Source organism: Somniosus microcephalus, chromosome 2, assembly GCF_052327205.1.
Source record: "Somniosus microcephalus isolate GS21.2 chromosome 2, FLI_Smic_1.0, whole genome shotgun sequence".
Classification (NCBI taxonomy): Eukaryota; Metazoa; Chordata; class Chondrichthyes; order Squaliformes; family Somniosidae; genus Somniosus; species Somniosus microcephalus.
Window position 1 is genome coordinate 53,539,523 of NC_140988.1, and position 144,179 is coordinate 53,683,701.

A 144,179-nucleotide genomic window follows, 5' to 3' on the forward strand; every position below is an offset into this window, starting at 1 on the left:
CGCACACAAGACAGCCTGCAAATCGTGTAGGGGGTGGGGAAGATTTCGGGGTGTGTAATAACGTACACCACCGCAGACAGTTCAGCCTGCTGGGCACTCATGGTGCTGGGGAGCTTAATCACCAGGGCAATGTTTGCCGCTGGGTCATAAACTCCGCACCCCGTGAGACGCTCGCCAGCAGATACCGTGCTGGAACCGCCTACATAGATCTCGTGGCCTGTGGGATGTATCCCGGTCCGTAAACCTATGTTTACTTCCCAAATCCCTTCAATGGAACACCGGTGGGCTGTTCCAGGATATACCAGGTTGGCTGCGAGCTTTGGCTCGCAGAGACCCTTCACCTTCAGATCCATCTGTGAGAGGAGCAAGGTCCAACGGGCAATGCGGGCACTGCTCACTGTTCCATCCTTGATCCTCCCGTCCAGAAGCATTTGGGTGGGTGTGTGATGGGTGAGGAGGGTGATGGGAGAGGTGCCAGTGAAGACCAATGATCTCTTCACAGCCCAGTGTGTGGCCAAGAGGTGCCGCTCACAATTGGAATAGCTCCTTTCCACATCTGTGACTATCCTGGAGGAGTAGACCACCGGCCTCAGCCGGCCGTGCCGCTCTTGGAGCAGCACAGCACTCAGGCTGTCCCCGCTGGCTGCTACCTCCAGGAAAAACTCTTTTCCCCCATCTATGGCCCCTAGAGCTGATGCGGTCTGCAAGTCTTTCTTGAGCCTGACAAATGCTGCCTGGCAACCCTCATCCCAAAGCCACTCCACTCCCTTGTGTAGGAGTCGGAGCAGGGGGGCTGCGGTGGCCACATAGTCCTCAATAAAGACTCTACAGTAGTCGGTTAGCCCTAGAAACGACCTCACACCCGTTACTGTGTTGGGGACCGGTAGTTCTTGTACCGCTTCTCTCCTAGCCTTATTTATGGCCCTTTTTCCAGTGCACACTGTCAGGCCGAGGAATTTCACCTCCTGCTGGCCGATCTGCGCTTTCTTGGGATTCACTTTGAAACCCTTCTGCCCTAGCAGCTCCAGCAGTTCGGCCAATAGTGGGCCATGCTCCTCTTTCGAATCAGTGAACAGGAGCAGGTTATCCACATATTGGACCCACTGTCTGGGCTGGCTAAAATCCTTCAAACTGTTTGCCATGCACTGATGGAAAATACTGGGGCTGTTGTGGAAGCCCTGCGGCAAGCAGTTCCACGTGTACTGTTGCCCTTTAAACGTAAAGGCAAACTTGTACTGATCCTCCCTCCTTACAGGGATGGACCAAAACCCATTGGAAATATCCAGCACCGTGAACGTGGTCGCGGATGCTGGAATACTTCTGATCAGGTCGGCAACTGCTGCTACTGTGGGTGCACAGGCTGGGATGTTACTATTGAGCACCCGGTAGTCCACCGTGGCCCTCCAGGAATTGTCCGGCTTTCTGACCAGCCATAATGGAGAATTCACGTGGGTAGCTATCGGTCTCAGAACTCCCTGCTGCACTAACGAGGACATGGCTGCTTCCATGTCTGGTTCTGCTTCCCTGGGGAAGTTATACTGTTTCTGTGGTCGGGCCATGGGGTCCCCGTCTACGCTGACCTCAAACCCTGTGACCCTCCCGCAGTCGTGTTTGTGAGTAGCAAAGTGGCCAGGTGGGCCTGCACAAATGCCTCGAACTCTGGTGTGGTATTGCTGACCACGAGCCCGAGGTTATAATCCTCTTTGGGCTTCATGGTGCAGAGGGTCCCCTTCCCTTCCTTTCCCGGGATTACTACTTCCTCTCCGTTCTTTACTTTACTTGCCCCCCATAAGCAATGATTCCTCAAATCCACTAGGACCCCGTGGCCTACAATAAAGTCGGCCCCCAGGACCCCTCTTCCACCCTCCACTTCCCATTTCATCAGGACACAGGTCCACTTGGAGCGGAGCGGTCCTAACCGAATGGCGAGCGGGATGGAAAACGAGCCAGCCTCTTCCTTACCCGTGAACCCCTATAGACTGTATGGGACCCTGTTAGAGAGAGGCGAGGTGGTGGGGTTAGCTGAGTAGACCATGGTGCATGATGCCCCTGTGTCTAGCAGATCGGTCCCCGTCACCTTTTCCACCTCCATCTCCAAAAGGGGTCTTTTCCACTCATCATACCGGAGAGAACACAGGTAAACAGGCTGCGCTGGCTCTAGTCATGGCTGTGGGTTGGCTGGGGTTGATGGGGTGAGAGCACCGGTGGCGGCTGCTACTCTCCCCTGGCCAGTCAATAAGGACTTCCTGGTGTCCAAAAGTGACCCGACCTCTGCGGAAGGGATCCCTGCCCCCGCCTTTTGGGCTGGGGCTGTGGAATGCTTTCCCTTGTTATCTTTCCAAGGGTTTGTGCACTCCTTCTACCAGTGACCATCCTTCCCACACCCGTAACAATTGGTCTTTGTGTTGGGGGGGTTACCCCCTTCCTGGTGCCACTCTTTCCTACCCGGTCCGGGTTTTACCTCATGCACCTTTCCCTTGGGTGGGTGTGCTTCGGCTCCCCTACCGTTTTTATAGGCCAGAGTGAGCTGCCTAATCACCGTGAGTTCGGTGGTCTGGGGATTTTTGGGGTCGAACCAGGCGTCTGCCTTCGCCCAGACCTGTGGCAAGCTGTTCGCCACCAGGCAATTGAGCTAATGGGCCAGGAGGTCCCCGTTCAGGAACACTCGGACAGGCCCTCCAGTACACCGGCCACAGTCGATCCGCAAAAGCCTGCGGGGTTTCCCCTGGGAGCTGGACCATCTTTTCCACACGGGAGAAAGGACTTCCCTCATTCATCCCCATGGCCTCCAGAACCGCATCTCTAAGCTCCTCATACCTGCTCTGCCCCTTTTTACACTCGTCAGAGAGGGATTGGAGGAGACGACTCTCCAGGGAGAATAACAGCATCTTGGCCTTCTCAGCGTCATCGCAGCCGTTGACGCTGGCTGCCTGCTTGTGGTAAACCACTGTTATTGTTGTTCACCATTGTTGTTGTTGTTGCACGCTGTTGTATCTATGCATGCCTCAGCATGCCTCTGCTGGCTCCGCCCCTGGCTCCACCCACAGGCCCAGGTATAAAGGTGACTGCTCTGCAGCCTCCTGCCTTCTTGGAACCCAGTCAACCACAAGAGGCATGCTCTGTTCTTTGCTAATAAAAGCCTTTTAGTTACTCTCTTAACTCTCCGTCTTTTATGAGTAATTGATAGCGCATCAATTTTTTTAGCAAAAACAAAATGTTGGCACCAAACGCTGAGCAGCAGGCGCTGCTGCATGCCCTCAGACCAACATGCCTGGACCTAGACCCTCAAGAGGCGGGTTCGTCTACCAAGTTCGCACAATGGCTGCGTTGCTTCGAAGCTTACCTGGAAGCCTCAGCCGTGACACTAGATGGAAACAAACTAAAAATCTTGGCCTCCAAGGTGGGCCACCAAGTCTACACGCTCATCCAGGATGCGACTACCTACACGGCAGCTATCGATCTGCTAAAAGGACAATACACACGCCCGGTAAATACGGTTTATGCCAGACACCTCCTGAGATCCCGCAAACAGCAGTCCGGGGAATCGGTGGAGGCATTCCTACGGGCACTACAGATACTCGGCCGAGCCTGCGATTGTAAAGAGGTATCGGCCGCGACACACGCGGAGGGACTTATCTGAGAGTGCTCGGCTCTTGGTTCAGAGATGAGGGCACGCGAAGGCGAGAGCCAGCGAGAGAGAGAGTGAGAATGGCCAAACCTGCCTCCTCTTATACCCTAAAAGTTCATTAAGGTCTGTGTATTGCAGTGATGTTTTTTAATCACCCTTCTTTGTCTGGTTCCCCGCCTTTCGGGGCTATCCCATCTAGGTGCTAGTGTTGATGGCAGATGATGGGCTGCACTTCCCACCTGATACGGGGATTAAGTGGTTTCCCATTAGTTTCCAATGGCCCTCCTTTGTCCGGTTCCCGCCTTTCAGGGCTATCTCATTGTTTCCCAGAGAACTGTGTCTGCTCAGACATTCTCCCGTAATCAGTTTGTAGGCCTGGCTGGAATCTCCTGTCCATCACGAACACCTGGGCCTCTCCCATCTTTTCCAAACAGGCTGCTGGTCAATCAGCAGTATCAATCATACAAAATATCCGATACAAAAAATCCTTGGGGCCTGCGCTGATGCTTACATGGTGTATGGGCAGGCTTGATGGACCAACTGGTCTTTTCCTGCCCATCAATTTTATATGTTTCGTATGTTACGGCAGACAAATAGGTAAACCCATGCAGACAATTACTCCCATTGTACTGAGCTAGGCTGGAACATAATTTCTGTAACTGAAGCTGGATTTAACTCCTTATGTACTGTGCTTAAATTAGAGGAGTCATTAACAAACTAAAACTTAGAAAAAATTGCTGCATTTTTGTCTATACCTCTGCCTATTTTAGATTTTACTAGAAAGTAATTTTCTCTGTTTCCCTTTGAAGAAGCCAAGGCTTCCGAATTATTTACAAGAATCACTATCTGACCCTTCCAAACAGTGTGGCATTGCCGATACCTATAGACATATAAAATACACTAATAGACACCTTTATAGTTTATGAAATGTGTAATACCCACTGGAAATGTTATGTACGCTAAGTATGGTTATCAATCTTTAACTTAGACACTGTATTATCATTGTTATAAATCCCTGGGTTAAAGTTGCCCATGTGAAGGTACGGCAAGAACTTTTAAGGACACAATGTGACTAAGAGCAGACTTTCCATAATTCTGCATCAGTATCAACTGTTGCAGACAGTGAGGCTGCGCAGTCTCCAGGCAGAAACCCCAGGAGGAAGGGGTGGAGTCGGGTTTTTCGAGCGGGAAACGGGAGCGACTGGAAGAAAAGAGGGCAGGAGCTCTGAAAAGAGGGCTCAGGAGGCAAATGGCTGCCGCATCCCGTCCCGGGCTTCCAAACTCGGCCGCCGCCCTTCGTATTAGTAGCTCTGCATCCAGAACTCAAAGTGGGATTCAGTGATCGTGAAGAGAATTCAACGAAGGGGTTCGGAGTCGTAAGTCTTGCAGACATTATACATACCATGAGCTCCAACTTAAGCGTGCCAACGAAAGAGTGCACTCGAATTTGGACACAGGGACAGATTCTCCTTTGAATCCATATAAATGGAGAATGTATGTTTATTATGTCTAGTTTCATTCTAATGTATGCAAATGTCTAATTTAGGTCATTGACCCGTAATCTTCTTATACTGTCTGACATTAAAACTATAAAGTAAGATAATTAGAATTAAGCCATTGTAGTAGTGATCTCCTTACTGGACTATAGAATACTGTCTACAACAGAGACCACATCTCACATATATCTAGAGAACCGTGAAGGGGTTGCATTTTGGGGGCTCGTCCGGGATTGTGGTCTATTTATGTCAGTAAACTAACAGTATTGAATGCTCATTGCTAAGAGAGTGGTTTGTGGTTTCTACTGGGCTGTTTGAGCATAAAAGATGGATGTTATTGAGGTTGAAGCTTGGTGCAAACGGAAGCAGATAGCTACTACCCATGCCATTGTGCTGAATGGTGTTGCTAATGATAACCCTGATGATGTCTTGCTAAGGGCTCTGAATTGTGTCAAAGCCTTTGGAAAGGTTAGGATAGTTGAGCGCTGCTTGGATACAGCTACCAAGAAGCAGTTTGTGTTGATCCAGACATCAGAGAACCTGAGAGGTCATGGTTTACCTGAGGCAGTTGGGCTTTCTGAAGAGGCTGGTCCCTGGCCAGTTCAGTTTGTCCCTATTACTACTAAAGAAGAAGAAGGGTTTCAGACCAAGTTGTTGTCATTCTTGAGACAAGAAGGAAAGACTGTTGCTGATGTCAAAGGTCTGATAGGTCCTTCGGCCCTGGATATGAACACTCAGTTGGTCAGTGCCATTAGTTCTCTGGTGGATAAATGCACCAATCTGCCCTTCGAGGCTCAGGGATACCGTAAGCTCCGTATGTTCTCAGGAGTGAGACCAGCTCCCAGTGGGGAAGAGGAGTACGACGCCTGGGCTGAGCAGACCCTGCCTCTGCTAGAGGAATGGCAGTGCAGTGACAATGTGGAAGAGGCAGAGAATAGTAGAAAGCCTTAAGGGTCCTGCTGCTGACATTGTAAGATTCTTAAAGGCGCAGAACACCTCTGCTACTTCCTTTGACTACATGCAGGCTCTAGAAACTGCCTTTGGAACTACTGAAACCATTTCAGATTTGATGGTCAGATTCAGAAGCACATTCCAGTGTGAGGGAGCGAAGCTGTCCAGTTATCTGCTGAGAATAGACAAACTGCTACATTGTATGTTACGGAAAAGAGGGATTGAGTTGCCTGAAATGAATCGGTTCCGCATTGAACAGGTTGTGCGAGGTGCATTGCTCGAAGACGTGACTGCTCTTCGCATACGCATGACCCATAAGTTGCGAGATCCACCTACCTTCACTGAGCTGCTAAGGGAAGTCAGAGAGGAGGAGGATATGCTTCAGGCCCGGAATGTAACAGAGTGCTGTGATGTCCAAGCTTGTGACTCCTGTTACAGTTCCTACTCCTAAGGGTGATGTCAACCCTGAGATGGAACAGCTGAAGAAGGAAATAAATGTCATGAGAGCCGAGATGGCATATTTTCGGTCTAAGCCCAACACAGAAAGGGATGACGCACGGGTGCAAAAGGTTGAACACCCTGCGAAGTCTAACAGCAAAATGAATGATTCCTCTAAAGGATATCCCCATGAAGGAGATAGACCTGGAGTCTTTTGTTATAACTGTGGAAAGGATGGACATTTCAAGCGAGAATGTAGAGGTGAGGAAAATCTAAAAAAAGTAAATGACCGTCTCATAAAACTTACCAAGAAGTCGGGAAACTACAAAGGGGCACAGTAACGGAATGGCCTGCTGTCCCTGTAGTTAAGACACGTTCCGCTAAGTGCAATAATAGACGAGGGGATATGAAAGACATCATACCTGAAGGTTTAGTAGGGCCGAGTTCTGCTGTATCAATACAGATTGAAGGCATTTATACTAAAGCTATCCTCGACACGGGTTCTCAGGTTACCATACTGTACAGACCCTTCTATGACCGATGCCTGACGCATTTGCCGTTAACCCCAATCAGTCTTCTGCAGATCTGGGGCCTTAGTCCTGCTGATTACCCATATGATGGCTATTTGTCGCTGAGGTTGGAGTTCTTGGAAGCTGATGTAGGGACCACTGAGACCATTGATGCACTTGTGTTGATTTGCCCTGACCCCATGGTGAAAGGTGAGGTTTCCATACTGGTTGGCAGTAATACACCCATAGTGAGACGACTCCTGACAAGCTGCAAAGAGCAGGGAGGTGAAAACTTCTTGAGCACCAGACACATTCACCCTGTTTTCAAAAAGGCTTTTGAGAAACTGCCTGAACTTTCTTCCGACGTAGATGATAGCAAAAGAGGAACTGTGTGGTACGTTCGAGCCAAACCTATCACCCTGTGTCCTGGAGGAGTGGCTAGAATCCCTGGGATACCAAAATTCCCTGGAACGCCAGGTACTGAAGCCATTCTGATAGAGTCACCTGATGATCCTGCAGAAGAGTCACGGTTTCCAAATGAGCTTCTGGTGAGACCAGAGTTGCAGACCCCGACAGCTGTGATGTCAAGGAGAGTTACAGTGACCGTGAGGAATATGTCAGGCAAAGGAATCACATTGAGGAAAGGAATGCCGATTGCACACCTGTTTCCTGTAAATGTACTGTCGTCACATGTGAAGGAAGAGTCCAAAGTTAACTCAACTGGAGATCTGACAACCTCCTCCTTCAACTTTGGAGATTCATTCGTTCCTAAAGAATGGAAGGACCGATTAGTCAGGAAGATGATGGCGCGGAGAGGAGTTTTCTCTACTCATGAGTTTGATGTTGGTTGTAGTAAGAGTACTCGCCATTCTATCAGAATTACCGAGGATAAACCCTTTCGGGAGAGGTCTCGACGGCTGGCACCAGCTGACATCGAAGCAGTGAGACAGCACCTGTCGCAGTTAAAAGAAGCTGAGATCATTACCGAGTCCAGGAGTCCTTATGCATCTCCTATAGTGGTGGTGAGGAAAAAGAACGGAAAGATTCGGATGTGTGTGGACTTTAGGACGCTTAACAGACGTACTACAGGTAGACTACCCTTTATCCGAACTTCCGAAAACCGAAACCCTCTAAAAACCGAAGGTTTTTTCGGTCAGCGTAAGTCGTGCGCACGACATGACCAGAGTGGCGCACGACTTACAGGCCTAGCCGGATAAGGGATAGTGTAGCATTTTTCCGCACTTCTGAAAACCGAAATCGCTCAGCGTAAGTGTACCATCCTTTATCCGCACATCCGAAACCAGAAAACCTCTGAAAGCCGAAAGTGGCGCAAAGCATGACTTCTGAAAACCGAAATCGCTCAGCGTAAGTCGTGCGCACGACCCCGACCCCCGCAGACCCCCACCCCCCGACCCCCCGCCGACCCCCCCGCCGACCCCGACCCCCGCCGACCCCGACCCCCCGCCGACCCCCACCCTTTCGGATAAGGGATAGTGTATCCTTTATCCGCACTCCCGCAAACCGAATTACTCTGAAAACCGAAGTGTTTTCGCTCACCTTCCGAAATCCGAAGTTTCCCGAAAACCGAAACACGGCTGGTCCCGAGGTTTTCGGATAAAGTGTAGTCTACCTGTATTCCCGACCAATACACCGTTCCAAGAATTGAGGATGCACTGGCTTGTCTTAATGGAAGCAAGTGGTTGAGTGTGTTGGATCTCAGAAGTGGATACTACCAAATACCGATGAGTGAATCGGACAAAGAAAAGACAGCCTTTATATGTCCAGTTGGGTTCTACCAATTTGAAAGGATGCCACAGGGAGTTTCAGGCGCTCCAGCAACTTTTCAAAGAATAATGGAACAAACAGTTGGGGACATGAACTTGCTCGAAGTATTGGTGTACTTGGATGATATCATTGTGTTTGGGGCAACCCTTGAAGAACACGAAGCTCGGTTGCTGAAAGTGCTTGGTCGCCTGGAGGATGAAGGTCTCAAGCTATCATTGGACAAGTGTCAGTTTTGCCAAACATCCGTGTCCTATGTGGGGCATATTGTATCACAGGATGGAGTAGCCACAGATCCATCCAAGATCGAAGCTGTTACCACATGGCCCAAACCGAACACAGTGACTGCCTTGCGGTCATTTCTTGGGTTCTGCGGATATTACAGGCACTTTGTGCAGGATTACTCCAAAGTGGCCCATCCTCTGAATCAGCTGCTGGCTGGTTACCTCCCACCAGCCGAGAGGAAGAAAAAGGCTAAAGGTAAAGAGAACAAGGACTACGTCAAACCCTCTGAGCCTTTTGGTGTTAGATGGGATGAGAAATGCGAAGAGGCCTTCCATACCTTAAAGCAAAGTCTTACTCAAGCCCCCGTGTTGGCTTTTGCAAACCCACAGCTGCCATATGTGCTACACGTGGATGCCAGTCAAGAAGGGTTGGGTGGTGTGTTGTATCAGGACCAAGGAGCAGGGCTGAGACCTGTAGCGTTCATCAGTCGCAGTCTTACGCCATCAGAGCGTAACTACCCAGCTCATAAGCTAGAATTCTTGGCGTTGAAGTGGGGGGTGGTGGATAAGCTGCAGGATTATCTGTATGGAGCGAAGTTTGAAGTGAGGACAGACAATAATCCATTAACCTATGTGTTGACTTCGGCAAAACTTGATGCCACCGGCCACCGCTGGCTTGCTGCACTATCTGCTTACGACTTTAGTCTCAGGTACAGACCTGGGAACCAGAACATTGACGCAGATGCTCTGTCTCGTCGCCCACACTACCAGAAACCAGAGTGGAAAGATGTTGCTTCAGCAGATGTGAAAGTAATGTGTCAGATGTCCGTGGTATCTGGACCAAAGAATTCATTTCATGCCCGAGAGATTGACCACTTGGGAGCGTCAATGCATGCTGTTCCCCAGGCATTTTGCAACCTTTCCAGTTTGGATGTACAAAACTTACCCATGTTGTGTTCATCTGAAATATCTAAAGCACAACAGGAGGATCCCTGTATTCATGAGGTGTTTTCAGCTCTCCGTCTGGGTGATATTACACAGATCGACAAATCAAAACATCCTGACTGTCGTCTGCTCCTAAGAGAATGGGACCACTTGGAAATTAAAGAGGGAGTGTTGTGTAGAATCACTCACCCACCCACTAAACCATGTCATTCACAGTTGGTCCTGCCTGAAAAGTACAGGGAAATAGTGATGAAGTCTTTGCATGATGACGCAGGTCATCTGGGAGTCGATAAGACCTATGGGTTGGTCAAGGACAGATTCTATTGGCCGCCTATGAAGTCTGCGGTTGAGGAGTTCTGCAAGTCCTGTGCACGTTGTGTCCAGAGAAAGACTTTACCTAAAAGAGTTGCTCCTCTGTTTCACATGCAAAGTGATGGACCTCTAGACCTTGTCTGTATGGATTTTCTGTCCATCGAACCCGATTCCAGCAATACCGCAAATGTCTTGGTCATTACAGATCATTATACTCGCTATGCCCAAGCTTTTCCCACAAAGGATCAGAAAGCATCCACCGTTGCCAAAGTGTTGTGGGAGAAATACTTCATCCACTATGGACTGCCAAAGCGAATACACAGTGATCAAGGTAGAGACTTTGAAGGTAGACTTATACATGAGTTGTTGTCCATGCTCGGGATTGAGAAGTCAAGAACAACTCCATACCATCCTCAGGGAGATCCTCAACCTGAGCGGTTTAACCGTACTTTGTTAGACATGCTTGGAACGCTGGATTCAAAGCAAAAGAACAAGTGGAGTCGGCACATTTGACATCTTGTTCATTCTTATAATTGTACCCGAAATGACGCTACTGGTTTTTCACCGTACTACCTCATGTTTGGACGTGAAGCGAGGATGCCGGTGGATTTGTGTTTCGGAGTATCCAGTGATGGCACATCACAGAGAACTTACCTCAAGTATGTATCTGACATGAGAAAGGAATTGCAAGCTGCTTATGAACTTGCTGAGTCTGTTTCTGCCAAACAGAATAAAGGAAATAAGCAGAGGTATGACCAGAAGATCCGTTTTTCCCAACTCATGCCTGGTGACCGAGTTCTCATACGGAACCTAGGACTTCAAGGGAAACATAAGTTAGCAGACCGCTGGGCTTCTACACCTTACATTGTTGAAAGTCAAATGTCACAACTACCTGTGTTTCGGCTAAAACCTGCAGGTGGGAATGGACCCATAAAAATACTGCACCGGAATCATATCCTGCCATTGGGACAGCAAGTGCGTCTGGATCCGCCAGCGGATAATGAGCCGACACCTAGTAGGAGAACCCTGCAGAGAAGAAGAAGGAAAAAAACGAGAAACCAGGAAAACTTTGTTCCAGAAGACAGAAAACCCATGACACAGTGTATGGATCATGAGGAACCTGATGAGTCGGAAGATGAAGAATGGGATCTGTGGTACGACCTCCCAGAAAGACGCATAAGACAGAATCTGGATGAATTGTCTGAACCATTTAGCTCAGACTTGGACATGGTCTGGGAAGAACCAGATGCTTCCGAGAAGGAGATAAAAGAGACTGAAAGGCATGATAACAAAGGAACCAACGCCTCCAACGTAGTTGAAGGAACTGAAGACCGGGTATCCGAAATAAGGAGCTCACAGCGAGTTAAGAAGGTTCCTGAAAGATTGACATACAGTACACTAGGAGTGCCAAGTGTAATGATAGCCCCTACGGTTCGATATGTTACCTCCCTTTATACATGGTTGGGAAGCATGCAACCACTTATGTGTAAAGTTCATTAGTCATGGGGACATGCCTATATTTGGTAGGGGGGGAGTGTAATACCCACTGGAAATGTTATGTACGCTAAGTATGGTTATCAATCTTTAACTTAGACACTGTATTATCATTGTTATAAATCCCTGGGTTAAAGTTGTCCATGTGAAGGTACGGCAAGAAATTTTAAGGACACAATGTGACTAAGAGCAGACTTTCCATAATTCTGCACCAGTATCAACTGTTGCAGACAGTGAGGCTGCGCAGTCTCCAGGCAGAAACCCCAGGAGGAAGGGGTGGAGTCGGGTTTTTCGAGCGGGAAACGGGAGCGACTGGAAGAAAAGAGGGCAGGAGCTCTGAAAAGAGGGCTCAGGAGGCAAATGGCTGCCGCATCCCGTCCCGGGCTTCCAAACTCGGCCGCTGCCCTTCGTATTAGTAGCTCTGCATCCAGAACTCAAAGTGGGATTCAGTGATCGTGAAGAGAATTCAACGAAGGGGTTCGGAGTCGTAAGTCTTGCAGACATTATACATACCATGAGCTCCAACTTAAGCGTGCCAACGAAAGAGTGCACTCGAATTTGGACACAGGGACAGATTCTCCTTTGAATCCATATAAATGGAGAATGTATGTTTATTATGTCTAGATTCATTCTAATGTATGCAAATGTCTAATTTAGGTCATTGACCTGTAATCTTCTTATACTGTCTGACGTTAAAACTATAAAGTAAGATAATTAGAATTAAACCATTGTAGTAGTGATCTCCTTACTGGACTATAGAATACTGTCTACAACAGAGACCACATCTCACATATATCTAGAGAACCGTGAAGGGGTTACAAATGACATTGAGATTCACAGTTGGTAAAAATAATAATAAACTGAAAAGTGAAAAGGATTTCCCCATCTTTTATTTTTTGATTAATTTATACAAAGTAGTGAATAAAGTTGAGCCCAATTTATCAGCAGTTTTATAATTGTTACCTTCCCTAATCCATGGCAATATTATGGTTTGTAGCAATGTTATGCAGAAACATTTTAAACTGCTGTTGTTAATTTGAGCCTAATTTTCAAAATCTCACTGATTGATACACAAAGTGAATACTGTATAATGATTTGTTTGATTATACTTTTTGCACTGGAGTTAAGAGAACTGATAGATGTTGTAGAGTATAACCACTTTCAACTATAAAATACATAATATAGCAATTACCAGCAATAAGAAAGATGTTGCTATGTTGATTTAATAAAAAATAATCAGCAATGCTTATATAATAACTATTATCCTTTCATTTAATTTGTTCCAAGCACTAACCCCAGAGCATATACAAGAGCCATTTATGGTCCTGGTAACTGGGCAATCATGTGTTTTGGTTTTGTACACCACCTGCATATTGATTGAATAAAACCATTCATGATTCTTTAAAAAAAGCTTTATTCTTTGACAGAGCACTGTGTGCATTTGAATGTCTTCAGAAGATTGTTAAAGCTAAAGTAACAGCCTAAAACTCTTAAATAAAAGTTAAAAATGCTAGAAACATACAACAGGTCAATCCACATCTTGCAAAGAGAACAGACAGGTTCATGTTTCAAGTGTAACCCTTTATCAGAACTGAAAAAATGAAAAACAAACAAACATATAAATAGGATCAGAACAAAGGAGGATGGAGGAACACACATGCACACGAGGGATATGATCTGCTTAAAGGAAAACCGGGATGGTTCGATGACTGAGATGATCACATCAGATGATGGGAAGATGTATAATAATGGAAATAAAAAAACACAAGAGACATAAAGAAGCTGTGAATTGTTGAGGTGGTGGTGGGGGTAAATTAGGTCTGAAATTGAAGCAGGAGAATCTGGTAAAACAGGGCAGGGTCTGATAGTGGAAGAGACGTAAAGCAGGCCGACACAAAGGGCACAGACTCATCTGGCAGCATTGTGTTCTGACGGAGGGTCACCACCCCAACGCCAACCCTCCTGCTCCCCTCCCCACGCACCTCACCCCCACCTATGCTGACAAACTCATCCCACATCACCAGCACCTCATGACATACAGAAAGTGAAGGCTATGGTTAAGGTCTGAAGACGTTAAAGTCAATGTTAAGGCCAGAGGACATACAGTGCATAAAATAAAGATAAAGCGCTGTTCCTTGAACCTGCATTGAGTTTCACTGGAACAGTGTAGAAGTAAAAGATGGAGAGATCAGAGTGGGAGTGGAATAGGGAATTAAAGTGGCGAGTCACAGGGAGCTGGGGACCCTGAAACTCTTGTCTGTCCTGAGGAGGGAGTCAATGGAAAATGTTGGATTACTGGCTGATACCAAGAGTGTCCATTAGCATCTGGAAAGATCCAGTGGCATAAAGATGAGGCCCGCAGTAAGTTTCACACTCACTGGCAACACCGAGCTTCTGGCAGACTTTAATTGCATAGCCCCCTTTAACTGCTCACGTAAATCAAGAATCTTTGTCTGTTTGTTCAGATGATATCTGAGCAAGATTGTTCTGCTGCTTGGTCTAGGAATGCAACTCTGTGCTTATGAATTCTCCCTTCAAGGGATGGTTTGCTTTATCTTCTCTTATCTTCTTAGTCTTAACTAGCGAGTTACATTCCCTCATCCACCAATTTCTGATTGCTTTTTGATGAACCTGCACTGAGGTAATAATACCTTAAATTAGGCACAGATAACGAGTGCACACATTAACATTTTCTATCTCCTGAAAGTTTTGAGAAGTAACACAATGGCTGTGAAATTGGGTCGGCCGATGAGGCGGGTTTGGATGAAAAAATAGCGGCCACCTCGCTTCCACCCACTTCCGGCGGGTCCCATGGCGACCGCTATTTTGGGCAGGTAGGCAGCGCTGCCATTGCCTGTGCTCACTCCAGATATGGAAATAGAAACATAGAAAAATAGAAAAATAGTAGCAGGAGTAGGCCATTCGGCCCTTTGAGCCTGCTCTGCCATTCAATATGATCATGGCTGATCCTCTATCTCAATATCATATTCCCGCTCTCTCCCCATATCTCTTGATGCCTTTTGTGTCTAGAAATCTATCTAGCTCCTTCTTAAATATATTCAGTGACTTGGCCTCCACAGCCTTCTGTGGTAGAGAATGAGGCAGACTGCAGTGTATGTGCTTTAAGTCAGAACTACTTTTTACAGCTCCTGTATACTGTAGTACCGGCAGTGACCACACCGGTATATAAGCTGTGCGCATGCCTCTGTACCCGAGTCTAGAGATTACCCTCCTCCAGTAAAGACCTGTTATTTGTTTATGTGCAGCATCCGTGTAATTATTTATCCACTGAACCACGGATCTAACAGTGGCAACGAGTGTTGATGCGAATCTAACTGCAACATAAAAAAAAAGAAAAAAATAGTCGAGTCCAGGAACACGGGCGTCAACCGCGAGCAACCGCCCAGCAGTCAGGCAGGGATCCAACTTCGCTGGGGAGGCTGTGGAGAGCCGGGCTTGGTTCCCCAGCCACAACGAGCAGTAAGAGACCGACGACAGGTCCAGAGCAGACCCTTCCCGAGCAGCGGCGGCTGGAGCTGACCGACGGCAGAGAGAGAGAGCTGGGCAGCGTTGATGGGGTAAGAAAGAGGGTGAAGAGAGCAGGGCGCAGCCGGGGGTTGATCACCGAGCGGCGTCGAGGAAAAATACTGCAAACCGGAGAGAGAGAGGGTAAGAAACAGCCGGGTTCTAGACTGAGCGGCGTCGACAAATATCAAGAGAAGAACGCGCAGAGCACAGCCAGGGATCACGGGCTGATCAGGGTCCGCGGGGCGAAGCAAGGGGAGACGCCATTGAGCCGTGGAGAAGCAGGGAGAGCGCGGGAGATGCCATTGAGCCGCTGAGAAGCAGGGAGAGCGCGGGAGGCGCCATTGAGCCGCGGAGAAGAAGGAAGAGCACGGGAGACGCCATTTTGCGAAGCCGCAGCGGAGAAGACGGGCGAGCGCGGGAAGGAAGGAAAGCGCGGGAGACGCCATTTTGTGCCAGTGGAGAAGAAGGGGAAGCGCGGGAGGCGCCATTGGTGATAGTTAACGCACAACCAAGGATGCTGAAGAGTGGCAGTATCTCTACGTTCGACAATGAAGTCGAAGATTGGGCAACATACGTGGAACGTATTGAGGTGTACTGCAGGGCGAATAAAGTGCCAGATGCTAATAAAGCACTGGTTCTGTTAAATTCCATGGGTGCAATAACTTATGGGTTACTGCGAAATCTAATAACCCCAGAGAAGCCGGTAAACAAGAATTTTGAAAGCACAGTAGAAATCCTACAGGACCACTTAAACCCCACACCGCTGCTGATAGCAGAACGATTTAAGTTCCATAAAATGAACCAACACAAAGACGAAAGCAATGCTGAGTACCTAATGGAACTGCGCAAGCTATCGAAATACTGTCAGTTTGGAGCGGGACTAGCAGACACGTTAAGGGACAAGTTTGTGTGTGGGCTACAAAGTGAAGGAACCCAGAAACGTCTTCTATCAGAAAAGGACTTTACGCTGGACAAAGCTTTCAGTATGGCAGTATCACACGAAGCAGCCGCAAGGGGCGCTGCAGAGATACAACGGAGACCGCAAGAATATGGCACCAACGAAATGACCTATGGAACAGGGAAGTGCTATCGCTGCGGCAGAACAACACATGACCAGAAAGATTGTTGGTTCAAGGACCAAGTGTGCAGACAGTGTGGGAAAGCAGGACACATAGCAAGAGTCTGCAGGTCTGGGAAGAAAACCAACAGTAAGAAATCTCCACAGGAGAAGTACAAAAAAGTACACCAGGTGATGGACAGTGGTTCAGACGAACAGAAAAGTGACACAGACTCCGGAAGCAAGGAGCTGGGTTGTCTGAAACTACATAATGTAACCAAAATGGAGGATCACCAGACTATCTGGGTTACACTCAAGATAGACGGAGTCCAAGTGGAAATGGAATTGGACACAGGGTCAGCTCTAACAGTCATAAATCAAAGAGACTACAAGCGGCTATTTTCACACATACCCTTGAAAGCTACAGAGATTGTCTTGAAGACGTATACGGGGCAAAAAGTCTACCCCAAAGGAAAAATAAGGGTGAAAGTGACATATAAAGGTCAGGAAATAACTCAAATGGATATATATGTATTGCCAAATGGAGGACCACCACTGCTAGGACATGAATGGATCCGGAAGATACATTTAGATTGGCATTCCATACAGGCACTGAAAGTGGAGGCCAAAAAGGATGCCGACGTCACACCTGGAAGACTGTCAAAAATGCTAACTGACACAAAAGAAGTGTTCCAGGAGGGACTAGGAACACTAAAAGGAATAACAGCAACAATTAAAATAGAGGATAATGCAAGCCCAAAGTTTCTGAAGGCCAGACCAGTGCCTTATGCGATCAGACCAGCGGTTGAAGCAGAGCTGGAAGGGTTGGAACGTTCAGGAGTACTGTCCAAAGTGGACTGGAGCGAGTGGGCTACACCCATCGTTCCTGTAATGAAGAGGTCGTTGAGTAATACGCCTGGGGAACCAAAGAAGGTCCGCATCTGTGGGGATTTTAAGGTGACAGTGAACCCAGTCCTTCACACGGTGCAATATCCGCTTCCACGAATTGAGGATATTTTCGCCTCGCTATCTGGTGGTAAACGCTTCACCAAAATTGATCTAGCCCAGGCGTACTTGCAAATGGAGGTAGAAGAAGCTTCGAAACATTACCTTACGATCAACACCCCATAAAGGTCTCTATCAATACAACCGGCTGGTGTTTGGAGTAGCCTCGGCTCCGGCTATCTGGCAAAGTGCAATGGATCAGGTCCTGCAAGGGATTCCAGGGACCCAGTGTTATTTGGACGACATCTTGGTCACGGGCGAAAATGACGGTGATCACCTCGCTAACTTGGAGAAGGTGCTCGCCAGATTAAAGGAATATGAGCTATGAGCTAATCGCCACAAGTGTGAGTTTTTCCAGAAACAGATCTCGTATTGCGGCCACGTCATCGATGAAGAGGGGTTACATAAGTCCCCTGACAAGATAGAGGCAGTAGTCAAGGCTCCAGCACCGGAAAATGTGTCACAACTGAGGTCGTTCCTTGGGCTGGTAAACTATTACCACAAGTTCTTACCAAATTTGTCTACGGTATTACACCTGCTGAACACGCTACTGCAAACAGGGGTACCATGGAAGTGGGATGACGAATGTAGACGAGCTTTCCAGAAGTGTAAAGAATTGATCACATCAAAAGAGGTGTGGGCCCATTTCAACCCAGCACTACCAATTCGTTTGGCATGTGATGCATCACCCTACGGCATTGGAGCGGTGCTGTCGCACAAATTCCCAGACGGGTTGGAGAGGCCACTAGCCTTTGCGTCTCGGTCACTAACCTCAGCCGAGCGCAACTACGCCCAGATTGACAGGGAGGCCCTCAGCCTAGTATGGGGAGTAAAAAAATTCAACCACTATCTGCATGGAGAGAAGTTCACCTTGCTGACTGACCACCAACCACTTGTCTCCATCTTTAATCCTAAGAAGGGCGTGCCAGTAATGACTGCACAGCGGTTACAAAGATGGTCCCTGTTTCGAGGGGCGAATCAATATGAAATAGAATATAAAGGCACGAGACAGCATGGGAATGCTGATGGGCTATCGCGCCTGCCACTGCCTACTGTGGAGGAAGCACCAGCAGTGGACCCTATCGAGATATTTTATTCGTCAATAATTGAACGATTGCCAGTAACAAACGTGGATATAGAGAAGGAGACCTGCAATGATCCGACGCTGTCACGGGTATATGAATTGACGGTGAGGGGATGGCCAACACATGGTGACTCACTGTTGCCAGCATTCTCATCCAGAAGAGAACAGCTGTCAGTATGCCAGGGGACAGTGATGTGTGGATCCAGAGTGGTGATTCCACCCAAGTTAAGGGAGAGAGTGCTAAATGAGCTACATGAAGGTCATCTGGGGGGAGTGAAAATGAAAAGCCTAGCTAGGGCTTATGTGTGGTGGCCGGGAATCGATCAACAAATTGAAGGCCTAACTAAGAGCTGCTTAGGATGCCAGAAGGTCCAAAATGCACCACCACATGCCCCTCTACACCCATGGGAGTGGCCCTCCTCTCCATGGCAATGGGTGCACATTGATTTTGCTGGTCCATTCATGGACTCAATGTTCTTAATAACAGTGGATGCTCATTCAAAGTGGCCTGAGGTGATAAAGATGTCTTCAACCACGACAGAGAAAACGATTGCAGTCCTACGGACCATATTTGTCAGAACCGGGTTGCCAGAGCAGATCTGCTCTGATAATGGACCACAGTTTGTGTCCGACGAGTTCCAAAAAATTCATGAAAAGGAATGGGGTAAGGCATTACACATCCACCCCGTATCATCCAGCCACCAATGGATTGGCTGAGAGGTTCGTACAAACCTTTAAGAAGGCGATAAAGGCCATGTGCGATGAGGAAATTCCACTACAGCATAAGATGGACAATTTCTTATTAGCCTACCGAAACGCGACACATGCAGTTACCAACCAGACCCCGGCCATGATGTTCTTTAACCGAAGGTTGAGGTCTCATCTGGACTTGCTCAGACCAAATGTGCGAAGAAATGTTGAGGACAAACAATTCCAGCACATCAACGAGAAGCCGACAAGGAGCTTCAATGTAGGGCAACCAGTCTTGGCCCGAACAGAGAAGTGGCAACCCGGAACGATATGTACAAGGCAGGGGCCATTAATGTACACAGTGGATGTCGGGGAGAACATTGTGAGACGCCACGTCGATCAGATCTTAGCATCACAGGAATGCGTCAACCCCATGTCTCGAGTACCTGGGGATGAACCCAACATACCGGTAGTATCTACTTCAGACCCAGTAGCAGTGGAACCCGATGAACTAACCGATGAAAGGGGGTCAGAATCGCCTCTGCACCAAGAACAAGAACCTCCGGAAAGGCGCTATCCCGAAAGGGTCAGGAAGCCGCCCCAAAGACTGAATCTATAAATGGACTTTTGTTATTGAATGTACATGTAAAAATGTAATTGTTATTTGAATATTAAGGGAGTATTATTAATCTAAAAAGGGAGGAATTGTAGTGTATGTGCTTTAAGTCAGAACTACTTTTTACAGCTCCTGTATACTGTAGTACCGGCAGTGACTGTATCGATTTGTATGTGGGTTCAATGACGACTCATTGATGAAAGAGAATGTCTTTTAATCTAAAGTCTGTTCAATCATGTTAACAGTTTTACAGGAGACACCATCTTAGAGATCCATCTAAAACGAAACTAAAAATAAACTGCCTCTGTCACATGCCCTCTGCTGGTAAGGCATAAATAATCAAACAGGCAAATATGCTGGTAAGGCATAATAATCAAACAGGCAAATACCATCACTATTTGCTGATATCATTACAGTGACCACACCGGTATATAAGCTGTGCGCATGCCTCTGTACCCCAGTCTAGAGATTACCCTCCTCCAGTAAAGACCTGTTATTTGTTTATGTACAGCATCCGTGTAATTATTTATCCACTGAACCACGGATCTAACACAGACTGTGACATTTGATGCACGACATGCCATTTTAGACATTGTCACTCGTTGTAAAGCCCTCTCCAAATCATGGCCAGCTGAACATGTGTTCAGCAGAAGGAAGGACCCCCACCAGCGCTATTTAAAGGGATCAGCAACAACTTACAGCTGACTTGCTTTTTCACTTCTACTGGCTCTGTGTAAGTTTGTGCAACTGTTTGAAGCTTTCTAGAGTTGTTTAAAGTTGGTGAGGTGACAGGGAGCATTGCTGCAAGTGGAGAATGCCTTGCTTCTCAATTAAAGGGTTCTGCTCACACCACTTGCTCACAGTCATGGGGGCTCGACTTGTAGTCCCCCTTGTGCTTGAGTATGACAGGAAGATGGAACAGAGGCAGTGAAGAAGAGGACAAGATGTTCGCTGAGGGAGGAGGAGGATGGGCAGGAGGCCTTACCCACTTAGGGTCTTCCGAGAGCACCTCATCTACTTGCACTTAATCCAGGAGCAGTGTATTAGGAGGCTCCATTTCACCAAGGAGCTGGTCACAGAACACTGCCACCTCCTGCAACCAGACCTGCAGCCTCAGAGCTGGGTGATGACGGCGCTGCCAGTGGCTCTCAAGGTCAACGTGGTCCTCAATTTTTTTGCCACCGGATCCTTCCAGTCTGGAGCAGGCGACATAGCTAATATCTCATAGTTCGCCGTCCATCGCTACATCCGGGAAGTCACAGAGGCTCTGTACTCCAGAAGGGACTTCATTGTCTTCTCTCTGAACAGAGAGAAGCAGGAGGAGCGCGCATGTGGCTTTGCCAGGATAGTGGGCTTCCCCATTGTGCAGGGGGCCATTGACTGCACACACATGGCTTTGCGGGTGCCGCATACCAATCCTGAGATCTTCCGTAACCGCAAAGGCTACCACTCACTTAATGTGCAGTTGCTGTGCAACCACGCCCAGCACATCATGATGGTGAATGCCCGCTATCCTGGCAACAGTCATGATGCCTTCGTCCTGCGTCAATCCAGTGTTCCGGTAATCTTCCAGCCACCACGTCAAACCCAAGGGTGGCTGCTTGGCAACAAAGGCTATCCACCCTGCAACTGGCTGATGACTCCTCTCCACAACCCCACCACTCGTGGCCAGCACTCATATAATGAGAGCCATGCTGCCGCCAGGAACAACATCGAGTAGACCATCGGGGTTCTAAAGCAACGGTTCTGCTGCCTTAACCGTTCGGGAGGAGCCCTCCAGTACATGGAGTGGGTGTCCCATTTTGTGGTGGTCTGCTGCATGCTCCACAACTTGGCCATTAGGAGGGCGCAGCACTTGCAATCACGGGTAACGGACCATCTCAGGAAGAGGAGGAGGAGGAAAAGGAGGAGGAGGAAGAGGAGGAGGAGGACGAGGAGAAAGGGAGGAGGCAGACAGCAGATCCCCGTTCTGGATGGGGTTTCTGTGAGCACCTCATCAGGCTCCGCTTCCAATGAATGAAACCCCAGATTTCCGTTGCTTGCCACTTCTCCACCTTACTATCCCTCTGTCACGGAACATCACAGCGTCTTCCTGGGCACAAAGCTGGAATGAAAGCCACCACAAAACAAACATTCCAAACATATAACTTATAAATTTGTCAATTCCAAATCAACGCAACATTGCCAACTATTCACGCTTGCCCTTATTGTCTGTCTTTCGTGTTCCTTTTCCTACTCTAGTGCTCCTACGCAGTGCTACCCCAGTAGCTGCAGCATGGCTGGTGGAATGGTGCTGACTTTCTGTGGGGGAGACTGCAGATGAACTTGTAGGCTGACTTCGAGCAGCTCTGGGCCTAGAAGGCCCACCTCGACATGGGCGGCAGCAGCCTGGGCCGGCTGGATGACAGGCAGCAGCAAGGGCACTGGTGGACCGGCAGTAGTGGGAGTAGGAATGCTATCATCCTGAGAGAGGACAGCAGGTTCTTGCTCCATGAAGTCACTGCCACTCCCCCGGGGACAGATTGCTGGACTGCTGTGATACCCTACAAGCTCCTTTCCACACTCGTAAACCCAGCCACGATGGCAGCAGCCTGATCTTGTGTGGCAGCATGCTGAGACTGCAGGAGAGCAGTCTGAGCTTCCACTGCAACACTGAGACATAAGAACATAAGAAATAGGAGCAGGAGTAGGCCAATCGGCCCCTCGAGCCTGCTCCGCCATTCAATAAGATCATGGCTGATCTGATCCTAACCGCCAATCCACTATCACAGAACCATCTCCTGAATCAAACAGAATTAGACACACAAAATAGGAGCAGGATCAGGCTACACGGCCCCTGGGCCCGCTCCGCTACCCACAGGGCCATGACCGATCCGAACCTAGACTCATGTCCACATTCCTGCCCGCTCCCCGTAACCCTTAATTCCCTTTACTTCTAGGAAACTGTCTATTTCTGTTTTAAATTTATGTAATGATGTAGCTTCTACAGCTTTTTGGGGCAGCATATTCCATGGACCTACCACCCTCTGAGTGAAGTAGTTCCTCCTCATCTCAGTTTTGAAAGAGCAGCCCCTTATTCTAAGACTATGCCCCCTAGTTCTAGTTTCACCCATCATCGGGAACATCTTCCCCGCATCCACCCGATCCAACCCCTTCACAATCTTATATGTTTCAATAAGATCGCCTCTCATTCTTCTGAACTCCAATGAGTAGAGTCCCAATCTACTCAACCTCTCCTCATATGTCCATCCCCTCATCCCCGGGATTAACCGAGTGAACCTTCTTTGTACTGACTCGAGAGCAAGTATGTCCTTTCTTAAGTATGGACACCAAAACTGTACGCAGTATTCCAGGTGCGGTCTCACCAATACCTTGTACAACTGAAGCAATACCTCCCTATTTTTATATTCTATCCCCCTAGCAATGAAAGCCAACACTCCATTGGCCTTCTTAATCACTTGCTGCACCTGCATACTAACCTTTTGAGTTTCGTGCACCAGGACCCCCAGATCCCTTTGTACTTCAGTACTTTCCAGTTTCTTGCCATTAAGATAATAACTTGCTCTACGATTTTTCCTGCCAAAGTGCATAACCTCACACTTTCCAGTATTGTATTCCATCTGCCAAATCTCTGCCCACTTACTTAGCCTGTCTATGTACCCTTGCAGGTTTTTTATGTCCTCCTCACTCACTACTTTCCCTCCCATCTTAGTATCATCTGCAAACTTTGATATGTTACACTCGGTCCCCTCCTCCAAATTGTTAATATAGATTGTAAAGAGTTGGGGACCCAGCACTGACCCCTGCGGAACACCACTAGTTACTGATTGCCAGTCTGAGAATGAACCATTTATCCCAACTCTCTGCCTTCTGTTAGATAGCCAATCCTCTATCCATGCCAGAATATTACCCCCAATCCCGTGATTTTTTATCTTAAGCAATAATCATTTGTGTGGCACCTTGTCAAATGCCTTTTGGAAGTCTAAATACACTACGTCCACTGGTTTCCCTTTATCCACCCTATACGTTACTTCCTCAAAGAACTCCAGCAAATTTGTCAAACATGACTTCCCTTTCATAAAACCATGCTGACTTTGTCCTATTAAATTATGATTATCCAAATGTCCTGTTACTGTCTCCTTAATAATGGACTCCAAAATTTTACCTACCACAGATGTTAGGCTAACCGGTCTATAGTTTCCAGCCTTCTGTCTACTGCCGTTTTTAAATAAGGGTGTTACATTAGCAGTTTTCCAGTCTGCCGGGACCTTTGCCGAGTCCAGGGAGTTTTGGAAAATTATTACCAATGCATCCACAATCCCTACCACCACTTCCCTCAAGACTTTAGGATGTAAGCCATCAGGTCCAGGTGATTTAACCGCCTTGAGTCCCATTATTTTACCGAGTACCACTTCCTTCGTGATTTTGATCGTGTTTAGCTCCTCCCCCCCTTTAGCCCCCTGTTTGTCCAGTGTTGGGATATTCTTAGTGTCTTCTACTGTAAAGACTGATATAAAATATTCATTCAGTGTTTTTGCCATCTCCATATTTCCCACCATTAATTTCTCGGTCTCATCCTCTAAGGGACCAACATTTACTTTAGCCACCCTTTTTCTTTTTATATAACTATAAAAACTCTTACTATCTGTTTTTATATTTTTTGCTAATTTACTTTCATAATCTATCTTCCCTTTCTTAATCAATCTTTTTGTTATTTTTTGCTGTCTTTTAACGTTTTCCCAATCCTCTATCCTCCCACTAGATTTGGCTACCTTATATGCCCTTGTTTTTAGTCGAATACTATCCTTAATTTCTTTACTTAGCCACGGATGGCTGTCTTTTCTTTTACACCCTTTTCTTCTCAGTGGAATATATATTTTTTGGAAGTTGTAAAATAACTCCTTAAATGTACACCACTGATCATGTATCGTCTTACCCTTTAATCTATTTTCCCAATCCACTCTACTCAATTCCGCTCTCATACCTTCATAGTCTCCTTTATTCAAGCTTAGCACGCTTGTTTGAGATCCAACCTTCTCACCCTCTAATTGAATATGGAATTCAACCATGTTATGGTCACTCATTCCAAGGGGATCCTTTACTAGGACATTTTTAATTAATCCTGTCTCGTTACACAGAACCAGATCTAAGGTTGCTTGCCCCCTGGTCGATTCAGCTACATACTGCTCAAGAAACCCATCCCTAATACACTCAATGAACTCATCCTCAAGGCAGCCCCGCCCAATTTGATTTGTCCAATTAATATGATAGTTAAAATCCCCCATAATTATAGATGTTCCCTTATTACAAGCCTCAACTATTTCCTGATTGATACTCCGTCCAACAGAGTTGACACTGTTCGGAGGCCTATAGACTACGCCCACTAATGTTTTTTTCCCCTTATTATTCCTTACCTCCACCCAAACTGTTTAATTATCCTGATCTTTTGACCCAATATCATTTCTCTGTATTACAGTGATTCCTTCCTTTATTAACATAGCCACCCCACCTCCCCTTCCTTCCTGCCTGTCCTTCCTGATCGTTGAATAACCTGGTATGTTTAATTCCCAGGCATTGTCACCCTGCAGCCATGTTTCTGTAATGGCCACAAGATCATACCCATATGTAGTTATTTATGCCATTAACTCGTCTATTTTGTTACGAATGCTACGTGCATTCAGATAGAGAACTTTCAAATATGTTTTGTGACACTTAGTTCCTGCTTTTGCCCTTTTTATTACTTTACCTTTTACTCCATACCTTCTGCCCCTTCCTGACACACTCTGGTTTTTAATTTCCCCACTGCTACCTAAGTCTATGACCTTCTCTGTTGTCATTTTTATTACTTGCTCTCTAGGAACCTCCCCCCCACTAGTTAGTTTAAAGCCCTCTCTACAGCCCTAGTTATATGATCCGCCAGGACTCTAGTCCCAGCACTGGCTAAGTGAAGCCCGTCCCAACGGAACAGCTCCCTCCTGCCCCAGTACTGGTGCCAGTGTCCCAGGAAGCAAAACCCATTTCTCCCACACCAGTCTTTGAGCCACGCATTTAACTCTCTAATTTTATTTGTCCTAGCCAAATTCGCTCGTGGCTCAGGTAATAATCCAGAGGTTATTACCCTTGTGGTTCTGCTTTTTAATTTGGCTCCTAGCTGCTCAAACTCCCTCAGCAGAACCTCCTTCCTTGTCCTATCTATGTCGTTGGTACCAACATGGACCACGACAACTGGATCCTCCCCCTCCCACTCCAAGTTTCTCTCCAGTCCAGAGGAGATGTCCTTAACCCTGGCGCCGGGCAGGCAACACAGCCTTTGGGACTCTCGCTCTCGGCTGCAAAGAACTCTATCTATCCCCCTAACGATACTATCCCCTACCACTACAACATTTCTTTTAACTCCCCCCACTTGAATGGCCCCCTGCTCCACGGTGCTGTGATCAGGTTGCTCATCCTCCCCGCAGTCCCTGTTCCCATCCTCACAGGGAGTAAGAGCCTCGAACCTGTTGGACAAGTGCAAGGGCTGCGGCTCCTTCAACACTACCTCCTAGATCCCCATACCTGCCTCACTTCTAGTCACACCATCCTGACCCTGGCCATGGACTACATCTGAATTAATTAATCTAATTGGTGTGACTACCTCCTGATACACATTTGGTCGTTTCCGCCTGTGCTGCAATAGAAGCTGCAAGATTGCCCATCGCACCCGGCATCATTGTTGGGTCCACAAGTTCTCTAATGGAGCTCCCCATCATTTCCATCCTGGAAATCATGGGCTCCAAGCTCCGCACAAAATCCCGTGAAATGTTGGAGCCGAACTCCTCCATGCTCCTTGACACTGACAAGAGGCTCTCTGGCAGGCTTGCCAGTGGACCAAGCACTTCAGTGTGCATGCCCATCAACCTTCTCCTGAAGGCCGCCCCATCAAGATCATCAGCGGAGTCCTGAGTAACAGAACTTGCATGCAAACTCGCCCTCTGGGGAGCTAGTACCTGAGCTACCCTTTCCCCCTGGCCTGGCTGCAGCCCACTCATGCCCGGTGACTCACCATGTGCAGATTCTGCCTTTATACTATCCTCTAAAGTCCACACAGTGCCATTTTCTGAGCTGGTGCCTAGGATTGTTAGATCGATTGACGGTGCCTCTTCTTCTCTTTCACTTTCCTCCTCCATTACTTCATGGACAGGCTGTGCTGGTGGGACTTCTTAGGTATCTGAAAGGATAAAGGCACAAGGGTCGGGTTGTGGTGAGGGGAGGGGGGGAAAGCAAGATATTCATGCTTACACCAACAGCAGCTTGTAAGTGAGAACAGATTGTGGGATGAGGGGGAAGTGGGATGTGATTAGAAGGATTAGGTAGGAGCATACTGTCAGCATTAGCAATGCTTTCAACTTCGCTGCTCGCCAGACTCAGTGACGGCCCCTCCAATTATCTCCAGCACTGCTTCCTCCAGCTCCATGAGTTTCTGCAGTCGGGCTTCCGCTCCGCCTGTCTGCTGCTGCTCCCGGCGGTTATGAGCCACCTTTGCCTGCAAGTGAAAGGGAAGTGTGTCAGTGAGTGTGGTGCAATGTGTTTGGGTGATGTGCCTGCCATGATTGAATAGCTGGCAGTGTGTGCAAGGTTTGAAATATGGGTGTGAGTCTTGTAGCAGTGGTAAGTGTTTGAGGGTGAGGTGAAGCTATGATTGTGAGGTATGAGTGGTGATTGCTAGGGATTGTTGGTGGGTGAGTGATGGGGGTGTGGTGCATTGAGCAGTGTGTGAGGCTAGTGATGCAGATAGGGGATATGGCACTTTAAGATGCATTCACTCACCTTGACCACTCATGTGAGGTCAGTAAACTTCTTGCGGCACTGGATCCAGGTCCTTGGGACAACATTCTTCCCATTGACAGCTTGAGCTATCTTCTTCCACATCCTTCGGGCGCTCTGCCTGGAAGACCTCCAGCCCTGCTGCGGGTAGAGGACCTGATGTCATATTTGAACCCCAGGACCAAGGCCTCCAGTGCCGCATCTGAAAACCCCCTCGCCCTCTCTCTTGCCTGTTGAGCCATGGCTTCATCCGTACTGCGGTGCTTCTGCAACAAAGCACCTCCCCTTCAAGTAATGCAGAGAGCTTAGGCCAAACTTTATTGGCCAGTAGACTGCACCCGATATTGGCCCCCCTGTTCAGTGGTAAGCCAATCAGCAGCACGATTAGCGCTGAGCTCAGCGCTACAATCATTATAATGAGCAGGGAGCACAAATTTTGCCTGCTGCCTGCAGCACTTTGAACGGGCGTGGGTACTTCGTGCTTCACGCTGCCCCCGCCCGTTTTCAGGCCTAATCAAATTTCACCCCTTCAGCTGTCCAGTTCCTATAGGAGTGCCCACCTCACATAAGTTTCATAAAATCAGCAAACACTTTGCAAAACATTTACACAACCACACACAGGCTCAAATGCTCTGGCTAGATACACCTTTGCAAATATTGTAAAGAAAAAATACACAAACATAAGATCATGGCTGAATTTCTACATCAACTTCACTTTCCCACCCTATCCCCATATCCCAAGATTCCCTTTGTGCCCAAAAATCTATCGATCTCAGTCTTGAATATACTCATCGACTGAGCATCCACAGCCCTCTGGGGTAGAGAATTCCAAAGATTCACCACCCTCTGAGTGAAGAAATTTCTCCTCATCTCAGTCCTAAATGGCTGACCCCTTATCCTGAGACTATTATCCCTGGTTCAAGACTCTCCTGCCAGGGGAAACAGCCTCTCAGCATCTACCCTGTAAAGCCCTTTAAGAATTTTATACGTTTCAATGTGATCACCTCTCATTCTTTTAAATTCCAGAGAATATAGGCCCATTCTACTTAATCTCTCCTCATAGGACAGCCCTCTCATCCCAGGAATCAATCTAGTGAACTTTTGTTGCACCCCCTCTAAGGCAAGTATATCCTGCCTTAGTCAAGGAGACCAAAACTGTGCACAGTACTCCAGGTGTGATCTCACCAAAGCCCTATATAAGTGCAGCACAACTTCCTTACTCTTATACTCCAACCCTCTTGCAATAAATGCAAACATTGTAGGAATGGCTAGATTCCTAACTAAAGGACTGAGGTCGAGTCAGTCTATCAAACAAACGATGTTTAATACTAATCAACAGAGTTTAAAACGAAAACACAGGAGAACTACATTACAGGTCTGTACTCTTTGCTGGCTCCACGAGGACTGGCTAGGGCGGCTCCCCAGCCTGACATCATGACGTCATCACGTTTTCCCGCCGCTGGAGGATCACGTGATCAACGTGATGACGTCATCGCGTTTGGTCTCATTCTTAAAGGGACCGCGCTATGTACATGCAATGATATGAACAAAGATACAGATTCATTCTGTAGCTAATAATTTGTTAAAGATAATTATGTACATTAGATCAGAGTCCCCCTGGTGGCTCCGCCACATGCGCCCCCCCAGAATTGTCTTTAACAGTAAAAGTCAATCGACTAGGCGGTCTGACAAGCCTGTCAGAGTGACTCCTGTATTCTTGGAGTGGACGTTGTTGAACAGCGGGCGGGCTGGCGGATGGAAGCCTTCGGTCTGGCGTGGATGCAGCGGGAGGTCGACTACGTCGTGGTGGCTGTGCAGTCTTTACTGGCCGGTCGATGCCCAGGTGTGCCGGTTTGAGACGATCAATGGATATGTGGTCGGGTTTACCACCGATGTCTACAGAGAAACTCTTGTCACCTGTCTCCAGTACGCGAAAAGGGCCTGTGTAAGGGGTCTTGAGCGGATCCCTATGGGCATCATGACGAATGAATACAAATTCAGCATTCTTTAGCTCCACTGGTACGTGTGAAGATGGAAGGCCATGATGCGAAGTTGGGATAGGCGCAAAAGCCCTGGCTGTTTCCCGGTGGCTGCTGAGTTGTTCGGCTGCAGACCACGGCTCAGTTGGAAGCGGCAGGAAATCTCCCGGTACGCGGAGTGGCTGGCCGTACACGAGCTCCGCGGTGGACGATTGCAGGTCCTCTTTGGGTGCCGTGCGGAGACCCAACATGATCCACGGAAGCTTATCCACCCATCCGGCGCCTTGGAGGCTGGCCCTCAGCGATGCCTTTAACGATCTGTGGAAATGTTCGCACAAACCGTTTGCTTGCGGGTGATAGGCCATGCTGTGGTGAAGCTTGGTGCTGAGACCCTGAGCCACAGCGTTCCACAGCTCAGAAGAGAACTGTGGACCACGGTCTGAAGAAATGTCCGCCGGAACACCGAAACGTGCGACCCACGAGGAGAGGAATGCCCTGGCAACATCAGCGGACGTAGTAGACGCCAGAGGAACTGCCTCTGGCCATCTAGTAGTACGATCGACCATGGAGAGGATGTGTGTGAACCACTGCGACGGTGGAAGCGGCCCGACGAGGTCCACGTTGACATGATCGAATCGACGTTCTGGTACTGCGAACATGGCCAATGGGGCCTTAACGTGACGTTGCACCTTAGACGTTTGACAGACGACGCAGGTGTTAGCCCAGTCGCTGATATCCTTACGCATTCCTCTCCAGACAAACTTAGCCGACATTAATTTTTGAGATGCCTTCACGCCAGGATGCGAAAGCCCATGTATGGCGTCGAAAACTTTGTGGCGCCAGGCGACTGAAACGATCGGGCGGGGATCTCCCATGCAGATATCGCAGAGTAACGAGGTGCCTGCAGCGTGGAATTGTACATCGGTCGGTTGGAGGCTAGAGGTGTCGGTGCGATACGCCTGTGTTTCAGGGTCGGATGCCTGATCGGTAGCCATGAGGGCATAATCGATGCCCAGCTGGACCGCCCGTACGGTCGCGCGAGAAAGGCAATCAGCTACCAAGTTGTCCTTGCCAGCTATGTGTTGAACGTCTGTCATGAATTCTGAAATGAAAGTTAGCTGTCGCTGCTGTCGAGCCGACCACGGTTCGGCGGTCTTGGCCATGGCGAAGGTCAGTGGTTTGTGATCTACAAACGCAGTGAAGGGACGTCCTTCTAACAAAAAACGGAAATGGCGGATAGCCAGGAACAGTGCCAGCAACTCCCGGTCGAAAGTGCTGTATTTGCGTTTGTTGCGCCGGAGTTGGCGGCTGAAAAATGCCAGTGGTTGCCATGTCCCGTTGACCCACTGTTCCTGCACAGTGCCTATGGCATAGTCGGAAGCGTCGGTGGTAAGGGCGATGGTGGCACCTGGTAGAGGGTGCGCCAACATAGTTGCATTGGCTAGAGCGGTTTTTGTGTTGTCGAAAGCGTTGTCCATTTCAACCATCCAGGCTATTGTATCCTTTCCGGCCTTGCCTTTGAGGGCCTCGTAGAGGGGCTGCATGAGTCGTGCAGCCTTGGGCACAAAGCGGTGGTAGAAATTCACCATGCCCAGGAATTCTTGAAGAGCCTTGGTGGACTGCGGCCTTGGGAATGCCGTAATTGCTTCGACCTTTGACTGCAGCGGAATTGCGCCCTCCGAAGTAATGCGGTGGCCCAAGAAGTCAATCTGTTGTAGGCCGAACTGACACTTGGCCGGGTTGATTATGAGGCCATGTTGGCTGAGGCGCCGAAAGAGGGTGCGGAGATGGCAGACGTGTTCCTCTTTGGTAGAGCTGGCTATCAGGATGTCGTCAAGGTAGACAAATAAAAAGGGAAGATCCTGCAGGACCGAGTCCATTAGTCGTTGAAAAGCCTGTGCGGCGTTATTAAGCCCAAATGGCATCCGTAGAAACTCGAACAGTCCAAAGGGAGTGATGACAGCCGTTTTCTGGACGTCCTGCGGGTGTACGGGAACTTGGTGGTAGCCATGGACAAGGTCGACCTTGGAGAAGATTGAGTTTCCCGCCAAATGGGCGGAGAAATCCTGTATATGCGGGATCGGGTACCGATCGGGAGTAGTGGCGCCATTAAGGCGTCGGTAGTCCCCGCATGGCCGCCATCCACCGCCGGGCTTCGGGACGATGTGGAGAGGCGAGGACCAGGGACTATTCAACTGGCGAATAATCCCCAGCCGTTCCATCGTGGCAAACTCTGCCTTCGCAGCCGCGAGCTTGCCGGGTTCCAGGCGCTGAGCTCGCACGTAAACCGGAGAGCCAGTCGTAGTAATGTGGTGTTCGACACCATGCTTAGTGGCCGAGGAGGAGAAAGTGGGCTTGGTCAGCTCTGGGAATTCACCTAATAGGCGAGTGAACTCATCCGGCGAGGACAACGCGCAGGAGACAGTGTGCGATGTTGCAGAACTGCGGAAGCAAGGGATGGAGTGGAAGGTGGCCGCGTTGACCAATCGACGATTTCTTACATCCACCAAGAAGCTGTTGGCGCATAAGAAATCCGCGCCGAGGATGGCTTGTGAAACCTTGGCTGTAATAAATTCCCACTGAAACCGTTGCCCGCTGAAGCACACCTGGACCCGCCGTTTGCCAAAGGAACGAATGGCCCTGCCATTAGCTGCCACGAGGGAGAGGCCGTGCATCCCAGACTGAATATCGAGTGCTGAGGCGGGAAGGATGCTACACTGCGCCCCGGTGTCGCATAAAAAGCGCTGGCCTGAGAGGGAATCTGTAATGTAGAGGAGCTTCCCAGAATTTCCAATCGCCATCGCGGCTGTGGAACGTCCCTCAGACTCGGTCCTCCTTTTCTGGAGTTGCTGCTGGTGTTGATGTCAGTTTTTTTTTAGGCGCGAAACTGCAGGGAGGGCGGCAGCCTCTGGCTTTCGGGCCGAAACGGGCGTGGTAAAAACACAAGCCAGGGGATGGAGGCGTCAGGGCGGCGTTCGCGGGGGAGGAGTGCCTCGTGGCGGCGCAGGATTGCTGCATGACCGCATAAATCATATCTGCTTCTGCAGCAAGTGCTGCGCAATCGGTGGCTTCCGATCTGGCGAGGGCAGCCTGAACCTGCTCGGGTAGTTGACTCAGGAATAACTCCCGAAAGAGGAAACATTGTGGTTCTGAGCCAAGGAACATGAGCATCTGGCTCATTAACTCAGATGGCTTGGAATCGCCAAGCCCAGGCAAAGCGAGTAGCCGGCGGGCACGCTCCGCCTTCGTGAGCCCGAAGACCTGTATTAACCGCGCTTTAAGGGTATTATACTTGCTGTCAACCGGGGGGTTTTCGAGCAGGCTGATGATCCGTGAGACCTTGGAGCTGTCAAGTGCGGAGACCACGTAAAGGTAACGGGTCTGATCCGTAACAATGTTTCGGAGATCGAATTGTGCTTCTGCTTGGACGAACCAGGAGGCCGCCTGTTGTTCCCAAAACTGTGGGAGCTTCAAGGCCACGGAGTTCGCTTTCATGTTTCGTTGCGTTTCGCTTCTTCCGCGAAAATTGTTCACGAAAATTCGGGGTCACCACTGTAGGAATGGCTAGATTCCTAACTAAAGGACTGAGGTCGAGTCAGTCTATCAAACAAACAATGTTTAATACTAATCAACAGAGTTTAAAATGAAAACACAGGAGAACTACATTACAGGTCTGAACTCTTTGCTGGCTCCACGAGGACTGGCTAGGGCGGCTCCCCAGCCTGACGTCATGACGTCATGACATTTTCCCGCCACTGGAGTATCACATGATCAACGTGATGATGTCATCGCATTTGGTCTCATTCTTAAAGGGACCGCGCTATGTACATGCAATGATATGAACAAAGATACAGATTCATTCTGTAGCTAATAATTTGTTAAAGATAATTATGTACATTAGATCAGAGTCCCCCTGGTGGCTCCGCCACAACATACCATTTGCCTTCCTAATTGCTTGCTGTATGTACCTTGATACTGAAAAAGAATGTAAAAATCCATTTACATTTAGTATTATTAAATATGCCGTAAAATTGTTATCCCCTTGTGTACAACTAGTATTAAAATGGGGGAAAAAGCAAAGGCACTAAATTTACTCACCATTTTTGGCAACTTTGTAGCTTAAAATGTGTGTACCAGCATATTTGTAGGTGGATTCTGGAGTGGGGTTCATTTCTACTGGGTTTCCAGCGTTGTAATTTTCATATCAGTCTGAGGCCTTCCATGTGTGTGCTCATCGACACTGCTGCAAGCTCATCAGAATGTATTAAAAATTGGTGGAACAGTTTTGGAGTCCCCAAATCCCATCACTTGTGCTCCCATTGCATCAAGTTAAGTTAGAAGAGGCAGATCTGTTGTCAGCATCACCGAAATCTGCCAAAAGTGAGTAACTTTGGAGACTAAACCTAAAGAAACTTTCAAGAGAAAATGCTTCTAAAGCATTTTTTATGACTTACACCTAGATTGAGCCGGATTCGTTTCAGAAAGCCTGAGGGAATATTTTTGCCCCCACCCACAATGAGAGGATCTGAATACCAGGTATGGGAGTCCCAGGGGCATTCCATTGTTTGTATTGTAATGGTGGAAAAGAATGAGGAGAAGTGCAGGATGGAGGAAAGGACAGTCACGCAGTATATGAGGAGGATGTGTCCAATGAGGTATTACGTCCCTACACCTAAAAAATGTGCAGACAGACATCTTATGAAGATCTAAGTGAGGAGCTCTGCATGATTGACCTTCACCAAAGAAGCAGTAGAGGAACTGTGCCAGCCGCTGCAGGAAGAACTGCGGCCAAGATTGTCAGCCTGAACAGTTCTGCCTGTGGCTGTGAAAATGACTACTGCACTTGATTTTTAAACTACAGGCTCATTTCAAGCAGGGAGATCTGTGCAATATTACCCAGAGGGCCGCCCGGACATATATTCATTAGATCACTAACACGCTTTTTTGGAGAGCTGGGGAATTTATCTAGTTTGACATATCAGCAATATAAATTATATAATTCCTTTATAAGTGAAAATAAGGAAATGGAGGACATGTTAAATAATTACTTTGTTTCAGTAATTATAGTACAGGAAGACAATGGGGGTGATTTTCTCAATGGGGAGATTTGGAGGCGGGACTCCCACTTGTCGGGTTTCAGTCCCGCCTCCATCAACTTCTGGCCAACCCACGCTATTTTCCCTTGATTGACCTTGTTAAGCCCGCCAAGCGGGCTTAGCAGGCCAATTAAGGGAAAGCCGGTTGCAGAGAACGTTAACGTATGATGTTTCATCTGTCAAAAATGTTTGACAGATGAATTGTAAAGCTGTCAAACAGTGATATTCTCTGTAGTTTGATCAAACCTCTTTCTTTTGCAGAAATGAGATGGTTGTTGCATTGGAGAATGCAACGGCCATCTGTCATCTCTACCGCGGAGGTGCGAGACTCTCTGCATACACACCAACTGAAGCCTGCGGGAAGAAATAAAGGTAAGTACATTTTTTCTAACACTTTGCAATCACCTCAGATACTCACCTCTCCACATTTGCACTCATCACTCACTTTCACAGCACACTTTTGGACCCCTCCGATCCCCGCAGACCCCCTACTCGCCTCGGTGACCTGGCGGGGTTCAGAGCCTTCGGGAAGCCCACACTTGTGTGGGCAAACAGGGGATAATCCTATTTTCTGCCTGTTAACTACCTGTTAACAGGCAGTTAAGTGGATGTAATCCCTTCCCGCTTCCAAGGAGATGGGACCTGGCAAGATGGCATGCAGGTGGATTGGGGGCGGGTTGGGCACCCGCCCCCAAATTCTGCCATTTTCCCGGCAGTCCTGCCTCCAAACCTGCCTCCCCAGGGCTGGCAAGATTGAGCCCATAGTATGCCGGACACCCCAAGGAAACTGATTTTGAATCAGGGACGGGGGCTCACCATAATCATCGTAAGCAAATTAACAGTAATGAAGAAAATATTGGCACTAAAGAATGACATGTCCCCAGGACCAGATGGTTTTCACCCCAGCGATTAAAAGGAACTAGGTGAGAACATTGCAGATGCCCTAACTATGATCTTCCGAAGTTCTCTCGGTTAAGAAACCATTCCTTTAGATTGGAAAATTGCGCATGTCACTCTGCTATTTAAGAAAGGTGAGAGAGGGAAACCAGGGAATTAAAGACCAGTTAGCCTAACATCTGTTGTTGGGAAATTACTAGAGTCTATAATTAAGGATAGAATGACTGAACACCTTGAAAATTTTCAGCTGATCATGGATTTGTAAAAGATAGGGCATGCCTGATGAACCAGATTGAATATTTTGAAGAGGTGACTAAAGTACTGGACAATGGATTGTCTATGGATGTCATTTATATGGACTTCCAGCAGGCATCAATAAATCCCTTATGAGAGACTGTTAGCTAAAATTAAAGCACATGGAATTGAGGGCAAATTATTGACCTGGTTAGGAGATTGGCTGAGTATCAGAAGACAGAGATTAGGGATAATGGGCAGGTATTCTAATTGGCAGGATGTGACTAGCAGCATCCCATAGGGATCTGTGTTGGGGCATCAACTATTCACTATATTTATTAATGATTTAGTTGACGGGATAGAGAGCGACATATCCAAGTTTGCCAATGACACAAAGGTAGACAACATTGTAAGCAGTTTAGATGGAAGCATAAAATTACAAAGAGATATTAATAGATTCTGTGAATGGGTAAAACAGTGGCAAATGGATTTCAACATAGGCATGTGTAAGGTCACCCACTTTGGACCGAAAGAGAATCAATGAGAGTACATTCTAAATGGTGAAAAGCTAGAAACAGTGGAGGTCCAAAGAGACTTAGGGGTCCATGTACATCGATCATTAAAATAACATAGACAGGTACAAAAACCAGGTACAGAGAGGAAGCAAAGAGTTGGAATAAATGGGTCTTTTTCCAAGTGGCAGGCAGTGACTAGTGGGGTACCGCAGGGATCGGTCCTAGGACCCCAGCTATTCACAATATATATTAATGATCTAGATGAGGGAACTAGATGTAATATCTCCAAGTTTGCAGACGACACAAAGCTGGGTGGGCGTGTGTGCTGTGAGGAGGATGCCGAGAAACTCCAGTATGATTTGGACAGATTGGGTGATTGGGCAGATGCATGGCAGATGCAGTATAATGTGGATAAATGCGAGGTTATCCACTTTGGTGGCAAAAACAGGAAGGCAGATTATTATCTGAATGGCAATAGATTGGGAGCAGGGGAAGTGCAATGAGACCTGGGTGTCCTTGTGCACCAGTCGCTGAAGGTAAGTATGCAGGTGCAGCAGGTGGTTAAGAAGGCAAATGGTATTGTTGGCCTTCGTAGCGAGAGGGTTCGAGTACAGGAACAAGGATGTCTTGCTGCAGTTGTACAGGGCCTTGGTGAGACCACACCTTGAGTATTGTGTGCAGTTTTGGTCACCCTATTTGAGGAAGGATGTTCTTGCCATGGAAGGAGTGCAGCGAAGATTCACCAGACTGATACCTGGGATGGCAGGAATGACGTATGAGGAGAGATTGGGTTGATTGGGCTTATACTCGCTGGAGTTTAGAAGAATGAGAGGGGATCTCATTGAAACTTATAAAATTCTAACAGGGCTAGACAGACTAGATGCAGGAAGGATGTTCCCGATGGCAGGGGAGTCCAGAACCAAGGGTCACAGTCTAAGGATAAGGGGTAAGCCATTTAGGACAGAGATGAGGAGGAATTTCTTCACCCAGAGAGTGGTGAACCTATGGAATTCTCTACCACAGAAGGCAGTTGAGGCCAGTTCATTAAATATATTCAAGAAGGAGTTAGATATATTTCTTAAGGCTAAAGGGATCAAGGGATATGGGGAGAAGGCAGGGACAGGGTACTGAGTTTGGATGATCAGCCATGATCTCATTGAATGGCAGAGCAGGCTCGAGGGGCCGAATGGCCTACTCCTGCTCCTATCTTCTATGTTTCTATGTTTAAAATAATCAAAAATGCTAATGGGATGCTGGCCTTTATGTTTAGAGGACTCTAGAATACAAGGGGTTAGAATTCATGCTACACTATACAAAGCCCTGGTTAGACCACACCTGGAGTACTGTGTTCAGTTCTGGGCACCACACCTTAGGAAAGATATATTGGCTTTGGAGGGAGTACAGCGTAGATTTACTAGAATGATACCTGGACTCCAAGGGTTAAATTACGAGGAGAGATTACACAAACTAGGGTTGTATTTTTATTTATTTGTTTGTGGGATGTGGACGTTGTTGGCAAGACCAGCATTTATTGCCCATCCCTAGCTGCCCTTGAGAAGGTGGTGGTGAGCCGCCTTCTTGAACCGCTGCAGTCCATGTGGTGAAAGTACTCTCACAGTGCTGTTAGGTAGTGAGTTCCAGGATTTTGACCAAGCGACGATGAAGGATCGGCGATATACTTCTAAGTCAGGATGGTGTGTGACTTGGAGGGGAACTTGGAGGTGGTAGTTTTCCCATGTGTCTACTGCCCTTGTCCTTCTAGGTTGAAGAGGTAGCGGGTTTGGGAGGTGCTGCCGAAGAAGCCTTGGCGAGTTGCTGCAGTGCATCTTGTAGATGGTTCACACTGCAGCCACGGTACAGCGGTGGTGGAGGGAGTGAATGTTTAAGGTGGTGGATGGGGTGCCAATCAAGCGGGCTGCTTTGTCCTGGATGGTGTCGAGCTTCTTGTGTGTTGTTGGAGCTGCACTCATCCAGGCACGTGGAGAGTATTCCATCATACTCCTGACTTATGCCTGGAATTTAGAAGGTTAAGGAGTGATTTGATCGAAGTTTTAAAGATATTAAGGGGAACTGATAGGGTAGATAGAGAGAAGCTATTTCCGCTGGTTGGAGAATTTAGGACTAGGGGACACAGCCTAAAAATTAGAGCCAGGCCTTTCAGGAGAGAAGTTAGAAAACACTTCTACATACAAAGGGTGGTAGAAGTCTGGAACTGTCTTCCGCAAATGGCAATTGATGCTAGGCGAATTGTTAATTTTAAATCTGAGATTGATAGATTTCTGTTAACCAAAAGTATTAAGGGATATGGGGCAAAGACAGGTATATGGAGTTAGGTCACAGATCAGCCATGATCTCATTGATTGGTGGAACAGGCTCGAAGGGTTAAATGGCTTACTCTTGTTCCTCCAAGTCACACACCATCCTGACTTGGAAGTACATCGGCCTTCCTTCATCGTCGCTAGGTCAAGATTCTGGAACTCCCTACCTAACAGCACTGTGGGAGTACCTTCATCACACGGACTGCAGTGGTTCAAGAATATGCCTCACCACCACCTTCTCAAGGGCAATAAAATGCTGGCCTTGCCAGCGACGCCCAAATCCCATGAATGAATTTTTAAAAATGTTCCTATGTTCAATGCAGAGATAGGGCTATCCAGTTTTATCATGTTGTTGGATTCCTTAAAGAACAGGGTGCAATAAATAGCACACGCACAGCATTGCGATCTCCTACCATTAGCTCCCCATACTTTCTGAATAGAAAGAGTTACCACTCACTGAATTTCCAAATTGTGTGTGATCGGATGTAAAGAAACCTTCACGTGAATACCAGATTTGCTGGAAATTGCCATGATGCATTCGCCCTCAGAAATCCTGGCATTCCTGAGCTTTCAAACAAGTGTTTTCATAAAACAAATCAGCACGTGGCCTTTGGGGGGTGAATTTCCATGGGGAGCTTCCCGCTTGTCCACTGTAACTTCAGCAGAAGAGCTATGGAAACCCCAGCAAAACAGCCTAGACAGCTTTTCTCCTGGGTTTCCACAGCTATTCCGCCAAAGTCACGTGGACAAGCGGGTGAGCGCCCTGTGGAAATTCATCCCTACGTGTTTAATATTCTTGTGCTTTGATGTAAGAAAGCCATATAACCAATAACAGTTATGATATTTCATAGAAATTCACTTCTCAAAAGTTTACATTTCCAACAAAATACAAAAAATATCAATGCAGTCTTTTCCACAGCATATTGTTTTCTGGAAATAACGTGAAGAAGTGAGCAGTAAATTTCAGTCCATGACATCTAAAATAGTTAAGTTTTCATGCTTTCAACTTGCAAGTATGTATGTCATTTTATACAGTCAAGTACAGGAAGATAGTCCCATGATCAGGTGGCTTGTGGTTGACAAGGTGTATCCCTTCCTGCTATGAAGAATAACTGCACCAAGAATTGCAAGAACAGCAGTGAAGGAGTGTTACCCCAAAGCACATGCCTCAACCAAAGTTGAAATTGAGGGTCTTAAAGGGGAGCTTTTCCTGCTTTGATGATTCAGGAGGGGTTCTGTAATATGTGTCAGAGCATAGAATCATAGAATGATACAGCACAGAAGGGGGCCATTCAGTCCATCATGCCTATGCTGACTCTTTGGTAGAGCTATCCAATTAATCCCATTCCCCATGCTTTTTCCCACAATCGAATCATAGAATAGCATGTATCCTATATAGGTGCAGCTTGCTTTGTCTGCACTTCTTTTCTATCGAAATAGAGATTCCTGGGGATGTGTTCCTAGCTGCTTTGGAGGCTGAAGAAGCATGGAGGGGAGCATCAGGAGGACAATCACCTGGAGATCGCCCAGTGACAGTTGCAAGAAGCATCAGAACTCAACTTATTAATGAAGCGTTCCCATCTGTTTAATAATCTCCCTTCTTCACCACTGTTATTAGACCTTATCCCTCACCTTTACATAAATGACACATTATTCAAACCAGTACCCATCCTACATCATCAGATCAGACCTCTTTGGCTCTACAAGAGCATTCAAGCTCAAATAATATGAATGAATAACTGAACATGACCCTTTTCTGTATGACTATAGTCTGCATGAATAGCTGAGTATGAAATAAGTGAACTCTTTTATTACAAGTAACTCAAAAGTGAACAAAAGCCATCCCACTCATTCTTCACACAGTGCTTCCCTTGGGTACCCAAACATGTTCTGCTTTCTACTATTCTACTGCTTCCTCTAGGTGCAACGTGAGGGCCCGTATCATGAGAGGCGATTGTCTGTTGCTGTGGTCCAAGTCTCACAGGACTGAGGAGGTCTTCCTGTAGGGGGTGGCTGTGGGGTGGCACATACGCCCAGTCAGTTATGCCTCTGACTGTTTATGAGCGGTTCGAATCGCTCCCACGCCCCTGGGTTCTAGACACCGGACTTAGGTACAAGGCGGCGGTACAGAGAAGACTCGACTGGACAGGTGGTTGGATGTAAACAAAAACCAAGATTTTATTGAAGAGGAAATTAATACAATCTTATGGAAAATTACTAGTGTACACTTCTACAGGCAAAATACAAAAGAATAACTATACTTATACAGGGAATGGGGAACACACGGCACATCGAGGGAGAACAACTATCTTAACAATCCCCTTATCCTTATCCCACCCCCTATACCTAACTAGATTAAGCTATGAGGGGTCAGAACTTCATGCTCACCAATAAAAGTGGTCTGCTGAACTCAAAACAACGGTGGGGTTCGGGGTTCGCTCTTGGTGCTCTCTGGAGCCTGCCGTCATCACGTGGTCTCCGAGTGCTGCAAGGGCGTTGTCCAGGTACAAGTACCCCAAAGTTAAAGTCTCTGCTTGGGTACTTTACCTTGCAGGGATGGCGGTTTCTCTTCCTCAGCCAACAGTTTGAGTTTGCATGAAGATAGTCGCAGGTCAGCTGAGGCTGAAGGCACGATGATTCGAAGCCTGTCTTCAGTCGACTTCCTCAGTTCGTCTTCTCCGTCGCCTTCTTCACTTCGTCCCCCCCTCGCTTCGTCGCGTCCCGCCTTACCTGGCCTGAATTGTCTGTGTCTGCCCGATGCCGTGCCTGGGCGATCCCAGATGGAGTGGGGAAAAGGCATGGGCAAAGGCCAGGGGGTAAGCGTGGGACGGGGAAAGAGCAGCAGCCACGAGGGCGAGGGGCCGGAGCTGGAGCAAGGCTGAGAGCAGAGCATGCGAAGGTTGCCGGCGGGCCTACAATTATACTTCTTTGGATGGCCCTTATCTGCGCGCCAAATCAGGTTAGTTCTTTGTCTTAATTTTGGCGGGCTATTTTAAATAACGGTGGCAATCTACTCTAACTGATTTTAGATGGCCGGTAATCGCATCTACCGGCCCAATAATTGACTTGTTTTGTCATGAATGCACCTTGATGGGCCTGTCCGGCCTTGATGGCTTCCTTAATCTGTTGTCAATTATATATGCAGACTGCTTGATGGCCTTAACTATAGGCCTAACTGGGTTTAGATTCATCTCCAATTTGATCTAATACATAATTCAAAGTCCTGTCTGCTTTCAAAATACAAAGTCTCTCTTCACAGAAACTGCAGCTTTGGTTTCGATTTCTCCACAAGCTGCTTGCGTCGCAGAGTCCAAGTTTTAAAATCTCACAGGCTTTCTGCCACGAGGCGCGGATGCCATTTTGGGTACCCTTTTTCATTAAAAATGTCCATGTAGGGTCCCTTTTCTTATTAATAACCTTTGGGAAAATGTAGAAACTTTGCGAATCTTACATTCCGCTCTTGGCACCTGATTCCTGGAGGGAACTGCTGCTGGCTGCATCTCTGGAGCGTGTGTCTGGGCAGCCTAGTGTTATCTCCTATGTGCTACTGCTGTGGTGCTCTGAGGAGGAAGACCAGATTCCTGGCATGTGCTGTCGTCCTAGGGAATGGTGGCTTCATGCAGGCACTTCCAGCCATCGCCATGGGCTTTGGATCTGTCTGTCCACTGATAGTGGGCTGGCTGTTGTAATGGTAGCTCTCAGATACTGAAAGTCCGAAGAGATAACAGCCTGTATCCCGTCCTACAGTGTTTGAAAGCTGGTACGAAGAGTGTTGTCCAATTTGCCCCCTACATCCACCAAAGCAACAGTCTGCACTTCAGTGGAGGAAAACAGAGCAATATTAACCTAATACGCCCATTGGGAAGGTTTTACAACCCGGACGATTTTACTCTTCATTGAAGTAATTGAAGTTTAAAACCGCATTCCACTTGATCCCGTGGGTTTACCGCCCTGACAAGTTAAATTAAAATAATCCTAAAAGTCACCGACTGGTCCTGGGCCCCTTCTGAGGTGGTGGGTGCTGCAGATTCCAATGAAGCTGCCATGGGTTCCATTGATGCCTGCAATGAAGAAAAAGCCTCCCTGATGTTATCGTAAATGAGGGCTGTAAGCTCTAGAGTCACAGTTGTCGGTTGTCACACATGCTTGGAGATTGACCTCAGAGCCTACACATTGGGCAATGCTCCTTGAACATCCCACAGCAGTTATCCTGTTGTGTCTCTGCCGAAGGTGCTATTTAGCAACTAATTGCTGTCAAATTAGGATCAGGCCTGTGGTGAAGACTCTTACCAATTGATAATTTGGTTGAGGTTCACTTCCCTTCACCTGCACTCTTATAACCAGCAGACAAAAGAAACTTTCATCTCACCAGACTGGACTAGATTTAAACCCAAATCCCAGAGGTAAAAAGCCAATGTCTAACCAATTGATTTTGCCCGTACATTTTCCACCAGCTATTCCCTATAAATCCTCAATCATTTTCCTGCATTAACCGATAAATGAAAACTCAATAAGAAAAGTAAAGAAACAATGATATTCCTGTGATATATTGTTAAATAGGAAAGAATATACTGTCCTATTTGCTTGAATGAGGTTTATCTTATCAGATAAACTGCCTCAGAACAAACCATATGCACGTTTACTGTGAGCGCTGTATTCTACTCATTGAATCATTCATTGTAAAGAATGTGATTCCATTGGTTCTCTGTGCTGACAGATTATTCTATAAAATACACAGTGATCTTTTTGTTGCTTCCAATTAGGTCCCTCCAGTTCTGTGTCATGCAGTATTTCCTAACTAAAAGGGCATTGGATATAATCTGCACCTGGGCCTCTGTCAATGCCACTCTGGAACTGGCCAGTTGGAGATGTACTGAAGCATCTTGGATTGAATTGTCCTCCCTTTGTTTCCCCTCCTTCCATGGATGGAAACAACTTGCGTTAGTGGAATAACTCAAAGAAAATCTAAAAAAGAAGAAAAGTACATTTAATCACAAGAATGATGCAGATTTCTAAACTTGTCACTGCTTTGCTTCCCATTTGGAAACAATAATTCAACTGTCATCTTGCTGCTTCTGTAACATGCGAGTCCTATGCACATAAAAAATAAGTTGCTGACAGGAATGTAAAGCCTTAAGAATCTTTCTGCATGGTATGAATAGAGACTGGTTTCCAGACGGAGTGTGTGTTGATACAGGTCAGACTGTATAGCAGTGCATGACATTAAAGCACATTGTGTGGGCAGAGTCTATGTTGTGATGGACTATCCTTCAAAGTGACTGATAAAGCTACTCTCGATATGGTATCACTGCTAATGTGAAGTTAATGGAAGCAACATTCTTTGCACACTATAGCTTATTGTTCACAATGTTATCTCAAATTAAAATAGAAGTGACGTTTGACGTAGGTCGGAAATTTACTTTAAAGGGTTGAGCTAGTGAAGGAGAGTTAGAAAAAACAGATAATTAAAAGCAAATATGACATTTGGTGATAGACTATTTAAGTAGGATTTATGGAGTTGATTATGTCAGATTAATTTGGTAATATTTTAATGTGGCAGGAAGATTGCCATCCACTTCGACATTTCTGAGCCAAATTTCAAACAAAATGTAGGAAGCTATATATTGTTCAATTCCGTACAATCTGCTCCACTCCCAGTTAAGTGAGAATAGACCAGTTGTTTCGTGCCTTCCTCCAGATAACCTAGGTACACAGACACTACAATGAGCCTATTACATCTGTTACTGAAACAGTCAGCCCACAGATGGTTGGAATCATGCAGTTGCCACCTACTCAATCCATCCACATTTTAAATGCTGACCTTGGAGTGCTACTTTGCTTGAAATATTTGTAGTTAGTAGTAGATACCCTGGCGTGTTACTCATGGGTAGTCTAGAACACATTTTCTATTGTTTATTGATGCCCTGCTGCAGGTTACATACAATAATAGTTTGCCCATCACTTTAATACAGTAAATTTACCAAAACAATGTTGGGCCAGAATTTGCTGTAGCAGGGCATCTAATGGCATCTGCCATTAGTTAGACTTGTCCCTGTACCCTTCAACTCAAATGTTTTATTGCCCACTTAGTTGCTGAAAGTGCACACTGATAACGGCACAGTGAGGGAAACAGGTCATCTGGGACCTGAGTGATCGGAGCAATCAACATTGTTTCTTCTTAACCAATGAGATTTAAGGATTGGGAAATAAACAGTGGAAGGACTAAGAAGGAGAGTGAATTAAAGAGGGTTAATTCAATGTCAAATCAGGTACAGAAAAGAAATAAAGAGAGGAGAAGAAAGATTAGATTAAGAGAGAGAGAATAAAGAGACGGAAAGGAAAAGTAAGAAAAAAAAACTTTGGTATAGCCGCACATCTGCCCCTCGCCAGAAGTTGCTGTACCACTTATGCATTTGTAACAGCGAACGCCATTAGCCTCTCTATTATTTTGACAGCTAAATCTGGCCTAATATGCCATATAACTGACAAGAGGCACAAACACTACACATGTCTGATACTGAAACATACACGTGTCACAGATATAAGGGCCCCTAAATTTCCCGAGAGTTCGACTGGTCTCCCACCGTAACGTCAGCAGTACACCAGCCAACTCACAGGGAATTGGCATAAAAGGCCGTTTCCATCCATTTGCACTGTTTCTTTGAGGGATCTGCCAGTCTCACGCCAGAATTACGATGGGAGAACAGGAAAAATACCCCAAAATTTTAGGGCCAATATTTGCAATACTATTTACCTATTACTTTAAAAAGCTTGCTTAAGATGCAAATAACGCTGTTCATTCTTCCCTTATTCTCAGTTATTTACATGATAAAATATTTTTATTTTTGGTTGATTGATCAGGCAAAGACTCAGTTTTAAATCTTCGTTCGAGAGGAGATTTGATATGATATTTAACACAAAAGCTGAAAGTGGTATCAGAGATGGGGGGAAAATTGGCTTGCGCCCCCTTTGGGTCGATAACAACTGGAAGCACTCCCCTTCCCTCTTGGGGCACTCCCATTGAATATTGCGGTGGTACGTGCAGCAGCGCCACGCATGCCGGCACATAACGCCGAGGTACTACAGGCCTCCCTCCCCTGATTAAAGGGGAGGGGCCTAGCACAGCGCGCACCGGGGCCCTGCTGGACCATCAGGGAGCGGGGTGCCGGCAAAAGAGCCCAGCATGCAAGAGGATTGACAGGCTGACGGATCGCGGCCGGCACCCCGCAGCAGGAGGCGAGAGGGAGCAGGTGCTTCATTTATAAACCTCTGCTTGCCCCATTCTTGCCGGGCACAGTGGGTTAAAATCAGGCCTGTGGGGTTTTGAACACTTGGGGGCTAATTTTAACCGAACTCACCGGGCAGAAAACTATGGGATTGGACGGAATGCTGGTTTTCCCCCCTGCCCAATATTACTCTCTGTTGCCTTCAATGGTGAGTAAAATCAGGCAGGGTGTACAACAAGCATTGCATCTGAAAACGTCCATTTCCTGAGGTGTGGATTAGGTTAAAATTGCCCTCAAATTTCAATTTTTTAAAATGAGGAGAAACCCAACTATATTCTAGGATTATTGCACCTTGCACTTGACCTAACTTTCTGACTGAAAACTGATTTGTTTTTGAATGTTTTAAACGAGGCAATATTCACTGTGTTAAATTTGAATAAACTGGATATCAAAAATTTACTAATTCTGAACATGCAAAGTTGGTATTTAATAATCAAAGAATGATTAAAGAAACATAAAAAAGGAAGATTTACAGATTAATAATTGATTCAATATGAATTTTAAATGAAATGGATATGCATATTTCATTAGGAGAGTTAAATCTAGGTTTTGAAAAACTAGATATTTAATAAATCAAGATTACACATGTAATGAATTAACATTCTGGGCACTTCAGTGTTTGAACCGTACAAACGTAAACCTGAAAAATGTTAAATTATTCAGTAAGAAAAAAAAGATTCACTAAAGAAAATTTAACAGCATTTGATTCAGAAAATACAAATTTCTTCTTTAAGGATTTATATTACGTATAAACGCTAACCTTGTTTGAAAAGTTGCGTTTTGCACTAGGCAATATTTTTACAGTTGCCATATCAGAATAGTAACATTTAAGTGATGATTTTCTGATGGCTTATGCCACCGGGGAGATTCTGGGTGGGATCGCACTCTCTGGATCTCGGTCGATACTACACAGCCTAACAGCTTCCATTCGGGTAGGAGGCTCTCGCTGCAATCAGGTGAGGGCTTCAATTCAATATTATTCTGTTACTGAAAAAAGATACATGCAATTTCCTGTCGCTCATAATGAAAATGTAACGTGTATTCAGTCTAGGTTGCAAAGTTGCCGGCTGACAGTAAGTCAGCATTTAAATGACAGCTGGCATATTTTGAGTTGAATTTTTGGTGCTTGGAATGGAGAATATTTTTTAAATTTGTTTTGGCTATTTATTTTGGCCCCACTTTATTTTCAGACTTTGCCAAACTTTTTCCATGCTGGCTGCAAGCTCTTCTGAATGTTGGACTCAAGTTTCAAGCACAACCTCTCTGTGCTTTTTGCCTATGGGGGTGGTCACACTTTCTACTAGTAGGACTTCAACATTACCATCCAAAAAAATCTCCGAACTCTTGACTCCTGCATCAATTATGTCTGCCATTGTTCTCCAGTTGAAAATAAACAGATTTTAAATTTCACTGCCAGAAAATAATTCCTCTTTAAACTATTGCTGCAGTACTTTAAACACTGCAGCAATGCCAGATTTTCCACCTGCCAAAATGGCGAGATTGCGGTAGAACCACTGAATGACTCTGGCTAACTGTATATAATTCTCTTTAACGATGTTCTAACACCAGCCTAAACCTGTACCATTGTGTTAGGCATTACTGTGTTTTGTATATAGAGTTTGCATGTATGGGGCGTGGCCCCTTTAAGAGCGCGGGAAAACACGGGCAAACGCGATGACGTCACGTCGCAAACCACGGGACTGCCCAGGGAGTCCTCGTGGCATCTCCGTTGAGTAAGGACCTGTTTGATTGTTCTCTTGTGTTGATCTCCGTTATTCGTAGGAATTCGTTAATTCCTACATTGGTGACTCCGTTTTTCTGAAAGTTTTCACAAAAGAAGAGCACAGCACGGAAGCAAACGCTGTTTCGCTGAAGCTACTGCAGTTCTGGGAGCAGCAAGCGCCTTCGTAGTTTATTCAGGTCGAGGCCCAGTTCGCCCTGAGGAACATCGATGCGAATCAGACCAAGTATCTTTATGTGTTCTCCGCACTCGACAACTCTACCACCTCTCGGATCATCAGCCTCCTCGAAAACCCTCCAACGGAGCGCAAGTATGAAACCCTCAAAGTGCGGTTACTGCAGGTTTTCGAGTGCACGAAATTGGAGCACGCCCGCCGATTACTCGCTATGCCCGGGCTCGGGGACTCCAAGCCTTCAGAGTTGATGAGCCAAATGCTCACACTCCTGGGCTCAGAATGGGAATGTTTCCTATTCCGCGAAATTTTCCTCAGCCAACTGCCTGAACAGGTACAAGCTGCCCTGGCCAGATCTGAAGTTGAAGACTGCGCAACACTCGCTGCGGAGGCTGACAACATTTTCGCTGTAACTTGGCAGTTTTGCGCCACCACAAGGCACCCATCCCCCACAGATGCTGCCCCAGCTCGTCAGCCTGCTGGACTGTGTTTCTGCCCCGCGCAGTTCGGCGCGAAGGCGAAGCGTTGCAGCCTCCCTGCAGTTTTCCCCCCAAAAAACAACAACTGACAGTACGACCACCGAGGAACGGGTTTAACAGGCACCCCGCAGCCGCAATGGCGATCGGCAACGCGGGAAAATTGCTGTTCATCACCGATACTCTCTCCGGTCGTCATTTTCTGTGCGACACCGGAGCGCAGTGTAGCATTTTACCTGCATCCGCCCTCGATGTGCAGACGGGGAATCACGGCCCCACCCTTGAAGCGGCCAATGGCGGAGCAATACGGACCTTCGGCAGATGGCGAGTGGAGGTGTGCCTCGTGGGGCAACTTTTTCACTGGGATTTTGTTACGGCCAAAGTTTCCCAGCCCCTCCTCGGCGCGGATTTCCTGTGCGCCAACAGCCTCCTGGTCGACATCAGGAACCGGCGGCTGATCAATGCAGCAACTTTTAATTCTCTTCCGTGTTACCGCAGTAACACTACGCCACGCACTGTCTCCTGTGCGTTCCCGACTCCTGATGAGTTTGCTCGCCTGCTCGGCGAATTCACTGATCTGACAAGACCCACGTTCTCCTCCACAGCAACGAAACATGGTGTGGAACACCACATCACCACCAACGGCCCCCCGGTCTACGCGCGGGCCCGGCGCCTGGAACCTGGCAAGCTGGCAGTCGCAAAGGCGGAGTTCGCAACCATGGAACGGTTAGGGATTATTCGCCGGTCGAATAGTCCCTGGTCTTCACCCCTCCATATCGTCCCGAAGCCTGGCGGCGGATGGCGGCCATGCGGCGACTATCGACGCCTAAACGACGCCACCACTCCCGATCGGTACCCGATCCCCCATATCCAGGATTTATCTGCCCATTTGGCAGGAAACACCGTGTTCTCTAAAGTCGACCTCGTCCGGGGCTACCACCAGGTCCCAGTTCATCCACAAGACGTCCAGAAGACTGCAGTCATCACCCCATTCGGCCTCTTCGAGTTTTTACGAATGCCGTTTGGGTTAAAGAACGCCGCCCAGGCTTTCCAACGCCTGATGGACTCCGTGCTGCGGGACCTGAAGTTCCTCTTCGTCTACCTGGATGACATTCTAATTGCCAGTCCTACTGAGGAAGAACATACCTGTCACCTATGCACCCTTTTTCGACGCCTCAGCCAACACGGCCTGATTATCAACCCGGCCAAGTGTCAGTTTGGCCTGCACCAAATTGACTTCCTGGGGCATCGCATCACCTCAGAGGGAGCGGTTCCTTTACCTTCAAAGGTAGAGGCGGTGACATCCTTTCCACGCCCGCAGAACATAAAGGCCCTGCAGGAATTCCTAGGCATGGTAAACTTTTACCACCGTTTCGTGCCTAAGGCAGAACTACTCATGCAGCCCCTGTACGAGGCCCTCAAGGGCAAGACTGGCAAGAACCCAGTAGACTGGATGGATGACATGGCCCGAGCGTTCGCCGACACCAAAAGCGCCTTAGCCAACGTGTCTATGCTGGCGCACCCGCTGCCAGGAGCCACCATCGCCCTCACCACCGATGCGTCGGACTACGCAGTCGGTGCCATGCAACAGCAGTGGGTGAATGGGACGTGGCAGCCGTTGGCATTCTTCAGCTGTCAACTACGGCAGAACGAGAGAGCATACAGCACATTCGACCGGGAGTTGCTCGCCCTTTTTCTGGCCATCCGCCATTTTTGGTTCCTTCTGGAAGGACGTCCTTTCACCGCCTTTGTGGACCATAAGCCGCTGACCTTTGCAATGTCCAAGACCGCCGAACCGTGGTCAGCCCAACAGCAGCGTCAACTGACCTACATATCCGAATTCACCACGGATATTCGGCACGTGGCCGGTAAGGACAACCTGGTGGCAGACTGCCTCTCCCACGCGACCGTCAATACGGTTCATTTGGGCATCGACTACGCCCTCATGGCAGCGGACCAAGCCTCAGACCCGGAAGTCCAAGCTTACAGAACGGCCATCACTGGCCTCCAGTTGGCCGACGTCAAGTTCCATTCGGCAGGTACCACGCTGTTGTGTGACGTCTCCGTACAGGATACTCGCCCTGTCGTGCCGGTCGTCTGGCGCCGCAAAGTGTTCGACGCCATACATGGGTTGTCACACCCTGGAATGAAGGCCTCTCAGAAACTGATGTCAGCGAAATTTGTATTGCATGGCATGCATAAAGATGTCCGTGACTGGGCCAACACCTGCGTGGTCTGCCAAAAGGCCAAGGTACAGCGCCACATCAAAGCTCCGTTGGCCACCTTCACAGTTCCGGAGTGACGTTTTGACCATGTCAACGTGGACCTGGTAGGACCACTCCCACCCTCCCATGGTTTTTCACACATCCTGACCATGGTTGACCGCACCACCAGATGGCCAGAGGCGGTCCCCCTGTCATCCACTACTTCGGCGGACGTGGCCAGGGCGTTCATTTCCTCCTGGATCGCCCGTTTCGGAGTGCCCGCAGATATTTCGTCGGACAGGGGACCGCAGTTTTCCTCCGAACTCTGGAATGCAGTGGCCCAAGGACTCGGTGTCAAATTACACCGCACCACAGCCGAACACCCACAGCGAATGGCCTCTGGGAACGCTTCCACCGCTCAATGAAAGCCGCCCTGAGGGCCAGCCTCCAGGACGCTGGATGGGCAGACAAGCTACCGTGGGTCCTGTTGGGCCTTCGCACGGCCCCCAAAGAAGACCTTCACTCTTCATCAGCGGAATTCGTGTATGGTCAGCCGCTGGAAGTCCCAGGGGACTTCCTACCAACATCAACGGAGCCCTGGTCCACGTCTGCCCAGCTTGCTAGTCACCAAGAGGCGGCCAGATGTTTCGCACCGGTGCTCACTTCGCACCACGGGCCGCAGAGGTCACACGTTCCCACGGAGCTTCACAAGGCTGAATACGTTTTTATTCACCATGACGCACATAGAGTTTCGCTCAAGGCCCCATATACCGGTCCCTTCCACGTGTTGGAAGCAGGGGGAAAAACCTTCACGGTAGATGTTGGTGGTAAACCGGACCACATTTCGGTCAACCGCTTAAAGCCAGCACATTTGGACCTTGACCGCCCCGTCGAGACAGCACAACCGCCGAGACGGGGTCGGCCACCCATCGTCGTTACGGCAGGCCAAGTGCGACCGCACGCCAGACCGCCAGCCGCCCTGCAGCCTCCGCCTCGAGAGTACAGGAGTCATTCTGACAGGCTCGTCAGACCCCCTCACCATTTGACTTTGTCCGTTAAAGCGAATTCTGGGGGGGCGCATGTGGCAGAACCACTGAATGACTCTGGCTAACTGTATAAAATTCTCTTTAACGATGTTCTAACACCAGCCTAAATCTGTTCCATTGTGTCAGGCATTACTGTGTTTTGTATATAAAGTTTGCATGTACAGGGCGTGGCCCCTTTAAGAGCGCGGGAAAACGCGGGCAAACGCGATGATGCCACGTCGCAAACCACGGGACTGCCCAGGGAGTCCTCATGGCATCTCCGTTGAGTAAAGACCTGTTTGATTGTTCTCTTCTGTTGATCTCCGTTATTCGTAGGAATTCGTTAATTCCTACAAGATCACAATTGCCAGCATTCTTCAAAATGGAAGCTTGCTGACATCATGGGCTCGATTTTGTCATGGGGTGGGCTGGGGGCATGTCAGCCGCTTTTCGTGTTATCCACCCGACTCCACTTTGATGTGGGGGAAAAATGCGATTTTCCCCTAATTGGCCAATTGATTCCCAGCGTGTGGGAACCCCTGGCCCAATTAGTTTTTCCATCCTGAAAGTCGCCTCCGGTGACATCATCAATGCTGCTGGATTTAAGGCCTGCAAGCAGCCTTGCTTCTTCTGGAGACGACAAACTTCATGCCCATTGCTGTAAGCCCTTATTTCAGCCACGATGTCCAGCAGCAGGCCAAAGTCTGCTCCACGCTTTGATGAAGCCACCCTGCAAGCTCTGGTGGAGGGAGCCAGATCCAATAAGGAGGTGCTCTTCCCTTCCTCAGGGAGGAAAAAGCCTCCTCAGCAGACTAAAGCTGTGTGGATGCAAATGGCCCAGGAGGTCAATTCAATGTCTATGTGCCGCAGAACCTGGCTGCAGTGCAGGAAGAGGTTACATATCCTTCTGCGCACTGGAAAAGTGAGTATGACTTTCCCATCACCCTCAATCTGATCCCCATCTCCTCTCCTCACCAGCACTCAGCTTTGACAACCTCTTCCTCCACATCCCATTTGACACTGACATCCCTGCACCCTTACCCATTCCCTCTCTCTCTATGGTCACATTCACCTAACTATTCGACTATGCAGCCCTCACACTCCCTATCACTGTGATGCTATGAAAACAACTTACAACACACAGGGAGGGCCCTTGGTCTTGCCACCTCACTCCATCTTTGTCTCCTTCTAACCATCAATGATATGGATTCTTTACACTCACTCCTTCATTCTCACTCAAACTCCACTTGTCTCCCTCATTGTAGGAAAAGAGAGCTCACAATAAGAGGGAAAGAGCGAGGACAGGAGAGGGACACCCTCAGTAGCCCAGCTCACCCCCTGGGATGAGGCGGCACTGGAGATCATGGGAGTGGAGGAGGATGCACAAGTGGGGGACGGATAGATGGGTGCATCAGAGCAAGCTGGTGACAGAATAGTTTATCATCTCTCTCATTGACATTGCATGAGTCACTGATAATGATTCTGATGCTCTACCAGATTGACTTTTGATCATCTGCATTATTCAATTGGCCTCACATCTCTGACTCTTTCCTTTACTCCCCCACAGGACCATTAAGAGCCCCCGTCCCCACTGTCCAGGAGGAAGAGCCTGAGCTTCCAGATTCCTCAGAGGAAGCTCCAACCCCTAAGGGCGCAGCGTCAGCAGAATTCTGCGCACCCAGCACCAGCGCAGACACTCACACCTCGGTGGGACCCTCGCGAGATAGTGCAGTGTTGTCACCTGGTGTATCACAGCTCACAACTGAGCATCAGCAGATGGTGGAGACAGGGACAGCAGTGGAGAGTCCTCGTCGGAAGGCGCAGGACTCTGCCAGCTCAGCTCAGATGCATGTCGACCCTGTGCCTACGGGTCCATCCAGAGGATGAGCGGTGCTGGAACTTCAGGAACAGGTGCAGGAGTCTCTGGCAGGTTTTGTCTCTAGGGTCACTGCGAGTGTAGAGCGAATGGAGGAGTCCATCGCCAACATGAGCAGAGCCTTTGTGGCGGCGTTGGCGCAAGAAGGCAGCACCACGGAAAGGATGGCAACCTCTGTGGAAAGGCTGGCTACGGCCATGGAGGCAGTAAGTCGCCGGAGTGAGGAAAACATGGTGAGTGTTCAGAATAGACTGACATCTCTGGAGGAGCGATGGTCAGCTATTGAACAGAGAAACCAAAGCTTCATGGAAGTCCTTCTGAGTAGGACTGCCAGTGCAGATACGGGTGCCCATGGCCCCCCTGATGTGCAGCAAAGTGCTCTCAAGCCACTTGCAGGTGCTGTTGGGGACCTGACCCATGAGAGGGAAGTTGGTGGCAGATATCAAGGAATTGGGGGCTCCTCTCCAAGCTCTCACACTTCCATGCCACTGCAGACCCCTCGGTCAGAGCCCCACCAGAGTCCCCATCCAACTGAGATTGGCATCTCAACCCCTGCACAACCGCAGGAGCAGCAGACTGTTGATGAGCCCTCCCAGGCTCGCAACCCCAGAGGACGCCCACCAAAGGTGTCGAGGCAGGAGCGGCAAACTGTTGATGAGCCCTCCCAGGCTCGCAACCCCAGAGGACGCCCACCAAAGGTGTCGAGGCAGGAGCAGCAACAAAGTGAGCAAGGGGCCTCCAGATCTGCTGAAGCCACAGGGGAAGCACCACGTAGGAGCATGTGTAAAAGAAAGATAATGCACAAGTAGTCACAAGGGTAGTCACTTGGGTGTAATTTTGTGTTTACTTTTAACATGCCATCAGTTGCATAGTGTCATAAAAATTACTGATGGCAAACTGTTGCAGTTGTGGCATCTGTCATTTCACAAATGGGGCTTCCACATTGAGGGCTTAGGGTGACTTGGAATTGTCAGTATGGTGGTCAGAGTGATACGAAACCGCAGGCTCTTGGCCATTGTCGATGATCTGATAAGAAGCTGCGAGGCAAAAGTGTTTGATTGTCTGTTGTTTTACCCATTAACAGGTTTGCCCAGTTTACCTTGGACAGCCTCTGCCTCATACCGTTGAAGTCGGCCTTACATAAACCTAAAATCTTAATAGTGATTTCTCCTTTTTCTTCATTGAACTCGATCATGTTATGATCACTATTAGAAAAATGTTCCAAACCGTTAGGCTGTTAAGTAAATCTGGCTCATTACTCATTACTAAACCTAACATGCCATGCTCCTTGTTCGTTATAGAATCTATTGCTGCAGAACAGTGCACGGTGGCATAGTGGTTAGCACTGTTGCCTCACAGCGCCAGAGACCCGGGTTCGAATCCAGCCTCGGGTGACTGTCTGTGTGGAGTTTACACATTCTCCCCGTGTTTGCGTGGGTTTTCTCCGGGTGCTCCGGTTTCCTCCCACAGTCCAAAGATGTGCGGGTTAGGTTGATTGGCTATGATAAATTGACCCTTAGTGTTAGGGGGATTAAATACATGGGGTTACAGGGATAGGGTGGGATATGTGTTGGTGTAGGGGTTACGGGGATCGGGTGGGATATGTGTCGGTGCAGGCTCGATGGGCCGAAATGGCCTCTATCTGCACTGTGGGGTTTCTGTGATTTCTGTGATTCTGTGAACACTATCCCGGACACACTCAATAAATTCTCTACCTTTCTGAAGTGTGCTAATCTGCTTTTCTCAAATCTGGCCAAGTGCCTCCCTTGCATCCCGGGCAGCAATGTGGTCGCGCGCTGGCACCTTCTGGCCTGTGCAGCTTCAGGTGGGTGAGCAGCAGCTTGGCACTCCTGTTGATGCTGCTGCTGTTGGTGGTGCTGTTGTTCAGGGTTCTGCTGCTGCCACGGCTGGTCTTCGTCCGAATCTGATGTCCAGGAGGAAAGGAAATAAATGGTTCCCATGCTTCTGGTATATGCCTCAGTTGAGGAAGCGCTCAGTCAAGGTGGGGAGAGGGGTTTCCCAGGAGGTCACACTGGAGATGGGTGTCAGGCTCCAAACTTCCAGAACAATGAGTATGCCTACTAAAAGTTCCCCCAGACCTGAGACAACAAAGTTCTGCCACCTGCAAATGATGATTGCTGAAAACTCCTTTTTAGTGGTGGAGCTGCAGCTGTTAGTAAGCAGTCCACTTGTGCTGCCACCAGGTTTCACTGGCGTGTTTCAGAGGAGGCATGAAGCATGTGGGAAAAGTGTTAACATCAGAAAGGCCTCTCAAAATGGGATTATAGAGGCACTTAACTGGTTGTTAAGGGCCTTAAGGGCCTTAAATTGCTTGGCGGCGGGATGGAGGCAGGATCGGGCCCGCCCGCCAGTTTTTGCAATTTTAACACCTCACACGCCTCCATTCCCGCCTCCTCGGGCCTGGTAAAATCGAGCCCCATAAGTAGGCTAAGCACATAAGCTCCTGTGGAGCCAGGCTTCCTACAGTTGCATGACGCAACCTCTTCCTGTGCAAGCACAGATCCAAAAATTACCCCTTGTGTGTCACGGTTATGAGGCCAAATTTTCAGAGGCTCCACTCCTGCTGCAGAATTTTGCTCAACTGGAGCACAGTTTGGAGAATTGTGTGCAGAGGTTGTTGTGCCCAATTCACACTGTATCTTATTGTTCTGATATTAATGCTATTGTTAGTGTGATTAAAATTACTCAACATTTCCCCCCCCCCACAGATTACCAATAATATAAATGTAGAATCAACAATCAGAGTTCCACTAAAGAAGTCTTTAAATGAAATAGGGCTGCAGGAATGCCTCCTTATAGCAGGTTATGTCTAGCTCACCTCATGTAGTCACTTTCTTAGACATTACCTCTTATTTAAGAAACAAATTGCCAAATATTCTCCAGCTCAGTGTTTGTTCACTGAGTCTGTCAAAACTTTCTTCACAGCTCTGCTGAACATCCCTTCAGCCTCACTTTCCATCCTAATGGTTTTGTTTACAGACCTAAAATGGCTTGGTATCCAGCTCAATGAATTACACTTGCAACCCTGGAAAAACATCAGATATGATCAGCATGAGCCTTCATCCACTGACGGGCACAATTTCCCCCAAAGAATTATGAGCCACCTGCATCACATTAAATTACTCAATTTAACACAATTGTCTATTCATTTTTTTAATTACAAAATACATAGCTCAGTAATCCTACTTCAACCCATGAAAATAAAGCACAACAACTTCCTGTTAAGTATAATACTTATACTGTTCATGATTTGGAGCCGCTTTGGTCTTGTCTTATTGCCTTGGAGGGGTTGGAGAGGAATTTTTGACAGTGGATTCTTGCACTGACTTTGAGTTTCTGTGATTTTTGCCTCTCCCATCAGATATGGGGGGTGGGGTGAGAAAAGGGTAAGTCCATGGCGATGAGCCAAGCAGAAAACGGGCTAGTGTTCATGGGCCTGATTAACTTTTCTCATTCTAAATATACAGCATAACACAATAACACAACACGACTAAATCATAATGGAATGCATTACTTACATGTGACATTATCACTTGCCAATAATGATGTATGACTTTCTGTTTTCCTTCATACAGAAAGCATTTGCCAAACCCCTTTTCATGAAATCTGAATATGTGCCTGGCATCCTAAATGGCATTGCTGACTTAATGGGCTCGATTTTACCAGGCCCGAGGAAGCGGGTTTGGAGGCATGTGAGTTGTCAAAATCGCAAAAAAATGGTGGGTGGGTCCGATCCTGCCTCCATCCCGCGTCTGAGCAATTTTCCCACATTCGTGTTTTCAGACCCTGTTTCCATCCCGTCTCCAAGAGGTGGGCTAGGCCCTTAAGGCCCTTAACAACCAGTTAATTGCCTCTATAATCCTATTTTGAGAGGCCTTTCTGATTTTAAAACATTTCCCCCGTCCTGCACGTCTTCTCTGGAACACGCCAGTTAATCCTGACAGGCTCACAAGTGGATTGCTTACTAACAGCTGCAGCTCCACCATTAAAAAGTAGTTTTCACCAATGATCATTTGCAGGTGGCAGAACTTTGTTGTCTCAGGTCTGGGGGGACTTTTAGCAGGCATACTCATTGTTGTAGAAGTTTGGAGCCTGACACCCATCTCCAGTGTGACCTCCTGGGAAAACCCTCTCCCCACCTTGACTGAGCGCTTCTTCAACTGAGGCATATTCCAGAAGCATGGGAACCATTTATTTCCTTTCCTGCTGGACATCAGATTTGGATGAAGACCAACCGCAGCAGCAGCAAAACCCTGAACAACAGCACCACCAACAGCAGGAGCAACAGCAGGAGCTCCAAGCTACTGCTCACCCATCTGAAGCTGCACAGGCCAGAAGGCGTTAGAGCGTGTCCACATTGCTGCCTGGGATACAAGGGACGCACTCATGTTGGCCAGATTTGCTTAGCCTGTACAATCAAACACTTTTGCCTCGCACCTTCTTACTAGAGCATCGACATTCGACAAGAACCTACGGCTTCTTATCACTCTAACCGCCATACTGACAATTGCAAGTCGCCTTAAGCCCTCAATGTGGAAGTCCCATTTGCGAAATGACACAGGCCACAACTTCAACAGTTTGCCATCAAATCTGTTTATCATTACAATTCAAGGATGGCTTATCAAAAATCAATACAACAGAACACCCAAGTGACTACCCTTGTGACTACTTGTGCTTTATCTTCCTTACACATGCTCCTATGTGGTGCTTCCCCTGAGGCTTCAGCAGATGTGGAGGCCCCTTGCTCACTTTCTTGCTGCTCCTGTCTCGACGCCTTTGGCGGCCTTCCTCTGAGGTTGTGAACCTGTGAGGGCTCGGCAACAGTCTGCTGCTCCTGCAGCTGTGCAAGGGCTGAGATGCCCAGCTCAGTTGGGTGAGGACTCTGGTGGGGCTCTGACCGAGGGCTCTGCAGTGGCATGGTCATGTGAGCACTTGGAGAGGTGCCCCCACTTCTTTGTTGTCTGCCACCAACATCCCTCTCATGGGTCAGCCCCACTTCAGAGCTAGCAAATGGCTTGACAGCACCTTGCTGCACTTCAGGGGGGCCATGAAGACCCGTTTCTGCACTGGAAGTCCTACTCCATAGGACTCCCATGAAGGTCTGGTTTCTATGCTCAATAGCTGACCATCGGTCCTCAAGAGATATCAGTCTATTCTGAACAATGACTATGTTTTCAATACCCTGGCGATTAAGCTCCTCCATAGCCGTAGCCATCCTCTCCTCTACCATAGCCATCCTCTCTCTAAGGTAGCCAGCCTTACCACGGAGGTAGGCAGCCTTTCCACGGAGGTTGCCATCCTTTCCGTGGTGATGCGTTCATGTGCCAATGCCTCCAGAAAGGCTCTGCTCATGTTTGCGAAGGACTCCTCCATTCGCTCCACACTCGCAGCAACCCTGGAGACAAAACCTGCCAGAGACTCCTGCACCTGTTCCTGGAGTTCCAGCACCACTCTTCTTCTGGATGGACCCGGAGGCACAGCGTCGACATGCAGCTGAGTCGAACTGGCAGAGTTGTGAGCCCTCCGACGAGGACTCTCCACTGCTGTCCCTGTCTCCACAATCTGCTGATGCTCACTTGTGAGCTGTGATACACCAGGTGACAACACTAATCTATCTCCCGAAGGTCCCACTGAGGTGTGAGTGTCTGCGCTGGTGCTGGGTGTGCTGAATTCTGCTGACGCTGTGCCCTCAGAGGTTGTAGCTTCCTCTGAGGAGTCTGGAGGCTCAGGCTGTTCCTCCTGGACAGTGGGGACGGGGGCTCTCGATGGCCCTGTGGGGGAGTAAAGGAAAGAGTTAGAGATGTGAGGTAAAGGTTGCATGCACATTGAATTCCACACGCTGGAAATCAAGTGCCCAATTAGGGCAAAATCGCACTTTTGTCCCACTTCACATCGGAGTCGGGAGCCTGACATGACAACCACCTGACACGCACCCAGCCCACCCCCAATGGCAAAATCCAGCCCAATCTCTCTGTTTCAGTTGGATTGCTTTAGAGGAAATAAACCAACTATAGACCTGGAATATAGTCCATTCGTTATATGAAACAGAGTAAGACTAGGTTTGATAGTGTTGTATTTTTCCCCTATCGAAAGAAAACTCCTAAATGTTAGAAGAAAGAACTTGAAGTTACATAGCGCCTTTTATGACCTCAGGACATCCCAAAGTGCTTTATAGCCAAGTGCTTTTGAAGTATGGACACTGATGCAATGTTGGGAAATACACCCGCCAATTTGAGTACAGCAAGGTCCCACAAACAGCAATGTGATAATGACCAGTCAACCTGTTTTAGTGACATTGGTTGAGGGATAAATATTAGTCAGAACTTGGGGAAAGCTTCCCTGCTCTACTACGAAATAGTGCCATGGGATCTTTTATGCCCACTTGAGAAGGCAGATGGTGCCTTGGTTTAACATCTCATCCAGAAGATGGCATCTCTGATAGTGCACACTCCCTCAGTACTGCACTGGAGTGTCAGCCTAGATTATGGGGTCAATTTTCATTAAGCTGTCGGGAAGGAGGCGGGACTCCCACTTTCGGGTTTTAGTCCCGCCTACATTGACGTCCGGCCAATCCACGTGATTTTCCCTTGATTGACCTTGTTGAGCCCACCCAGCGGGCTCAGCAGGCCAATTAAGGGCCACCCGGCAACAGGTGACGTCACAGACTGAAATTTCATCTGTCAAGAGGCCTTGACAGATGAAATATCAGTGTTTCACAGCTGTTTGAAGCTGTCAAACACTGACAGTCTGACTTCTAACCTGAGTCCTTCTACACAGACTCAGTTAGAACTCACACCGGCAATGAAAGCTGCAGGCTGTCACTTTTGATAGCTCGCAGCCATTTTGCTTTCAGTGCCGGCTGAGTGATGGACTCCCGAAACCTAGTGGAAGAAAGGCGGTTAAGGTAAGTACAGGTAATTTAAACTTCTTCACACGCTTTAGACACACCAAACACACTTACCTTTGCACTCATGCACCCATCACTCACCTGAACACTGACATCGCGACCCCTCCAAGTCCTTAACCCGACGGCCCGCCTGCTCTAACCTGGCGTGGTTTGGAGCCATCGGGAATCCCACACGACACCCCTCAAAATAGGGATTAGGCTAAAAACTGCCTGTTAACTACCTGTTAACAGGCAGTTAATTGGCACTAATCCCTTTCCGCCTCAGGTCGGCGGGTCCCAGTGCGGGGCAGGCACCCGCCTCCTCTGAAACTTACGTGGAGGCGGGTTTTGGGCGGGATGGTGTCGGGGCCCCGAGTTCAGGATTTCCCCCCCCGTCACACGCCTGAAACCCCGCCTGACGGCTCCAGGAAAATCGACCCTTATGTGTTCAAACTTGCAATCTGGAGCAAGTCTTCATTAGGTCTCTAGATGCTGGGGGAATAACCAAACCTTCATCGGGTGAAAACATACCATACACAGCCAACTGTAATTAGGTGAAAACTTGCAGTAGTATTTCACTATCACTATCAAATACAATTAAAGATTTAAAGATTTGAAGGCTGAGTGTACTCCCAGCAAAATACACTTGTAAACAATAGGCCCCAAAATTCCTAGGCATTCGCACCACTGGCACAAGTCCAGAGTAGCAGGATCTACACCCGCCCTAACCCCAGGCTGGAGATCCTATTCTAAATCTCAAAGACAGGGTCATTTACATAGCCAGGGCAGGCTGCTGGCACCTGCAAGGGCACATGAGTAGCACCCTTGTAAGGCGCACTGCAACTCCATCTGAGGCAAACAGGAAGGTCTGCCCATAGTCACACCCACCCCCCGCCAGCAGGATTCAAAGGACTAGGAAAAATTGGCATAAACACCGAAAAGTACAAGAATTTTAAAAGAGGATGGTCATCGAGCTAGGCATCAGATTCAATGTCCATCACCAAGAGTGTCTTGGTAGCACCACTACTCACTGAGCCCTGAAGGAAAGTGCTGCCAGACTGGGCTTGCGGCAGGTGGTCAGAGAACCAAAACAAGGAAAAAATCTACTTGACTTCATCCTCACCAATCTACCTGTCTCACATGCATCTGTCCATGAGAGAATTGGTAGGAGTGACCACCACCCAGTCCTTGTGTAGATGAAGTCCTGTCTTCACACTGAGTTGGGTGGCACTACCACCATGCTAAATGAAATAGTCAGATAAGAACTAACAACCAAGTCTGGGCATTCATGAGGTGCTGTGAGCCAACAGCAGCAGAATTTTAATTCACCATTATCTGTAACATCATTACCTGTAGTGTCCGAGGATCAATAATACTCAGACTGCAGGAGAACAATAAAACAGGTATTTACTGAACAGAGAGTAATTCAAGACTGAAGTACAGAAGCCTGCTATGGCTTTATATACAGGGGTGATCACTGCCGGTACTGCAGTATAGAATCAGTTCTTCTCTTAAAGGTACATACACAACAATTCCTCCCCTTTTAGATAAACAGTACATAACATTCATTTAACAACTAAATAATAATTAATTACAATTACAATTTTCTCTGTACTATATACATCAACTGAAATAATCATTTATAAGTTCAATCTTTGAGGAGGCTTCCTGATCCTGACTGGATAACGCCTTTCTCAAGTATCCTGTTCTAACGGCGGAGTTGATTCTGGCTATTTGTCATTGGTTGGTTCGTCAGCTTCCAATGCCACTGCTTCTGAGGTAGACGCAATCTGTACTTCGGGTTGATTACCAGGTGCACCTGCTCGTGGTATGGGTTTGGCTTGTTCCTGTGATTCTAGAATCTGGTCAGCATGGCATCTCACGATACTCTCTCCAACGTCCACTGTGTACATTAGTGGTGGTCCTCCATTCGGTAGTATATATAGATACAGTTTCTGTGTTTCCTTGCCGTTGTATTCAACTGGCGCCTGTAAGATTCGCAATTTTCAGCAAAAATCACGCAAGAAAACTGGATAAAATAAGACTGTTTATTGACCAAAGTAAGCTTGCACAGAAAAACCTTTGATAAAAGGGCATACAAAATGGCCGCCAGGCCCCATGATCAGTTTATGAACCATTTTATTTCTGTTACTGCAAGCCAGACAGGCTTGTGGATTGAAGACAGTAAGCCCGCGAAAGCCAGTATCTGGGAACCGAAACTCAGAGAAACAGCATACATATTCAATGGATTCTAAGTACAGGATGGGGCCCATCAAGATATGGGCGGACAATGCAAAAACACTTATACCCATTTATTGTACAAAGGAAAAAACCGTTTAACAGCCATCAAGGAAAATCTCCGGACCGATCAATGTGCGAACCGAGCCGCAGTGACAATGCAAAGGACATTAAAAGACATCATCGGCCAGGAAGGCCAGTTTAAGTTATCACTGGCTCCGGTACAAGACAAAGCGCCCCTGCAGAGATTTCTGCCCGCCAAAATTAATACAAAGACAGGACTATGATTTGGCGGGAGATAAGACTGTTCCAAAAGAGTATAACTATGGATTGAAAGTCCATATACGTGACTTCGACTTCTTCGAGCTACTTCGGCTTCGACTGGAACAACTTCAAACTTGACTTCACGGCTGCTTCTTCTTGGATGACTTCAGACTTTTCCTCAAGGACTTCGCCTACAAGGAATGAACGAAGGACGGATGGTGCCAGGATCGGCGCCTCTTCCACTTCGGCAAATGCAGAATCGATGAAAACGTTTTCGTCTTTTTAAAGACGAACGGTTTCGGTAAAAAGACAACGTGGTCGGTGTTCAGCCAAACAAGGCTCGGCCACGACGAGAAGACGACGAGGGTGGCCCGGGTACTGGGGTCGGGAGATCATCGACGACCCAGGCCGACGGAGAAGAAACCCTCTGGAGAACCGACCAGGCCGGAGACAAAAAGACAGTCCGGGCCTGACACTTCCGTGTCTCAACATCCCATCTGGTTGTTGGTCTGCTCCATGAACCAAAATCGACAACAGCTTGTAGCTGATCTTCAACCTTGACGAGCGCTCATCGAGGCTGTGTCTACCCCATCGCCTCAAGAGAGAGAGAGAGAGAGAATATCGACTGCGCCAGAAGTTTCCAAATCCACGTGACGACGGAAAGCGGTGCCAAAAAGGCTGCGAACCCCCTTTCTCGCGATTTCGAGAGTGGTGAGCATGATCCCAGGTTCCCCAGGTCGAAACTTAGTTTAGGTATAGGGGAGGGAGTTAAGGGAAATCGTAATGTGTTTCCCCTTTTACGATGTGCCGTGTGTTCCCCATTTCCATAGAGTCAAGTTCTTAAATTTGTGCATGATTGTAGTTACTTTAATCTGTGCCTATGACATGTATTTTGTAATGCTTCAAACTGTTTAAAAATAAAAGCATCCATTTCGTGCTATTCAGCCTGGTCTATTGAGTCCTTTCTCTGCACTACTGTTCTCTGCATCTAAGTCCAAGGTCTAGAACCGTAGGGGGAGTGGGTCGAACCACTCAAGGGTAATTCTTGCACGAAGCCTGGCAGGAGGCCAGAACGGGCAAGAGAGCAGGAAAAAAACCCCTACACACCCTTATTTTTCCTCTGGGGTAGACTTTTTGCCCTGTGTATGTCTTCAATACAATGGACGTGTCCTTCAAGGGTATGTGTGAGAATAGCTGCTCATAGTCTCGTCGATTCATGACAGTTAGGGCTGATCCTGTATCCAATTCCATCTTTACTTGGGACCCTGCTATCATGAGGGTGACCCAAATGGTTCGGTGATCCTCCTTTGCGATCACGTTGTGTAACTTTAGACAACTTAGTCTCCTGCTCCCGGAGTCATTATCACTCTCCTGATCTTCCGAACTACTGTCTGTAATTTTTTTTACTTTCTTGTACTTTTCCTTAGTAGTTCTTGTAGTGTTGGTTTTCTTTCCCGACCTGCAGACTCTTGCTATATGTCCCATTTTCCCGCATTGCCTGCATACTTTGTCCTTAAACCAGCAGTCCTTCTGATCATGGGTTGTTCTGCCGCAGCGATAGTACTTTTCTGCTCCATACGCCATTTCGTTAGCGCTGTATTCTTGTGGTTTCTGTTGTATTTCTGCAGCTCCCCGTGCTGCTGCTTCGTAGGATACTGCCACGCTGAAAGCCTGTTCTAGCGTCAGGTCCTTTTCCGAAAGTAGTCGTTTCTGGGTTCCTTCACTCTGGAGCCCGCAGACAAACTTATCCCGTAAGGTGTCTGCCAGTCCTGCTCCGAACTGGCATTGCTTCGGTAACTTGCGTAGTTCCGTAAGATAGTCAGCATTGTTCTCATCTTTGTGCTGGTTTCTTTTATGGAACTTAAATCTTTCTGCTATCAGCAGCGGTGTAGGGTTTAGGTATTCCTGTAAGATATTAACAATCTCTTCAAAACTTTTCTCCATTGGTTTAGCTGGGGTAATTAAATTCCGCAATAGGCCGTACGTTCTCGTGCCCATCAAATTTAATAATACCGACTCCTTCTTTCCATTGGCCACCTCATTGTCATTGCAGTACACTTCAATTCTTTCCACATACGTGGTCCAGTCTTCTACCTCGTTGTCGAAAGCAGTGATACTGCCACTCTTCGGCATTTTGGGTGATTTAAAATGGCGCCTCCCGCGCTTTTTCTTTTTCCCCAATGTAATAAAATGGCGCCTCCCGCGCCTTTCCTTCTTCCCCAATGGAATAAAATAGCGCCTCCCGCGCTTTTCCTTCTTCCCCTTGCTGCCACGTTGCTCCTAGCGTTCTACAGGGTAATGGCGGTGACCCGCGGCTTCGGCGCGTATCACTTTTCCTTCCCCGCGTTCTATCCTCTCCACGCTACCCGGTTCTTGAGCACCGACCGTGCCCTGTGCGCTCCACCCTCTCTCTCTCTCTTCCTCCCGACGACGCTGCACGGCCCCTTTGCAGAGCCGCTCGATCGAGCCCGAGCCCGCCGCAGTCCGGAAGGGTCAGCGCACTACCTGCTACCAGCACGACTTGCTGGAATACCTCGACTGGGGAGCCAGGCCCAGCTCTCCACAGCCTCCCCTGCAACTCTCCGATGGATCCCTGGGCGGTTGCCTGCGGTCGACGCCCGCCGTTCTGACTTCGACCTCCAAGAAGCTTCTCTTCAGGGAAAAGATCCCCGTGAGGTGATGCAGTACTGCAGGTGAGTTCAAACCTGCCCGTCGCCAGTGTAGTGTCCGAGGATCAATAATACTCAGACTGCAGGAGAACAATAAAACAGGTATTTACTGAACAGAGAGTAATTCAAGACTGAAGTACAGAAGCCTGCTATGGCTTTATATACAGGGGTGGTCACTGCCGGTACTGCAGTATAGAATCAGTTCTTCTCTTAAAGGTACATACACAACATTACCCAGCATATCCCTCACTCTAATATTATCATCAGGCCAGGCGACCAACCTTGGTTTAATGAGGAGTGTAGAAGAGCATGCCAGGAGCAGCACCAGGCATAGCTGAAAATGAGGTGTCAACCTGGTGAAGCTACAACACAGGACTACATGTATGCTAAACAATGGAAGCAGCATGTTATAGACAGAGCTAAGTGATCCCACAACCAGTGGATCAGATCAAAGCGCTGCAGTCCTGCCACATCCAGTTGTGAATGATAGTGGACATTTAAACAACTAATGGGAGGAGGTGGCTCCACGAACATCCCGATCCTTAATGATAGTGGAGCCCAGCACATGAGTGCAAAAGACAAGGCTGAAGCTTTCACCACCAGCTTCAGCCAGAATTGCAGAGAGGATGATCCATATCGGCCTCCTCCTGAGGTCCCCACCATCACAGAAACCAGTCTTCAGCCAATTCAATTCACTCCACTTGTTGTGTATGTAACCTGTTCCACCTTAAGAGAGCTTAAGCCTGTTCCACCTTAAGAGATGTACTACTTTCTCAGGCTGCTGTAGACGTAATACCGGGGGTGAACACACCGGTATATAAGCACTGTGCAGTAATCTTGTATTCAGTGTAGTCCCTACCTCCAACCAGTAAAGACCTGTTTTATTGTTACTGATTAAGTCTGAGTATTAATTACTTGAACAACTCACAGACTTAACACTGGCGACGAGTCAGGTTCTTACCCTGCGGCAGTTATTCCACGGCGGTTGAAGAGAGGTTTCAAACCACACCACCCCACTGGCAGCGACAGGCATTAGGACCCTGAAGCCTCCATCAGCTTGTGAACCGGAGTAGAAGACAGGGCTGGGGAAGACAGGTACAGGGCGATAGCGATCGGCAGATAAGGGCCGGGCCGCTTTGAAGTGAGGGGCGCAGCCGGGCCATCGATCGCAACCTCCGATAAGGGCCGCACTCGGGCTGAAAGGGCAGCGGCTGCAGAAATTGAAGGCGCGAGAGCCGCGGTGCACAGCGCGGGCCATCGATCGCGATCGGGAGATAAGGGCTTTGGAGTGCGAGGCGCAGCCGGGCCATCGATCGCAAGCACTGATAAGGGCCGGGCCGCTTTCAAGTGCGAGGCGCAGCCGGGCCATCGATCGCATCCGCTGATAAGGGCCGCACTCGGGCGATCGCGGTGAAGATAAGGGCCGCACTCGGGGGCTGAAGGGAGACGGCGTCGGGGGACGGGTGAAGACCGCCAAGCGCGGGAAAACCGCCATTTTGTGGGCGGAGGACGACGGCAAGAGCGGGAAGCCGCCATCTTTGATAACAAGTAAAGAAAATAAAATCTGAGAAATTGCAAATTTACAATGCCTAAACACGGGAATATTAGCACCTTTGATAGTGACCTCGAAGATTGGGCCATATATGTTGAAAGAGTAAAAAATTATTGTAAGGCCAATAAAATTCGTGACCAAGATAAAGCTCTAACATTATTAAATTTAATGGGTGCGAAGACATACGGGCAATTGAAACACCTGTTATCACCAGATGAACCGCCGGATAAGACGTTCGATGAGATTGTTACTGTCCTGAAAGATCATCTAAACCCCACGCCGCTGATGCTAGCGGAACGATTTAAATTTTACGACAGAAGGCAGCTACAGCATGAAAGCAATGCTGAATATTTGCTGGAATTGCGTAAATTAGCGAAATATTGCCAGTTTGGAACGGGACTGACAGATGCACTACGAGACAAATTTGTGTGTGGTTTATTTAAACAGGATACACAAAAGCGACTGCTCGAGGAGTATGAGCTGACGCTTGAGAAGGCGGTCACTATGGCAGCAGCACACGAAGCCGCAGCGAGAGGCACGGCAGTAATGCAGCTACGGTCACCGGAGCTCAGTGCACACAAATTGGGTGTGAGTTCTGTTAAATGTTATCATTGTGGAAAGACAACGCATGATCAGAACCAGTGTTGGTTTAAAAACCAAGAATGCAGAACATGTGGTAGGCTTGGACATATAGCTAGAGTATGCAGGTCAGGGAAGAAGACCAGCAACAAGAAGTCACCGCAAGGGAAATACGCAAAGGTACACAAGGTGGCCGAACAGGAGTCCGATTCAGACGCTAGCAGTAATGAACTGGCTGGCTTAAGCAGTATTGAACTGGCTAGCTTAAGGGTACTCAACGTTGGTAAGGGTGCAGACCTCCAGGCAATTTGGGTTACTCTTCAGATAGAAGGAGTCCAAGTAAAAATGGAATTGGACACTGGATCGGCATTGTCGGTCATGAATAAGAAAGATTACAGAAGGTTATTCCAACATATTCCCCTACAGGATACGGAGATTATATTGACAACCTACACGGGGCAGAGAGTGTACCCCATCGGGACAATAAAGGTTGCAGTGGCCAACAAGGGCGAAGGAAGTCAAATAATGGACTTATATGTGCTACCGGAGGGAGGTCCACCACTACTAGGCCGGGAGTGGTTTAGAAACATAAATATGGACTGGCATTCGCTAAAAGCCATAAAGAGTGAGAACTCGGTGCAGATAATCAGCCCAGACTCTAGAACTGATGATGGTAAGACCAACCCATGTGCAAAAGACAAAGTTTCAGCACAGAATTCCACTGAGCAACAACAACATAGTTTAACAGAGAATTCTGAGTCTGTCAAGTCTACTGATATGCACATTTTTGAGGGACACTGGGCTCGAACTCAACTCCATTTCAAACTACAACAGCAATTAGAACAAATGATTCGCCGTTTTGAGCAAGAGATGAATGAAATAAAAAAGTTCTTTGTTACAGAGTGGGAGAATCTGGAAAGTCAACAGAAGCAACTGATGGAGAAAATGGAGCAGGAGCACACCAACCATCTGCGCGAGGAGGCCGAACGAATCAAAGCTGATTCAGGTTCTGAAGGTGCGTGCCATAATCTGGTGTCAGAAGAGTTAACGGTCAGCCAACTCCTTCATATGCTGAGGGACAAGACTCTGAAATGGGAAAAACTTGAACACGAGCTGCGATCTTCAAAGGAAAAGGGTTCGGAGCTCTCAAAAGTCATTGAGATGGCTGATGTGACGACACAGACTGAAACGACTACAACAGAGCAGCCATTGGATGCCAAAAGTACGCTGACTCACGTCAATGTAGAACAACAGACTGCTGAAACAGCTGCTCCGGTAGAGGGATTGCATAGTCCGATCAATCAATCTCCAAAGGAAGTTGAAGTATTAAAATCACAAATGAGGTCACTAGTAAACGACTTGCTGAAAGCCCAGAAAAAGCTGGATGCAGAGGTACACATGAAGAAGTCTCTTCAGGAAAGATGTCTGGATTTGGAACAAGAGCTGGCTAACGTCCAGCTGGGTATGGAGGAAATAGACGACCCTCTCACTGGTCTAGCTCAGGACGACACCGAATATTACCATGACCTGGTGGACGACACCGAATATTACGATGTCCTGTCCTGCCCAGCTTGTAACTTCGACTCCCAAAGTGCAGAAATCATGGAGGAGCACCAAAAGTCTACGGAACATCGGGAGAAGCTGGCTCTACGACGGAAACAGGAGGAAGAGAAGGAGGAACTGCGCATGCAGCTGGCAGCTGTGGCAGCTGACAATGGAGCCCAGAGAGTCTCCAAGAAGCAGAAAAGGAAAAGTAAAAACAGAAGATGACCCATCTGAACCATTATCACCTCTACCAGATCACACACGTGATCCCTCCAAACGGAGCCAAATCAGTTCGGAAGTTCAAGCTGTTAAATCCATGAAAGGACTATTGAATGAGTAACGTGAACCGACTACACCACAGAGATTGAATCTGTGAACTGTTTTCCGCAGAGACTGAATCTGTGATATGTTACGTTAAACATGAAGTTATATATGTATATATGTTATTACGTTATGTTAAATGGGGGGGATGACTATAAAGCTAAGAAGGGAGGAGTGTTGTGTATGTAACCTGTTCCACCTTAAGAGAGCTTAAGCCTGTTCCACCTTAAGAGATGTACTACTTTCTCAGGCTGCTGTAGACGTAATACCGGGGGTGAACACACCGGTATATAAGCACTGTGCAGTAATCTTGTATTCAGTGTAGTCCCTACCTCCAACCAGTAAAGACCTGTTTTATTGTTACTGATTAAGTCTGAGTATTAATTACTTGAACAACTCACAGACTTAACACCACTTGATATAAAGAAGCGGCTGAGTGCACTGGATACAACAAAGGCTGTGGGCCCTGACAACATGCCGATTGTATCGCCGAAGATTTCTGCTCCTGAACTAGCAATGCCTCTTGCCAAACTGTTCTAGTACAGCTACAATACTAGCATTTACCCGACAAAGTGGAAAATTGCCCAAGTATGTCCTGTCCGTAAAACGCAGGACCAATCCAATCCAGCCAATTACCACCCCATCAGCCCACTCTCAATCATCAGCAAAGTGATGGAAGGTGTCACCGACAGTGCTATCAAGTGGCACTTACTCACCAATAAGCTGCTAACTGATGCCCAGTTTCGGTTCTGCCAGGATAACTCCAGGCTCCAGACCTCATTACAGCCTAGGTCCAAACATGGACAAAAGAGCTGAGTTCCAGAGGTGAGGTGAGAGTGACTGCCCTTAACATCAAGGCAGCATTTGACCGAGTGTGGCACCAAGGAGCCCTAGTAAAATTAAGTCAATGCAAATCATGGGGAAGTCTCCACTGGCTGGAGGCATACCTAACACAAAGGAGGATGGTTGTGGTTGTTGGGTACCTATCATCTCAGCCCCAGGACATCCCTGCAGGAGTTCCTCAGGGCAATGTCCTCGGCCCAACCATCTTCAGCTGCTTCATCAATGACCCTCTCTCTGTCATAAGGTCAGAAATGGGGATGTTCGCTGATGATTGTGCAGTATTGAATTCCATTCACAATTCCTCAGGTAATGAAGCAATCCATGTCCACATGCATCAAGACCTGGATAACATTCAGACTTGGGCTGACAAGTGGCAAGTGACATTCACGACACACAAGTGCCAGGCCATGACCATCTCCAACAAGGATTATTCTAACTACATCCCCTTGACATTCAATGGCATTAACATCATCAACTTCTCCATCATCAACATCCTGGGGGTCATCATTGACCAGCAACTTAACTGGACCAGCCACATAAATACTGTGGCAACAAGAGCAGGTCAGAGGCTAGGTATTTTGTGGCGAATGACTCACCTCTTGACGCTCTAAAGCCTTTCCAGCATCTACAAGGCATAAGTCAGGAGTGTGATGGAATACTCTCCACTTGCCTGGATGAGTGCAGCTCTAACAACACTCAAGAAGCTCAACACCATCCAGGAAAAATCAGCCTGCTTGATTGGCACCCCATCCACCACCTTAAATATTTACTCCCTTCACCACCGGCGCACCGTGGCTGCAGTATGTACCATCTCAGCTGTAAACAACTGCTACGAAAAACAATAAGAATAAAACCGGACGGACCACCCGGCATCGACCTCGGCACCGGAAATGACAATGACAACGGCAAACCCAGCCCTGTTGACCCTGCAAAGTCCTCCTTACCAACATCTGGGGGCTTGTGCCAAAATTGGGAGAGCTGTCCCACAGACTAGTCAAGCAACAGCCTGACATAGTCATAATTACCGAATCATACCTTACAACCAATGTCCCAGACACCACCATCACCATCCCTGGGTATGTCCTGTCCCACCGGCAGGACAGACCTACCAGAGGTGGTGGCACCGTGGTATACAGTCGGGAGGGAGTAGCCCTGGGAGTCCTCAACATTGATTCAGGACCCCATGAGGTCTCATGGCATCAAGTCAAACATGGGCAAGGAAACCTCCTGCTAATTACCACCTACCGCCCTCCCTCAGCTGATGAATCAGTACTCCTTCATGTTGAACACCAATTGGAAGAAGCACTGAGAGTAGCAAGGGCACAAAATGTCCTCTGGGTGGGGGACTTCAATGTCCATCACCAAGAGTGGCTCGGTAGCACCACAACTGACCGAGCTGGCCGAGTCCTAAAGGACATAGCTGCCAGACTGGGTCTGCGACAGGTGGTGAGGGAACCAACAAGAGGGAAAAACCTACTTGATCTCGTCCTCACCAATCTACCTGTTGCAGATGCATCTGTCCATGACAGCATTGGTGGAAGTGACCACCACACAGTCCTTGTGGAGATGAAGTCCCGTCTTCATGTTGAGGATACCCTCCACCGTGTTGTGTGGCACTACCACCATGCTAAATGGGACAGATTTCGAACAGATCTGGCAACTCAAAACTGGGCATCCATGAGGCGCTGTGGGCCATCAGCAGCAGCAGAATTGTATTCAACCACAACCTGTAACCTCATGGCCCGGCATATCCCTCACTCTACCATTACCATCAAGCCGGGAGATCAACCCTGGTTTAACGAAGAGTGCAGGAGAGCAGGCCGGGAACAGCACCAGGCAGACCGAAAAATGAGGTGTCAACCTTGTGAGGCTACAACACAGGACTACTTGCATGCCAAACAACGGAAGCAACATGCAATAGACAGAGCTAAGCGATCTCACAACCATCGGATCATATCAAAGCTCTGCAGTCCTGCCACATCCAGTCGTGAGTGGTGGTGGACAATTAAACACTTAACAGGAGGAGGAGGCTCCAAAAATATCCCCATCCTCAATGATGGTGGAGCCCAGCACGTGAGTGCAAAAGACAAGGCTGAAGCATTTGCAACTATCTTCAGCCAGAAGTGCCGAGTGGATGATCCATCTCGGCCTCCTCCTGAGGTCCCCAGCATCACAGATGCCAGTCTTCAGCCCATTCAATTCACTCCACGTGATGTCAAGAAATGGCTGAAGACACTGGATACTGCAAAGGCTATGGGCCCTGACAACATTCCGGCAATAGCACTGAAGACTTGTGCTCCAGAACTAGCTGCGCCCCTAGCCAAGCTGTTCCAGTACAGCTACAACACTGGCATCTACCCGGCAATGTGGAAAATTGCCCAAGTATGTCCTGTCTACAAAAAGCAGGACAAATCCGACCCGGCCAATTACTGTCCCATCAGCCTACACTCAATCATCAGCAAAGTGATGGAAGGTGTCATCGACAGTGCTATCAAGCAGCACTTACTCAGCAATAACCTGCTAACTGACGCCCAGTTTGGGTTCCGCCAGGGCCACTCAGCTCCTGACCTCATTACAGCCTTGGTCCAAACATGGACAAAAGAGCTGAACTCAAGAGGTGAGGTGAGAGTGACTGCCCTTGACATCAAGGCAGCATTTGATCGAGTGTGGCATCAAGGAGCCCTAGCAAAACTGAAGTCAATGGGAATCAAGGGGAAAACTCTCCATTGGTTGGAATCATACCTAGCACAAAGGAAGTTGGCTGTGGTTGTTGGAGGTCATTCATCTCAATCACACGACATCACTGCAGGAGTTCCTCAGGGCAGTGTCCTAGGCCCAACCATCTTCAGCTGTTTCATCAATGACCTTCCCTCCATCATAAGGTCAGAAGTGGGGATGTTCACTGATGATTGCACACTGTTCAGCACCATTCGAGACTCGTCAGATACTGACGCAGTCCGTGTCCATATGCAGCAAGACCTGGACAACATTCAGACTTGGGCTGACAAGTGGCAAGTAACATTCGCACCACACAAGTGCCAGGCAATGACCATCTCCAAAAAGCGAGATTCTAACCATCTCCCCTTGACATTCAATGGCATTACCATCGCTGAATCCCCCACTATCAACATCCTGGGGGTTACCATTGATCAGAAACTGAACTGGACCAGCCATATAAATACTGTGGCTACAAGAGCAGGCCAGAGGCTGGGAATTCTGTGGCGAGTGTCTCCGCGGCCCGAGAGACAGCGAGCGGAAGAGCAGCGGCGGCGGGCCGCAGTGGGAGCTGAGCTCGGGTGAGCGGCGGCGGGCCGCAGCGGGAGCTGAGCTCGGGTGAGCGGCGGCGGGCCGCAGTGGGAGCTGAGCTCGGTGTGAGCGGCGGCGGGCCACAGCGGGAGCTGAGCTCAGGTGAGTCGGGCCGGGCCTCAGGCGCTACGCCGCGCGCGGGGGCTCCGCTTCACCGGAGCGGCAGGGGTCCATCGGGCCGGGCCTCAGGCGCTAGGCCGCGCACGGGGGCTCGGGTCAGAGCGGGAGCTCAGCTCAGGTGAGTCGGGCCAGGCCTGAGGCGCTAGGGAGGCAGAGGGGAGGGAGGGAGAGAGAGGAAAGGAGGGAGAGACAGGGGGAGGGAAAGAGAGAGGGGGAGGGAGGGAGAGAGGGAGGGAGAGGAGAGGGGGAGAGGGAGAGAGAGGGAGAGGGGAGGGAGGGAGAGAGAGGGAGGGAGAGAGAGCGGGGAGGGAGGGGGAGAGAGAGAGAGGGGAGAGAGAGGGGCAGGGAGAGAGAGGGGGGGAGAGAGAGAGGGAAGAGAGAGAATGGCAGGGAGAGAGAGGGGGAGGGAGAGAGAGAGGGTGAGGGAGGGAAAGAGTGAAGGGGTGGGAGAGGGAGGGAGAGCTCGCCTTCTTCCTTCCTTCCTTCGGCCGTCGCAATTCAAACTTCCCGCCGACCTCACAAAATGGCGGTCGCCCTTCTTCACCCGCCGGGCTCTGAGTCCAGCCCCTTCCCCGGGGTGTCTTCCTCTCTTCCCTATCTCCTTCCCTCACTCTCTCCTTCCCTCTCTCTCTCTCTCTCTCTCTCCCTCTCCTTCCCTCTCTCTCTCTCTCCTTCCTTCTCTCTCTGTCTTTCTCCCCCTTCCCTCTCTCTCTCTCTCTCCTTCCCTCTCTCTCTCTGTCTCTCTCTCTCTCTCTCTCCTTCCCTCTCTCTCTCCTTCCCTCTCTCTCTCTCTCTCCTTCCCTCTCTCTCTCTCTCTCCTTCCCTCTCTGTCTCTCTCTCCTTCCCTCGCTCTCTCTGTCTCCTTCCCTCTCTCTCTCCTTCCCCCTCTCTCCTTCCCCCTCTCTCTCTCTCTCCTTCCCTCTCTCTCTCTCTCTCCTTCCCTCTCTGTCTCTCTCTCCTTCCCTCTCGCTCTCTGTCTCTCTCTCTCCTTCCCCCTCTCTCTCTCTCTCTCCTTCCCCCTTTCTCTCTCTGTCCTTCCCCCTCTCTCTTTCCCTCTCTCTCTCTCTCTCTCTCTCTCCTTCCTACACAGACAGACAGACAGACAAACTCATTTATATATATCCTTCCCCCAGTCTCTCTCTCTCTTCCCCCCAGTCTCTCTCTCCCCCCAGTCATTATCTCTCTCTCTTCCCCCAGTCCCTCTCTCCCCCCCAGTCTCTCTCTCCCCCCGTCTCTCTCTTCTCCCCCCAGTCTCTCTCTCTCTCCTTCCCCCTCTCTCTCTCTCCCCCCTCTCTCTCTCTCTCCTTCCCCCTTTCTCTCTCTCTCCTTCCCCCTCTCTCTTTCCCTCTCTCTCTCTCCTTCCCATACAGACAGACAGACAGACAAACTCATTTATATATATAAAAATTATTTCTACTTTTTTCATAACAACATGCCCTCAAAAAACCCTCGGCACCGCCGGGCACTCCAGCTAGTTCAGGATAAAGCAACCCGCTTGATTGGCACTCCATCCACCACCTTCAACATTCACTCCCTCCACCACCGGCGCACTGTGGCTGCAGTGTGTACCATCTACAAGATGCACTGCAGCAACTCGCCAAAGCTCCTTCAACAGCACCTTCCAAACCTGCGACCTCTACCACTTAGAAGGACAAGGGCAGCAGGCGCAAGGGAACATCACCACCTACAAGTTCCCCTCCAAGCCACACACCATCCTGATTTGGACCTGTATCACCGTTCGTTCACTGTCGCTGGGCCAAAATCCTGGAACTCCCTTCCTAACAGCATTGTGGGTGTACCTACACCATATGGACTGCAGCGGTTCAAGAAGGCGGCTCACCACCATCTTCTCAAGGGCAATTAGGGATGGGCACTAAATGCAGGCCTAGCCAGCGACGCCCACATCCCATCAATGAATTAAAAAAAAAATCTACAAGATGCACTGCAGCAACTTACCAAGGCTTCTTTGATAGCAGCTCCTAAATCCACGACCTCTACCATCTAGAAGGACAAGGGCAGCAGGCACATTAGAAAACCACCACCTCCAAGTTCCCCTCCAAGTCACACACCATCCTGACTTGGAAATATATCACCGTTCCTTCATCATTGCTGGGTCAAAATCCTGGAACTCTGTACCCAACAGCACTGTGGGAGTACCTTCACCACACGGACTACAGTGGTTCAATAAAGCAGCTCACCACCACCTTCTGAAGGGCAATTGGGATGGGCAATAAACGCTGGCCTTGCTAACAACGTCCACATCCCATGAATAAATTTAAAAATTTTTAAATCCGTGTTCTGTCCCAATTTCTACAACCCCCCCACCCCCCAAGATGGGAATCGGCCAATTCCTTCTCTCCAGCCCCAAGAAGTTCAGATGTATTTGTGCCTCTGTTTTAAATCATGGCTGGGAAATTCCTCGGCGCTATTCCCGCAACAGTGACTGCACTTCAAAAAGTACTTCATTGGCTGTAAAGCATTTTGGGACGTCCAGTGGTCATGAAAGGCGCTATATAAATGCAAGACTTTTTTTTTAACCCAGTGGATACAGATGTGTATGCAGGGAATAATACAGTAAACTCTTTCGTATCTGGCATCTACGGGACTAGGATGGTGCCGGTTGATGAAAAATTCTGGATAATAGAGAGGTAGGCAATTTGTAACACCAAAAAAATAAAAACCACTGACTATCTCGGCCACTGCGGGAAACTCGGACTCGGTAAAACAAAAAATGGATGGATTCGGCAAGATTACCGGTTATCTATTTTGCCAGTTATTAAAGAATTCCAGATGATTAAGTGCCGTTTAAACAAGAGTTTACTGTAGTCTGAAATTCTTTTAATAATAAATCTGTACATACAAAATACAGCATGAGAGCCCCATTCCTATTTTCTCCTTCCAAATTTTCCTTCTACTTCCCCTTACCCTTTCCTCTACTCCCCTAAAGATAGTTATTTATGCTGGGTTATGGATGATGGCAGTCTTTCCATACCCAGCAAAAGCATCCATACCTCTTGCCATTGTTAGTGGCTTATTTGACAGTACCTGAGGGAAAGAAATTTGCAGGGCTATGGGGAAAGGATGGGGGAGTGGGACTAGCAGCTGAAGTGCTCTTGCACAGAGCTGGAACGGGCTCGATGGGCCGAATGGCCTCCCTGTGTGCTGTAACCATTCTATGATTCTATGGGGGAAAAATTCGGTTGATTAGCGCCTCCCATTTGTGCGCTAACAGGGCGCAAAGCAACTAGCGCCCGGGCGCGGCGATGTTTGCGCCGCTTGTGAAATTGACCAGAATTTTTGCGGCAGCGCTAAACTCTACTGCCACGATCTCCTGCGCCCGCAGATCGTAACGTCAGTCGAGCGTGCAACGCCTCAGTAGTGCCCTGGACCGGATATTGAGTGGCGCCCCCTTCCTTTCTGCCTGCCGTTGGCAACAACAGGGAGAGGGGAACATTTTGCAGTCGGGAAGGGGCTGGGGGGGCGTTATTTAAAGGCGGCCTCTTCCTGCCTTTTTTTGTCGGAGACATTTTTGCACCATGCATTCTGAGAGAGTGAGAGAGATTCTGAGAGAGAGAGAGAGACTTCTGGAGAGGTTCAACGATGTTTGAAGTAATTTTGGCTACTGAGCAGCACTTTGCAGGTTCTTTTTGATTGACTTTCATTGCTTTGATTGTCAAGAGATGATGGGGGCTGTACTGATTCGGGGCGTTGTCCTGCGCCTGCAGAAGTGGAGGCATCAGAGACACAGAGAGAGAGAGGCAAACATGGCCAGAGGGAGGAGGGCCAACAGGCCTCTGCACAGGAGACCTTACCCTCCCAGGGTATTCCGGGAGCAATTCTCCTACATTAATTTGGCTGAGGAGCAGTATTTGCGCAGACTGCGCTTCAGCAAGGAGGTGGTCACTGAGCTCTGCCACCTGCTGCAACCAGATCTGCAGCCTCAACTGAGGACCAGGACGTCTCTGTCGGTGGCAGTGAAGGTGACAGTGGCTCTGAAATTTTATGCCACCGGCTCCTTTCAAGCAGCTACTGGGGACATCGCCAATATCTCCCAGTTTGCGGTCTATTGCTGTATATGTCAGGTCACAAATGCCCTCTATAAAAGGAGATGCCAGTACATCTCTTTCCCCATGACCCGGGCCAAACATCATGAACGCACATGTGGCTTTGTAAGGATAACGGGCTTCCCTATGGCGCAGGGCGCCATTGACTGCACGCATGTGGCATTGCGGGCACCGCATGAAAATGCAGAGGTTTTCCGAAACTGCAAAGGCTACCACTCCTTAAATGTCCAGTTGGTCTGTGACCACAGACAGCTGATACTCGCCGTCAATGCCCGCTATCCTGGCAGCAGCCACGATGCTTTCATCCTGCGCCAGACTGGTGTGCCAGACCTTTTCCAGGTACCGCATCAGCCAAGTAGTTGGCTCCTTGGGGGACAAGGGTTATCCACTCTGCACCTGGCTGATGACACCGCTCCGTAATCCCAACAACCCTGCCGAGCTGCGGTATAATGAGAGCCATATCGCTACCAGGAATATAATTGAGCAGAAGATTGGCGTGAGGAAGGATGCTCTTGCCATGGAGAGAGTGCAGCGAAGATTCACCAGACTGATACCTGGGATGGCAGGAATGATGCATGAGGAGAGATTGGGTCGATTAGGCTTATATTCACTAGAGTTTAGAAGAATGAGAGGGGATCTCGTTGAAACTTATAAAATTCTAACAGGACTAGACAGACTAGATGCAGGAAGGATGTTCCCGATGACGGGGGAGTCCAGAACCAGGGGTCACAGTCTAAGGATAAGGGGTAAGCCATTTAGGACTGAAATGAGGAGGAATTTCTTCAACCAGAGAGTGGTGAACCTGTAGAATTCTCTGCCACATAGGGCAGTTGAGGCCAATTCATTAAATATATTTAATAAGGAGTTGGAAATATTTCTTGAGGCTAAAGGGATCAAGGGATATGGGGAGAAAGCAGGGACAGAGTACTGAATTTGAATGATTAGCCATGATCTCATTAAATGGTGGAGCGGACTCGAGGGGCCGAATGGCCTACTCCTGCTACTATCTTCTATGTTTCTATGGCCTAGAAATTCGGTATAGCCGCGTTTGGGGTGCTAGTCCTGGCGAAGCGCAAAGTTTAGCGCCAGGCGCAATTTAGCGCCACCTAGCGTGATATAGGGTTGCAGCGCCCCTAAAGGTGATTGCGGCGCTAAATCAGGCGCTGCACGCTACTCTTAAGGCGCTAACATGGCGGCGCAACCCAATTTCGCGGCAGCGGGGCGCAGCGAGGGTGCTGTCAATAATCACTTTCCCTGAGACACACTGGCGCCGGCCAGTTCTTAAAGGGGCAGGTCAATTGGAATCACCAGACACACTCACTGCCTTGTAGGCCTTCAAAGCGGTGGGAGCCTACCTGGGGCGCACCAGCCTAGCAAGACATGGAAAGGGTGAGGCAGAGGGCGGAATGCCTCACTGATGGGGCATTGGATGCTTTGGTTGGTGCAGTGGAATCAAGGCCAAGGAAGATGGTCGGAATGTGATTTATGTTTTGGACAGTCTCCCGGGTGTGAGAGTCAGTTATGTGTCAGTGTATTAGTTTTGCTTTCTGTTGCCATAGCTTTCTCATGTTTGAAGGAACCACATTTTGTGTAATGAAACACTTTCTTCATTTACAATGGCCATGCCTGCTGTTTACATGCATCTTGCCCTTCACAGGCTTGGGGGTATCAGACCAGTTCCATTCCTGTTCTTGGAATGGCAGCAAGCATTCCGTGAGAGGGGCCTAGAAGATACTTCTGATCAGCCTCTGACGCGCAGCCTGAGAAGAGCTGCTCGCGTACAAGTTCAGGCCAGCAGGCATCTTCTCAGCCTCCGACAGAGATGTCCTGCACTTTATCTGAGGCTGCAGATCTGGCTGAAGCAGCTGGCACAGCTCAGTCACCACCTCCTTTCTAAATCGCAGCCTTCTGACACACTGCTCCTCGGGCATGTTCATGTAGGAAAACTGCTGTCGGAAAACCCTGCCAGCGTAAGGTCTGCTGTGGCAATGTCTGTTGGCCCTCCTCCGTCTGGCCATGCCCGCCCCCCTCTCCCAGCGTCTCAGTGCCCTTTCCAGATGATTCAGCAGTAGGACGCTCCCCTCCAATGCAGCTCCCATAGTAAGTGCCCACAGGAAGGTCCCCCGTTGTCAATGCGCACCAACAGCAAGGTGATGGCCAGAAGGCTGAAGATCGTCTGCCTGCGCTGGCTCAGTGGTCAAATGGCTCTTAGTGTGCAGCTCAGCAACTCTTTGTAGCTCTCGAGGAAGCTGTGCTCCAAAGATGGCTGCCGTTTTTAAACCACACCAGTCCCCTTTAAATAACGCTCCTCCAGCCTGAGAGTGACTTGGTAAGGCCCAGGTAAGCTGTCACTATTAGCGCCAGGTGCTATGGAGGGGGGCGCCACTGAATTTCTGGTCCGGGGTGCCCAAAAGGCGTTGCACACTCAAATGACATCATAATCAGCCTGCGCACATGAGCGGGCGCTAAGATTTAGCGCCGGCGCTAAATGCATGATCAATATGGGGCGCTTGCGCCCACCCGGAAATTGGCTAACGCCCCACTTCTCGGCCTCTTTAGGCGTTAATCGGTGGTGCTAACAACCGAATTTCTCCCCCTATGTTTCTATGTTTCTATGTTTCAAGCAAATGTTCCGCTGTGTGGACCACACAGGAGGACTCCTGCAGTACTCTCCTGAGCGAATCTCCCTCTTCATAGCTGTGTGCTGCATGCTTCATAATCTGGCTGTTGTGTCCGTGTATAATAAGACACAGACTGCAGGAGAACGGTACAATAGGTGTTTACTCAACGTGGCTCACAGTGGAACTGATCTGTACAGATTACTACTCAGTGCTATATGCAGGTGTGGTCACTGCCGGTACTGCAGTATACATGAGCTGTAAAAGATAGTTCCCCCCTTAAAGGTATATACATTACAATTCCTCCCCTTTTAGATTAACAGTACCATAACACTCATTTAACAATTAAATATCAAACTAATTACAATTAACACTTTTAACATACAACATTAGCTGAAAATAGTCCATTTATATATTCAGTCTTTGGGGAGGCTTCCTCGTCCTTTCTGCATAGCGCCTTTCCCGAGTGTCTTGCTCTTGGTGCGGAGGCGATTATGGCCCCCTGTCGTCGGTTGGTTCATCAGCTTCCGATGCTACTGTTTCTGGGGTAGATGCGACCTGTACGTCGGGTTCATCACCAGGTGCGTATGGGCGAGGCATGGGGTTAACTTGTTCCTGTGACTCTAGGATCTGGTCAGCATGGCGTCTCACGATGCTCTCCCCAATGTCTACTGTGTACATTAGTGGGCCCTGCCGTGTGCATATCGTTCCTGGCTGCCATTTTTCTGTTCGGTAGTCGCGGGCCAAGACTGGTTGCCCTACATTGAAGCTCCTTGTTGGCTTCTCATGGATGTGCTGGAATTGCTTACTCTCAACGTCTCTTCGTACGTTTGGTCTGAGCAAATCCAGGCGAGATCTTAACCTTCGGTTAAAGAACATCATGGCTGGGGCCTGGTTGGTGACTGCATGTGTCGCATTCCGGTAGGCAAACAGGAAATTGTCCACCTTGTGCTGCAGCGGAATGTTGTCATTGTACATAGCCTTTATTGCCTTCTTAAAGGTTTGTACGAACCTCTCAGCCAATCCATTTGTGGCTGGATGATACGGGGCGGATGTGTAATGCCTTACCCCATTCTTTTTCAAGAACCTCCGGAACTCTTCGGACACAAACTGTGGTCCGTTGTCGGAGCAAATCTGTTCTGGCAAGCCATCCCTGGCAAAAATGGTCCGTAGGACTGCAATAGTTTTCTCCGTGGTGGTGGAGGACATTTTTTGATGACCTCAGGCCATTTCGAGTGCGCATCCACGACTATTAAAAACATTGAGTCCATGAATGGACCAGCAAAATCAATATGCACCCGTTGCCATGGAGATGAGGGCCACTCCCATGGGTGAAGAGGGGCCTGTGGTGGTGCATTTTGGACTTTCTGGCATCTTGAGCAGCTCTTGGTCAGGTCCTCGATTTGTTTATCGATTCCCGGCCACCACACATAAGCCCTGGCTAGGCTTTTCATTTTTACCACTCCCAGATGACCCTCATGAAGCTCATTGAGCACTCTATCCCTTAACTTGGGTGGAATTACCACTCGGGATCCACACATCAAGGTCCCCCGGCACACTGACAGCTGTTCTCTCCTTGTCGAGAATGCTGGCAACAGTGAGTCGCCATGTGCTGGCCATCCCTTCACCATCAAATCATATACCCGAGACAGTGTCGGGTCATTTCGGGTTTCCTTTTCGATACAAGCGTTAGTTACTGGTACGTATTCAACTATAGTCGAATGGAATATTTCGACAGGATCCACTGCTGGTGCTTCCTCCGCAGTAGGCAGTGGCAGGCGTGATAGCCCAGCAGCATTTCCATGCTGTTTCGTGACCTTATATTCAATCTCATAGTGGTGCGCCCCTAGAAAAAGTGACCATCTTTGTAGTCGTTGCGCAGTCATCACCGGAACGCCCTTCTTCGGAGTAAAAATGGAGACAAGAGACTGGTGATCAGTCAGCAAGGTGAATTTCTGCCCGTGCAGATAGTGATTGAACTTTTTCACTCCCGACACTAGGCTGAGGGCCTCCCTGACAATCTGGGCGTAGTTACGCTCGGCTGAGGTTAGTGATCGTGACGCAAAGGCTATTGGCCTCTCTGAGCCGTCCGATAATTTGTGCGACAGCACCGCTCCAATGCCGTAGGGTGACGCATCACATGCCAACCGAATTGGTAATGCCGGGTTGTAATGGGCCAATACCTCTTTCGATGTGATTAGTGTTTTGCTCTTCTGGAAAGCTCGTCTACATTCGTCACTCCACTTCCATGGCACCCCAGTTTGCAGTAGCGTGTTCAGTGGGTGTAGTATTGTAGACAAATTTGGCAAGAACTTATGGTAGTAGTTTACCAGCCCGAGGAATGACCTCAGTTGTGACACATTTTCCGGTGCTGGAGCCTTGACTACTGTCTCAATCTTCTCTGGGGACTTATGTAACCCCTCTTTAGCGATAACGCAGCCACAATACGAGATCTGTTTTCTAAAAAACTCGCATTTGGGGCGGTTAGCTCGGAGCCCATATTCCTGCAATCTAGTGAGCACCTGCTCCAGGTTGGCAAGGTGATCACTGTCATTTTCGCCCGTGACCAGGATGTCGTCCAAATAACAGTGGGTCCCTGGGATCCCTTGCAGGACTTGTTCCATTGCCCTCTGCCAAATCGCCGGAGCTGATGCTACCCCGAATACCAGCCGGTTGTATTGGTAGAGACCTTTATGGGTGTTGATTGTGAGGTATTTTTTTGATGCTTCTTCTACCTCCATTTGCAGATACGCCTGGGCCAGATCAATCTTAGTGAAGCATTTCCCTCCAGGTAGCAAGGCGAAAATATCTTCAATCCGCGGAAGTGGATATTGTACGGTGTGAAGGACCGGGTTCACTGTTACCTTAAAGTCCCCACAGATGCGAACCTTCCTTGGTTCCCCAGGCGTGCTGCTCAACGACTTTTTCATCACAGGGACGATGGGTGTAGCTCACTCGCTCCAGTCTACCTTGGACAGTGCGCCTGAACGTTCCAGACTCTCCAGCTCTGCATCAACGGCTGGGCGGCTTGCATAAGGTACCGGTCTGGCCTTAAAAAATTTTGGGCTTGTGTTTTCTTCAATTTTAATCGTCGCTGTCATGCCTTTTAGTGTTCCGAGTCCTTGCTGGAACACTTCTTTCGCGTCAGTTAGGATCTTTGGCAGTCGCCCAGGTGTGACGTCGTCATCCTTTTTGTCAGCCACAGTCAGTGCCTGTATGGAATGCCAATGCAGTTGTATTTTCCGGATCCATTCACGTCCCAGTAATGGTGGTCCTCCATCTTGCAATACATACAGGTCTAGTTTTGGTGTTTCCTTACCGTTATATATAACGGTCACCCTTATTTTTCCTTTGGGGTAGACCTTTTGCCCCGTGTACGTCTTCAAAATAATTTTTGTGTCTCTCAAGGGTATGTGTGAGAATAGCCGCTCGTAGTCCCGTCGGTTTATGACTGTTAGAGCTGATCCTGTGTCCAATTCCATCTTTACCTGGACTCCTGCTATCTTGAGAGCGACCCAAATGGTTCGGTGATCCTCCGTTGTGATCACATTATGTAGTTTCAGAGAACTCAGTTCCCTGCTTTCGGAGTCGTTATCACTCTTTTGTTCGTCTGAACTATTCTCTGTTATCTTATGTACCTTCTTGTACTTCCCTTTGGTCGGTTTCTTATTGCTGGTTTTCTTTCCCGACCTGCAGACTCGTGCTATGTGTCCTACTTTTCCACACTGTCTGCACACTTTGTCTTTGAACCAGCAATCATTCTGGTCGTGTGTTGTTCTGCCGCAGCGATAGCACTTCTCTGTTCCATATGACATTTCGTTTGTGCCATATTCTTGCAGTCTCTGTTGTATCTCTGCAGCGCCCCGTGCTGCTGCTTCATATGATACCGCAATGCTGAAAGCCTTTTCCAGCGTAAGGTCCTTTTCAGATAAAAGCCGTTTCTGGGTTCCTTCACTTTGAAGCCCACACACAAACTTATCCCTTAAGGTATCTGCCAGTCCCGCTCCAAACTGGCAGTGTTTCGATAGTTTGCACAGTTCTGTTAAATAATCAGCATTGCTTTCCTCCTTGTGCTGGTTCCATTTGTGAAACTTGAATCTTTCTGCTGTCAGCAGCGGTGTGGGGTTTAAATATTCCTTTAGTATCGTTACTATGTTTTCAAAACTCTTTTCCATTGGCTTCGTTGGGGTTACTAGATTTCGTAATAAACCATACGTCTTTGCACCCATTAAATTTAACAATACCGACGCTTTCTTGTCATCTGACACCTCATTTGCCTTGCAGTATAGCTGTATTCGTTCGACATATGTAGTCCAATCTTCGACTTCATTGTCAAATTCGGTGATACTGCCACTCTTCGGCATTTTGGGTGTGGTTTAAAATGGCGTTTCCCAATGGCTTAAAATGGCGTCTCCCGCACTTTCCTTCCTCCCCCGCTGCTGCCGATGCCACTCCCGGAGGTTCTCGTGGCAATGGCGGCGCCCTGTAGGTTTCTGCGCGTCTCTCTCTCCCTCTGTCCGACGCTGCTCGGCCCCTAAACACCAGCTGCGCCCTGTGCGCTCTGCCCTCTCTCTCCCCGTCGACGCTGCTCGGCCCTTTGCTGTGCCGCTCGGTCGGGCTCTAGCCCGCCGCTGTCCGGGAAGGGTCTGTGCACTACCTGTTGCCAGCCCATTTCGTTGGACCACCTCGACTGGAAAGCCAAGCCTGGCTCTCGACAGCCTCCCCCGCAATTCTCGAGTCTCTGCTGGATGACTGGGTGGTTGCCCGTGGTCGACGCCCAAGTCTCTGGCCTTGACCTCCAATCCACTGATCTCCAGGAACGAATCCCCGGGAGGTGATGCAGAGTTGCACGCATGGGTTCGAATCCCATCCTCGTTGCCAATGTTACATCCGTGTATAATAAGAAACGGACTGCGGAGAACGGTACAATAGGTGTTTACTCAACGTGGCTCAAACTGCAACTGAAACAACAGATTACTACTCAGCATTATATACAGGTGTGGTCACTGTCGGTACTACAGTATACATGAGCTGTAGAAAGTAGTTCCCCCCTTAAAGGTACATACATTACATGTACGTCTTCAAAATAATTTTTGTGTCTCTCAAGGGTATGTGTGAGAATAGCCGCTTGTAGTCCCGTCGGTATATGACTGTTAGGGCTGATCCTGTGTCCAATTCCATCTTTACCTGGACTCCTGCTATATTGAGAGTGACCCAAATGGTTCGGTGATCCTCCGTTGTGATCACATTATGTAGTTTCAGACAACTCAGTTCCCTGCTTTCGGAGTCGTTATCACTCTTTTGTTCGTCTGAACTATTCTCCGTCATCTTATGTACCTTCTTGTACTTCCCTTTGGTCAGTTTCTTATTGCTGGTTTTCTTTCCCGACCTGCAGACTCGTGCTATGTGTCCTACTTTTCCACACTGTCTGCACACTTTGTCTTTGAACCAGCAATCATTCTGGTCGTGTGTTGTTCTGCCGCAGCGATAGCACTTCTCTGTTCCATATGACATTTCATTTGTGCCATATTCTTGCGGTCTCTGTTGTATCTCTGCAGCGCCCCGTGCTGCTGCTTCATATGATACCGCAATGCTGAAAGCCTTTTCCAGCGTAAGGTCCTTTTCAGATAAAAGTCATTTCTGGGTTCCTTCACTTTGAAGCCCGCACACACACTTGTCCTTTATCTGCCAGTCCCACTCCAAACTGGCAGTGTTTTGATAGTTTGCGCAGTTCTGTTAAATAATCAGCATTGCTTTCATCCTTATGCTGGTTCCGTTTGTGAAACTTGAATCTTTCTGCTATCAGCAGCGGTGTGGGGTTTAAATGTTCCTGTAGTATCGTTACTATGTCTTCAAAACTCTTTTCCATTGGCTTCGTTGGGGTTACTAGATTTCGTAATAAACCATACGTCTTTGCACCCATTAAATTTAACAATACCGACGCTTTCTTGTCATCTGACACCTCATTTGCCTTGCAGTATACCTCTTCGGCATTTTGGGTGTTGTTTAAAATGGCGTCTCCAATGGCTTAAAATGGCATCTCCCGCGTGTTTCTTCCTCCCCTGCTGCTGCCAGCGCCGCTCCCGGCAGTTCTCATGGCAATGGTGGCGCCCTGTAGGTTTCGCGCGCTTCTCCTGCGCTGCTGCTACGCCGCTCTCGGCGGTCCTCGTGGCAATGGCGGCGCCTCGCGGGTTTCTGCGCGTCTCTCTCTCCCTCTCTTCGACGCTGCTCGGCCCCTGAACACCGGCTGCGCCCTGTGCGCTCTACCCTCTCTCTCTCTCCCCCCCGTCGACGCTGCTCGGCCCTTTGCTGTGCCGCTCGGTCAGGCTCTAGCCCGCCGCTGTCCAGGAAGGGTCTGCACACTACCTGTTGCCTGCCCGTTTCGCTGGACCACCTCGACTGGAAAGCCAAGCCTGGCTCTCAACAGCCTCCCCCGCAATTCTTGAGTCTCTGCTGGATGACTGGGCGGTTGCCCGTGGTCGACGCCCGAGTCTCTGGCCTTGACCTCCAATCCACTGATCTCCAGGAACGAATCCGCGGGAGGTGATGCAGAGTTGCAGGTAGGTTCGAACTTGCCTTGTCGCCAATGTTGTGTCCGTGTATAATAAGACACAGACTGCAGGAGAACGGTACAACAGGTGTTTACTCAACGTGGCTCACAGTGGAACTGATCTGTACAGATTACTACTCAGTGCTATATATAGGTGTGGTCACTGCCGGTACTGCAGTATACATGAACTGTAAAAGATAGTTCCCCCCTTAAAGGTATATACATTACACTGGCAATCCTCAGGACCCAGCCAATGCCACCAGGGATTGGTGTACTACCGGAGGAGGAAGAGGAGGAGGATGATCAGCAGCAGCACCAAGGCGGGAGGGAGGCCCACAATGTTGAAACTACAAGGGCCGTCCGTCAATGGCTGATAACAAGTCGCTTCTAGGCCCCTACTCAGAAGATGGCTTCTGGCATGGAGAACATGATGGAAAGCAACCCACAACCCCTATAGCCGACCAAGGCAGCAATGATTCCAAAGGTCAAACATGTACATTTTGAATACAACAACTTTTTTATTTAACAAATTTTGTGTGTGTCATTTATTCATGACAAACGAATAGAAACAAACACGACAAATCATTAATTAACTTAACTGGTTCTCACAAGCTGGAGATAATGGCCAAAACACTAAACAAAATTTATCAGATGAACCTCAGCCTTTAATAAAAACATTCCCAACATTTCTTGAGGCCTCCTACATTTTGCCCTTTGAGGGTGATCTCCCTCCCTTGCGCACTTCCCCCCTTCCCACCCTACTGCTCCTGCGTAATAGGGCCTCAGAGGCTACAGCAAGGCTGGTGGGAGGCTGCTGAATGTCAGATCCTGAGACTACAGATGCCCTTGAAGGATGCTGCAGTTGCGTTGCATCCACCTGTGCTGCAGCGGAGTGCTCCACACTCCTTGCCAGTCCATCAATGCTTTTGGATACCCTTCCCACTGCACCCATGAGCTGAGTGTGCATGTTCACTGCCTGGGTGTTCATTTCCACGATGAGCCACTCCTCCTCTGCGTCCAGTGCAGCAGGACTCGCTGGCCTGCTCTCCCTCCGGGGAGATGGCCCCTGAGCTTCTCTACCCCCATGGCATTAATGCAGCCCACTGGGTCCCGGAGCTTCACCCCAATCAGACCCTTCCCCCCTGCTCCCCTCCAGGGAAGATGTGGTCCCAGTGTTGGCATGGGCTCCCTCAGGAGACGCTGGCGCTGAGGCTCTGGCTTCCTCGTCCGGATTCCTGCGGCATCGCTCCCACTGGTTGGTTGAGGGCCCGTCTCCTCAGCTGGTGGTTCACCATCTGAAAGCAGGGAGGTATAAGAGTGGTTTTAGCGTCAGGACGGGGGGCAGTAAGGGAGCAAGGACTGGAGCGATTTAGTAAGTTGCATTGAAAGTGTAAAAGGCTGGTGTTGTGAGGGACAAGTGGAATGAGAGAGGAGAGAAAGCTGATGAACTTACCATTGCTGTCCCGAACGGGGTCGACTTCTCCAGCGGCCATGGGACCTATCACCTGGCTTGCAACGATCTTGTGGATGCGCGCCCCCAGATCGCTGAGGGTTTGCAGCTGAGGCAGCCCTCCACCCATCCATTGCTGCTGCCGCCTATTATGAGATAGCTTGGCCTGCAAGAAAAAGGACGGCGTCTGAGTAAATATGCAGCCATGTGCTTGCCTGATGTGCCTCCCATAGTTGAAAAGCCCTTAATGTACGCAAGGTGTGGCATGTGCATGTGTGTTTAATGAGATGGTCATAGGTCTTGGATGAGTGTTGGGCATTGGAGTTTTTACACCCTCTGGCCATAGAATGAGGTTGAGATGGAGGGATAGAGAGGTACTAAAAAGCAGCTACTCACCCGAGTGAGTTCGTTGAACTTTTTCCGACATTGTGTGTGGGTCCTGGGCACCATGCTCCTGGAGGAGACGTGCTGAGCCACCTTCCTCCATACTCTTCTATAGTTGCGGGGCAATGGCCTCCTGCCACTCTGTGGGTGGAGTATTGACCTTCGGCGCTCCACTGCGCCAACCAGAGCCACCAAGGCCCGGTTGCTGAAGCGCTGAGCTCATTCACTGGGCCTCTCCATTGTCCTTTGCAGCAGATTTGAAGTTGAGGTCGGTCCAGGCCGAGATTCAAGGCTGCAATGAGCAGGGTGTGGCTGGAGAGCAAGATCGACCCTCCCCTTTAAGAACTGGCCGGCACCAGTGTGTCTGTGTTCCATTGCTAACTGACATCACCTGAGCTTCACCAGCGCTCTGAGTTAGCGCCTCGTTCCTCGGCCTTTGCGCCTTAAGACGGGTGTGTAGCACCTGATTTAGTGCTCCAATCACCTCCAGGGGTGATAGAAGCCAAGTTTGCAGTCGGAGGCGATAATTTGCGCCAAGCGCTAAACTTTGCGCCCGGCCGATAATTGCGCCCCAGACGGGGCGATACCGAATTTCTCCCCCTCTGATTCTAATAGTGTTAGGGGGTCCCAGTGGAATCTCATTCTGACCTTGTAATTCCCTTTTAGTTTGTTTTAAGCCATTTAATAAAATCTCCCTAAATACATCAATCTGCACTGATGTGGTTAAAGTATATGAGGAAAAGAGTTTTCAATTTCATCAGCTTTGGTCTTTACCATCCCTTTGTGATTCTTATGGCTGGCCATCAGTCACTCACCTTGGCATTAAATAGTGAAGCGTTTCATGATAATTAAATGTCTGAAGCTCTGACAGGTCTGACTCTGTGCAGACTGTTTTAATGCAATTAAGGCCATCTTGTTTCACATCAAAAGAATCCCCAGTTCGGGAAATCTTACAGTTGAAAGAATCAGAGGAGAGTGCTGCATTTTCTTCTGTCTATCGTCTACACACAAATTCCTTTTTTCATTTACAGGGATAAAATACTTTTTTTTAAAGCTATGCTTCACTGGTCTACCCATAAATAAAGTTCCTGCCAAACATTTTCACTTGTGTCTACTCAGTTGTGGTACAAGCTAAGTGACAACATTGTATTTTTTCCTGCAATGCATTCTGGGCAAAGTGGCACTTCTCAAACACTACTTGTGCTCTACAATCACTGTGCTTATAACCTTAGATAAAATCTTGCTTTGTATAGAAATACTGAACAGTAGTTTTATTTATGAAACAGAATCGAGTGGAAAGTCATATTAGAGTCAGAGGGATGTCATCTCACCCACGATGGGGAAGAACTTCAATCGCATTTCTCAGTGGTGAAAAGTGTATTGTCACAAACTGTACACAGCCACAGTATAATAGCACATGGTTCATGACACTGGGCAGAAGTATTGAAATTGGAATAGCACATTGGTGCCGACAAAGTGGAAAATTGCCCTTGTATGTCTGTTGTAGGGGGTGGTGCGTGGGCCCAGTCAGTTATGCCTCTGACTGCCCGTGAGCGGTTCGAATCGCTCCCACGCCCCTGAGATTCTCGACACCGGACTTAGGTACAGGTAGCGATACAGAAAAGACTCGAGTAGACAGGTGGTTTGGATGTAAGCAAAACTCAGGATTTTATTAAACAGGAAAAGTTAATACAGTCTTAAGAGAAATTACCAGTATATAACATTACAGGTAAATACAAATAACTATACTTATACAGGGAATGGGGAACACACGGCACATCGAGGGAAAACAACTATCTTAACAATCCCCTTATCCTTATCCCGTCCCCTATACCTAACTAGATTAAGCTATGAGGGGCCAGAATTTATGCTCACCAATCAAAAGGTTCTGTTGGACTCAAAACAGCGGTGGGGTTCGGGTTTCGCTCTTGGTGCTCTCTGGAGCCTGCCGTCATCATGTGGTCTCCGGGTGCTGCAAGGGCATTGTCCAGGTTTGAGTACCCCAAAGTTAAAGTCTCTGTTTGGGTACTTTACCTTGCAGGGATGATTCCTCTTCTTCAGCCGACAGTTTGAGTTTGCATGAAGATAGTCGCAGGTTGGCTGAGGCTGAAGGCCTGATGATTCGAAGCCTACCCTCAGTTCATCTCCTCAGTTGGTTTTCCTCAGTTGGTCTTCCTTAGTTGGTCTTCCCTCCTCCCCTCGTCGCGTCCCGCCTCGCCTGGCCTGAATTGTCCGTGTCCGCCCGATGCAGTGCCTGGGCGATTTCCAGATGGAGTGGCAAAAGGCACGGGCAAAGGCCAGGGGGTAAGCGCGGGACGGGGAAAGAGCAACAGCCATGAGGGCGAGGGGCCGAAGAGCTGAGCAGTGCAGAGAGAGAAGAGAAGAGAAGAGAGCAATTGCTACCCGGGGCCTTCAATTATACTCTTTTCGAAAACCCTTATCTGCGCGCCAAATCAGGTTAGTTCTTTGTCTTAATCTTGGTGGGCTATTTTAAATAATGGTAGCAATCCATACTAACTGTTTTTAGATGCGTGGGTTTCCTCCGGGTGCTCCGGTTTCCTCCCACAGTCCAAAGATGTGCGGGTTAGGATGATTGGCTATGATAAATTGACCCTTAGTGTTAGGGGGATTAAATACGTGGGGTTACGGGGATAGGGTGGGATATGTGTTGGTGTAGGGGTTACGGGGATCGGGTGGGATATGTGTCGGTGCAGGCTCGATGGGCCGAAATGGCCTCTATCTGCACTGTGGGGTTTCTGTGATTTCTGTGAGATGGCCGGTAATTGCATCTACCGGCCCAATAATTGACTTGTTTTGCCAGGAATGTTCCTTGATGGGCCTGTCCAGCCTTGATGGCTTTCTTAATCTGTTTCAGATTATATATGTAAACTGCTTGATGGCCTTAACTATAGGCCTAACTGAATTTAGATTTGTCTCCAATTCGATCTAATACATAATTCAAAGTCCTGTCTGTTATATCCGTGTATCTTAATGTTGTGTCCTTCAACAATCAGACAACAGACTGCAGGGAACGATCAACAGGTGTTTACTGAATGAGGGTTCAAACTGCAACTGACTGTACAGATCACTACTCAGGGTTTATATACAGGTGTGGTCACTGCCGGTACTACAGGATACAGGAGCTGTAAAAAGTAGTTCTCCCCCTTAAAGGTACATACATTACAATTCCTCCCCTTTTAGATTAACAGTACCATAACACTCATTTAACAATTAAATATCAAACTAATTACAATTAACACTTTTAACATGCAACATTAACTGAAAATAGTCTATTTATAAATTCAGTCTTTGGGGAGGCTTCCTGATTCTTTCTGGATAACGCCTTTCCCAAGTGTCTCGCTCTTGGTGCGGAGGCAATTCTAACACCCTGTCGTCGGTTGATTCATCAGCGTCCAATGCTATTGTTTCTGAGGTAGATGCGACCTGTACGTCGGGTTCCTCACCAGGTACGTATGGCCGAGACATGGGGTTGACTCATTTCTGTGACTCTAGGATCTGGTCAGCATGGCGTCTCACAATGTTCTCCCCAACATCCACTGTGTACATTAGTGGCCCCTGCCGTGTGCATATCGTTCCTGGTTGCCATTTCTCTGTTTCGTAGTCGCGGGCCAAGACTGGTTGCCCTACATTGAAGCTCCTTGTCGGCTTCTCATTGATGTGCTGGAATTGCTTACTCTCAACATCTCTTCGTACATTTAGTCTGAGCAAATCCAGACGAGATCTCAACCTTCGGTTAAAGAACATCATGGCCGGGGTCTGGTTGGTGACTGCTTGTGTCGCATTTCTGTAGGCTAACAGGAAATTGTCCACCTTATGCTGCAGTGGAATGTCGTCATCGCACATGGCCTTTACTGCTTTTTTAAAGGTTTGTACGAACCTCTCAGCCAATCCATTTGTGGCTGGATGATACGGGGCGGATGTGTAATGCCTTACCCCATTCCTTTTCATAAATCTTCGAAACTCTTCGGACACAAACTGTGGTTCGTTATCAGAGCAAATCTGCTCTGGCAAGCCGTTCCTGGCAAAAATGGTCCGTAGGACTGCAATAGTTTTCTCCTTGGTGGTGGAGGACATTTTGATCACCTCAGGCCATTTCGAGTGCGCATCCACGGCTATTAAAAACATTGAGTCCATGAATGGACCAGCAAAATCAATATGCACCCATTGCCATGGAGATGAGGGCCACTCCCAGGGGTGTAGAGGGGCCTGTGGTGGTGCATTTTGGACCTTTTGGCATCCTGAGCAGCTCTTTGTCAGGTCCTCGATTTGCTGATCGATCCCCGGCCACCACACCTAAGCCCTAGCAAGGCTTTTCATTTTCACCCCTCCCAGATGACCTTCATGAAGCTCATTGAGCACTCTCTCCCTTAACTTGGGTGGAATTACCACTCGGGATCCACACATCAAGGTCCCCTGGCATACTGACAGCTGTTCTCTTCTGGATGAGAATGCTGGCAACAGTGAGTCGCCATGTGCTGGCCATCCCTTCACCGTCAGATCATATACCCGAGACAGTGTCGGGTCATTTCGGGTCTCCTTCTCTATACCAGCGTTAGTTACTGGCAAGCATTCAATTATAGTCGAATGAAATATTTCGACAGGATCCACTGCTGGTGCTTCCTCCGCAGTAGGCAGGGGCAGGCGTGATAGCCCATCAGCGTTTCCATGCTTTTTCGTGCCCTTATACTCAATTTCATATTGGTGCGCCCCTAGAAAAAGGGACCATCTTTGTAGCCGTTGCGCAGTGATCACCGGAACGCCCTTCTTTGGATTAAAGATGGAGACAAGTGGTTGGTGGTCAGTCAGCAAGGTGAACTTCTGTCCGTGCAGATAGTGATTGAACTTTTTCACTCCCCACACTAGGCTGAGGGCCTCCCTGTCAATCTGGGCGTGGTGACGCTCGGCTGAGGTTAGTGACCGAGATGCAAAGGCTACTGGCCTCTCCGAGCCGTCCGGGAATTTGTGCGGCAGCACCGCTCCAATGCCTTAGGATGATGCATCACACGCCAACCGAATTGGTAGTGCTGGGTTGAAATGAGCCAACACCTCTTTTGATGTGATCAATGCTTTGCTCTTCTGGAAAGCTTGTTTACACTCGTCACTCCACTTCCATGGTACCCCCGTTTGCAGTAGGGTGTTCAGTGAGTGTAGTACGGTAGACAAATTCGGCAAGAACTTATGGTAGTAGTTCACCAGCCTGAGGAACGACCTCAGTTGTGACACATTTTCCGGTGCTGGAGCCTTGACTACTGCCTCATTCTTTTCAGGGGACTTATGTAACCCCTCTTTATCAGTAATGTAGTGTCCGTGTGTAGATGAAGACACTGAAGACAGGAGTTGGTTCATAGGTATTTACTAAGCAAGTCTGGGGGGGGTTTCTAAAGGATATACACAATACACAGGCTTATATAGCCCAAGTGGCAATCACCGGCATTACGCACACCTGGGGCTCTTAAAGGCACATACACCATAATTGCTCATAAAGGCACATACTCCACAATTCCTCCCCTTCTAGCTAACTAGTACATCATATTTTAAGTAATTATTAATTACATGTTATATGCAAAATAATATACATTGCTGTATTAATTAATTATAAGTTAGTCTCTCAGGAGGCTTCCTGACTCGGTCCGGATAATGCCTCGGGGGTGTAGTAGTTTCTGGTGGTGTAGTAGGTTCTTCTGGCAAGGCTGATTCGGCTTGAAGGCCAGTGTCGGGTTCATCGGGCTCCAGTATCACCGGATCGGAGGTAGATATGGGTATCTCTACTTCATCGTTAGATGTATAGAGTGGTGGTGTAGGTTGTCCCTTTTCGGATGACTTGATGATTTGGTCAGCATGGCGCCTTATTATGCTGTCTCCGATGTCCACGGTATACATCAGTGGTCCGAATCGTGTGCAGATAGTTCCAGGCTGCCATTTCTCGGTACGGTAGTCCCGGGCCAAAACCGGTTGGCCTATCTGGAAGGCCCTAGTTGGCCTTTCATTCATGCCCTGAAACTGCCGGTTCGCCACGTCCCTTCGGATGTTGGGCTTGACCATATGCGTTGCATTCCTATATGCAAATAAGAAGTTATCCACCTTGTGCTGAAGTTTTATGTCTTCATTACCCATGGCCTTGATGGCCTTCTTGAAGGTCTGGACAAACCTTTCAGCCAATCCATTGGTGGCGGGATGGTATGGGGCGGACGTGTAGTGCTTTACCCCATTGTTCTTTAAGAACTTTCTGAATTCTTCGGACACAAATTGCGGTCCATTATCAGAACATATCTGCTCCGGCAGCCCATTCCTGGCAAATATGGTCCTTAATACTGTGATGGTTTTTTTCCGTGGTGGTGGAGGACATCTTTATTACTTGGAGTGTGCATCAACTGCGATTAAGAACATTGAGTCCATAAATGGACCAGCAAAGTCGATGTGCACCCTTTGCCAGGGAGATGAGGGCCACTCCCATGGATGTAGAGGGGCCTGTGGCGGAGCATTTTGGACCTTCTGGCATCCTAGGCAGCTCTTGGTCATGTCTTCAATGTCTCCATCGATACCTGGCCACCATACAAACGCCCTAGCTAGGTTCTTCATTTTCACTCCACCCAGATGCCCCTCGTGAAGCTCCTTTAGCACTTTATCCTGGAGTTTGGGTGGAATCACCACTCTGGATCCACACATCAAGGTTCCTCGGCACACTGACAGCTGTTCTCTTCTTTGCGAGAATGCTGGCAACAGTGGTTCGCCATGTGCTGGCCATCCCTTCACTGTTAAATCGTAGACCCGTGAGAGAGTGGGGTCATTTCTTGTCTCCCTTTCAATGGCAGAATTTGTCACCGGTAAACATTCCACTATGGTAGAGTGGAATATCCCTACTGGGTCTACTGTAGGTGCCTCTTCTATCGTTGGCAACGGTAGGCGTGATAACCGTCAGCATTCCCATGCTGTTTTGACCCTTTGTATTCAATGTTGTATTGGTGTGCCCCTAGAAAAAGGGACCACCTCTGTAGTCTTTGTGCTGTCATAATGGGGACACCTTTTTTAGGGTTGAATATGGAGATGAGGGGTTGATGGTCAGTCAGCAAGGTAAATTTTTGTCCGTGTAGGTAATGGTTGAATTTCTTCACTCCCCATACCAGGCTGAGTGCTTCCCTGTCTATCTGGGCATAGTTACGCTCAGCTGAGTTCAATGAGCGTGACGCAAAAGCTATCGGCCGTTCCGAGCCATCAGGGAATCTATGGGACAATACCGCTCCTATGCCGTAAGGGGATGCATCGCACGCCAGTCTGATTGGTAGTGATGGGTTGTAATGAGCCAAAATTTTCTCGGATGTGATTAAGTCTTTACATTTATGGAAGGCACGTTTACAGTCTTCGTTCCATTTCCAAATCACTCCTGTCTGTAGAAGATCATTAAGAGGGTGTAGAATAGTTGATAAGTTCGGTAAAAATTTATGATAGTAATTTATTAATCCCAGGAATGACCTTAATTGTGAAACATTTTCAGGTGCTGGGGCTTTTATAACTGCTTCAATTTTTTTCAGGTGACTTATGCAACCCTTCCTTATTAATTATGTGGCCACAATATGATATCTGATTTTGGAAAAATTCGCACTTGGGGTGATTTGCTCGTAGGCCCCGTTCTTTCAGCCTAGTGAGCACCTGCTCCAAATTGGCAAGGTGCTCGTTGTCGTTTTCTCCTGTTATAAGGATGTCGTCTAGGTAGCATTGAGTCCCCGGAATCCCTTGCAGGACTTGCTCCATAGCTCTTTGCCAGATAGCTGGAGCTGATGCTATTCCAAAAACCAGTCGATTGTACTGGTACAGGCCTTTATGTGTGTTTATTGTGAGATACTTTTTAGAGGTCTCCTCAACCTCCATCTGTAGATATGCCTGTGCCAAGTCAATTTTTGTGAAACGTTTCCCTCCGGATAGTGAGGCGAAAATATCTTCTATCCTCGGAAGAGGATACTGTACCGTGTGAAGGACCGGGTTTACAGTCACCTTAAAGTCCCCACAGATGCGAATTTTTTTCTGTTCCTCAGAGTTATTTTTCAATGTTTTTTTCATGACTGGAACGATGGGTGTTGCTCATTCGCTCCAATCTATTTTGGATAATACGCCTGCCTTTTCCAAATTCTTCAGCTCTGCCTCGACTGCCGGACGTATTGCGTATGGCACCGGTCTTGCCTTAAAAAATTTTGGAATTGCTGTATCTTCCACTTTTATTGAGGCGGTGATGCCTTTCAAGGTTCCTAGTTTCTCTTGAAACATTTCTTTGGCGTTGGCCAAGATGTCTTTTAATCGTTCAGGTATGATGTCATCGTTGTTTTTTTCCTTACTGGTCACCGTCAGTGCCTGAATGGAGTGCCAGTCTAAACGTATCTTCCTTATCCATTCACGTCCCAACAACGGTGGACCACCATCTTGTAGAATGCATAAATACAACTTTTGTATTTCTTTGCCGTTGTATACCACAGGCACCCTTATTTTTCCTTTGGGGTAGACTTTCTGCCCCGTATATGTTTTTAAGATAATGGATGTGTCTTTTAGAGGTATATGCGAAAATAGCCTCTCGTAATCTCGTCAATTTATTACGGTTAGAGCTGATCCTGTATCTAGCTCCATTTTAACTGGGGACCCTGCTATTGTGAGGGTAACCCAAATGGTTTGGTAATCCTCTTTGGCAAGTACATTATGTAATTTGAGACAGCTTAGTCTCTTGTTTCCAGAGTCGCTATCGCTATTCTGGTCTTCGGAGCCATTGTCCGTCATCATTTGTACCTTCCTGTACTTTTCTTTATTGATTTTTTGTTTTCTGTCAGTGGATTTATTTTGTCCAGATTGGCATACCCGTGCAATGTGTCCAATCTTACCACATTGACTGCATGCTTTGCCCTTGAACCAGCAGTCCCTCTGGTTATGGGTGGATCTGCCGCAGCGATAACATCTTCCAAACTCCTGTGTCATTTTATGGGTGCCGAAGTCCTGTGTCTCTTGTTGTATCTCTGCAGCTCCTTTTGCTGCTGCTTCGTATGATACAGCCATACTGAAAGCTTTGTCCAATGTTAAATCTTTTTCAGAAAGCAGTCTTTTTTGTGTTCCTTCACTTAAGAGACCGCAAACAAATTTGTCTCGAAGATAATCCGATAATCCTGCTCCGAATTGGCAGTACTTTGATAGCTTTCTTAATTCGTTTAGGTAATCAGCGTTACTTTCATTCTTGTGTTGATTTCTCTTGAAGAACTTGAATCGTTCCGCTATCAGCAGCGGTGTTGGGTTTAAATGCTCCTGCAGGGTATCAACAATTTCTTTAAAAGTCTTGTCCTTTGGTTTGGCTGGAGTGATTAAATTTCGTAACAGCCCGTATGTCTTCGCGCCCATTAAGTTCAGAAGTACTGAAGCTTTTTTTTCATCTGTTATTCCATTTGCAGTGCAATAAACCTCTACTCTTTCCACGTATGTGGTCCAATCTTCTATTTCGCCATCAAAAGCCTCAATATTACCAGATTTAGGCATTTCAGAAAAGATATGGCGCTTCCCGCACTTTTTTTTTTTCTCTCTGTAGCAACGATATGGCGCTTCCCGCGCTTTCCCGCCACTGCTACCGATAACAACGCTGTTTTACTGTGGTTTCCGTTTATTCACTGTTGGAGACTCGTTCCCGACGGAGGTCTAAACGCTGACCTGCTTGCCGTGCCGGCCGTCTCTCGAGTGCACCCTCCCAGTCCGTTATTGCTTGCCTCCGATTTTGCTGCCTGTCTCAGCTGGAGAGCCCGCCACTGGAGCTCCAGCCTGACGCCCAGGAAGGATTAGCGCAGTACCTGTCACCAGCTTGGCCAGCTGGTGAAACCACAGTTTCTCTTACTTCCTTGAGTCTTCTGGACGCTGGAGGAATCGATGTCCTTGAGGTGCTGCCGAATTGCAGGCAAGTCCGTTTCCACTTCGTCGCCACTGTAGTGTCTGTGTGTAGATAAAGACACTGAAGACAGGAGTTGGTTCATAGGTATTTACTAAGCAAGTCTGGGGGGGGTTTCTAAAGGATATACACAATACACAGGCTTATATAGCCCAAGTGGCAATTACCGGCATTACGCACACCTGGGGCTCTTAAAGGCACATACACCATAATTGCTCTTAAAGGCACATACACCACAAGTAACATGGCCACAACATGAGATCTGCTTCTGGAAAAACTCGCATTTGTGGCGATTAGCTCGGAGCCCATATTCCTTCAATCTAGTGAGCACCTGCTCCATGTTGGCGAGGTGATCACTGTCATTTTTGCCTGTAGCCATGGTGTGGAGATGTCGGAGTTGGACTGGGGTGGACAAATGTAAGAAATCACACAACACCAGGTTATAGTCCAACAGCTTTATTTGAAATCACAAGCTTTCGGAGCGCTGCTCCTTCTTCACCTGAAGAAGGAGCAGCGCTCCGAAAGCTTGTGATTTCAAATAAAGCTGTTGGACTATAACCTGGTGTTGTGTGATTTCTTACATTTTTGCCTGTGACCAGGATGTCCTCCAAATAACACTGGGTCCCTGGAATCCCTTGCAGGACTTGTTCCATTGCCCTTTGCCAAATAGCCGGAGCTGATGCTACCCCGAACACCAGCCGGTTGTATTGGTAGAGACCTTTATGAGTGTTGATCGTGAGGTATTATTTTGATGCTTCTTCTACCTCCATTTGCAGGTACGCCTGGGCCAGATCAATCTTAGTGAAGCGTTTCCCTCCAGATAGCGAGGCGAAAATATCTTCAATCCGCGGAAGCGGATATTGTACAGTGTGAAGGACTGGGTTCACTGTCACCTTAAAGTCCCCACAGATGCGAACCTTCTTTGGTTCCCCAGGTGTATTACTCAACGACCTCTTCATTACAGGAACGATGGGTGTAGCCCACTCGCTCCAGTCCACTTTGGACAGTACTCCTGAACGTTCCAAACCTTCCAGCTCTGCTTCGACGGCTAGGCGGATCGCATAATGTACCGGTCTGGCCTTAAAAAACATTGGGCTTGCATTTTCCTCTATTTTGATCGTCGCTGTTATGTCTTTTAGTGTTCCGAGTCCCTGCTGGAACACTTCTTGTGCGTCAGTTAGCATTTTTGACAGCCGTCCAGGTGTGACGTCATCATCCTTTTTGGCATCTACAGTCAGTGCTTGTATGGAATGCCAATCTAGCTGTATCTTCCGGATCCATTCACGTCCTAGTAGTGGTGGTCCTCCATCTGGCAATACATATAGGTCCATTTTTGGTGTTTCCTTGCCGTTATATATAACGTTCACCCTTATTTTTCCTTTGGGGTAGACTTTTTGCCCCGTGTACGTCTTCAAGACAATCTTTGTATCTCTCAAGGGTATATGTGAGAATAGCCGCTTGTAGTCCCTTCGGTTTATGACTGTTAGGGCTGATCCTGTGTCCAATTCCATTTTCACTTGGACTCCTGCTATCTTGAGCGTCACCCAGATAGTTTGGTGATCCTCCATTTTGATCACATTATGTAGTTTCAGACAACCCAGCTCCTTGCTTCCGGAGTCTGTTTCACTCTTCTGTTCATCTGAACTATTCTCCATCACCTTATGTACCTTCTTATACTTCTCCTGTGGAGATTTCTTGCTGCTGGTTTTCTTTCCTGACCTGCAGACTCTTGCTATGTGTCCTACTTTTCCACACTGTCTGCACACTTTGTCCTTGAACCAGCAATCATTATGGTCATGTGTTGTTCTGCCGCAGCGATAGCACTTCACTGTTCCGTATGACATTTCATTTGTGCCATATTCTTGCAGTCTCCATTGTATCTCTGCAGCGTCCCATGCTGCTGCTTTGTGTGATACTGCAATGCTGAAAGCCTTGTCCAGCGTAAGATCCTTTTCTGATAGAAGCCGTTTCTGGGTTCCTTCACTTTGAAGCCCACACACAAACTTGTCCCTTAAAGTATCTGCTAGTCCCGTTCCAAACTGGCAGTGTTTCGATAGCTTGCGCAGTTCCGTTAAATACTCAGCATTACTTTCATCTTTATGCTGGTTCCTTTTGTGAAACTTAAATCTTTCTGCTATCAGCAGCGGTGTGGGGTTTAAGTGGTCTTGTAGGATTGACACTATGTTTTCAAAATCCTTTTCTACTGGCTTCTCTGGGGTTACTAGGTTTCGTAGTAAGCCATACGTTTTTGCACCCATTGAATTCAACAATACCAGCGCTTTCTTGTCATCTGGCACTTCATTCGCCTTGCAGTATACTTCTATGCGTTCGACATATGTTGTCCAATCTTCGACTTTATTGTCGAACACTGTGATACTGCCACTCTTCGGCATTTTTGGGTGTGGTTAGACTGGCTTAAAATGGCGTCTCCCGTGCTTTCCTTTCTTCCCTGCTGCGGCTTAAAATGTCGTCTCCCGCGCTGCTGCCAACGCCACTCTCGGCGGTCCTCGTGGCAAATGGCGACGCCCTGTGGGTTTCATGCGCTGCTCCTGCGCTGCTGCCAATGCCGCTCTCTGCGGTCCTTGTGGCAATGGCAGTGCCTTGCGTTTTCCTGCACGCCTCTCTCCCCCGTTGATGCTGCTCGGCCCTTGAACACCGGCTGCGCTCTGCTCTCTCTCGTCTCTCTCCCCGTTGACGCCGCTCGGTCCTGAACACCGGCTGCGCACTGTGCGCTCTGCCCTCTCTCTCTCCCCCGTCGACGCTGCTCGGCCTTTTTCTGTGCCGCTCGGTCGGCTCTAGCCGCCGCTGTCCGGGAAGGGTCTGCGCAGTACCTGTTGCCAGCCCGTTTCGCTGGACCACCATGACTGGAAAGCCAAGCCTGGCTCTCGACAGCCTCCCCTGTGATGCTCAAATCTCCGCTGGATGACTGGGCGGTTGCCCGTGGCCGACGCCCGTGCTTCTGGACTCGACCTCCTTCCACTGTTCTCCAGGAGCAAATCCCTGGGAAGTGATGCAGAGTTGCAGGTAGGTTCGAATCTGCGTCGTCGCCAATGTTATATCCATGTATCTTAATGTTGTGTCCTTCAATAATCAGACAACGATCAACAGGTGTTTACTGAATGAGGGTTCAAACTGCAACTGACTGTACAGATCACTACTCAGTGTTTATATACAGGTGTGGTCACTGACGGTACTACAGGATACAGGAGCTGTAAAAAGTAGTTCTCCCCCTTAAAGGTACATACATTACACTGTCTGGTTTCAAAATACAAAGTCTCTCTTCACAGAACACTGCAGCTTTGGTTTCGATCCACAAGCTGTCTGTGTTGCAGAGTCCATTTTAAAATCTTACAGGCTTTCTGCCACGAGGCATGGACGCCATTTTGGGTACCCTTTTTGATTTAAAATGTCCACGCAGGATCCCGTTTATTAATAACAACCTTTGGGGAAATGTAGAAATTTTGCAAATCTTACACTGTCCACAAAAGGCAGGACAAATCCAATCTGGCCAATTACCGCCCTATCAGTCTACTCTCAAGCATCAGCAAAGTGAAGAAAGGTGTTGTCGAGAGTGCTATCAAGTGGCACTTACTCACCAATAACCTGCTCACTGATGCTCAGTTTGGGTTCCGCCAGGACCACTCATCTCCAGGCCTCATTACAGCCTTGGTCCAAACATGGACAAAAGAGCTGAATTCCAGAGGTGAGGTGAGAATGACTTCCCTTGACATCCAGGCAGCATTTCACCCAGTGTGGCATCAAGGAGGCCTAGTAAAATTGAAGTCAATGGGAATCAAGGGGAAAACTCTCCACTGGCTGGAGTCATACCTAGCACAAAGAAAGATGGTTGTTGGAAGTCAATCATCTCAGCCCCAGGACAGTGCTGCAGGAGTTCCTTAGGGCAGAATCTTAGGCCCAACTACCTTCAGCTGCTTCATCAATGACCCTCACTCCTTCAGAAGGTCAGAAGTGAGGGTGTTCGCTAATGATTGCACAGTGTTCAGTTCCATTCGCAATTCCTCAGATAATGAAGCAGTCCATGCCCGCATGCAGCACGACCTGGAGAACATTCAGGCTTGGGCTGATAAGTGGCTAGTAATATTTGCGCCAAACAAGTACTAGGCAATGACCACCTCCAACAAGAAAGAGTCTAACCACCTTCCCTTGACATTCAACAGCATTACCATCGTCGAATCTCCCACAAATAATATCCTGGGGTCAGCATTGACCAAAAACAGCATTAACTGGACCAGCCGCATAAATACTGTGGCTACAAGAGCAGGTCAGAGGCTAGATATTCTGCGGCAAGTGACTCACCTCCTGACTCCCCAAAGCCTTTCCACCATCTACAAAGCACAAGTCAGGAGTGTGATGGAATATTCTCCACTTGTCTGGATGAGTGCAGCTCCAACAACACACAAGAAGCTCGACACCATCCAGGACAAAGCAGCCCACTTGATCGGCACCCCATGTACAACCTTAAACATTCACTCCCTCCAACACTGGCGCAACGTGCTGCAGTGTGTTGTATGATTCTAGAAACTGTAATAAAACCGCTGCTACCATGTGGAGATCGAAGTTCAGAATGAATTGTGAAATGGTTACAGACGGATTCAAAATGTAGGAAATCAGCATGCGCTCTTTGTTTGTGAAAACACAAAATGGCGGAAGTCAGCAGGGTGTCCTTTACCTGGTGGTCAGCATGGTCCTTTCTTTGAAAGGCCACATGGACAGGAAGAAGAAACATGACTGACAAGGAAGTCCCGCCCCCACACACCTCACAGGAACATGAACGTGTCATGCGGAAGGAACTCCAATCAGGGAAGGTTTGGAGTGAAACTGACCTATCAGAGGGAGGCAGACAGTGATATATGAGGGAGGCTGTTCGAAAGGCCCTATAACAGAAGTGACCCAGAAGAAGACAGAAGTGGAAGAACAGGCGAATAAAGAAAGCTGGCCAGTCTATGTTTCGACTTACAACTTTTCTGGATTGATCACCCAGAGATGAAGGAGTATGTATGAAAGTCGGACATAGAGCTTAGATATTATTAAAGGGTACTTTTATGTACGGTTGACTTGGAATATAAATTGTCCGGAGGTAGCGTGTAAGTTGCTGGGGAGATGCTTTTATGTACAGGTAAATTGGACGCATATTGATTACGACGTACACTTGAATTTTGAATTGTAGTGTGAATAAAGACCAATTTTATTGATCACATACTTGTCTGCCATTGTTATGCTTATTCGTAATTCTCGAAGTCCGAACAGTAGTAAGAGAAAGGCTTACAGTGTACCATCTACAAGATGCACTGCAGCAACTCGCCAAGGCTTCTTCGACAGCACCTCCCAAACCCACAACCTCTATCACCTAGAAGGACAAGGGCAGCAGGCGCATGGGAACACCACCACCTGCAAGTTCCTCTCCAAGTCACACACCATCTTGACTTGGAAATATATCGCCGATCCTTCATCGCCGCTGGGTCAAAATTCTGGAACTCCCTCCCTAACAGCACTGCGGGAGTACCTTCACCACACGGACTGCAGTGATTCAAGACGTCAGCCCACCAACACCTTCTCCGGGGCAATTAGGAATGGGCAATAAATGCTGGCCTTGCCAGCGACACCCACATTCCATGAATTAATTAAGAAAAAACATCTACCAGCACAGATTGGCAGAACAGAGTGTGCGGCTGGTCATTCAAACAGTGAGATATTGATCTCAACTCTGGAAAAAGAAGGCTAGTCACTTCCCTACTAAGATGGAGGAGGAATCAGAAGGCAAGCAACCCTGTGCTGCCTTAATACACCTTCTACTTGCCTGTTATAGAGTATCATCGACAGAGCCTGTTTTCATAGTTGGTAAAGGTTTGGTGGTACATGGAGATCTGATAAAAAAAATCACAAAATAAGTAGAAAAGAAACTAATGTGCCCCCCCAAAAAATTACAAATATTTACTGCTAAATAGGATAGGTTACTTTCATAAAGGATTCTACTTTCAATTATGCATATTTCCCAGGAGTACCCTCATCAGCAATGTTAATATTGTCATAATTGCCACATGATAAGGGAAGCATGAAGTAGAAAAATGATGGTTAAAATTCATTAACATGACTGTAGTCAATTACATGATGGAACTAATGCTGAAATGTTACAAGCTGAAAATAAGTTGCTACTCACTTCCAGATTAAGCCAACTATATCAGAAATAACTTTGCGGTCAGAACATTTTTGTCTGGTAGTGCACTGGTTAGTGTAAATAAAAATGTTTGCTATTTTAGTGCAGTTATCAACCTGTTCAATTTAAAAACACTTCCATTAATACAGCACTGAAAGCAACATGTTAACCAGGGCACAACCAAAGGAAATTAAACTTGGTTTACAGCTATTGCATAATTTTATTTTTTAGAAATGGCAGAGGAATAGATAAGACACATACAAAAAAGCCTGGTTTTAGAGTTTCAGGTAGATTTTAGGAATTCAGACTCCCAGCCTTGCTCCATGCCAGGACAACAATGTTCTAAAATCTATCCTTTTTTCTATCCCCCATGCAAGGCTACAGGGAAAGAGCAGGGAGTGGGACTAATTGGATTGCTCTTTCAAAGAGCCGGCACAGGCATGATGTGCCAAATAGCCTCCTTCTCTGCTGTAAGATTCAATGGGGGAGAAATTGGGTGAGTAGCGCCACCTGTTAGCGCCTAAAGAGGCAGTCAGTAGCTGGAGCGCCACTGGCTGCGTCTCCCGCGATATTCAGTAGGGGCGCTAATGGTGGCGTTAGGCATTTGCGCTGCGCCACCACCGATGACGTCATCGGTGTGCGCAGCGCCCCATTCGTGCCCCGTTCGCGATATTTGGTAGCGAATGCCGCAGTTGAGCCGCTCGCTACCCGCGCCCGGTTCACGGGGCCTTACTGTGCCGGCAGCGGCGCAAGTTAAGGTGGAGGTGCGGGGCAGCCGCCTTTTCGGCGGCCGCCTGCCAGCACCTCCGTCCCCGACCTCCTAACCACCACCCCGCGGCATTGCCGGCTGTTTCCTGAGAGCCCGGTACTTCTTCTTGGTGCCAGGCTCATTTGCCGGCACTCGCGAGCGGGGATCGCGCTGTTGCAGGCACCTCCCCCGTAACAGTGGGAGGAAGGCCTGCAATACCGCAGCATGCCATGCCGCAGCGTGTGGCGCTGCGGCACGTTACGCTGCGATATTCAGTTTCAGTGCCCTAAGAGGGACGCGGAGTGCCTCGAGCCTCGCCCCGTCTCCCTCGAGCAGCAATGAAACTGAATATCTGACGATCGCTAAAGCCCCGAACGCTGCGCTAAATCCTGCGCTCAGGCGGCTTTTGCGCCACTTTGGCGCCCCAACCCAATTTCTAGGCCAATGTTTCTATCCTTCTATTCTATCATTATTGGACTCAATAATAAGATTTTTTCCTTGAACATTCATGCAAAAAATGCACCATCTATATAATTGCATCTGCACACATCTGGGATGCCACACCAAACCAAAGCATCACACCTGAAGATGTAGGGGGTGATTTTAGCTCAGGTGCGGGCTGCTGTCGTGTTTCCCACACGAATCTAAATGGATGTGGGAGACTGATGCAATTTTAACTCAATTGGCCAATTGATTTCCAACATGTGGGAAGCCTTTGCAAGGGGGTTTTTCATGACTGAAAGTCCCCTCTGATGATGTCATCATTGCTGCTGCATTTAAGGTCCACAGCAAGCCTTGCTTCTTCTGCAGGCTTCCAAGCTTCCTCCATTTGGTGTCAGAGGGACCTGCAGGAATGATGACAAGCGGGAGGGCAAGAGCAGCTCCTCGCTTTGATGAGGCGGCACTTCAGGCATTGGTGGATGAGGCTAGGGCCAACAGGGAGGTGCTCTTCCCTTCATCAGGGAGGAAGAGGCCTCACACTCAGACCAAGGCTGTGTGGATGCAGATGGCTGAGGAGGTCAATTCCTTGGGAGTCACCCGCAGAACCTGGACACAGTGCAGGAAAAGATTTCATGACCTTCAACGCACTGGAAAAGTGAGTATGAATTTCCCATCACCCTCAATCTGATCCTCACTGCCTTTCCTCACCAGCACTCAGCTTCAGCAATCTCTTCCTCCACATCCCACTTGACACTGACATCCATGCACCCTTTCCCATTCCCTCTCTCTCTCTATGCTCACATTCACATAACTATTCCAGCATGCAGCCCTCACACTCCCTCTCACTCTGATGCTTTGAGCACAACTGACAACACACAGGAAGGGTCCTTGGTCTTGCAACCTCACTCCATCTTTGTCTCCCTCTAAGTATCTATGCTATGCAATCTCTACACTCACTCCTTCATTCTCACTCAACCTCCACTTGTCTCCCTTATTGCAGGAAAAGAGAGCTCACAACAAAATAGAGCGAGCCAGGACAGGAGGAGGGATAGCCTCAATAGCTCACCTGACCCCCTGGGAGGAGGCCGTCCTGGAAATCATTGGCATTGAGGATGATTCGCGCATGGGGGATGGACAGACGGGTGCAACACAACAAGCTGGTGACAGAAAAGTTTCCCATCTCTCTCTTTGACATTGCATAAGTCGCTGATAATGATTGTCAAGCTGTGACAGATGGACTTATGAGCATCTGCAAAAAGCTATGTGCATGTAGCCTTGGTATCACATCTGTAACTCTTTGCTTTACTTCCCCACAGGACCATCACAAGCATCCGTCCCCCCTAGCCAGGAAGAAGAGGCTGAGCAGCCAGACTCCTCAGAGGAAGCTGCAACCTCTGAGGGCGCAGCCTCAGCAGAATTCTGCGCACCCAGCACCAGCGCAGACACTCACACCTCGGTGGGACCTTTGGGACATAGAGTAGCATTGTCCCCTGGTGTATCACAGCTCATAAGTGAGCATCAGCAGATTGTGGAGACAGGGACAGCAGTGGAGACTCCTATTCGGAGGGTGCAGGACTCTGCCAGCTCGGCTCAGCAGCATGTCGACCCTCTGCCTCTGGGTCCATCCATAAGATCAGAGGTGATGGAACTCCAGGCACAGATGCAGGAGTCTCTGGCAGGTTTTGTCTCTAGGGTCGCTGTGAGTGTGGAGCGAATGGAGGAGTCCATAGCGAACATGAGCAGAGCCTTTGTGGAGTCATTGGCGCATGAATGCATCAACACGGAAAGGATGGCTACCTCCATGTTAAGGCTGGCTACCGTGCAGGAGAGGATGGCTATGGTAGAGGAGAGGTGGGCTATGACCATGGAGGAGCTTAGTCGCCAGGGTAATGAAAACATGGTCATTGTTCAGAATAGAATGACATCTCTTGAGGAGCAATAGGTATCTATTGAACAGAGAAACCAGACCTTCATGGAAGTCCTTCTGAATAGGACTGCCATTGCAGATACGGGTCCCCATGACCCCCCTGATGTGCAGCAAGGTGCTCTCCAGCCACTTGCAGGTGCTGAGGGGGACCTGACCCATGAGAGGGTGGTTGGTGGCAGACCTCAAGGAAGTGGGGGCTCCTCGCCAAGCACTCACACTTCCATGCCACTGCAGAGCCCTCGGTCAGAGCCACACCGGAGTCCACACCCAAGTGAAATAGACGTCCCAACCCCTGCACAGCCACAGGAGCAGCAGACTGTTGATGAGCAGTCACAGGCTCGCAGCCCCACAGGACGCCCGCCAAAGGTGTCGAGACAGGAGCAGCAGGAAAGTGAGCAAGGGTCCTCCACATCTGCTGAAGCCACAGGGAAAGCACTACGTAGGAGCACGCGTAAGAGGAAAATTCTGCACAAGTAGTCACAAGGGTAGTCACTTGGGTGAAATGTTGTGTTTATTGTAAAAATGCCATCAGTTAGTTCTTGTACATAACAATTCTGATGGCAACTGTTGCAGTTGTGGCGTGTGTCATTTCGCAAATGGGACTTTCACATTGAGGGCTTAGGATTACTTGCAGTTGTCAGTATGCTGGTCAAATAGCTAGGAATCCGCAGGGTCTTGGCCATTGTTGATGCTCAGGTAAGAAGCTGTGAAGCAAAAGTGTTTGATTGACTAGGCTAAGCCAGGGTGAGTGCGTTCCTTGCATCCCAGGCAGCAATGTTCTCGTGTAATGCTGCCGCTGGTTGATGGGCCTCTGCAGGATCGTTGTTTTCGCCCTCCTCCTCCTCCTCATCTGAGGAGGATATGTGAGGAGCCACTTGGTCCTCAGGAATCTGCAAGCCACGATGCTGTGCCATGTTGTGAAGTGCACAGCAAACCACGATGATTCTGGAGACCCTGGCTGCTGAGTACTGCAGGGCTCCACCTGATCTATCCAGGCATCTGAAGCGCATCTTCAGCAAACCGATGGTTTGCTCGATAATGGATCTGGTGGAAATGTGGCTGGAGTTGTAGCGCTCCTCAGCTTCGTTGGTTGGCCTCCTCAACGGCGTCATCAGCCACGTCCTCAGGGGATAGCCCTTGTCTCCAAGTAGCCATCCATTAAGTTGGTCTGGCGGACTGAATAGCGGAGGCACACTAGACTGATGCAGTATGAAGGAGTCATGGCAACTGCCAGGGTACATGGCACAAACATGCAAAATTTCCTTCTTGTGGTCACACACCAGCTGAATTTTGAGGGAGTGGAAGCCCTTGCGGTTGACAAAAACACCTGGATTGCGATGGGGTGCCCTAAGGGCCACTTGTGTGCAGTCAACGACGCCCTGAACCCTTGGAAAGCCTGCCAGATGAGCTAATCCAACTGCTCGTGCCGTGACACTTGCTCAATCCTTGGTGAAATGGATGTGATTGTGTGCGAGGGCAAAGAGGGCATCGGTTACCTGCGTGATGCAAGTGTGTGCAGCCGCCTGGGAGATGCCACTGATGTCTGCTGCTGATCTCTGGAATGAGCCTGAGGCAAAAAAGTTGAGTGCGGTGGTGACTTTGATGGCCACTGGTAATGGTTTTCCACCTGGTCCTCTGGGCAGCAGGTCTTGCTGTAGCATTGCGCAGGTGTCAGTCACTACCTCTCGTGAAAGTCGGAGCCGCCTTTGGCACTGCTGCTCAGACATGGTGAGGTAGCTGACCCTGCGTCTGTAGACCCTGTTTGGGGGGTATCTCCTGCGCCGACGGGCTTCCAGTCGCTGGCCTCTTCTGGCCTGTGCAGCTTCAGGTGGGTGAGCAGCAGCCTGGTGCTCCTGCTGCTGCTGCTGTTGCTGGTGCTGCTGTTGTTCCTGGTTCTGCTGGTGCCGCGGCTGGTGCTCGAGCTCCTCTAACGCCCAGATGGGAAGGAAATAAATGGCTCCCATGCTTCTGGTATATGTCTCCGTTGAGGAAGCGCTGAGTGAAGGTGGCGAGAGGGGTTTTCCAGGAGGTCACAATGGAGGTGGGTGTAAGGCACCAACCTTCCACAGGTGTGGTTAAGCCTTGTAAAAGTTGCCCCAGTCCTGAGACCATGAAGTCCTGCCACCTGCAAATCATGGCTGATTAAATCTCAACTTTAATGGTTGACCTGCAGTTGAAAGTCACCAATGCAATAGTGCCCCTCCAGGTTTCACATTCGTGATTTCCACTGTTGTGTATGTACCTTTAAGAGAATAACTGGCCTCAGACTGCGGTGCCGGCAGTGACCACCCCTGTATAAAAGGCGCTAGTGAGCCTCTGTTGTTTTAGTTTCACTATTGACTTCCACCAGTAAAGACGTGTTTTGTTTAACTCCTACTGTCCGTGTCTCAATCATTCACGGACATAATACTGGCGACAAGCAGATACGAACCTACCTACAGTCTGCACCACCTCCTGGGACCCATTCCTACAGCGAAGTGAGCAGAGGTCGAGGCCAGAAAGAAAAGAAAGTAAGAGGCAGTAGAAACGGGCGTTGACCGTGGGCATCCGCCCTGTGTTGCAGAGTTGAAGATTGCTGGAGAAGCTGTCAGATGCGGGGCCTGGTTCCTGTCGACGGTGCTTCAGCTAATCGGGCTGGTGGCAGGTAGTGCACTGATCTTTCCTGGGCTGCGGCGGTCGCGAACTCGAGCGGGTGGTTTGCAACGGGGCCGAGCAGCGTTGTCGGGAAGAAGAGAGAGAGAGGGTGGAGCACACAGGGCACGGCCGGTGCAACGAAGCCGGGCTGCGTATAGACCCGCGAAGAGGGAGGCAAGAGTTCCACAGGGTTGTTCCACGACGGGAAAATAATTTTAAAAAAAATATTAAATGCGCAAGAATCCGTGGAAAGCAGCGCTAACAACAGCGGGGAAGAAGGCAAAGTGCGGGAGGCGCCATCTTAATCAGCGGGGAAGAAGGCAAAGCGCGGGAGGCGCCATTTTAGATTTGCAAGATGCCGAAGACTGGCTGTATCACTGCTTTTGATAATACAATAGAGGACTGGACCACGTATGTGGAAAGAGTCGAGGTATATTTCGAGGCAAACGAAATAGCGGAGGAGAAAAAGGCATCGATATTGTTAAACGTAATGGACGCTAGAACGTACGGCCTATTGCGGGACCTGATTACTCCAGCCAAACCGAAGGCGAAGAGTTTTAACAAAATTGTTGCTGTCCTACAGGAACACCTAAACCCTGCACCGCTGTTGATAGCAGAAAGATTTAAATTCCACAGGAGAACTCAGCACAAAGATGAGAGCAATGCTGAGTATCTTACGGAACTACGCAAGCTATCAAAGCACTGCCAGTTCGGAGCAGGACTGGCAGATACCCTACGGGACAAATTTGTCTGTGGACTCCTGAGTGAAGGAACACAGAAGAAGTTACTCTCAGAGAAAGAGCTGACGCTAGATAAGACTTTCAGCGTGGCAGTATCGTATGAAGCAGCAGCCAGGGGAGCTGCAGAAATTCAACAAAAACCACAGGAATACGGCACCCACGAAATGACACGGGGATTTGCAAAATGTTATCGCTGCGGCAGAACTAACCATGACCAGAAGGACTGCTGGTCCAAAGACAAAATATGCAGGCAATGCGGGAAGATGGGACACATTGCACGAGTTTGCAGGTCTGGGAAGAAGACCAGTGACAACAAAAAGGCTACAAAGAACCGTACAAGAAAATACAAAAGATGACGGACAGTAGTTCCAAAGACCAGATGAGCGATAGTGAATCCGGGAACAGGAGACTTAGCTGTCTCAAACTTCACAATGTAATCGCAGAAGAGGATCACCGAACCATTTGGGTCACCCTCACGATAGCAGGGTCCCAAGTTAAAATGGAATTGGATACAGGATCAGCGCTAACCGTCATGAATCGACGAGACTACGAGCGGCTATTTTCACACATACCCTTGAGAGAGACATCCATCGTCTTGACAACGTATACGGGGCAAAAAACATACCCCAGAGGAAAAATAAGGGTGCCTGTCGAATACAACGGCAAGAAAATACGGAAATTGTATCTCTACATACTGCCAGATGGTGGACCACCGTTATTGGGATGGGAATGGATCAGGAAGATAAACTTAGATTGGCACTCCATTCATGCAATGACGGTGGACGGTAAAAAAGATGAAGACGTCACTCCTGGGCGATTGTCAACAATCTTAGCTAACGCCAAAGAGGTATTTCAACAAGAACTGGGCACGCTTAAAGGCGTAACCGCCTCGATAAAAATAGAAGAGAATGCAATTCCCAAGTTTTTCAAAGCAAGACCAGTACCATATGCAATTCGCCCAGCCGTCGAGGCAGAGCTGGAGAATCTGGAGAAGGCGGGCGTGTTGTCTAAGGTCGACTGGAGCGAGTGGGCGACACCCATCGTTCCTGTCATGAAGAAAACGTTAAGCAATAAGTCCGGGGAGCCAAGGAAAATTCGCATCTGTGGGGATTTCAAGGTGACGGTGAACCCAGTCCTTCACAAGGATAGAAGACATCTTTGCCTCACTGTCTGGAGGGAAGCGTTTTACAAAAATTGACCTAGCACAAGCATATTTGCAGATGGAGGTTGAAGAGTCCTCTAGGAAGTATCTCACGATAAACACTCACAAAGGTCTTTACCAGTATCATCGATTGGTATTCGGAGTAGCATCGGCTCCGGCGATATGGCAAAGAGCGATGGAACAAGTCCTGCAAGGGATTCCGGGGACTCAGTGTTACTTGGACGACATCCTTGTGACAGGTGAAGATGACAGTGAACACCTTAACAACCTAGAACAGGTGCTCACTAGACTACGGGAACATGGGCTGCGAGCCAACCGCCCCAAGTGCGAATTTTTTAAGAAACAGATGTCGTATTGTGGCCACGTGATTGATGAAGAGGGGTTACATAAGTCCCCTGACAAAATTGAAGTGGTTGTTAAGGCCCCAACGCCTGAAAATGTGTCGCAACTGAGGTCATTCCTCGGATTGGTGAATTACTATCATAAGTTTTTGCCGAATTTGTCGACAATTCTGCACCCACTGAACGCCCTGCTACGAACGGGGGTAGCATGGAAATGGAGCGATGATTGTAAGCGTGCTTTTCAGAAGAGTAAGGATTAGTCACTTCAAGGGAAGTATTGGCTCACTACAACCCAGCACTGCCGATCAGACTGGCGTGTGATGCGTCTCCCTACGGCATTGGGGCGGTACTGTCACATAAATTCCTTGATGGTTTAGAGAGGCCGATAGCTTTTGCGTCATGCTCGTTAACTTCTGCCGAGTGTAACTACGCCCAGATTGACAGAGAGCCCCTCAGCCTAGTGTGGGGGGTGAAGAAGTTGAATCACTACCTGCACGGTCAAAAATTTACTCTACTAACCGATCATTAACCTCTTGTCTCCATTTTCAACCGTCAGAAGGGCGTACCGATAATGACAGCGCAACGGCTGCAGAGATGGCCCCTTTTCCTAGGGGCACACCAATATGACATCGAGTACAAAGGAACTAAACAGCATGGAAATGCTGATGGATTGTCACGTCTACCGTTGCCGACGGTGGAAGAAGAAGACCTTGCAGTGGATCCAATGGAGTTATTCCACTCGACCATAGTCGAATGTCTCCCTGTGACGAATGCAAACATAGAAAAGGAAACACGGAATGACCCGACACTATCACGGGTCTATGATTTAACGGTGAAGGGATGGCCAGCACATGGCGAACCACTGCTGCCAGCATTCTCGCCAAGAAGAGAACAGCTGTCAGTTTGCAGGGGAACCTTGATGTGTGGATCCAGAGTAGTAATTCCACCTAAGTTGACGGATAGAGTGCTCAATGAACTTCATGAGGGTCATCTGGATGGGGTAAAAATGAAGAACTTAGCCAGAGCGTTTGTGTGGTGGCCGGGAATCGATAGAGAAATCGAAGAGATGACCAAGAGCTGTGCAGGATGCCAGAAGGTCCAAAACGCCCCACCACAAGCTCCCCTGCATCCATGGGAGTGGCCCTCATCTCCATGGCAAAGGGTGCACATTGATTTTGCTGGTCCCTTCATGGACTCGATGTTTTTAATTGCGGTGGATGCACATTCAAAGTGGCCAGAGGTAATAAAAATGTCCTCAACCACCACGGAAAAAACTATCACAGTTTTCCGAACCATATTCGCCAGGAATGGGCTGCCTGAACAGATTTGCTCTGGCAATGGCCACAGTTTGTGTCTGAAGAGTTCCGGAGGTTCTTAAAGAACAATGGTGTTAAGCATTACACATCTGCCCCATATCATCCAGCCACTAATGGATTGGCCGAGAGGTTTGTCCAAACATTCAAGAAGGCTATCAAGGCAATGTGTAATGAAGATATACCCCTACAACACAAGGTGGACAACTTCTTGTTTGCCTACCGGAATGCAACACATGCGGTTACCAACCAAACTCCAGCCATGATGTTCTTCAATCGAAGACTACGATGTCGCTTGGATTTGGTTAAGCCAAACGTCCGAAGAGATGTGGAGAACAGGCAGTTTCAGGATATGAATGAAAGGCCGACCAGGAGTTTTAAGATAGGTCAACCAGTTTTGGCCCGGGACTACTGCACTGAGAAATGGCAGCCAGGAACGATTTGTACACGACAAGGACCTCTCATGTATACCGTGGACGTTGGGGAGAGCATTGTAAGACGCCATGCTGACCAGATTCTAGAGTCACTGGAAAACTTCAACTCCACACCACGATCTGATACACCTGGTAATGAAATCGACATTCCAATTGCAGCTACCGCAGAACTGGTAATATTGGAAGCAGATGAACCAAACAACAACATTGATCCCGACTCAACATTGCCAGAAGAACCTGATACCCCAAAGAGGCATTATCCAGACAGAATCAGGAAGCCTCCTCAAAGACTGAACTTATAATTGCTTAAACTTAACCAATGTATCTTGCAACAGTAATTGTGATTGTAATTAGTTATCATTTAGTTGTTAAATGAATGTTATGTACTGTTTATCTAAAAGGGGAGGAATTGTTGTGTATGTACCTTTAAGAGAATAACTGGTCTCAGACTGCAGTACCGGCAGTGACCACCCCTGTATAAAAGGCGCTAGTGAGCCTCTGTTGTTTTAGTTTCACTATTGACTTCCACCAGTAAAGACGTGTTTTGTTTAACTCCTACTGTCCGTGTCTCAATCATTCACGGACATAATACCCACCAGGCGTGTTTTACGAGGGAAAAGGGTTAAAGTTGCAAGGGCCTGTTAAAATAGGATTATAGAGGCCATTTACTGGTAATTAAGGGCCTTAAAAACCAGTCCCGCCTGCTGGATACGGGACGGAGTCGGGACCATCAGACACGCCTGAGTTAAAATTGCTCGGAGTCAGGAACCAGGCGGGGGGGGGCGGCTGTGGTCGGGGGTCCCACCCGCCATTTTTTGTGATTTTAACCCCCCGCCCGCCTCACGGCCCAATGAAAATCAAGGCCGTAGTCTCAGTGGAATTGCATCTCAAAACTGTCACAGCACCGAGTGTCACGTCTCTGCAAAGCATGAAAAGCCTGCAGACCATAAAAATAATAAATGGCTTAAAGAACCACTGATCTATTGTTACCAAATATTCCGCTCAATAAATGTGAAGTAAGTCAAAAGTAGCAATAAAGGGACCAATGACAACTGAATAACCAGCAGAAAACCAAGCAATCAAATTTTGGGAATGGTAGCATAGTGGTTTAGTTACTAGACTAGTAATGCAGCAGGCCTGGACTAATGATCCAGAGACATTAGTTCAAATCCCACCATGTCAGCTGTGGAATTTAAATTCAGTTAATTAAATAAATCTGGAATAAAAAGCTAGTATTGGTAATGGTGACCATGAAACTACCAGATTGTTGTAAAAACCCATCTGGTTCACTAATGTCCTTTAGGGAAGGAAATCTGCCACTGGAAGGACAGACCCAACAGAGGTAGCAGCACAGTGGTATACTGTCAGGAGGGAGTGACCCTGGGAGTCCTCAACATTGAACTGAAAGTTTCAGCTCAGCTTGGTTGTTGCAGATATTCGACTGCAGTGGGCAAATTATGTGTGTGTAAGAGAGAGAAAACAAATGCATCACATGTGTTTTTAGTTTTCACCCAGCTTCTGTGGAACTGCAACACCCAGGCTGCACCAGGGTAATTCAGGTCATGTAAGAACCAGGTTTAAAAAGACTGAAGAGTTCTGGGGGAAAAAAACAATCAAAATATAAAGACTTCATTTTATTTTATAATTTTATGTAGTTTAAGCTATTGCTATAAGGAGTTTCATCACTATGGCTGAGAGTGTGCAGGAATCCACATCCAGCCTCTGTAGTGCTATCTCGCATGGCATCAGCACTCTGTCATCTACCCTGTATAGTGTGCTCACTTCCAGAGACACTGCAACCAGACTTTCATTGCCCGGCGCAGACTCGATGGGCCGAATTGCCTCCTTCTGTGCTGTACTATTCTATGATTCTATGATTATATTTGGCATTAAATTATTCACCTTTATCACATTTGCCATTTTAGTCTGCAGTGTATTTTAATAGCAGCTTCGAAGTCTGCATTGTCAGAATGTCATTGATATAGAAGTTGTCTGAATGGTTTTAATGTTCTTCAATGTAAGATGAAGGTAGTGGGGAAGAATGTAATGAGGACTGTTATGCAGAGAGGCTCTGTTTAAGTTCTCAGGATGGGTGGAATGGTGGGAACATGAGAGCAGGTTGGAAACTACGAGATGGTGGGAGAAGGACAGTAAGGTTTTGGGTAATGACCAACAGCTTGAGGCCTCCTGGAACTTACCTGATTACCTCTGAGGGGGTCAGGGGAGAAATTTTTGAAGAGGATTCCTGAATTGGCTGCAGGTCTCTGTTTTTCTGCCTGTCCCAATGAAGTGGGGGAGAGGGGAGAAAGGATGGTTATACGGAGATGAGTCCAGTAAGAAGTGGGGCGAAAGTGTATGGGCCTGATGATTTTTTTTCGTCATGGGTACATAACACAACATAACAAAACACGACACAGCACAAATTTTTTCCACCACTTTTCTTCCCTTACTTCTTCCTCTCCTGAAAGCATTGATTACATCCTCTGGTACCTCATCAAAAAGACCATTATACACTTGACAGTGAGTGTTAACAGGCTATTTGGCTGCATGGGCAAGACAACCATCTCAGATCCTGTTCTAACCTGACATCCACATGTACACTAACATCAGGAGAAAATGGAGAGCTATCGGTGAAGGAAAACCTGGCTGATTCACTCCTCCCTATCTCAGTGGTGCTGAGGTCAATCATAGCGTTTCTACCCTCTGTCTGGCTGATTTCAGCTAGCTCAACAGAGACCAGGGATCAAACCTGAAGCTGTCCTGGTCTGAAAAGCTTCACTACCCATTAGTTTATCTTGCTACTGAGCTTCATTTTGGCTCAGTGGTAGCATCTTGCCTCTGAGTATGAAGGTTTTGGGTTTAGGACTCAGTCAAGCACATGCTCCAGTGCAATACTCTGGGAGTACTGAATTATTACAGAGGCTGCCTTTCAGATAAGACATAAAACCGAGGTCCCATCTGCCTGTTCAGGTAAAAGATTACATGGCACTATTTGACAAAGAGCAGGAAATTCTCCTGGTGCCCTGGCAGACATTCCTCCTTCAACTCACACCACCAAAACAGATTCATCTATCATTAATGTAATTTGCTGTTCGTGGGACCTTGTTGTACACAAATTGGCTGCTACATTTGCGTACAAAACAACGTTGACTACAAATCTGTTGATTGTGAAGCATTTGGGATGTCTTGATGATGTGAAAGACAGTATATAAATGCAAATTCTTACTTAGCTGAACCACTGATGAGCTGGAACATATAAATGTATATATATTTTTTAAAAAGCTTATTTATTATTTGTGTTATGAAGATGATCATGATATAGTTGTTTTATGAAATGTGAACCATTAATATTTTGTATTGATGCTTAACCCCTTAAATCATTTTCATGAATATACTCTGTTCATAAACTACTAAGATTATAGTGCAATCTTTTTTAAATGACCCTGTCTCCATTGGTAGTGAGATTGGAGATCTATGACAGACAAGTGATAGTAAGATTTTTGTGATGCAGTGACATATTCTGATATGAAGTGCATCATTGCTTTGAGCATTCAGCAAACAAAAAATAGTTATGCCAAAGACATGTAAAAGCAGTGCGCCTTTAATATTCATCAAGAAGAATTCCACCAGTCTTAAAAAGACTGAGTTAGGAGTTGTTCCAAATAAATGCCTCTGTAGGACATTTCTAACAAAAATGAACAAGGACAGTTTTATCATCGGGTAGTAAACAAGAAAAAAAAGCCCCTGGGAATAGTTGCCAGCACAAAAGTTCAAAATGCAGGACCACAGGCATCGTTCTACCCCTGACATGTTTTGGTGAGTCCGGGCACCTGCTGCTGTCTCACTAATAACAAGAGCACTGATAGAAGCAGCAGGAGGAAACCATGGTCCAAGGTCATAACAACATAGAAATGGGTAATCTTCAAACTCAGCCATGGATAGCCAATTATAGCACAATCTCTGTTGCTGTTTTTTAAGTTAATTCTTACTGGAATTCTGGAAAGAAAAGCCATGAAAAACAGTAAATTTATCCCCAGGGATTAGTCCCACTACTCCAAACATATGTCAACGCTGGTTCAAAGAGTGTATCGATCGCTTACATGAATGATAAAGCATCACACCAACACTGCATGAACAATCTTTTGTTTGGTTTAAACTTGTGCGTTTCGGCATGTTGTACACTGCATACCATAGATGATTGATTGCAGGTTAATCCTTATTGCAGTACCAGCATAACACCAAATGTCAAATTCATAGCAAACAGTCATCAGTTGTTCCTGTAAGCAGTCCAACCATTGTACCATAATGAGAGTGGACTCACATTAACCTATATCTACTTGCATGATAGCATAAACAATAGCATGCCCTTGTGATCGGGACTGGGTATTTGTGTCCTTTACACAAGTGCTTCTGCAGTTTTTTTGAAGCAAGACTGAGCAAACACTAACTGAGATAAGACTTGATGCAAATCATTAAGTTGATTTATTTCAGTACGTTAACATACAGAGCAATATTTGTGATCAGATTCACTCAGTTCAATTAGTACAATTTGTTTTTATGTCATAATATAAAAATAATTAAAATGCTACACTTCCCCACATCAGTGGACCATCTTGGTTGACTTAAATTATTGTCCTTGCTTCTCTCTCCTGCATTCTATCTTTTTGCTGCCTGACTGCCTCGCACCATTCTTTTTCAAACAAGCTGGCTATGTCCCTGTTTCTCCTATCTCTCTTGCTGCTGACAGCTACAAAAAGGGCTCAAGACTTTGCAATACAATGGGCGCGAGGTACATTTTGATTGCCAAGATAGACTAATGAATTGCTTGCTTACTGTCTATGGGAAAACTGCCAGGATTAGACAACCCCAGACACCACTGTTGGCCCTAATAGACTTGCAAATATATGTGCAAAAACTATTAAAGCGAGGAGATGGCTGAACAGAGAGAGAAAGAGGAAGAGAAAGAGACAAATGGCCCAAATCCTGTGAGTTCTTGGAAAATTCAACAGGTTAGGAGGCAGTTGTGCTAAATTATAGCTATTCTGTGTGTGTAGCTCTCACTAGATTTTAATGTAACAGTTTCTGGAAAAAAATTAATACCAGGGCTTCCGTCACCACTAGTGAATTTACCATTTTAGACTACAGTACATTTTCTACACTGTTGACCTAACTTAGACTTGCTTCAAGGGATAATGCTCTCCATTGAACAACTCCAATTGGTCCTACCAAGTGCATAGGTCTTCTGACTCATCAGTTCACTTGCAAAAGAGCTGTGACAAGACAGGGCAAGTGCAGAAGGACTGAACCATATGACTCATGAGTTGACCTTTGAAGATTGCAGGAAGTTTAAATCCATGCTAAATATTGGACACTTCATCCAAATTGCTGACTGTGCAGAAAGTGCAGACAGTTGGCACATGTGTTGAAATTTGCAGAATGCTGCTGCATTACAGAGGGAGCTGAATGGAATGAAGGAATGGGCAGAGGATTCACAAATTTAGAGCATATAAATTACAGAACTTCATGAGCCATTTTATACCCTAACCCAATGACTAACAAATCTTCATTCAGACAGGGTGACATTCATACTCGGGCTCGGCATCATTTCTAAATGAAAACAGACAAGAGATTTCTGACATTAATCATCTCTGCACACTCAATAGAAAGCACTCTTGCTCCAAAACCATAAAAATCATACAATTTCACAAAACGGTTAGTTGTACAGAATGTGCTAGAAAAATATAAACATTTGCCTCCTCAAAATTTGTAAAAGCTTCTGGTGTAGCGTAAAATGCCCCTCCACCTAATGACTAATTCGCCTGTCCAGCCTTAGAGTCAAAAACAAAAGAACAGAGCCATGGCAATTTATGGGGTGACTTCAAGGAGTGCAGAATGTCTAAGTCCATGCAGATGTTTACTGGTAAATCTGGACAAGTGGATACTAGGTCTGCTATGCTGACTGTAAAATACAGCTGATTGGTACGTATGCCAATTATTTTGGTTTATAGGCAATTCTCTGTGATTAGTTTCAATCTAATTGGCAAATTATTTTAGTCTGTTTACAGGTAGCTTCCATTTTGTCAACTAGTGTTGAACCAACAACAAATTGTCAATAAATCCACAAGTAATGGCTATGTCTCGGAGTTCCTGAAAAATGCAATACTGTATATACAAAGCTAGAAATCCTTAGTGACGAGTGTCTGTGATTGGTCAACACCATGTAAACACAGACAGTCCTGTTCTACCAGCAGATCTGAAAAATGACATAAATGCTTTCAGAATCTCACGACAAATCTCCCTGTCCATTCCTTCATTCCATTCAGCTCTCCCTGATCTTGTTGCTTATAATCATGAATAAACCATCCTCTGCCAGCATACTACAGAATCTAATAAGACTCTTATGACACCAAAACTAGTCAACAGCAAGTTTGTCATTGCACAGCAGCCTCATGGAAATGTGTCTGAAGCAAGGAGATTCTTCATCCCAGCTATGTGGATTGGATTGCAATCCAGATTGTAGAGGTAAAAGATTAGCTTCTATTCTGTTAACCATCCAGTGGTTGGCGCAACACTGGCTTTTGTGTTTAAGATCTGCTGTAGTGATCTGTCAGCCATGGCTCAGTTGGTAGCACACTCACCTCTGAGTCAGAAGGCTGTGGGTTCAAGCCCCACTCTCGAGACTTGAGCAGAAAATCTAGGCTGACACTCCAGTGCAGTGCTGAGGGAGTGCTGCACTGTTGGAGGTGCCGTCTGCCCTCTCAAGTGCACATAAAAGATCCCACAGCATTATTCAAAGAAGAGCAGGAGAGTTTTCCCTGGTGCCTTTGCCAATGTTTAGCACTCAACCAACGTCATTAAACAGATTATCAGGTCATTGCTCTCTCTCACCCTGGCCGTTCCCCCTGGTATGGCTCTCATCTTCGCTCCCTTAAGTCCAAGGGACGCAGACTTGAACGGATATGGCGGACAACTGGTTTAGTCATTCACTGCCAGTTCTGGCTGGACCACATAAAGCATTATCAGGTCCTGCTCTCATGTGCCAAAATTGTTCACTATTCCAGAATCATTCTGGAATGCAAAGATAAACCACGGCATCTATTCTCCACTGTTAACCGTCTTCTTAAACTCCTCCACCTTCACCTCTGACAAAAGGTGTGAGGAGCTCATGGATTTCTTTGTCTCTAAGATTGAGACCATCCGTTCAGCTGCCTCTGCCACTTCCCTTCCTTCCCCTAGCCTACTGGCTTCCCCCCCGCCATAGCCCTGAACTCACATCTTTCGCCAGTTTCTCTCCGATCTCCCAGCATGACATCTCCATGCTCATTCTGTCCATGAGACCCACTTCCTGCTCCCTCGACCCTATTCCCACCAAACTGCTGACCACCCAACATCTTTTTCTGGCTCCCATGTTAGCAGACATTGTTAACGGTTCTCTCTCCTCAGGTACTGTCCCCCCTCTCCCTCAAATCAGCCGTCATCACTCCTCTCCTCAAAAAAACAACCTTTGACCCCTCCGTCCTTGCAAACTACCACCCCATCTCCAACCTCCCTTTCCTCTCCAAAGTCTTTGAATGTGTTGTTGTCTCCGAAATCCTGCAACTCCATGTTTGAATCCCTCCAATCAGGTTTCTGTCCCTGCCTCAGTACTGAAACAGCTCTCATCAAAGTCACAAATGACATCCTTTGTGACTGTGACAAAGGTAAACTATCCCTCCTCGTACTTCTTAACTTGTCTGCAGCCTTTGACATGGTTGACCACACCATCCTCCTCCAACGCCTCTCCACCGTCATCCAGCTGGGTGGGACTGCACTCGCCTGGTTCCATTCTTATCTACCTAGTCATAGCCAGAGAATCACCTGCAATGGCTTCTTTTCCTGCTGCCGCATCGTTACCCCTGGTGTCCCCCAAGGATATATCCTTGGCCCCCTCCTATTTCTCATCTACATGACGCCCCTTGGCGACATCATCCGAAAACACAGTGTCAGTTTCCACATGCACGCTGATGACACCCAGCTCTACCTCAGTACCTCTTCTCTCGACCCCTCCACGGACATCCAGTTCTGGATGAGCAGAAACTTTCTCCAATTAAATATTGGGAAGACCAAAGCCATTGTTTTCGGTCCCCACCACAAACTCTGTTCCCTAGTTGCATCCCTCTCCCTAACATCTGTCTGAGATTGAACCACACTGTTCGCAACCTTGGTGTCATATTTGATCCTGAAATGAGCTTCCGACCACATATCCGCAGCATAACTAAGACCGCCTATTTCCACCTCCATAACATCGCCCATCTCCGCCCTTGCCTCAGCTCATCCGCTGCTGAAACCCTCATCCATGCTTTTGTTACCTCTAGACTATTCCAACACACTTCTGGCTGGCCTCCCACATTCTACCCTATATAAACTTGAGGTCATCCAAAACTCAGCTGCCCATGTCCGAACTCACACCAATCCCATTCACCCATCACCCCTGTGTTCACTGACTTACATTGGCTCCCGGTTAAGCAATGCCTCGATTTCAAAATTCCCATCCTTGATTTCAAATCCCTCCATGGCCTCGCCCCTCCCTATCTCTGTAATCTCCCTTAGCCCCATAACCCCCCGAGATATCTGCGCTCCTCTAATTCTACCCTCTTGAGCATCCCTGATTATAATTGCTCAACCATTGGTGGTCGTGTCTTCTGTTGCCTCGGCCCTAAGCTCTGGAATTCCTTGCCTAAACCTCTCCACCTCTCTACCTCTCTCTCCTCCTTTAAAACGCTCCTTAAAACCTACCTCTTGACCAAGCTTTTGGTCATTTGCCTTAATTTCTCCTTATGTAGCTTGGTGTCAAATTTTTTGTCTTAAACTACTCCTGTGAAGCACCTTGGGATGTTTTACTATGTTAAAGGTGCTATATAAATGCAAGTTGTTGCTGTTGTTATCACATTGCTGTTTGTGGGAGCTTGCTGTGTACAAATTGGCTGCAGGGTTTCCTACATTACAACAGCGACTACACTTCAAAAAAGTAATTCATTGTCTGTGAAGTGCTTTGGCATGCTCTGACATTGTGAAAGGCACTCTATAAATGTAAGACTTTCTTTCTTTTGAAATCACAGTGGAATAAGGATAAAGTGAAATTGTGCAAACTGCTACTGAGAACAGGTCTTTATACAGTAGTGCTGAGCCGACATCAGTCAAGCCCACCTTGTTCTCCTTATAGCGTTATCTCCAGTTCCAGTTCAACATAAATGTCTAGTTAATTGTTTATGTTTCTTTAATTCATTGCTAAGATGCATGAGGGCTCTGGGTATTAGCTGAACTTGACAGCCATGTTGTAAATAGGGGCTATTATCCTAGCATGCAGGTGCTTTCTAATCCCTTTGCACAACTTATCATTACACCTCCCTTCCGAGGCTTATGCTTCTGGCTTTGGATTCCATTTTTTATTTATTTATCTTAGTCATTTTACACGAACAGATACATTTCTAGACATTTGTTGCTTTCAATAAATGTTATCTTACAAACAGCCTCATGATAATAAAGTTGAGCCAGGTATCGGATTCAGGCCAAGGAGACTAAATGGACCTCTTTCACATTGATATGCTCATGTGTTTGTCTTTGTGTCAAAGGGAAAGTTATGGCAAGGCTCTGGCTGACCTTTGAGTATCCTGGGGCAATGAGCTGCCAGTTAATAGTGACTGCCTTTGAAACATCTGTTGTTCTCTTTAGTATACATTGGTTTCAAGTTTATCAGGCCATTCGTTCACAAAATATAGATGAATATCAGCAAAATGTTATTATCCTTGTGAACAAACCCCTCTCCCTCCGATGGGATTTGGAACATTCCTGACAAAGTGGTTTTTTTTAAGAAATGCAGCATGTGTGCTTCTAAACAGCAAATGGCAAAATTGTAATTATAAAAATAATCATTTACTTTAAAGCAAAATAATGAAGATAAAAGAAACAACAGTCAAGTATTGGCCTGGTCTGTTCTGGTACATTTTATTTTCAATAGAACCGTTTCTACATTCACTGGAAGCTCCAGCTGCAGTTCTACACAAATGTATTATAGCTGCATAAAGCTCCATTGATAAATAACACTACTTAAGTATTTAAAGGGTCTCATTATCAGTGCCCCCTTTCAAAAATCAAAACGGCTAAAAAGAATTATAATGAAATTGAACATCCTTTGGGTTTTTTCCTGTCTATTGCTATTGACTTTTAAAAATATATTTATGGCTGGGAGGAGTATGTGAGCCAGCCAGTGTGAGGGAGATGAATTAACATCAATAATGTTATTAAACAAAAGGTGCTTCAGCCATTTAGTATCATTTCAATTGTATGCTTGATTCAGCTTTCTGAACCATACTGTCAGACTCCGTTGTTCCTCCAAGCCATTTACACCAAAGATGTCATCATCAACAATGAAACAAAAATATTTCAGTAATATAGATAAAAGCATGTAACAAAAATGTATGCATAACATGAAAGGATCCTATTCTGAGATAGGCTGGCAGATTGTGGGATCAAGCAAAACCCAGTTCCACCACAATAAATCACATGATGCCTCCCTTTGCAGGGAGAGCACCACGAAAAGCTTAGGGAAGGCTTGGTCCAACCAAACTGAAATTCAATCAAAACAGCACTCCACTTGCAGAAACTCAAAAAGGAAACATGATTTAGGAGTGATCATTGGTCATACCCTGAAGGCATCTGGTCAGTGTAAAGCAGTTATCAATAAGACAAATCAGCTACAGCAGTGAATTTGGAGAGCACAGAATGTAAGTCAGTCCAAGCTACTCTGACAATGTACAGGTCAATTCTGGATTTTGTTGCACAGTACGTCAAAAGATTAGATGAATTAGAAAATTTTAGTGAGCAGAATGATTTCAGTCCTTAGTGAACTATGTTATGAAGAAAGGCTCAAGTGATTAAACTTCTTTTCACTGGAGAAACGAAGGCTGAGGTGAGGCAGGATATGAACCTACAAAACTGATGGACAGGAAAAGACCAGCTGGTCCATTGAGCCTGTCGAGTTGCAACTAAGCATCATGACGCCCAATACTACTCACCCACCAGCAGTCAAGTAATCTTCTGGGAGAGGTTAAAGAGGGATTATAAAAACCCTAGGCTGATTCAGGGACACAATGGGGGCAATTTTATCCCCCAAGAATAGATGGGTCAGGAGCGGGGTGGGTGGGGGGGGTGGAGTTAAAATTATTGGCCTAGAAATTGGGTTGGGGCGCCAAAGTGGCGCAAAAGTCAGCGGAGCGCAGGATTTAGCGCAGCGATCGGAGTGATACCGATCGCCAGAAATTCAGTTTCAGTGCCCCTCGAAGGACACGGGGCGAGGCTCGAGGCGCTCCGCGTCCCTCTTAGGGCGCTGAAACTGATTATCGCAGCGCAACGTGCCGCAGCGCCACATGCTGCTGCACGGCACGCTGCGGTACTGCAGGCCTTCCTCCCACTGTTAAGGGGGGGGTGCCTGCAACAGCGCGATCCCCGATCGCGAGTGCCGGCAAATGAGCCCGGCACCAAGGAGAAGTGCCGGGCTCTCAGGAAACAGCCGGCAATGCCGCGGGGGGGTGGGGTTAGGAGGCCGGGGACAGAGGTGCTGGCAGGCGGCCACCGAAAAAGCGGCCGCCCCGCACCTCCACCTTAACTTGCACCGCTGCCGGCACAGTAAGGCCCCGTGAACCGGGCGCGGGTAGCGAGCGGCGCAACTGCGGCGTTCGCTACCAAATATCGCAAACGGGGCACGAATGGGGCGCTGCGCACACTGATGACGTCATCGGTGGCGGCGCAGCGCAAATGCCTAACGCCACCATTAGCGCCCCTACTGAATATCGCCGCAGACGCAGCCAGTGGCGCTACAGCCACTGACTGCCTCTTTAGGCGCTAACAGGTGGCGCTACTCACCCAATTTCTCCCCCATTGATTTTTAGAGCTGGAGTGCAACACAGTTCCAACGCACCCACTTCCGGATTTAACTGACAGGCGTTTGGATGCCAGCGAGAATCCTACTCGCCAAAGTCGGGGATTTCCCAATTGGATGCAGATGGGCACTGATTGGTGCAATTAACGTCCCTAGGAGACATTAATGAGGTATTTTTAAAATTGGCTCCAAATTTTACTTGAGCAGCACATTTTGCCTGGGGCTCGGGAAACTGATCAACGGAACAGAGGTGAGATTGAGCAGCAGTTCAGGTGAATATTTAAACTTATCATTGTCCCATCTGAATAGAAGCTCACTTATTGCAGCTGCTGTCTCAGTTCCCTCTGGCAAATGTCTGGCAGAGAGTGCTTTTTCCAACCTTGGAAGATTTCAAATTGACAAGATCAGGATACCTTGAATGTGTTTGACAGCACATCAGAAGAGGAAGACCATCACCATCCATGGCAGTGACAAGGTGCTGTGGTGAGGTCAGGAGAGCGGTGCGCAAAGGGGCACTTCACTCATCTTCGGATGAGGAGAACATATAGGAGGAGGAGCAGGAGGATGAAGATCAGGTTACCATTGCCAGACCAATCGCTTACATTGCTGCCCAGGATGCCCCTATATCGCTTAGGTTCACCTAATGTGAAACATAACAAATGAAATCCCGCAGTACACTCCCACAACCAGCACCAGCAACCACCACCCCCACCCCCCCCCACCCCACCCCACCCTGCCCACTCCCCCGCCTTTGCACTAAACAGACCTTCAACCACTCATTGCACATCTGCCCAATGGGTCCTGGCATGTATTGACATTCATCATGAAACAAGTGAAAGGGCGAAATAACAACAGAAAATGCTGGAAAAACTCAGCAGGTCAGGCAACATCCGTGGAGAGAAATTTGAGCTGACGTTTCGGGTTGGACCCTTCTTCAAAACTGGAAAGAAAAGAAACTAGATCGGAGGCAGGGCTGCGATCGGACAAAAGAATAAAAGAAACAAAAGAAGTAAAAGTGAAAGGGCGAGTTGGCCCTCGGGATGCAACAATGGGCAGGAAGTGATGCAAATCATTCAATTTTATGTGGCATTATATAAAAAAGGAAACTTAACATAATATTTTGTCAAACACCCATGTGCATACCCTTGGTGAATTACGATTTCTTCAACTTACGCTTCCTACTGCTTCTACGTGGTGCATCCCACATGGCTTCAGCAGAAGTAGAGGCAGGCTGCTCAGATGCATTTGGCCTATGTCCTCTGGGGTTTATAGCCCCTGAGGGGTCCGCCAAAGACTGCTCCACCTGCACCTGTGCAGGGGCAGACTCGGCCATCGAGAGACGAGGCAGCATGTCGGACACTGACTGAAGGGGGGGGCGGGGCAACAAGTGAGAAGTGGGTATGATTTGAGTGGAGTTCCCACTTCCATGTCCCCTTTTGCCGTCATCCTGCTCCTGGGTCAGCGCCACATCACTCTGCTGCAGACCAGATTGGTGAAGATCAGTGACGCATTGTAAAGCCACAGATAAGGTATCTGTCATCCTGTTTAAGGCAGCAGAGAAAATGGCATCCAAAGTCTGCACGGTCATGGTCATGGCCTGCATGGATACATTTGAGAGCCTTGCTTCTCAATTCCCTGCACCACCAATCTACTAGCGATGGTGTTGGACACCCCCATCCTCTCCGCTATTGTGGAGTGTGTGGCACATCTGTCAGTACCAGGCTGAGTTTCTGATGCACCTCTAGCATTCTCCTTCTCAATGATAGCCCCCGAGGTTCAGCATCTGTGGGTCCAGCTGATCAGAGCCTGGAGAGGATTGCACCCCCTGACGCAAACTCTCCACTGCTGTCCCTGCCACCAATGTCTGCTTTTGCTCACTTGTAAGTTGTGAATCACCAGGTGAAAATCCAACTAACTCTCTAATTGTGAGTATCAACACAGGTGCATGGCTCTAGGTCCTGTGACGGTGCACCCTCAGAAGGAATGAGGTCCTCTGAGGATTCATCCTCATGGATGTCCTGCGACACATGTTCTTCTCATGAAGGCCCTGGAAGACAAAAGAAAGGGATATGATTTAGTCATGACAAAGTCACAATCACCATACTTAGTCTTCCCATTGTTCAGTCATTGATGAAATAAAGTCAGCATATGTGCATCAGAAATATTTGTAATTCTGTCACCAGCTATCTGCAAGCTCCTTGGTCTTGCCATCTCCGACTGAGAGGAACGCAGATGTGTCACTTATCGCAGTACTTTCGGTGAGGGTGACTATAAGACACATGCATTGGGGTGAGTATCAATGGTAGATGGATAAATGGGGAGGTGATGAACTGCATAGAAAATGAAGGCTGGATGCTGCTAAAAGTGTGAGGAGTGATGTGATGGAGTACGTGTGGCAAAACAGAGTGAAAGGGGTGGGCTTAAAACACAGGATGTAGTTAATCAGAAAACATACAAATATACCTGGTGAGTTTATTAAACCGCTTTCTACATTGTATCCTTGACCTGGGCACAATGTTCGTTTTGCTCACCTCCTCAGCTACCTCCAACCATGCCTTCTTGGTGAAGGCAGCTAGTTTCTTGTTCACATTGCTGGGGAAAAGTATGTCCCTCCTTCTCCTGATTGCACCCAGCAGTAATTCCAGTGAGGCATCATTAAGTATGGATGCTGGCCTTGCTCTAAGCCCACTGTTTATCCTGAACACCTCCAATTTACATTTGTGGACTTTCTCTTTAAATACAGCTGAGATTGGGTCATGAGGGTGCACTTCACGCCCGCTGCGCAGCTTGGAGACACAAAACCAGGAAATCAAAATGAATTGATTCAATTGAGTTGAGATCGCAGATTTGACCCGCTCAGTTGATTTCTGGGTTTCACCCATGCTAATCAACCCTGCACAGAACCCATCTTCACATGAAAATCAGGGCCAATAATTTGGGAGAATTCTTCTCCGACCCTTGAAGGCAATCAAACCAAGTTCCAGAAGACCACAGTGACCAAGTGACCATGAGGAATATCACCCAGGATCAACATCCCACCTACCTTCTGTACACAGGGATATCAGCCACAGCCAGGATCTTGTCCAGCTCCCTTTTGATCACCTGCAGGGAATCCACTGGATAAGCTCAGGTTTTTAAAACAGTGAAAGGTATAGACAAGGTTGAAGCACATACGCTATTTAACTTGGACAACAAGCATGGGCTAGAGAGCAATTACACATTAAAAAGCTATTTTCTGAAGAATAATGATATTTGGGACAGGCGCTCAGAGAAGGTAATTGATTCAGGTCCACTGACAGCTTTAAAAGGGAGCTGGATCAATATTTATCAAGAAGTGAGATTGAGTGTTGTCGAGATATTAAAGGAACTGCTTAACTTTTCTGCCCCAAGAGTGATACAGAAATAACTGAGTAGTCCAGATTTCTCATCACTGTTATTAAACACAGGCGTTAATCCATTTATTTCAAACAAGTTAATTAAATAGCATCAATCAGAAAATCTAGGCCTGTGTTTGTTAGCGTATGGAATCAACTGCTGGTGATGCTAGGGTCAGTCCATAATGCAAAATCATACATGGATTCCAGATTGGCTGGATGGATTAAATGACCTTTACTTGCTCTGAACTTTATTATATTCTTTGGAGCCAAAATTTCTCAGCCATTCCAGTGGAATCCTGTTGTAACTCTGGTGGGAGTCCACTGGAAAGACTGTAAACTCCGCCGGGATCCAGACTTGTGTAGGGATTTCCTGTGGCCTTGTTTGAGATGGGAGCCTCTGTCTGAACAAGGCCACTGATGCGAAGAGGGCGGGACTGAAATCGGGGACTCCCTATGCTGGGAGTTCCCACATCCCCAAGCTTACAGGGACCCAGCATAAATTTGGAGGCTGGTACACAAAGTGAGAAGAGGCATGCAGACTTTCTGAGTGGCAGAAGTCGGACCCACCAAAGATGTGGCTTCCAGGCCGAGACCAAAACCTGGACCTCTGAAGGTGATAAATGTAATCTTTTTATAATTATATAACTGTGGCATAGTATGAAGGGAGCTGTGTGGGGCTGAATTATAATGTTCCAGCATACTCTGATGGGGCTTTTAGTGGATAGAACATTCCTGGCCAATCCTCCACAATGTTGGGTAGATGCCAGTGCCATAGGTACTGGAACAGCTTGGCTAGGGGAGCAGCTAGCAGTGGTGTTCAACACCTATAGCTGGGATGTTGTTAGGGCCCATAGCCTTTGCTGTGTCCAGTACATGCGGCCGCTTCTCAATGTCATGTGGAATGAACCAAATTGCCTGCCATTGGTATCTATGATGGTGGGGACCTTGGAAGGAGACTGAATTGCATTGTCCCCTCACCACTTTTGGCTGAAGACAATTGCAAACACTTCAGCCTTGTTTCTTGCACTCATGTGAAGGGCTTCACCATGGCTGAGGATGGTGATGGTCATGGAGTCTTTTCCTCCTGTTAGTTACCTGGTTGTTCATCACCATTCTCATCTGGGTGTAGTAGAGTTGTGATCCATTGGCTGTGGGACCACTTAACTCTATCTATAATGTGCTGTTTCAATGTTTAGCATGCAGGTAGCCCAGGAGATCACACGGTTTTTGGGTGGGGTGGAGTGTATATATTGCCATGGTGTGGAGATGCCGGTGTTGGACTGGGGTGGACAAATGTAAGAAGTCACACAACACCAGGTTATAGTCCAACAGTTTTATTTGAAATCACAAGCTTCCGGAGCGCTGCTCCTTCGTCAGGTGAAGTGGAGAGATGCATAAAGACACAGCTTATATAGTCAGAGAATAATGCAAGATGATTACAGGTAATCTTTCTAACTACCATTTATCACACCTTGGCAGAGAGATAATCACAGCAATCAAAGGTGTGAATGGTGTCCAAACAGGTCAGTCAGGAAAACATTACATCAAAGAACAATGAGGTGGGGTCACAAGGGGTCAAATGTTGCAGATGCTGGGGTCTGTATGAAAAACAAAAAACAGACAAAAAAACATTTTTTGTTGTTGCTGGAAATCACAGCAGGTCCGGCCGCATCTGTGTAGAGAGAACAAGCCAACGACGACTCGAGTCTGGGTGACCCTATGTCAGGTGGGGTTACATGTAATGTGACATGAACCCAAGATCCCGGTTGAGGCCGTCCTCATGAGTGCGGAACTTGGCTATCAGTTTCTGCTCTACGATTTTGCATTGTCGTGTCTCTCAAAGGCCGCCTTGGAGAATGCTTACCCGAAGATCGGAGGCTGAATGTCCTTGACTGCTGAAGTGTTCCCTGACTGGGAGGGAACACTCCTGCCTGGCGATTGTTGCGCGGTGTCCGTTCATCCGTTGTCGCAGTGTTTGCATGGTCTCGCCGATGTACCATGCTCCGGGGCATCCTTTCCTGCAATGTATGAGGTAGACAATGTTGGCCGAGTCACATGAGTATGTACCATGTACCTGGTGGGTGGTGTCCTCATGTGTGATGATGGTATCTGTGTTGATGATCTGACATGTCTTGCAGTGGTATCACAATTGTGTGAGACAGGCTGAATGGACCAGCAGCTATTTTCCTGTCCGTCATTGTTCGTATATTCATTAAGTTTGTTCTTCATTCTAAGGTATACCTGGTCCTATTCCTGACATATCCTTCTGCATTCCACACATTGCGAAGAAATGCATTAGAACATAAGAAAATAAGCACATAACAATTAGGAACAGGAGTAGGTCATATGGCCCTTCGATACTGTTCCGTCATTTAATAAGATCTTGGCTGATCTTCGACCTCAACTCCACTTTCCCACCTGATCCCCAAATCCCTTGATTCCCCTAGAGTCCAAAAATCTATCTCTCTCAACTTTGAATATACTCAACAACTAAGCATCCACAGCCCTTTGGGGTAGAGAATTCCAAAGATTCACAACCCTCTGAGTGAAGAAATTTCACCTCATCTCAGTCTTAAATGGATGACCCCTTATCCTGAGACTATGCCCCCTAGTTCTAGATTCTCCAGCCAGGGGAAACAACCTCTCAGCATCTACCCTGTCAATCCCCCTCAGACTCTTATATGTTTCAATAAGATCAACTCTCATTCTTCTAAACTCCAGAGCAGGGGTCCAATTTTCTCAATCTCTCCTCATAGGACAACCCTCTCGTCCCAGGGATCAACCTAGTGAACCTTCGTTGCACCGCCTCTAAGGCAAGTATGTCCTTCCTCAGATAAGGAGACCAAAACTGTGCACAGTACTCCAGGTGTGGTCTCACCAAGGCCCTGTATAATTGTAGTAAGACTTCCTTACTCTTGTACTCCAACACCTCTTGCAATAAAGGCCAACATGCCACTTGCCTTCCTAATTGCTTGCTGTACCTGCAGGCTAACTTACTGTGTTTCCTGTACGAGGACACCTAAATCTCTCTGAATACCAACATTTAATAGTTTCTCACCATTTAAAAAATATTCTGTTTTTCTATTCTTCCTACCAAAGTGAATAACCTCACATTTCCCCACATTATACACCATCTGCCACCTTATTGTCCACTCACTTAACCTGTCTATATCCCTTTGTGTCCTCCTCACAGCTTACTTTCTCACCTAACTTTGTATCGTCAGCAAACTTGGATACATTGCACTCGGTCACTTCATCTAAGTCATTCATATAGATTGTAAATAGCTGAGGCCCAAGCACTGATACTTGTGGCACCCCACTAGTTATAGCCTTCCAACTGAAAAATGACCCGGGTATCCCTACTCTCTGTTTTCTGTCCGTTAACCAATCCTCTATCCATGCTAATATATTATCCCCATCCCCATGAGCCCTTATATTGCGTAGCAACCTTTTATGTGGCATCTTTTTGGAAATCAAAATATACTACATCCATTGGTTTCCCTTTATCTACCCTGCTAGTTACATCCTCAAAAAACTTTGTTAAACACAATTTCCCTTTCATAAAACCTGTTAGCACTTCCTGATGACTGATGTCAGGCTAACTGGCCTGTGGTTCCCTGTTTTCTCTCTCCCTCCTTTCTTGAATATCAGTCACTTGGTTGATACATCTTTGAGCAGCAAACTGACAGAGATTGCAAATGAATCCTACTTTAGCTTGAAAAGAAGTGGAGGTTTAGCTGTTGCAGGTGGTAGTGACCTTGACTACTACTGGCATGCCATCCCTGTGGTGAACAATGTCTACAGGTTTCCATATAAGGATGGCACAGCCCTGCAAATGACTTTGTGCTGACCTGGAGCCTCTGGAGGCATAATGGCATGTGTTACAGTCCAGCTCTGTTGCTAGCTGATCTTTTCACTTTGTTCCACTTCAATCATTAAATATTGCAATTGGAATGCTTTAAATGCAAAGCCCATCATGAATTTTAAATTAACTTGCCAGTAACAGTCTCTATCACTTTAAGAGCTCTCTTCTCTTTAAAACATATCTTAACATAAATTGTAAAGGGTGGAATTAACATTGAGCTGGACTTCTGCCTGAAGATTGAGAAATCCTTACTATTTATTAAAGTCCCTTTATTTACATGCATATACATGCGTAATGAAACTATTGCACATTCTGTGTGAGAGTGCTTTATACCAGCATTCCCGCTGATTGGAAATTTTCGCCAATAAGTAAGATTTGATAGAGGTGTTCAAAACCATGAGGAGTCTAGACAGTGTCGATAGAGAGAAACTGTTCCCATTGGCGGAAGAGTCGAGAACCAGAGGACACAGATTTAAGGTGATTGGCAGAAGAACCAAAAGCGGCATGAGGAAAAACTTTTTTACGCAGCGAGTGGTTAGGATCTGGAATGCGCTGCCTGAGAGGGTGGTGGAGGCAGATTCAATCGTGGCTTTCAAAAGGGAATTGGATAAGTACCTGAAGGAAAAAAATTCGCAGGGCTACGGGGACAGGGCAGGAGAGTGGGACTAGCTGAAGTGCTCTTGCAGAGAGCTGGCACGGGCTTGATGGGCCAAATGGCCTACTTCTGTGCTGTAACCAGTCTATGATTCTATGTGTATCTTATGGTTGTAGCTAAGATATCAGCATATCATTCTATATTTTCTTAAAATGTACACTTAAAACTGTTTCAAAACAAATGCAAACAAAAGATAATGGACACATTCAAGAACCAAGAAAGGTAATCGACCTTAAACATTAACTCTCTCCACAGATGCTGCCTAACCTGCTGAGTGTTTCCAGCATTTCCTGTTTTTATTTCAAGAATCAAGAATGTTGGCTGGGAATGTTGTTGCCATCCCTATGGTTGGTTGCCCCATATTTATGCACGAAGAAAGAAGTGGATTCCTGTAAGGCTCGCAAAATTCTACAGATTCCCCCAAACCAAGAAAAGAAGAGATATTGGACTGTTTAAAATAATATTGGGCCAAAAGGGACTTAAAGTCAAAACCCCAGGAAGATTTGGCTATTTTAAAAGGCATGTCCAGGCCTGTGGAAAGCTGCAACAAAGGAACTGGGTTGGGCACTGTGGGACAGACAGTTTGAGTATTGGAAAAGGCCAGATTGTCTGGGAATGTTCTGGACCGTCCCAGTCATTCTACATAAAGACAATAGGCTCACGGAAGGACAGTTCCCGCCAAAAACCTACAGGGCCATCAAGAACATAAATAATACAATACACGCCACTAATCAACAAAAGAGACCCTGGCCCCAGCAGGAGAAGACAATCGAACAACAGTTTAAAACCACTCAGAGAGACATCTGTAAGGTTTGCAAAATTATACAGACTCCCCCAGTGTAAGAAAAGAAGAGATATTGGACTGTTTGAAATAATATTGGGCCAAAGGGGACCTGAAATCAAAACCCCAGGAAGATTTGGCTAGGTTAAAAGGCATGTTCAAGCCTGTGGAAAAAAGCTGCAACAAAAGGAATGGGTTGGACACTGTGGGACAGACAGTTTGAGTATTGGAAAGGCCAGATTGTCTGAGAATGTTCTGGACTGTCCCAGTCATTCTATATAAAGACAATAAGCCCACGGAAAAAGACTGTTCCCGCCGTAAACCTACAGGGCCATCAAAAACATGAATAATACAATACATGCCACGAGTCAACAAAGGAGACCCTGGCCCCAGCAGGAGAAAACAATCAAACAACAGTTTAAACCACTCAGAAAGATTTCCAAAACCACTTTGCACATTTAAACTGATTTTCGAAGCAATCCCGAAACTAGTTAAAAGCCAATTAAAAATAGATGGGACCAGCCCCGAAACTCGATGAGAATCTAAACCTATTAAAATTAACGAGCCCGCCAAAATTAACAATGGACCAGAGGAGATTTGGCGGTCAGATAAGCCAGGCCTCAACACAGTATAATTGAGGCCTGCTTGTTCAGAAAGAACAAACAGAAAAGACAGACAGTTGATCGATAGTTCAAGTTGAGAGAGTCAGTTGAGGACACAGCTCAAGAAGGTTCAAGTTCAGTACAGGAGAGAGAAAGTACTGTTCAGAAAGAGTACTACTCACTATCATCATCACCGTACATAGTCGGAGGATCAAAGACTTGAGGAAAGAAGAATGAAACGAAAGGAAAAAAAGGAATCGCGGCACACAAATGCCTTAAGAAACCAACAACTAACAATATTACCACCAACTAGGTAATATTGGGCCACCGCAACCAACAAGAAACCAACCAACAAGAAGTCAAAAATTCGCAAGTTTGTTTCCACTCTACAAGCTAGCCTGACTTACCCCTGGGTAAGATTTGACACAAAAGACTCTAAAACGTATACCTAACCAAAGGAAATTGGGTACTTACCCGATAAATCTAACTATGCATCCAACCACATCAGCGGACAGGCGAAGACTGAAGACCCAACGCAGGTGCAGTCTTCCACCACGTCCGGGGTACAGCAGGCCCCAACCGTCACAACTAAAGAGAACCCCGAAATCGCGAACCTCTACAATCTGTCAAGAAAGTCGTTTGGTGAGCATTTCCTGGTCCTCTGGATTTCAACCTAGTTAGTGTAGTGGGATTGGGAGGGGTAAGGTATTTTGTCTATTGTCATTCTCCCTCGTATGTTCCCCCTTTTAGAGTATAAGATTTATTGTATTGTATATTCTCCTGTCTCAAAATAAAAATCTCAAATCTTTTGACCAACTCAGGTGTCTGTTTCACTTTCATTACAACCCCCAAATAAGTCCAAAATTTAGAACCAAGGGAGTGGGAGCAATTTGAACCGCTCAGGGAGTCAGAGGCAAAGCTGACCACACACACCACCCCTTACACATCCAAAACCACTTTGTACACTTAAACTGATTTTGAAGCAATCCCGAAACTAGTTAAAAGTCAATCAAAAATAGATGGGACCAGCCCCAAAACTTGATAAGAATTTTAAAACTATTAAAATTAACGAGCCCGCCAAAATTAACAATGGGCCAGAGGAGATTTGGCGGTCAGATAAGCCAGGCCTCAAAACAGTATAATTGAGGCCTGCTTTTACACAGAAGTGAGTGCAGTTCAGAGAGCAGTTCAGAAAGTAGTTCACCTCGCAGTTCATCCAGATACGAGCAGCCTCTCGGAACTACAACACAGAAGAAGAAGGCACTACTCATCTTCATCGGAGAATCGGATACTCGAGGAAAGAAGAAAAAAACGAAAGGAGAAAGGAATCTCGGCAACCAAGGGCCGCAAAAAACCAACAACTAACAATATTACCACTAACTAGGTAATATTGGGCCACCGCGACCAACAAGAAACCAACCTGGAAGAAACCGAGGATTCGCAAACTTGTTTCCACTCTACAAGCTAGCCTGACTTACCCCTGTGTAAGATTTAACACAAAAAACTCTAAAAACTATACCGAACCAAAGGAAATTGGGTACTTACCCGATAAATCCAAATACACCCCCGACCGCATCAGCGGACACACGAAGTCTGAAAACCCAACGTAGGTGCAGTCTTCCACCACATCTGGGGTACAGCAGGCCCCAACCGCAACAACTAAAGAGAACCCCAAAATCGCGAACCTCTACAACTGTCAAGAAAGTCATTTGGTGAGCATTTCCTGGTCCTCTGGAATCCAACCTAGTTAATGTAGTGGGATTGGGAGGGGTAAGGTATTTTGTCTATTGTCATTCTCCCTCGCATATTCAGAAGTGTTCCCCTTTTAGAGTATAAGATTATTGTGTTGTATATTTTCCTGTCTCAAAATAAAATCTAAATTCTTTTTCACCAACTCAGTTGTCTGTTGCAATTTCATTACAACCCCCAAATAAGTCCAAAGTCTAGAACCAAGGGAGTGGGAGCGATTTGAACCGCTCAGGGAGTCAGAGGCAAAGCTGACCACACACACCACCCCTTACAATTCCATTGCTCATTTTTGGAGCACTGGTTACTCAATTGCTCTTGGGAACTGCATTCTTACTGGGGCATGAGCATCGCTGCACGGTGTGGAAATCAGGTGGCTGATAGTTTAGTATGAGGCACACTGGATGCATTGTGCTGTGTGTGGGAGAGGAAGGGAGAAAAGTTGTTCAAACGATTTTTTTGTGAGCTTATTAAGTGATCAATTTTATTGTATGAGTTCACAGTGGTGCAGATGAAGAACTGCCATAATAGCTATGTCTTATGGAATGTTTTGCTCAATTGTATTTGAGGAGAAATTGGTGTTGAGAAAAAGATTTTGTGTAATATGATTAGTGAATAAAGGATATAACCAATTAGAAAGGGGAAAAACACAATTATTTAAACATTTAATGAACAATAATGAAGGTGAAAATTTAGTCAAGATGCAGATGACAATTTCAACATACACCAGGAATTTTGTTCTAAAGATACTAGTTGATCTGCCAGAATGTTAACAGTAATCTATTCTATTAACCTCTACTTGTGTCCTGTCTGCTCTCCATCTCAATTTATTTTTAACATTTCTTCTTCCTTCCTTAATATTTGGCTATTAGTTTACTTTCATACTCAATATAAATATCATTCTTTTGTAATTCATTCTATGGTGGAAAAATTGGGTGGCGGGGGTGCTGACGAGAGGCGCAAACCAACCCAACTTTTCTCCCCATGACGTTAAAATATTTACTTCTGCATTTATCTTCATATTTACCAACCCATGTGTACGTTTTTAAATGATGTAGTTACCCCTAAACAAAAACTTTGGTAGTAGAGCAGTGAATATTGAAGTCCAGAGATGGAATGTGCAGCACTTAGGTGGGATGGTAAGAAGACAGCGGTAGAAGACAGGAGAGCATCTAAAGGGAAAGCAAGGAGGCAGGGTCATATTGTGAGATAGAGCAGTGAATACAGGACGTATATGTGGAGTGAGAGCAGATTGAACAAGGAGAGTGGGTTGGGAGGCAGTCGTGTGGTTTGATATTGGGAGGGAGCAGCAAAGTGTGGGGCTTAGAACTGCTTTGGGGGTATAAGAGAAGGGGGAGGGGAATAGGTAGTTGTAATCTAGTTGGTTGATTATGTCGCACTAGCCTCACAGAACAATTGAGTACTTTGCACCTGCACTGAGATAGAGACTGGGCCATGCAGTAGTTCGTGGGAGTTGTAGTGCAGATATTTTGTTTAGAACATCAGGCCTCAGCTAATCAGGGTGGGCTGTGAAATATTGAGTTTGGAAGAGTTGGGGAGTGCTCAGGGGAGGGAGCAGTTGTTGAAGTGATTGGAAGATAGAATGGGGAGAAAATTTCACATTATATACAGGAAACTTCCCGCGATATCCGGCACCGACGGGACCGAGCTGCTGCTGATCTATCAAAACTTCCGGATAGACCAGCGCTAATATTGAAGGATACGGAGGTTTTCATCTCCGTATCTGACAACAAACACTGTTGCTTAGCAACAGCTTGTAAACACTCGGCCCGTACCTTGGAAGCGTCTCTGAAGCTGTTGCTAAGCTACAGAGACGCTTTCCAGAGCCTGACTGTTAAAAAAATGCTCGGAGAAGAAAAAAAACCTAACCAAAACGGCTGCTGATTTCTGCCGTTAGATCGAGGTTTCCGGACATACAACCTCCGGATAAACCAAAGTTTCCTGTAATTGGTTATTTTCTATTTCCATCACTTACCAATTAAAAAGGATAAAAACAGGTACTTAAACATTTAACGAATAAAGGTGAAAATTGACTGACTACTCAATGTAGCTGAGACTCATATAAATTTGACAGACACAAAAAAATGTTGTTACAAAGATTTACACCCTTCACGTGGCACAAATTCAGTATAATGATGTTAAATAAATATTTAATTAAAAAAAACAAATATAGCCCCAGATCTTTAAATACAGATCTGCTTGTTATACAAGGTCTGTCCTACATTCACTGTTGTATTTTCAAACTAGTAACAAGGACTGGATCTTGCCTGCAACATTGATATATATGCCCATTGTACCCGCAAAGCTGGAGAAATAAGTCCAGTAATGGTATATCTAATAGCTACATCAGCATTTGTACCTATCACTATTGATAAACAAAATAAAAGATATTTCATTCTAAGAACAGGCTCAATTCTCATAATGCTTGTGGGGTTCCGGTTTGGTGTTTTTCAGTAATTCCGTGCTCCATTCCCATTTACTTGGAGGGCATAAGGTGTATCCTGTGAGTTCAGTTTTCAGCGAGCTTTGTCAGACTGTGGCAGGCACTTGGACAGAAGGTGGTGTGATCACACAGAATGGAGCCTCTCTGGGCTCTGAAAGGCTTGTAGCTCTATTGTGAGATGGATTTCAGCCAGCCAGTATACTGCCATTGTAGGCATTATAAAAATTACCTGCATTTCCCCCAGACATTTGTGTGCTTTCCTGGTGCCGTATTCATTCTGTGCATTTAGGATATTTTACTCTTGGGATTTAGTCTAGAGTTTAATGTTACTTCCTGTTAAATGTCTGTTTCCAACAGAGTGGCTCAAATTCCAGCCTCCACTGAATGGTTCGCCGATGATGTGACTGGGAAACAATCAGCCAAGTCACGTAATTAGCTTGAATTTACATATTACTGTGCAGATGCATTTTAGTGAGTGGGAAGGGGTGGGGCCCCAGGCTTCGGAAAATAGGGATTGCATTATGCAACAAAATTAAAAGCATTGGAAACTTAATTTGTGGCTGAAATTGCAACAAAACACAAACATCTGTCAATTGGACTTAATGTGAGAAAGAATCATTTCTGTGTGAGTGCCAGCAGGAAAATGAGGGAAAGCACAATGTGGCGAATTATCTTTTTCTCTCAGCAGAGGGAGGGCAAGGAAGCAACAGTGAATAACCTTTCACTTGGCTAAAAGCTGCCAATGTGTGATTACAATCTCAATGGGGATAAGAGTGACGGAAGTCAACCACTCGGGTGTGCTGTTACAGTGACCTGGCAAAAGCTATAGCCATTTCTCTAACTATATGAGGGAGAACAAGGAAAGTAAGCACTGTTCCATGCTGTGTAACTGAGGTAAAGCTTTGCTCGCCATTACAAGAGAAAGTCTGTGTGGCCATTACAGCTTCATTTAAATCATTACTAGAATGCAAACTTGAATACCTTGGTAACACACTGTAAGGAAAAAACATTCACATGGAGCTGCTTTAATATTGTGCTCAGTGCAGCGCTGACCGGTCGACTCCTAATGCACAGGTCCTACGCAGCTGGTGGCAACCCCAGAATAAACTTATACATTAAGGCTAACTGCCACGAAGCACAATGTAAAAGCACCTATAGTTCAGGAAAATCCAAACTGGAATGACAGGATCAAAATGCAGTAGCATGGCAGAAAATTCTTAATATAATATATATTTTAATTTAAAAAGCTTGAGCTGATTTAGCTGATCTCAATCAAGGCAGCAGTGTAGAATTTCTTTTTATTAGTTCATGGGATGTGGGCATCGCTGGCAAGGCCAGCATTTATTGCCCATCCCCAGTTACCCTTGAGAAGGTGGTGGTGAGCCACCTTCGTGAACCACTGCAGTCTGTGTGGTGAAGGTACTCCCACAGTGCTGTTAGGGAGGGAGTACCAGGATTTTGACCCAGCGACGATGAAGGATCGGCGATATACTTCCAAGTCAGGATGATGTGTGACTTGGAGGGGAACTTGGAGGTGGTGGTATTCCCATGCGCCTGCTGCCCTTGTCCTTCTAGGTGGTAGAGGTCGCGGATTTGGGAGATGCTGCTGAAGAAGCCTTGGCGAGTTGCTGCAGTGCCTCTTGTAGATGGTACACACTGCAGCCATGGTGGAGGGAGTGAATGTTTAAGGTGGTGGATGGGGTGCCAATCAGGAGGGCTGCTTTGTCCTGGATGATGTTGAGCTTCTTGAGTGTTGTTGCAGCTGCACTCATCCAGGCAAGTGGCGAGTATTCCATCAAACTCCTGACTTGTGCCTCATAGTTGGTGGAAAGGCTTTGGGGAGTCACTTACCGCAGAATACCTAGCCTCTGACTTGCTCTCGTTGCCACAGTATTTATGTGGCTGGTCCAGTTAAGTTTCTGGTCAATGCTAACCCCCAGGATTTTAAGGTGGGGGATTCGGTGATGGTAATGCCATTGAATGTCAAGGGGCGGTGTTTAGACTCTCGCTTGTTGGAGATAGTCATTGCCTGGCACTTGTGTGATGCAAATATTACCTGCCACTTATCACCCCAAGCCTGAATGTCATCCAGGTCCTGTTGCATGCGGGCATAGGCTGCTTCATTATCTGAGGAGTTGCGAATGGCACTGAACACTGTGCAGTCATCAGTGAACATCCCCATTTCTGACCTTATGATGGAGGGAAGGTCATTGATGAAGCAGCTGAAGATGGCTGGGCCTAGGGCATTGCCCTGAGGAACTCCTGCAGCGATGTCCTGGGGCTGAGCTAATTGACCTCCAACCACCACAACCATCTTCCTTTGTGCTAGGTATGACTCCAGCCAGTGGAGAGTTTCCCCCCGATTCCCATTGACTTCAGTTTTACTAGGGCTCCTTGATGCCACACTCGGTCAAATGCTGCCTTGATGTCAAAGGCAGTCACTCTCACCTCACCTAGAGAAGTGAAAGAAGTCAGTCAGGGTTCCTCCTCCTAATGGCCATCCAGCGATCCCTACAATAATGTGTCTGGATATGAATGTAAAGTGAGAACAGGTTGGAACTCATCAGTGATGTCCCCAACAGCTGTCTAGGCTCGCAAATGAAGAATGGCCACTTGGACCAGGCATGTGATGACTGAGAACACCTATGGAATTGTACTGCAGCAAAAGTCATCACCTTCTGGTTGAACACAATGTCTGAAGTAGGGATTAGGCCCCTGATTTACAATGGACCTGACGCCAGTTTCAGGCAGTCACCCTCTGGGTGACTACTGTGTGCCCTAACCAATATGTTGTGTGGTGCATACCCAACATGGAATAAGTGTGTGCATGCTGTATTGGACCTTTCAGTGCCCATTTTCATCTGAAAACCGGCTCTACATGATCCAGTTTCTAGGTCCTGGTTCCTGAGTAGGCGTCTGGGGTGTTTGCTGTGCTAATATTTATTTTAGTTGCAGTACCCTACAAAGGATGGGTATTCATTTGGGGGTTCCAAATGTGCTGCATAATTGAGATGATGAAGGCGGCCAACAAATGCAGGTGCAATGACCCTTGGGCTACCTGTCTACCCCAGGATGTGTACCTGGGCATGTCAGAGGAAATGTGTTCACCACCTCTGCTTCACAATACAGGCTGCCACGGCGTTCTGCTATCTGCTGTACAGTGACCTGCACACAATGTATTTAATCAGGAACAACTTTTTTTTCCTATATTATAACTTCATAATTTTAATATATATTTACTGAAGAGTGATAAGCATGTTTTATTCAGGACAGACATTCAAATGGTAATCTCATTGTTCATATTCAAAAAATATTTCCTGGATTCCCCCCATAAAATATGAGAGCTCCTTTAAAAAACCACTTGAGCTTTGCCATTGAGGAATATGTTATCTGAACCCCTCAGCTTCTTTTGCTGACTTGTAACTCAGTCCAAGTTAGCTATTACTCTGTTGGGATTATACTTTTGTTGACATTTCCTGCATTTATTTTCCACTTGTGCTGATGTACATGACATCATTTCACATGGCTGTGTCAATTAAGTCAACGTGTTTAATGAACGAGTGAAATTTGTTTGCTGCGTTTAATCATGAACAATATTGTGCAGTGTTATGTGACATGCATTGTGATGAATGCACAATAGTTTGGCTGAAAATCAAGGGGGACTGTTCATTTATTGATTAAAGAAAGTCACAATTAACAGGGGATGATCATTATATTTCTGCTAAAGGTATTCTTTTGGTATGTATTTATGTAAAAATATTTGTATCCTCGGATGCTAGAGTAATGAAGAAATTATACAATGTCATGGAAGTGAACAAATATGGAAAAATTAGATGTACTTCGGTGGAAGATGTATAATTTTATACTTCTTTGGCTTGTATTTACCATTTACTTCTTGTGGTTTTTCAATATGGTTTCCCTTTTCCAGAATGCATTAGCCAGCTCAGTTCTGTCCCACACCAGTATCAATGCCAAGCAAATAAAACTTCCACAAATCTTCATTTTAAATAGCCAATAACAAAATTGCACTTTATAACAATGAAAACTGAAGCTGCTTTGTAACTGGGTATAACAGAAATTGATGTGACTATTGTCAGCGTCCATTGTCTCCTGGGGAATCATGTTATTGCCATTTTCAGCC